This window comes from Candoia aspera, chromosome 2 (assembly GCF_035149785.1).
Source record: "Candoia aspera isolate rCanAsp1 chromosome 2, rCanAsp1.hap2, whole genome shotgun sequence".
In the NCBI taxonomy this organism is placed as follows: Eukaryota; Metazoa; Chordata; class Lepidosauria; order Squamata; family Boidae; genus Candoia; species Candoia aspera.
In genome coordinates, this window is record NC_086154.1 from 95,744,824 (window position 1) to 95,889,002 (window position 144,179).

Here is a 144,179-nt window from a genome sequence, read left to right on the forward strand (position 1 = left end):
TTGAATGAGAAGATCTCCAACCCTATAATTCTATGATCCTAATATACTAAAATTACAGGTCACGAATATATACAGTAGTATGGAAAGCAACAGAAGTTTGCTACCATGAAGTTCTGAGTGTTTTCAATTTTGTTTATATTTGTTTATATTTTTAGCAGCTATCCTTCACTTCTTATTTATTTTATGAAGTGGGGAGGTATGTTTCTTCAGTCAGAGAACTGGCAGAACCTGAAGAACCAGGACAAGACACTCAGATATTGGCCACCTTGAAGGAAGAGCAAGCAAGCATTGTTTGGCAAGTTTAGATTCATAGATTTGATCATGCAAATAATCAGAATATTCCAGATCAATATTGGGTGCATTTTAAAATGGATTAAGAAGGATTTGGGAGACAGAAAATCTGGCTGTCTGGAATCTCAAGGTGAGCATGACTCTAAATGCAAAGTAAGCTAAGTAGGAATTCCAAAATTGCCAATTGTTTGTTTGCCTTAAAGAAATTAAATAAATTGTTTGCCTTTTCAGCCTTTCCTTCATTTAAAACCACTTGTATGAAGGAACATGAACAAAAATACCCATAAGAATATGCCCTATTAATTTCATATGCTTAATATAAAATGTAAAAAATAAAGTGTTAAGCAAAGACAACAAGATTAAAGAGGAGAGAGAGAGAGAGAGAGATTTTATTACTGCAATTTATGCCACCTCCTTCTGTTCTAAGGCACTCAAAATGGAATTGCATTGATGTGATAGAATAGTAAGACAGTATTTGGGCAAAAGCTATCAATACTCTTCCCTGCCATGGAATTCTACATTACATAGGACAGGCTTCCCAAACTTAGGCCTCTTTCAGATTTGTATATTTTACTTCCCAGAATCCTTGTCAATGACCACGCTTGCTGTGGAATTCTGGAAGTTGAAGTCCAAATATCTAGAAGACTCTTAGGCTAATCTAATCTAACGCTCCACTTCTGACTTCTCCCTTCTTCAGTGCACTGAAATTGTCACAATAGTTCAGTATGAGTGTGACCCAAGAACAAGCTTGGGAGATGAACTCCCTTCTTCCCTTAGGATTCTTGATTGAAATACAGCACACATGGGGCGACACTTTCCTTCTCCTATTTTTAGGGTTGGATAAGTGTGCTCAGTTCTGTTCTTCTCCATTTTCATTCTTAATTTCAGTATGACCTGTTCTTTATGACTTTGGATTGTTTTTTGTTTTTTTTTTCAAAACACATATAGTCTGTAAGAAAATTATATTCATTCTCATGGTTTCCTTGGAATATATGCATTTTTATGAGCACTTTTGGAATCGTGGACTATATTAGAATATCTGCATTAAAAATGCAGATTTTTTACCATATGAATATGCTACAGTTCACATCTACTTTTGGGAAGTTCAGCTTGGGTCAATTTGCATCACAACGTGAACTGAAGAAATTTCTCATCATCTGCAGAAACTTGCATATTGTTTCACTTTGACCCATTTAGACTTTGCCAGATTTTTTTTTAATATCATATGGCATAGCAGTTCAGTGTTCATGCTGCTTTTTTTTCTTGCTGGGAAATCCTTGTGAGGTCCAGCAGCCAGATGTGTAGACTATTTATCTGTGACAAGTCACGTTGCCCGGGGTGCACCACAAGGAGGCTAGTCTACATTGCACTGAGTTGGGCTGAGAGAAGATGACTGGCCCAAGGTCACCCAGCTGGCTTTCATGCCTAAGGTGGGTCTAGAACTCACAGACTTCTGGTTTCTAGCTGTGAGGATCATAGGTTCAGATATCCCAATAGTAAGAAATCTCTCTGGAACCCGTGAGGTCTCAGTAAAGTATTTCATTTATTGAAAGATACAGTAACATCGCCATCTACATCTAAAGACTCAAGTAACTGAAATCCTCCAGTTCCCTTCTTTTACCAGCCCCAAGTTCCTGCCTTCTTTTGAAATTGAATATTTACAACTGCTGCTAGTTTTACAACATGATTCCCAGCAACATTCTTCGCTGTCCATTTGCAGATAACACTGTAGCCACAACATTCCGGTGTCAGTTTGCTGGCTCTGTGATGTCTCTGGTTCTCACTCACAGTAATCAAGTTTTCCGCCTCCCTCCTTTACAACCCATGACAGAGGAGAGGGATCAGAAGGGGTTTTTATGGCTTCTGAGACCAAACCTCTGAAACTAGCCCAGAACCTTAGCCACTAGACCAAACTGCCTCTCCACCTTGCCAGATAATACATGTTGAGACAAGGTGACACCATGGGAATTATAATGGGAGTTAGTGATCTCTGAGAACATAAGGCTCAGCTATAAAAGTCCAAGTTCAGCTTTTGATCTTCCTGATGTCTTGTGCTATACAGATTCTGAACATGTTCCTGATCACAGATCCAAATAAGAATTAGTGGTGAATATATCTCTGTGAACAGATATTTGGTTCCTTTAAAAAGAGGCACTATCTGAATGGCATTTAGGAGTGAAATGAAAGAGCTTGAAGATCATAATTTCCTTGAAGAATTTGGAACCACCAAAGAGTTTACAAAATAATGACTGAGTGCTATCCATCTTTTACATCAGCTAGGAGGCAGACCCAGATTAAAATTAAAACTAAATGTGCAAAAATCTAGAACTAATAAAAGGAAGCACTTCGTTACTTAATTCATTTTAAACTGGAATTTGCCATAATCAGATGGGATGAGAGACACCAATTTAGATGAGTTTAAAAATCATCTGGGCCTGGATAAAGTCATAGAAAGTTGGGATGTCAATGATTACTAGTCTTGATGACTCATTACAGCCCCACAATTACAGACTACACATGTTAAATACTAGTTCAGAAACTGTCTTGTCTACATTTGTGAATTTTCTGTATGGCACTGAATGCTGAATGAGTTCTTGGTCTGATCCAGTAGGGATTATAGCATATATTCCAGGGTACCTACCCCCAAAGTATATATATAAAATTATATATATATAATTTTATTGATTGTATATTTGTTACTTATGTAAGGAGCTCATACGACATACTTGTCGTTTCAGTCTTGTCCTCACAAAAACCCTGGAATGAGGTTATGCTGAGAAGTAAGAAGGCTCAGGTCAACTGTCTAAGGACCCTGGTTTTCCAGGTCCAAAAGCAGCATTATGGGCCATAATAAAATATAGATGATAATGTCAAAATAATTATTTTCCAGATAATCTTTCTGCTGGCATATTACTATATATACTCGCATATAAGCCATCCGTGGATAAGCTGTCCTTCGAATTTTTAATGAAAATGCCATGAAAAATGCACCACCCGTGAATAAGCCAACCCACATTTTTCATGGTAATTTGGTTAAACGTTTGAGGGCTGGCTTTTCCACGGGTATATATGGTTACTTTTTAAAAAGAATTACTGTATATACTCAGAGATATTTTATTTATTTAATCTTTATCCCGCCTTCATTATTTTTATAAATAACTCAAGGTAGCAAACATACCTAATACTCCTTCCTCCTCCTATTTTTCCCACAACAACAACCTTGTGAGGTGAGTTGGGCTGAGAGAGAGTGACTGGCCCAAGGTGACCCAGCCGGCTTTCATGCCTAAGGTGGGACTAGAACTCACAGACTCCTGGTTTCTAGCCCAGCACCTTAACCACAGATTGTTATGCTCCCTGATCAAATGTTCCCAGAACATCTGATTGGACTCACATGCATGAATGAAGTCAACACATGTTGAAACTTGCGAGTCAATAGAGGGGGAGGGTGAACATTCAGGAGTGAGAATACATCATGTTTGGACTATCTCTCATACCCAAGGTCAACTGGCTGAGCCACTGAAGACACCTGCAGGGAGTCAAGAGACTGGCATGAACTAAGGAAAAGGGGGACTCCATACCAGAGCAAGGGAGGGGGAATCATGTACTCATTGGGCTGCTTAAGTTAGGGAAAGCATGGGAACTTTCATTCACAACTTTTTTGCCATTCTGTACGCTTCTTCCATTAAAGAGATTTCTACTGCATTTACGTATGAATTGGATTTAATGGTAATAGAGTGTTGAAGTCATTACACAGATAAGCCCACCCATGCATAAGCCAAATCCAATGTTTTGTATTTTGGCATCTAACATTCTTGGTTTATCTGTGTATATATACAGTACTTATAACTGACCACAGTCTAGATCAGACTGCTTCTTAAGCACTATGACTGGCTTAAGAAGCAATTCTAAATTGCGTATCTCACTTGCTAGGGTCATATTTCTTCTGTCAATTATAGGGAAATTCACTTCTTCCAGAAGAGCTGCACTCCCCACTAAACTCATTTTTGTTTTATCTTGATTCAGCTTTAGCCTAATGATCTCATACATTTTAAATGAGGAAATTATCTTTCTTTTGGCTGGCCATAAATGTGTTTAGCAGAGTCTACTTTCCTGCATTTTTTCAATGGAGCTTACTTTTATTGCCCATATTTAGAGGATAATTTTATCCAGAGGGAATCAACTTCTGTAATGTATTGGTCTTGAATACTGAATGTAATTGATACAATTGAAACCCAGCTTCAGGACTAAGTGTGATCTTATGTTTATTAACTCAGAGGTAAGCCTTGTTCAGTCTGGCTTAATCCTGTTCATAGGAGTGCTATCTCAAAGCTTCAATTCATTCTCATTTCTCAAGAAGGAAGAAGTCTAAGGTTTCTTCCTTATGGCTTATTTAAAATGGCATCCACCTATCCCTGAGCCCAAAAGTGTGATGCCACTAAATGATGATATATTTATTTATTGTATGCACAGCATGTTAAGGAAAGGATCTAGCTTTGTTAACCTTTAGTCTCACCATATATCACTAGCTCTTGTTCCTTTTTTGCCTGCCGCTAGTGATAAAATCTCATGTCCAAATGTTTTTGCCTAACAGCAGATAATTCACACAGGGAGGTTTTGCAAACTCTTATTAATCAACAGCTCAGTTACAGGAATATTAATGAATAAAGAAAGTTACATGAATATGCCACAGATATATCATATAAAATGTATTCAAAGATATCATTGTTGTGACTATGGAATTCACTGATGGGCAAAACCACTTTGGCAGGCAAAAAGGGAGTAAGAGCTATGTCACAACCAGCAGAAACATGTCCACCAATTGCTTTCCTTAATATGGGCTGGGGCAGGGGAGTGGATGAGTTTTGATTGATGGTTTAGCCACCTGTCAGCACTCATTCCAGGTTTTGTCTAACAGGTGACAGGCTGTTTATCTATAGGACACATGATTTCTGGGAAGCTGGATTAAGAATGATGGTAATAAATGTCCAAAATACCCCAGTACATTGCAGAGACATTAAGACTTTGAAACACAAACTTATCTCAACAACCTCTTTTTTCTGCCATGATGTTACCTTCATCTGAGTCCCAGTCCATACCTGAGGCAGACTTAAGTTGTTCTTATTTATTCCAGTGTTAAAGTAATGTTTTCCATCTGCCCCAACATTTTTTGCTGTTGACATACTTCATTAGCCACTTTAAGTGGTGTGGGTATGGTCTCTTCCTTTTGGTGTCTAGGCACTGTCCTCCAGGGCCATTCTTATTGGGCAGTGGGAGAGTCTAGATCAGTGTTTTTCAAACTTGGCAACTTTAAGATGTGTGGACTTCAACTCCCAAAATTCTGGCTGGGGAATTCTGGGAGTTGAAGTCCACACATCTTAAAGTTACCAAGTTTGAAATACACTGGTCTAGATCTTTCAAACCAGCCTCTCCTCTATTTCTGATTCCCAGCTTAGGGATCAGAGCCACCCAGAGTCCCCCTGTGGGGGAGAGATGGGCGGTGAATAAATTTATTAAATAAATAAATAAATAAATAAATCAGCTTAGCAGCCTACAGGCATCTGGGGGGAGACTGTTACACAGTGTGTAAGGAGTCTCCCTCTCTCCACACTCCATAATTCCCTGTGTCAGTCAGGCTATTTTTAACACAGGTTTAGTGCTCTTCCCTCTCCAGATATAACCCCTCCATTCAGTGTGGAACTGAGGAATGCAAATCAGAATCTATACCCAATGATTCTATTGGGGTAGAATCAACCCAATATCCCTTCAGTACATAATCTGTTCAACTCACCACTCTGTTGATCAATTAACCTGCTTTTAATTCAGTATGTGAAATGCTGCCTCATTTGTATAATCTGCTTATAATAGGCATAGAGTAAGTCCAGAATTTCGTGCCAGCAGGCTGGAACCTGGTAAGTGGGCTGGCATGCAGAGTCCACTTTCATTTCACAGCTTGCTGCTCAGAAAAATAGACCTTTCACAAACATTAATAAAAAAAATGAGATTGGTCAGTGGCTCTTCATCCATAGTCCAGTTTAGGCTGTACATCACCGACAAAGAGAAAAATGCTTTTTGATGCTGAAAATAGCATAGCCTCACCTGCATCTGGATGAAGTGCCCCCCCCACACACACACACACAGTGGATACACTGCAGAGAAAATAACATTTGGTCCTCGTATGCACCAGGTTGAGAAGGGCATGTTTAAAGGTCAGCGGGAATTTAAAAAAGAAAAGACGCTTCTAAAACAGAATGCTCCTATAGTGTGTTTTTGATACACAGTTTGCAGAAATGCAGTGTGCAGTTGTGCCCTTTTTCAGTCACATTCACCACTGGGGCAACTGGTGGCACCACTGATCCTGTAGGTGGTGTGGACATAATACAGAAGTCTCTATGCAGCTGTCATCTCTCCTCTTTAAGCTTCCTCTGGCTCTCACTCACCTTCTGTCTGTAAGCCACTCTGACTGCTTCTCCACCTTTCTTGTCATGGCTGATGAGAGGACAAGTCTTATAATGGGAAGGTGAAGAAGAAGGGTGAATTGAGCCGTTTAGCACTAAACTGGGAAGTAGTGGGGCAAGGGGGAAGCCATAATTGCACGTCTTGGTTTAAAAGAAAAAAAAAAAGCTTTTGTCTTTGTGTGGGTAGCTAGTAAAAAGCCCAGCAGTGCTATCATATACAACATCTAATTAAAAGAATTAATTCTTCCTAATTTGGGAAAATCATTTGGAGGGAAAAGAGAAATGTTCCTTTAATCTTTAGAGGAGAATGAATTGAAAAGCCGGGGGAGAAAAGAGAGGGTAGAGTCTCTCTCTCCCCTCCCCCCCACTACCCATTCCTACACTGCTTTAAGACTAAAACAGTAGCACAGTAAAAAGAAACCCAACTAAAATAGGATGGAGGGGGAGGGTGGAGGGATTGCATCAGAGTCAAGCCGCCAGATTTATTTATTAGCAAAGCTCTGGCAGCAGTAGGAATCCAGTCACAATTGGGCTGTAACAACAGTCAGATCCTAAATGCATCTCTTATTTAAATACTTTTTTTCCCAGCACTCCATCCTGCAGATTGCCCTTGCAAGTCAGCCAATAGCAGCAGGGATATGACCATTCCCAGCTGTTACTCTGGCTAAGCTGGATTTTCTAAAAACTGGCAAGACAAGACTCCAGTAGTAATGTTTGGAACAGTCAGAACACGTGAAACAATGCTACCAAAATAGACAGGTTTTGTCCAGATGTTGGAATAAAAGTCTTGGAACATGTTCCTTTGTTTCAAGGCTGAGACACTCAGAACTGCCACTCTCAGCCAAAACCCATTCTGATCTTGAATCATTTTGAATCATCTAACTCTCCCCCACCTCATGGAACCTAGCAGTGCCCACTTGTGAACTAGTTTGAAACATATTTTTCTAATGACCACTTTGAGGGAGGAGCTATAGTGATTCATATCTGGTAACCAACACTGTAACTAACAGATTTGGAGAATGTTACCAAACAGTAAATGGGAAGAGGAAAAAAGGAGTCTGAATCCGTTTATTTCACTGTTTTGCCAGTGGCCTTTGGGGTGATTTCTGTAGTACAATCCTGCATGAGGAAGTCATTCAGATTGTAGTGCAGAGCCATGCACGTCTGTTAGAGATCGTTCTGGTTCAACATGGAGAATGATAATATTGTCCTGCCTCCTTTTTTTGCTAATTCATCACAAAGGTCTGAGAACTAAAAAGTGTATGGTGCATTTTTTTTTAAAGGCAAAAGTATTTTTGACCACATGAATACTTTGCTGTGCTCCAGGTTTGGGTTTCATCAGCGTAAAGACAACAAGATTATCTTTCTATGGGATTTCCTCTTCTTCTTTTGCGTCCATGTATAAAACCTACAAAGGTAATTTAGATCGCTCTGCTGTTGTTGAATCTTGGGCAGATCCCTCAGCATGCTGCTGAGATTTCCTTTGCTTAACCAAGTAAGCAGGTAGCCATCTGCTAACAAAGTAGGCAAGTACTTTGTATGATTCTCAAAGATTCAGTGCCATGAGAGGCATTATATCTCATAGGGCTGTGCAGTGCTTTGGATTCAAAGGGAAACATGTGTTAGAGGGTGTGGAGATGTTCAAATAGCACCTTTCAGCAGCTCCTTGAAACAGCTACATCTTTTTACAGATCCGACAGCTGTCCTCAGCCCCCACTGCCTCTAGTGCAGTGAACCATAGCTCATGAAAGCTTGCACCATTTAATACAATTTGTTAGTCTGAAAAACTGCAACCAGACTCCTTCTGATGTATGGTTTAGTAATTTAGTCATGCAGTGTTTAGTAATACAAGTAAATTGACCTGAAGAGGTGAATCAGCCTTTTTCAAAACATTAGCCAGGGGGAAAAAATCACCACATTTGTACAGTGGTCACTAGATACAGCTGAATGCCTGCCTGCCTGCCTGCCTGCCTACCTGCCTGCCTGCCTCATTTCTTTTCATTTCATTTCTAATAGAATCATCTTCTTTTCTCAGAATAGCAAACTTCATTCAGGGCATTTGACATGCTATTTTAAGACATCCTGACAACATGAAAAGGGCATTTTTCCTCAACTCTAACAGCATTTAATTTATGAAAAATAAGAGATACCATGGGACTGTTCTTTCTCTCAGAAGAATAATCTCAGTATGGGTACAGAAAGAAAGGGCTGGGAGCAGGTATAAAAGAGTGAGTTTCTACGTTAGTAGAAAGTGGTGGCCTTCACTGACTTGGAATCCTTTCCACATTCAGTGAACCAGTCCTCTGCTGAAGCAGAGGTGGATAACTAATGGGAACCAATAACTTGGGAGGAATGTCTTCTAGTGGTTTTGCAATAGTCAGCATTTTGAAATATGCTTATGCATTAGCAGAGTCCTTGCATTTTGCTTCAAGTGATGCATTAGGTAGATCTTGTTGGAACCCCTAAAGTGCATTGCTTTACTTTTCCTAATGGTTTTGGAAAGCTATATAGGGACCCCAGCCTACATTTCAGCAATACTGCCCAGTGACAAAAGCCATTTTTTGCTCCGTAACCAGCAAAGACGACAAGAGTTAGACCATTAAGAGCCAGCTCAGCCAGCCCTAGTTCTACTTATATGATTTGCAAATATTACTGCAGCCTTTATCAACTTTTGACCCTGGAGGAACCCTTGAAATATTTTTCAGGCCTTGGGGAACCCCTGCACATTCAGGCTAAAATATAGGCCAGAAGTTACAAAATTATTATATTCGTCTCATAGGTAGGCCTGTATATATGCATTAACAATGTTCTTAAACTAAAAATAAAGAATGAAGCTGGACTTGAGTAATATCCAGCAAAAGCAGCTAAGCAAAGGGAAATGGAAAGCTCCAGCAACAACTTTCTATTCACACCTAGGTGAAATTAACTCAAAGTCAAACATGAGAAGAAAAAGAGGCTGATGAAAAATTACTTAAACAGTTGTTATTATATTTGAATATGCCAAGAGAGGTTGTGGGTTTGGCTATGAACTCAGCCACAATCAGCCCACTTCTTTGAAAATATGTTTTTTTTCTTCTTCTTTCCTGCTTCATCAGTACTGTTCTTGGGTGACCTTCCCCACATTCGCTCCTTCCCCTCCTTCTAATAACAACTGCAGCTTTACAGAAATTAGTTTGTCAATATTGCAGAATTCTCAGTTTCCACGTCTGTTAACTTACTTCGGATATCTCTGTCAGCTATACCTGATAGCTATACGTTTCTTGGAGGGCAGACAGCATTTCAGAATTAAGACATCAGCATCATTAAAGTCCTCATTATATATTTATAGTGCATATGTTCTAAAAAAAAAAGGAATATGGAGAAAGACCTCTTCTGAACAAGTTGATTTTCCAAACACTTTTTTCTATCAATAGCTTTATCAATAGTCATATGCAGAAAGAAGCATTTTAATAAAAATGTAAAAGCACTTTTTGAAAAGCCTTGATATTCTGCCTGGCAAAGTAACTTCATTACTTTAATGAAACTTCATGACTTTAATGAAGTAATGCAGGCAAGCTACTGCTTTTGACTTTCCCCATCACCCCTGCCTTGAATAAGAGTTTTGCAGAGGACTGAAAAAGCTACAGTGATGGAAATAACTCTACATTCTATTCAAAGTTTGTGAACGTCCTAGGTACTTGGAGATTTGGGTATATGTCTGTGCAAGTGTCTGTTTATGAATTTAAAGGAGAGAAGCCTAACATTTTTCACCTCCACTGTCAGAGAAGATTCTTTTCTCTTTATTTAACAAAAGGTGGCAGCAGTAGAGATCAGAGAAACATCTAACCAAGGAAAACAACTCAAGATAATTTGGATAGCTTCCTTCATTTGACTTCTGAGCCCTTTACCTAAAGATAAACTTGTATAACATTTGCACAGTCCAAGTATTTACTTCTAGAGTTCCCTGAAGATAGATTCCCTGCCTTTTCTCTAGGATGCACACCACAAGCAAAAATAAAACAACAGCCACAATTATTGAAACTTAGCTTTCAACAGAATGAATGGTTTACAGAAGAACTCAGTTGTGATAGCTCTCTGCTCTCCCTTGATGTACCTTGTACTGTTTCTACCAGCATTGACCTAACACCTGGCTTAAAAATGCATTTTGTTCCCCAAATTATAGCAAAGTAGAGGCTTGGTAATGACCATAAAATTAAAGGAATTTCTTCTTAAAGAATTATTACTAGATGAAAATTACTATCTGACTACCAGATCACCACTCAGCCAGCCTTCCCAGGAGGCTCCCTGAAAATTTAGGAAATAGGAAACCAAAGTCATGATTGGTAATACTACTTTTATTGTAAAGCCATAGTAACAGGATCTTTCAAGTCTCAATGTGCTAAGTTAAGCATTATTATCTGTTGGTGTTTGTAGATTAAGGTGTTAAAATCACAAGTCAATAAAAAAATTGCATCTATGTACTACTAAAATTCTCATTGCATTATCTGTTTGTTGTTTGTTCCCTCAAATTAGCCCAAGTGGTGCATTATGCCACAACAATTTTTGAATCAAGATGCCTAAAATCCACTAACTTAAAAAATGCATAAAAAATCTAGGATCCATTACTCCCATGGAACTGAAATTTCCACAATGTTCACTCGAGTTTTATTTGCAAAGTTGTGGCCATTGCAGTGTCCCCACAGTCACATGATCATGACTGCCAATGCTCCCTGCCAGCTTCCCACAAGCAAAGTCAATGGGAAAGCTGGGACGAAGTTGGGAGTCACTCCTGCTCCCACAGCTTTTTTGCCTACCTGTGGACATTCTGTTTATCTGTTTAGGTAAATAAATATTGACTTATTATTGAAGTTCATTTGCCACTACAATTATTTTTCTATTTATGATATAAATTCCTAGATGATCATGGGAACATCCACCATTGGGATAAAAAAAAATATGGTCAGCCTAAAATTTAATGTTCATTCTGGTCACATCAGATTGCACTAACCTTTCTCTCAAAGGATGATCCAACAGGTCATAGGGTTGTCTAGTCCTTTAATAAAACTCTTTGTAACACAGTCTATAAGATAGACATGTGTAAGTTTTATAAATGTTATAAATACTGCAAGATTTACTTCCAAGTAAATGCACACTGAACTACTTAGGAGGCTGACAAACATTTGAAAGTTCTTGAGTTTATCATTTTACACTTAGGTCAACTGTTAATTTTGTTTTGAACTTTTCTGTGGTTGTTCCATTGATCAGACCTATTCTGAATTATATACCAGGTACATGAAGCTAGAAAGTATCACTTAAATATTGTGCCAATTTCCTGAGTGTGCATCTGGTAACTATTGGACTATATACTCCTACATAAGGAGTTTGAGGACTGTTTTATTTTATATCCTACAAGCCTTGCCATGAATTATTTAAGTTCATTATCTTATGCTGTGTCCTACTGCTACATTAGTAACAGAAAGTTTTGGCTTATACAGCTTTCTATCACCTGTCAGGAGATTGAATGGCTTGCATTTTAATGGTGTTATGTAGTTTTTCTGCCAGCAGCTATGTTAACAACAGGAAGTCCCTTGAGAGCCTGGAAGGCTGTTCTTATTAACAAAGAGAGCCAAAGAATCACTAAAGCCTACTTGGTGATTGAAGGCAGAAGAAATCCATGAAAAGTTGTGATCACAACAAATAACCAACTTTCAAGACAATGAAAATCATAGGAAGTTGCTTGAACTTGAATCAGATCAGTCCTGTTAGAAATCCCAGGGACTGAATCCATTATTTTCAGTGTATCAGAATGTATATTGCTGTTGAAAAGTATGAATATGTTCTCCCAAGAGCAAGCTAGAGAGGAAGGCTGGTAACATATCTGAAGTAATGCTGTCTCAGTTTTATGCTCAAAAAGATATCAATTTAAATCTTTAAAAAATAAAATTAAAGTGTTTGTTTCAAATCACTCAATAAATCTGGGGCAAGTGAATAGAATATACAAAGCTGAGGAACATCATGGAATAAGTAAATCAGAATTCAAGGGAAGAATAGAAAAGGGTCTTTGGACTAAGATTTGCTCAATATTTAGTAACTATCTGAGATGATGCAATAAAGCATCTAAAAATAGTGTTAGAAACAAGGACAACTGATTCTAAAAGCAAGACTTAATCCTTATAGAATTAGTCCCAGATCAATGAAAAGGCTTCTTTCTTGGGCCTAGGCTTGGAGAAGTTGAGATGATCTTCTGCAAAGTACATGAAAAATGACTTTCATGGATACTAAACATTTCAGGTTTTATCAGGATACAGTAAAGCTAGCCTACAGGTGACTTCCCCTTGAGCACACTTATGGTATGCTGTATCAGTGTTTCAAGGTGAATAGTGGACATGTTCCAGTGAGAGGTAATGCAGATCAGCTATGCAATCGGTGCATGCATATTTTGTTGAATAGATATGGGATGTGAAGTACCACTGGTATTCTCTTTGAGACGTGTGTAAAACAATGATGGCAATAAACATTTTTTTAAAAAAAAATCCAATTACTGGGTTTTCAGGAAGGAATATGTTCCTAAATCCTATTCCTTTGTTTATCCTTCATTCCATCTTAGTTAGGAAAAGAGAAAGAATTTATGAGATATTTGGAAATCCACAAACCTAATAAGGAAGGATTGTTTCATAATGGGGATAGCTGCTATAGACCACTCCTCCCACACTTGGATTGTTTGAGATTCTCTTGCCATTTGGATTTTTTTACTTTTTTATTCTTATTTATATTTATTCATTAGAGTAATTTGATATTTGTATATTTTATTTATTGTATGATCGTTGTTTTAATTAATTATTGTAAACTGCCCAGAGTCCCCTGATCGAAGGAGATGGGTGGGGACAAATTGAATAAATAAATAAATAATGCTCTGATCCATGTTTGAAACCTTGCCAACTTGACTTTATGGAGGGCCATCAATGTGTACTTGTTCCTAAAATAAATTAAGATTTATTGTGGAACTGTGCAGCTCTGAAAACCTGCCTGTAGTTTCCTCAAAGTATTTTTCTATTGTTTAAGAACTGGAAGAGAACATGATATGGATTCTGGCAAGGATCGTGAGTTTCAAAAATGCATATTCTAGCTAGGTTACAATAGAAACTTACAAATATAGTCCTACAGCCTGAGAGATGGGCATGTCCAAAATATGAACAAACAAAACTAAACAAAACAAAACAAATATGGAAGCTCCCCATAAGAAATCTGTTGCCGTAGGAAAGAATGCTATAGTAGCAGAGTGGGTTAGATCTGGAGGGTCACAAGAGGGGCAATAGAAACATTGTAAGATGCAAGAGGAACTGTATTTATTTATTATTTATTTATTTATCAAATTTTATCACGGCCCATCTCTCCCCAAAAGGGGGACTCTGGGCGGTTTACAACAAGAACAAAGTTTAAAATTTAGTACTGTTAAATACAATAAATATAAATGTAATAAACAGTAAAAAACAAAATCCAGATGGCTAAGATTGCATCTCAACTTGTGAGTACAAAGGGCCCTTCTAGGGCGCTAGCCATCCCCAAGGAAGATTGTTCCCCTTCCTGCCCCAGGCATGTTGACACAACCAGGTTTTTAGTTTTTTGTGGAAGTCCAGGAGTGAGGGGGCTGTCTCACCTCTGGGAGAAGAGTGTTCCAGAGGGTGGGAGCTATTGCAGAGAAGGTTCACTTCCTGGATCCCGCTAGATGGAATTCTTTTACAGATAGGGTCCATAACATGCCCTTTCTGCATGACCTGGTGGGACGTGTTGATGTGATGGGTATGAGTGATGGGTCCCTCATTTATCTTATTTTAGCAAACATGTTCAGGGTTATTTTACACTCATGTTCAGGATGATGATCATAATGATTCCTATACATCTGTTTCATTGTGTTTTCTACATAATGGGACACATGGATATTGTTGAGACTGTCTCCCTTGATTTCATTTTTATGTTCCAGTGAATGAAATTTTGGCTATGTGTATAGTTTGGCAGCTGCACAAGACCATGAAACAACAAATCTCAGTTGCTTCTTCAATAGATGAGGAACTTCAAATCTCTAATTTCCGATGCAGGCTTTCCTTTCTCTGTATGGTCCAAGTGTCCAACATGCTACTGCATATGGAAAGTTAAAGGATGGTGTTCCTACTGTATCAAGGAAATAATATAACCTCCTGTTTGTTCCTCCAATAATGCATTTGCCACTTATATAGTATGATCTCCAACATTTGGTTTGCATAGTGCCCTTAGCCAGGTCAGTTAAAAAAAACCAACTGCATTCACATTAAACACAGAGCTTAATTAGTTTTAACCATTACTAGGTGTTTGTTTTGGGGAGAGGGGTATGTGAATCCTTCCTATTTGGTTAGTTTATGATTCAGACTAGTTGTGAATCCAGGGAATGTGTAAATTCAGTAATCAAGTTAAGCATATTGTATGAATCCACACAAATCTCTAGAAGAGAAGCCCTATGCAGACAACAATCTAGGAAAACGGAGCTTATGGATGGGGTGAGTGAGATTTCAATTCAAATCTCTTCATATTCCAACATTTGCATGCATCCTGCACAAGGACCAGAGGTACTCAAATAAGATTTCTCCATGCAGGGCTCTCCCATAATGGAAGGACCAGAGCACTTTTCAGTTTGAAGTCTAAGTTCTGCACAAAAGGCCAATAATATGGTGAAATCTCAGAGGTCACCAAATTATATTCCCACCACCTCTAGTCCTATTTCTACCTCTACCATTCTTTTTTTCTATATTATTTTTGCTACAGTGTTAGGAACAGCCTACATGCAGCAGGATCAGGGGAACACTGGGCTTGGAAATCTGAAAGAATTGGAACTCATAGGGACAATGTGATTTATATGTTTATGCTTGGTCTTTGGACATTAAAGGAGCCAAGATCTTACTGTCATGTTCACCGTTCCAATGTTGCTGGTACATCGTAACGTTTCACATGTCATTTCACTGATATGTGCTTCATCTGGGAAGGGCGGAGGATTCCATCTCGGGGATTTCAATCAAAATGGAATTGTATCAGAGTTAAACATGGTAAATCTTTTGGAGCAGGCAGGGAATATACTAGCCCAGCAGAAAGTCCCATATTCATTCACTGTTGGCACTTACCAATATTGGTAAATCACATACCAAATTGGCTATTTACTTTTAATTAAATTGATCATAGCCATTATTCTATGGGCTTTGTGGATTTCTAAAAATCAGTGGAAGAAGAACATTTTTCTTCATAACTATGCAAGATTTTATCCAAAGGCCACTGATACATAAGACACATAGTTTGCATTCTGTTTGTGGAGATATAATAGAATTCAATCACGTTACACATGTATAACTCTCCCTGTATGAAGCTAATAGACAGAAGTATATTTGTGTAACTCAGTGCTAGTACTGTGGCCCTGGACTAGAGACTCTTAAGATAAACCAGACAGTTGTCCTTCTAGGGAGGAGGAACAGGACGGTGCAACAGGAGACCACAGAGTAAGCAATGTTGTTTATTGTGCATGTTAATAATGTCAGGAAGGCTACTGCAAGTGTGAAATACAACAGAGAGGTCATTTCAATAGCTTATCAAAGCATACCAGAGGAAGGGTGGCAGTGTAATTGTATTACACCTTTTATCTTCCTGTTTCAAATGTAATTAACCAAACATATATAATTGGAGGAGGTGTTTTGCTCAGGGCTCTCTCTCCTGCCGTCTGCTGGCAAGGAGCCCAGTGATCACTGTAAGCTGTCCAATAAAGTATACTTTCTTGCATCTGTCTCCAAATTCTTTGGTTTTGAAATTAACGTGAGCAGTTTTCTCACAACATGTTATATACAGTTTTATTAAAAAAAGAGAACCAAATAATAAATTAATAAATTTACAAAGTGCACAGCATAAAATCTAAAAGTGCTAAGTCATGCATCCCTAATATGGCTGGAAATTACACATATAATTAAGCATTTTCTACAGTGGAGAGAGCTGGTCCATAGAATCACCAAGAATCAGACACAACTGAACATCATCAAACTTCCAACCCCAAGGGACCTTTTTCATCTCGATTTCCCATTGGTCCAACTGCTTGCCATTGAACCCTTTTATATCAAATAGGGAGCACTTTGGAGGAGGACTTCTGGAATGGCCAAAATGGTTTGGTGCTGCTGTTGCTGCCTTGCATAACTCAGCATATTCTGAATGCACTGCAAGGCAGGATTTACTAGCTTCTTTCAGGAAGGCTGACTATGACTTACTCATCTTCTTACTGAAGAATCACTGACAAGTTTCCAAGTAGTACAGAAGTCATCTCCAAATAGTAGGGAATTGTGGAAGTAGCAGGGAGGTAGGGAATGGCTGACATGGAGGACACACAGTGATAAACAGTGCTGTGTCAAGTATATGACATGTCTATGAAATTAAGTGGACTCTCTTTTCAGTGTTTTGTCTTTAGTGATTATGGGATCTTGAATATAAAGCCGTCAGACAATTTAAAAAAGGGGTATGGGAAACATAAAAGTCTACATACCAGCTCCTTCACATTCATACTCATTATTGTCCATTAAACCCTAGCTGACCATTCATTTCTTTTACAAACATTATCAGCTACTTTAAGCACTGTGTTTTCATCATAAACGTCACAGGTGATGATAGCTGTAGAACATAACCTTACATATAAAGAGGTCTGCAAATCATAGAAAAAAATAATAATCCATTACTTTGTAGAAACCTACATCTTGAAAAGGTCAAGTCAAATGATGTGTTCTTTAATCGCTGACATTTTGAAGCAGGGAACTAAAAATAAAGCTTTAAAAAAAACTAAAAAGAAGTTCAGAAATGAGATGAACCAGTGTATGCACAACCATACATTGTTGTTATTAGTGAAGTCAGACTCAATGACAACAATAATATTGAATGCAGCAATTTTATTGGAAAAAAAAACATGGGTATGTGCATTTCCTTCTTTCAAGTACATTAAATGAGGAGCAATTGATGATCAGGAGTCAGTTATTCCTTTCTATACATGTTTATTTTTAAAACTATACAGACATTGGAAAACTGTCCTTAGGACTCTGTATTGGCTGTCAATGATTTTGCAGTGATAATATACACATAGGTTATTCCTCATTCCCAGCTGCAAACCTATTTGATATTTACCATTTGTGACTATAAACATGTCAGAGATATTTACATGTGCTAAAGATTGTATAACTGAGCACTGCATGAATATTTCAAACTCAGTTGCTAGCTTAATGAGTTTCAAGAATCATCTGGGTGGTTTTGGTTGCTGCTGGAGCACCCACATACAATGGTGGATTAGCAAAGACCCTCTTTTCTCCTTTTGGTCTGTTCATTTGTTTTGGTTGTCTTTAGCTTGTGTGCCAACTGTGGAGAGAATTATCGTAACCAAAGGACCCAGAGCAGGAGAAAGAGAAGGGAAGCATGAACATTATCACACTAATGTATGGTGAACTGCAGCTCTACGTATTTCAAATGAAAATGCACCAACATCTGCCTGAAAAACAAATATTTGCTGTACCTTGGAAAAGCAAATATAGCCAGAGCTATATTCAGCCTGGTTCATTCAGATAGATCATGCATCTCAGCAAAAGCATTCTAGCAAGGATCAGCATTCAAAGTAGAGTAGGAGATGCTTCCTGTGAACAAGTCTTCAAAAACCACAGCCACTCTTGCTATGCATAGTAACTGCCATCTCAGTTGCTGTGGAAAGTGAGGAATAAAACAACAGCTAACACCTGGAGCAAAGTTACAGAATTTAAAGTTGGTCGTTCTGCTTTGGTCTGTCCATGGGGCAGTGTGTCTTTTGTTCAACGGTTTAAGACTTGCCTAACATCAGAAAAGTGCTGCCTGTTCAAATCTTCTGTGTGTGAGGGAGAAGGGATTTCGGCCAGACAAATAGAAAGAAGGCAATGGTCACTCCACAGTTTTCAGCAAAAGCCAGGGGATCTAAAATAAACAACAGTTATATATATGGAAATCTTTGCTTCCTTCATTTTGCCCACCCCAAAAAGAAATCTTCATGCACTAGACCCAAGTGCTACAAGCTAGTGAAATATTTACAACTTTTGTACATGTGCTCTAAGGAAGGGCACCCAGCAGTTCTTTCTTTAAATTATTATTATTATTATTATCATTATTATTATTATTTGGGTGAGAAGAAAAGCTGCCTTCTCCCCACTGACTAGTTACATGGATCTGAAGTGAAAGATGACTCTTCCAAAAAGAAAAGCCTACAGAGGACAAAAGATATCACACATTTAGAGTCAATGTTAACGCACTGGACAGCATTCGCCCCTTTTCGATTGCACCTGCTGTCGTCTGTAACTGAAATGATGACACCCAAACCTTGAGAGTTGGTGTGGCTCCTCTCCTCATGGCTCCCCTCAGATTCTTGGGTGGCCTTCAATATGATCCTGGATCTTCGTTCGATCATAGCACTCAAAATGCAGCATGATATCATCCAGATCACAACAGTGTTACAGTAGCCTTTAACAAATGATCTGATGGTTGGTATTTACTGAGTTATGGCACTAAAGGATTCAGATCACTGCAAAGCATGTTATAAAATTTAAAAGTTCATGAAACTCTGATGCTCAACAGACCAGGGCTGAACCATTCCCTCCTTATGTCAAGGAATGCAATGCACGAATAATGGTAAATGTGCAGCGCATTTCCTGGGGCAGAAGAGAATGGGATGGCTCCTGCCTGCAGGAAAGTCCATATGTTTATTTTAAGTCCCCTCATATGCACTGAAGCCACTAGATCATGGCACTGAAGTAAATTCATACAGGAAACCAATCTTCGAATAAAATTCCAAGAATAAGGCTCATGTCATCAGTTTCCTTTCTGCTTGTTTAAAGGTAAAGGTAAGATACCCAGTAGACCAGATTAAACAAACAGAAGGCTGTGGGGAAAAATATGCGGGCATAGGAGTCCATTTTGGCAATGCGAATGTGTATCCTTCCATGCCGCCAAGCTCCTGTTCGGCAATCTTCAAAGCAGCAGAAAAAGCTTGCACAGTCCTTGCCATCAAGACATTCGTATCCATACTCTTCATCCCGTTCTTGGAGGTGTGTTGCATTGTTCATTTGAATCGTTGCTGACCTTGGACGGATATCAATTGTAGGTGCCTATAATAAATGAGGGTCAAGAAGGAAAAGGGACAATAAGGAATTGTTGCTGCTTTGCTCTAAAAAGTTCTTTTCAGCTAACTAGGGTGAACTGACTAGTTGCTCTACAGAACAGCCATGTGAGAAACTTGCTAAAGATCTGGTCTGCTACTACAATGATGAAGCCATCATTCTGAACTGATTCAAAGGCACAATCCAACACTTACACTTTAAATCCAAATGTTACTGAACAGCAGCCACTCAGCAGGACTTAATTCCAAACAGGAATGAAGCCAAAGGAATACCATGATTTGCTTTCCTTGTTAGTTGTAAAATGATCATATTGGTTTCCCATACATTTGAAAGTTGATGCTTTATGTTTCTACATAGTGAAATAACCTAAAATTGGCCGCACACTATCAGATGAATTACGTGTACGTAGGTTAGGTGATGCTTTTAATGATCTTTGGAACTAAGCATTCCTGATAACATGCAGTTTTAGATTAACAACTGTTCACTAGCTAAAAGCTTCATAATGTCAGCATAGTATATGGCAGCTGTACATGTTCAATCACTTCAATTGTATTTTACCGACAAAGATTTTTGAGCCTTTGAGGAACAAACTGCTTGAAATCAGCAGCTGGCATATGAAAGATAAAAAAAGAATTATTATTAAAATTAAGGCTGGAGACAGAAAGTTGTTTCAAATGTATTAGGATTATCATTTTATTTAACCTTTTACTTGGATATTTAAAAAATATCTATTTCAGAATGGTGCATATTTAACAGTGTTATACAGCTACCCTGTATTTTCCACTTTGGATATCAAGAGCTAGTGACAGCAGTAAATATAAGCATGTTATACCCTTCAAAACTCTGTTGGCATATGTAAAAACAATTATAAGATCATCCAGTGGTATCCAATAGATTACATCTTTGAAAGATTTCTGGCTAGCAAATCTTCAGAAGATATCACTAAGGCTTAGAAATGAGTTCTAAAAGGATTATTGTGTATTCCTAGTGTGGTTATTACATTGGATTGGATCCCATGGATAACTTAAGAAGAGTGAAAGAGTAATACAGATGTTTTGGATATTCTACAAGGATCTCTTCATGCATGCGATCCAAATATTCAAATCCTTTGAACTTAGCATAAGTTCAAAACAGTAGTGAATTAGTGTCTGGGCTGCTGAATCAACTTGATGTTCATTTCTAAACATTATCCATTCTACTTCACCATAAGGCTGTTTCAAGTAGAATGCACAATTATTTTATAAACCTCTAGTGAAGCTCTAATTGTTCAATTCAGCAGTCACATGCAGTGGATTTCTATTCCAAAAATATTATACCTTGAATGAAAACATCCGAAGAAGCTTTGGTTTTGTAGACAGAAAAAAAAAATCAGAATTTTTAAATTAAAGAAAAGAAGAAAAGGGGAAAAGGAGACAAAAAGTAGTTTAAATTAAAGATTCTGTTTGAAACTATAGCAAGTGAAAAAAACAAACAAACAGAAAAAGGATTTAAAATAGACTTCTAAGCAAGAACTTATGTAAAAAAGAATCAAAATTACACATTTTGGAATTCTAATTTAAACTATTTCAAAAACTAAGAAACCCATGATTTGTCTGCAGGCACTTAACATGAGTAGACAAAATACACTGGGTGATCAGATCAGACCTCTAAGCACTGTTCTTACTACCCTGAATCCCCACCCCCTACCCCATCCCACCCACCTTTTTTTTTTCCCCAATCCACTGTCTTTCTACCATGCCAGTTCACAACATGGGTTGAAGAAAGCAGAAGAAATTCTATTTATATAAAACATTATATTATACTTCTTATCAATGACTTTGAAGCAATTACTCTAAAAAGAAGTCCAGCCACTTTAAAGAGAAATAAACACATATAAGACAAGCCACAATTTAACATAAAGAGACAAAGGTGCAATCTTGTGGTCCCAAGGAAGACCACTCTGCAGGGACCAAAAGACCAAGCAAAGAACCCCAGAAAACTCCATGGGCAGAGGAGCAGCTGCATCCTTGCACATCTTCCCCTCAAAAGCATGAAGACCTCTACTCCTCTTCTTGTTCTTTTTAATGGTTGCTTCACATGTGCTGGGGACACTCATATCCCTACCACATCCTTAGAACTCTTGAGCCTCATATATGCTAGACCTGAAGTATTTATTTTCCTTCCCGCTGGGATAAAAGAATGACAAATTCTGGGAAAGGAAATGACAGGAAAACCACAGCGGCAAGGAATGCCATACAGAGGTACACAAACACATTTACAATTTTTGTCTGCTTTGCTGTCACAAGCCTGACAGTGCTTAGGATGTGATAGTTTTTCTGCTTTGAATTCTCATTCTCTCTCCCAACTCCATCAGATTCGCCAGGGCAATCTTGGCTCTGATGTTAGGTAGCTTTAATCCTGGAGGCTGGGTTAATCCTGGGGTGACAGAACTATGAAAGAGCAGTCTTTGCTACCCATTAAAATAATAATTATAGCAAATAAACAAACAAACAAACAAACAACAATTTTCCTTCCCTTGTCTGCAATGGAGAGGAATACTTTAGACTAGGTCTAGCCTAGTGTGTTTGTCTCCTTCTTTGCTTGTCTGTCTGTTTTCTGGCCCAAGGATATTCTTGAGGATTGGAGAGTTTGGGATCTCACTGATCCAAAGTCTTCCACTGTTCAGCCCATGGCATATTTACATCTCCTGTGTCAGAACTCTGATGTCAGAAAAGTGATAGCGTAGAAACTTTCAAAGGGGTAAGAAGAGGAAATCTGATGTCAATTATTTTCCTCTCAAGTCAGAGCTCTTTCTGACCTCATACAGACTGGTTTCTTCTGTGATGAATTATATGCCATTGGCTGTAGCATTGCTGTCTTGACTACGAAAGTTTCTAAAAGGCAATGGAAATTAAACTGGTTCTGCCTGGCATCTGAAGAATAGGAACACTAAAGTCCATGAATACGTTCAACCCAATGGTTACACAGTGGACTCAATGTTTGTTGGTGGCCTTGCTTAATTGTGTTAATACAGAACGAACTCTTGAAGCAGATAAGCACGTATAAGCTCACTAACAAAGGCGTAATTTTTAACAAGAGGACAGTTACATTGTATTAATAAAATACCACAAATGATAAACAGCTGAAAAGGAAAAAAAAGGAGGGAGATAATATAGACCGTTAAAATAAAAGGAAGAGTGATAAACAGGAAAAAATAGACAAGAAAAGACATACCATTTTTTAAAACTAAAATTTATAACACATGCACTCTACAATATTTTTTCCAACCGTAGTAAGTTAATTATCACACTTCCAGGATCTATATTAGGGGAAGAAAATTTGGAACCTCCAGATGACTAGATCTACAAATCATATCTGTTCCAAATAGAATGCTCTGTGTTTAGGAATACAGGACCTGAAGGCCAATGACCAGAAGGAACCAGGTTCCCACTGACAAATAAAAGCAAGGATATGCTCTTTTATAATGGGTAGCCCATGCAAGGTACCTCCCTTCTTTTATCTTTTAATATAAATGGAAGATTCTGAGAAAGCCATAAAGAGAATAAGCAAGATCTACCAAAGTGATCCTCAGAAAAGTTGCAGAGTGCATTGCTGGCAAAGCCACCAACAGCAGGATCTAGTTGCTTGTTCCATACAATTTGAGCAGCATTGAAGTTGGGGTCAGTAGAAAAATGAGTGCACTCATATGCTTTTGACCTGCCCCATCATCTCCAATATCTATATATACCGCTTCAATGTACTATATAAAGATTCCCCCGTTTCCATTTCTTCTAGTGGAGTTAACATTCTTAACACATGTTCTACATTGGATACTGAGAGGATCAATAGGATCTGTTGTTCACATTCCTTCTCTTGCCTGGTCATGAAGCGAACTTTCTATACATACTTTCTATGGCTAAAAACAAAAACAAGAAAGGGTTCCTTTCTGAAAAGCATTATTAAAACATGGGTTTGTAACATTGTTTATATTACAATAAAATACATACAGGATTTTTCTTCTTTTTCTCTTTATCCTTGCTTGGCTTTCTGTTACTAACAAAATAATGAAGAGTCCCATACTCCACCAGTGCGGAAAAAACAAAAATGAAGCAAACTGATACAAAGAGATCCATTGCTGTCACATAAGAGACTTTGGGGAGAGATTTGCGAGCAATTGTGCTGAGCGTGGTCATTGTCAGGACAGTTGTAATACCTAGTGAGGAAACAGAAAGAGACAGAAAATGTATTGTTTCACAAGGAGAGAATTCTCATGCTCCCCAAACCCTTGTCAAAGCAGGAAGTGCAGCAAACAGAGATGGGAGGAGAAATCTGTTCAGTTCCCATTTTGATGCAAACATACCTGTACTACCTATCTATCTATGTATATATGTCTTCTTATTGAGGTCTCAAGGTGGCATACACAGTGCTCCTTCCTCCTATTTCTCTCCACATCAGCTCTGTGAAATAGGCTAGGTTGAAAGAGAATGACTGGCCCAAAGTCACCTAGTAAGCTTCTGTGACTGAGGGTGGTTTGACTGAGGGTGGACTAGAAGTTGGTCTCCCCACTCCTAGTCCAACACCTTATCCAGTATGCTACACTGACTCTCAATGTACATGTACATTTTATGAGGATCATAAATGCAGATATGCCAAAATCTACACAGACACCATAATGTAGTGGAAAGTGCATATAAAAGGGTTCTATTAGCATAAATGTGTAGAAAAATCTATATGAATATTCACATGATTTTTAAAAAATCAGCTGCCCAAAGAGGAATGGAATGCATAAGGTCCAGAAAAATAAGAAATCTGATTGATTGAACTTAACACATTTGCCTACCTATGGAAGACTCTGGATCCAACCAACAGCATGTTTTTAATTAAATAAATAAACCAATCTGCAACTAAATAATTGGTTTACTGATAGGATTCTTCCCCAACTTTTCCAGTATGGATTGCCCAGAGGATAACAAAAAACAACAACAACAACAGTACAATTGCTTGCTTGCTTTGTTCAGGTAAATACAGCTTGGTTCAGACCTGCAACTCACAGAGCTCAGACCCCTTGTAATCAGTTTCCCTTGTGAGTGTTATCCATGGTGTTAATGCTTCAAGCTGTTCAATATAATATGCCTATACTATAAACTGTGAAAAGGTGAGTGGAGTAAATCTCGACAAGCCATTATTTGCTTGTGAGTACTCTCAGATGCCTTTAGTTTCTCCTCCTCTATGACTCCTGTTGAATGTAATTAGTTTGTGGCCAAATTCTACAACAGAGCACTAGCTCTAGTCAGCCAAATGCAATAGCACTGAGCCAGCAGAACAAGGTCTTTTATCTTGCTAGGGGAAAAAAAACAAATTCTATTCAGGTCCATCTTGTGAGCAGCTAATCCTGCACTGTCTGGAAGGTGGCTTCTAACTGAAAGAGTTAATGGCTACTTTAAGAAGGGATGTTTATGCTGTTTATTGTCTAGCTGGCAAGGAGCAAATAGCCCTCAGTCCAGTAGTCTCCTTTTGCAGAATAAATGGTCCTGAAGAATCTAGATAACATAAACTAACTATGGGCATTTTAATATGATGGAATTTATCTTCTCAGTCCATAAAGCCCTTGTCTGGGAAAAGTGGGAGCTGTAGAACTCCCTCAGTGTGAACATTTCTCTAAAATGAGAGTTTATGGGTTGTAATAATTGCTACCCTAAAGCACCCCCACATCACCTTTGTCTTCACTCCCCAAACCTTCAGAAACAGAAACCTTCAACCATCAACCTTCTTGAATCACTGAGAACACAGAAAACAATATGTACTTCCCCCCAACTGACCAACAGGAAAATGTACTATCATCATCATCATCATCATCATCATCATGGCTTTCAACTACATTTTTAGTTCATGCTGTGTTCATTTGTTTGAGAACTTCTAAAAAATTGTAACAAAAATCTGAGCAGTTGCTATGATGGAGTTGAAAAAGCTGCCAAAGTATATTACTCTAGCTCAGTTTAAAAGACCAGTGAAATGCTGCATGAAGCTGTAGTGGCTGAACCTCTATAGAGCCCAGGAATTGGGATAATGCAAAGTTCCCACCACGGAAAAAAAGTCCATCCTCAAGCTTAATAAAGTTCCAGCATCCCTGATAGAAAACCAGATTCCCCATGATTCCCTGTAACTGAGTAGAAAATAGGTTGACATGAAATTGGATAGTTAATTTGGGAGCAAGGCAGAGAGGAAACCTAGTCATAAGGTTAGTTGTTTAAGAGGAAAAGTTTTTTTAAAAAATTCCACTATGTATATGAAAATGGAACACATGTGACATGTGGAAGGCTTTGATTTGCCAAAAGAAAGAGAGAAATACAAGTTGTTTGTTAGTCTAATCCAACCTTCTTCTCTAGACATGTATGAGCAAAAATATCACAGCATATACTTGAAACATATTTCCTTCTAACTGTTTTGATCTCACATTCCCACTGGATACACTGTCCAATTAGGCTGATGCTAAAAAATCTTGCCCACAAATGGCATATTGCCTGTGGCAATCAAAGTTCCTTTTTGTTTAGCATAAACATCCACAAAGTTTCTAAAAAAGCATAACTTGTTCAGACTTGTGAACAAGTATGGATAATATATGCATTTTAAATTACATCACTACTTTGGTGGAAACCAAAACTCATTCTATCTTAAGCAACTATTAATATTTGACATCCACTTCACAAATGGAATAGCTCTGAGGCATGGAATTCTGCATGGTGGAATTTCTGAACATTTGACAGTACCGTTTTGGTAAAGTCAACTGGCTTCAAATTTCAAGCCACATTTTTCTCCTGATGTTTTTTAAGCACCGTTTTCTGTTCTTTGTATCTCAGAAGTAAATTATATTTCTGAAGTATAGGTTCAGATATGGTATGGCTTAGATAAATTCTGGTTTAAGGAAATGATTCAAAGATAGAACATTATTCTCTTACAGCAAGTCAAGAGCTATTAATCCCCTTCAGAGATCTTCCTTCATTAGTTCATATACATGAGGAGGGTGATAAGATATACCTTCTAGTACTATCTGCAATATTGTAGTTTCCATGAGTTTCATCCAAGTTCTTCACATATTAATAAGAAAAATCCTGGCAGGGGGATGTTCTTTCTACATTCAAGTGAATATAGTTAGAATCCTTGTTGTCACTGGATACAACGCCAGGTCCACTTTGCTGAATGCATGAAGAATCTCCCTCTGACTTTCTGTTCTAACACATGAGCTTTACAAGGGGAATATTGCCTTCATAACTCTGTATTTTACTCAAATAGAGGCATTCACATGAGCGTTCTTAGAACATGGGTAAAGAATACATCAATTCATACCTTGCCTAGTTCTCTCTCCTTAATGACACATGGACTAACTACAATACATAGCAACTATGGGTTTGGTAGCAGTGGGAAGGGGTAGTGATTGACCCAGGTTTCTGCTTAGTATAGAAAACCCCATATACCTACATCAATACATTCATACTAATACCAAACATATAGCCAGTGGACATAAACATGATTAGCCAGACAGGATCCATGATCCTGTCACACAGACATTTTCCCATGAGTGGTGCTCATGTGAACCATTTAATTCCATACCCTGATGCAATGGTATGTGGGAATGACCCTGGGAGACTGGGCCTAGAGACACTGCCTAGGGAACAGTCAGATAAGAGACAACATAGTGCATAGCTGGACACTTGGTAGAGCAAGAGGCTCATAAGGGACCCTCCCTAAGAGGATTAAACTACTGAGCTACTGAGCTTGCCAATCGGAAGGTCAGCGGTTCGAATCCGCGTGATGGGGTGAGCTCCCGTTGCTAGTCCCAGCTCCTGCCAACCTAGCAGTTCAAAAACATGCAAATGTGAGTAGATTAATAGGTACCGCTTCAGCGGGCAGGTAACAGTGTTCCATTTAGTCATACCGGCCACATGACCACGGAAGTGTCTACAGACAAACTCCGGCTCTTCAGCTTTGAAATGGAGATGAGCACCGCCCCCTAGAGTCGGACACGACTGGACTTAATGTCAAGAGAAACCTTTACCTTTACCTAAAGGAGACAGGGGGAGAACTGTACTTTCAGACTTGCAAGATTCTGTTAATGCAGCCTTACAATAAAGTAGAATTAGCTCATCTGGTCGTGTTTCCTGTCTGGTCCACCTGGAAAGGCTGACACCTTCTCTCTAGTGGGAAGCCCCTACTTCCTGTGATTTGTGGGAGTCATATTCAGTAATGATTCAGTAATCCAGCTGTCTAAAGTTGTGAGAATGTCATACATAAATCATGACATATCCATAAATTATTGTGAGAAATATGAGTAGGGGGTTTCAGCATTTCAGGACAAAGTAAGCAATCATCATAATAGTGACCTTGAGTCTTAGAGAATGTTTTCTCTTAGCCTCTTAGCAGATATTGATTGAGTTTTCAAACAGCCATGTTTCACTTAAGATCTATGTATGGCCACTGGTCCATGTAAACATCTCATTCAAATCTCCAAAATATAAGAACTGCCACAAAGTTGTAAATATATAGGGCAACATTTGCATACAATAGCTTCTGAAATAAAGGGCTGAATTTTCCATTTCAGCTGAAGATCAGGCTCTAATACCATGTCTTCTGCTGTTTCACTGTATTGCTCAAGTATCAAATGTTGGCAACATGGGACATAGATAAAGTGAATGACACAGTTTACTGAATGAGCAAATCAAGGCATTGTAGAGACAGTGAACTTTAAATCTGATTGCAACAGCATTGTTATATACAATTCTCTTGAAAGTAATTTTGGAGTAAAGTTTGGTGTAGTGGTTAAAGGCACCAGGTTAGAAACCAGGAGACTGTGAGTTCTAGTCCCACCTTAGGGACTATCTGGGTGGCCTTGGGCCAGTCACTCTCTCTCAGTCTTAAGAAGCAGACAGTGGCAAACCACTTCTGAAAAACCTTGCCAAGAAAACTGCAGGGACTACTGCATGCAGTCATCAGGAGTCAACAGTGACTTGAAGGCACGCACGCACAAAGTATATCAAATGGAAAAAAAAAGTATTTTAGTTATAACTAAGATATTGCTGTTCTGTACATGTAGCCCAATTAGTTTAGCATTCAGTACAAGTTCAGAGAGGGGAATATGATATTGGATCCAGCTTCCTTCCAGCCCACGAAGCTGACTCTTTCTGGAGTTGGGAAACCTAATCTTGGAAATCTTGTAAAATGCATGAAAAAATTAGCAAAGGAAATAAAATGGGAGGAGTTAACTCCCACGCCATGCCTTTGACCCAGGGCAAAATGTAGAAATTTGACTGGACTAGTCTAAATAATTTCCTCCCATTGCTTGTGAGAGTGTGTATTTAAAAAAAAAAAAGGCCAGGAAGAGGATAGAGAGAAACAAAGCTACAAACTTTCTCATTTCTCTTCTGCTGATCTGAAATTATTGAGCTTCTTGGGGCACATTTGGAGAACTTCAATGAAAGCATTAGATTGTGCCTCCCAAGATTTTAATAGGGCAAAAGCTTTAAAACAGCATTCTAAATGTATGTCATGTTGGATCCACACATCTAGGCAATTCCTATAAGCTAACACATTGTTATAGATGTTTTATGACAACTAAAAATCCTAAAATAAAGAAGCGACGACCTACCCAAAGATGTTCTGGCTGGTACAGCATCCTTATTAATCCAGAAAGAAACCCAGGAGAGCACCACAATGAGCGTGCAGGGGATGTAAGTCTGAATGGTGAAATAGCCCATCCTTCGGCTTAGATCAAAATAGACTGCCATGACCACATAATCTCCTGTAAAATATATAGCGAGATATACAGATACATAAAACACATTATACAGTTAAATTACTATCTACTGCTGCATTCTATAGTGGACTCAAGAGAAGTTAATTTTTCAGTGCTGAATCATTATTTTTAATCCTATTTCTCTTCACTAGACCTTTGCTCCTTCCAGCTGGACTAGAAAGTGAATTGAAAACTGTGCAACAGCACCCCCATGACTGATGCACGTACAGTTAAGAGAATTGCTTCATTAATTGCAATGAGTCTAGATAATCAGAGTGCAAATAACCTTCTATCTACCACAAGCTAGCAAATGATGGCAGGGTGGAGTGTACTGTATCTACCCAGCTTAACTTACTTTTCTCCATGGACGGAATATCCTTCAATGTCAGGTTTGTGACTAACCAACCAATTTCAATATGCTAGCTCTTGTTTTCATTTATTTATTTCCATCTGCTTCCACCAGACTCTCCAAAAGGGCAGTTTGTCACATTCAGCTCACATTAGTTCTTAACTCTTTTCTTTCTTTGATTTTCTTTTTTCTTTGATTCATTTTTGCCATGAACTCTCCTGTTTGTCTCCTCCTCTTTCCATATTTATATTATTCGTCTGTGCCATCACAATCAAAGAGGAGTAAAAAGGATTATGTATCCATGAGGAGGATGGACTCTAATGCATCCTGGGGTTGAGAATAGAACTATTCTGTCATGAGTAAGGATGGCGAGCAGGGGGCTCTCACCCAGACTGTCAAGCGCATGCGTAGCACTGAGGAACTGTTCAGCCATTCAAAGAGACACAGATCGGGACCGCCTTAACCTTTGGGGTTTATATGGCTGGGTTTTCCCACGCTTTCTCAGTTTGTTAGGATTCTTGTTAAGTACTACTAATAAATATTAGAGACCAAGTCCTCGCCTCAGTGTGTTTCCTGGTAATCAGGACATATTCCTCTCTTTCCAGCCTCTTTCCATAGATGCAACCCCATGCTAGAAGACAGTGGGCACATACTGTTTATATTTTCTTTTGGAGAATGAGGCAGTTGGTTGAATGTAAAAAGTAAAACTAGTAACCAAGTAAAAACCTGGAGTTTTAGTAATATATTTATCTGACTGGGCTGGTTTCCCAGAACTACGTGCATCCTACGGTTGGAGGCAGAGCATTCAACTAAAAGATATGCATCAGATTCAAACGACTCTAAAACTACCACGTCAAATCTGCAAAAGTACATATGATCACTAGATGGCAGCAAAACGTTAGAGTTTTCTGCATTATTTTCTTGCCACCTTCTGGTAGCCTGAGATGACCCTAAATGCTGAGCAGATGTAGGTGCCTGGGACAAAATCTGTGGCTTAACAATACAAAGCAGATCCCCTCTACAATAACAAAGTGAACTGTGAGGCTTTGGGAATGGTTCAAAAGTTTGGGGCACTGCAGAAAGCAGATGCTAGAGGGAGAGGGGGAGAGAGGGGTGGAAAAGAAGGAGACAAGCCAAGCATGACAAAAAGAATGCAGGGAATTCTTTATCAGATGTACTGCCAAAAGTTAGGCACTGTGTTTCAGTTCTCGGGAAAACACCCTTTAATTTCTCTTTAAATTGTACCATGGGGCATAAAAGGAGAAAAAGATCAGAGTCAACAACCAATTAACACATCAATCTTCCACAAATAGGGCTACAAGGTCTAAGCTGCAAAAATCCAGGTAGCCATGAGATAGCAGCAAAGAGTTAGTTTAGTGGGATTCTGAGGAGTCATCACAGATCAAAATACTTGCTTCGACAGAGATCTTCAAAGAAAATATCACAAGATGTGGTACATATGCAACAAAACTCCTCCACCTTTTTTTCCCAAGAAGCTTGTTTTCCCCTCCTAGTTCAGCAATTCTGCCTGAGGATTGCTAGGTTCTTGGTGCAAGAATCCTATGCATTTTGGCATTGTTGTTTGAAAGAAGTTGGAAGCCTGTCCCTCTCCCTCCCTGTAATTCACTGACATTGACTACTGGTAAGCAGAAGATTAATTAATAATATTTTACCCCAACCTGCCAATGCCCTTCATGCACAAAACCAAACATACATATAATTAAAACTCGCAATGCTTCTATATGAAATTTGGTAGGATTTATCCTCACAGCTGAGATCACTGTGATTAAAAATGACATTTAATTCTGTCCCAAGTCAACAAATTTCAGACATTGTTCAAGTTTCAAAAAGCCTAGAATTGAAAAGAGCCTATCTCCAAAAGCTCTGTGCCTATTCTAGCAAATGTTCTTGCAAATTTAATCCCTTTACCCTTGCCATGCACACAAAGACACAAATCTTCCATATTTCAATACTTGCCCTGAAATGAAGCAAATAGACTCTGACCTGGTATAAGTAAAAGCACCAAATCATACCGGAAACCAAATTTTGTCATCAGTGCAGGCTTCTAGTATATACGGATTGTCCTAACAGCCAGGAAACACGCTGAGACAAGGAACTGGTCTCTAATGTTTATTGCTAGTACTTAACAGGAATCCTAACAAACTGAGGAAGCATGGGAAAACCCAGACATATAAACCCCAAGGGTTAAGGCGGTCCCGATCTGTGTCTCTTTGAATGGCTGACCAATTCCTCAGTGCTGCGCATGCGCTTGACAGTCTGGGTGGGAGCCCCCTGCTCGCCATCCTTACTCATGACACTGATGTTTTATTTGTTTAAAAAACATGTGTTTCATTTTAAGAATACTTTCAATTTCTCACCCTCTGTTTTATCATTTATTTATTTATCTGAGAACTGTCTTTGTGGGATGATTGAGAAATTTGTCTCATCTTGAACTTTTATATGAGTTTACTATGTTTATTTCTTCCAAATTTATAAGAGATTCCATATTTAACCAATTGTCATACTAAAAAAAAAAAAAAACCCTCACAAAAATGAGCAAATAAGCAAAACTGACTTTGACAGATTCACCTATACCTACTATGCCCTAGCCACCACAGTATGTGACAGCCACAGAAAGCTCTTTTACATCTTACATGGTACTCCTGGTGACCAGCTTTTTGACTTATGTCCAGCAGCATTCAGCTTCTCGCCTGCCCATGTAATAATTGACATCAGTGTTTCTCAACCTTGGCAACTTCAAGCTGTGTGGACTTCAACTCCCAGAATTCCCCAGCCAGCATGAGTTGAAGCAGGGCCGCAACTAGGGGGGGCAGCCGGGGCATGTGCCCTGGGCGCCGCACTGGGGGGGGCACCAAAATGATTGTGGGGGGGGGTGCCAAAATGGGTGCAGAATCCATGTTTGCCCTGGGTGACACAGACCCTACTTGCGGCCCTGAGTTGAAGTCCATACAACTTGAAGTTGCCAAGGTTGAGAAACACTGATTTACCTTCACCAGACCATGCTCAGAGGGGTATCTGAAGAGTGGATCCACATACCCACAGCCAGTTCATTAGGGGCCGAGGCAACTGAAGACTGACAAGAGGAAAAACTTTATTCCCAGAACTGTTTGAAAGTGTGGTTCTTTTAGTGCTGACTAAAAGAACCACACTTTCAAACAGTTCTGGGAATAAATGGCGACTTGTCAGAAAACACATGCACTCCAATAACAGGATCTTAGCAGAGGCAAAAGATATGAGTGCATCAAATCGGATTGTGGGAGGCCTACCAGGTCTCTTTATTAATGTTAGTAAAGCCTGTTCATGCAGATTCACTATGAAGAATAATGCCTCTGGCACTGAACAATCCACCCTCAAAGTTATGAAGAGGAAAACAATCTCCACGAACCTGAATTATATCCATAATACTTCACAGAAAAAAGAAACTGAAATATTACTTCCACACTACCAATAGCTATGTAAGTTCCATATACGTGCGCTTAATTTCCCCACTGTGCTCTGGCTTGCTGGCTTGCTAAATATATCAAAATATAGTACCATTTTTTCACTTTGCAATATTTAGCTGCTGTCCTATACAGATTGTCACAGCCCTATTAAACTGGAGGGGCACTTCATTCTGAAGAGATACGCTTAGTAGGAGTGTGTGAATTAGCCACAACCTTACTCGACCTTGCAGTTCAATTCAGAGGCAATTTGATTGGAATTTGCAATTCAAAGAATCAATTGGACAGGAATCTACAGTCAATTTAAGTTGATTCAACTGTGTAATTCAAACCATCGTATCAATCTGATTCAAATATTTGACAAAATTAAGTGTCTCCCTGCACTTTTTGCAAAATTCTATCAAATCTTCAAATCAGTTTGGAGGCAATTGATTCGTTTTGGCAGGTCAAATTGATCTGGAAATTCGATGCAAAGATTCATTTCAAAGGAATTATTCTACTGAATTGCCTTCAAACTGAAGCTTCCAAATCAAAGTTTCTCACAGTCTAATGCTTAGAAGTATACAGTTATTATGACTGTTTTAAAATGTTAATCCTGTTTTTACTGCAGCTCAAATCCTTCCCTCCCTTCTAGCAGAATTCTATTTACTTTTTAGCTTGCTTGCCTTTCAGTCCAAGAAATTCAGGAGAAAGTTTCCAGGCAGGAATAAAACAACAAAAACATTGACCCAAGCATAAAAAAGAGCAAGAATATTGCAATTGCAACAATAAAACAACCAGACTGTTCATTCAGTGCCGTGGTGATCTTAGCAGTTTTACAGCAGAATCCAATGTTTGGCATTGCAATGTAACTCAGTAAAGCAGACACCAAGCTGTTTCATTGTGTAGAGGCCTTCACAATGGAAACAAACACACACACACCTGCCTCCAGTCACCACAGAAAGCTTCCAGTGAATACAAACTTAACATTCACCACTCACATCCTTTTCAAAGGCAACAACTGGGCCAGTGGGCTCCTGCAATTAAAAATTATGCTTTTGACTGGGACGGATGCTGTGGCATTTGGTTAAAACTATCACAGGGTGCTTGAGTTAATACAGCACAATAAACCTATAGGGATACCTTGTATTAGAATGTGTAGCATATTAAAACATTTAAATAATTTGAAGCATACCCCCCCTAATTTTGGCAATGCAGCTATGCTTGCCTTTTGTTCGACCACAGAAGCAACATGGAGGATAAGTATATACTTACCTTGGCAGATGCAGGCCAAACGAATGACAAAATATTTGCATTTAGCTCATTTTGGTATATGCCGCTGATGCAATTTTTTATTTTTATTTATTTTTTAAAATAATATTGTGCATTGGCGTTCTGCTAGTAGGTCTGACACAAAAAGAACTTTATTAACTACCACTGGAATGGGTAATTGAAAAGCAAAGGCAGAAGCTTCCCAGTTCTTTCCTCAGGAGAGGAAGAAAAGGATGTGAGAGCAAGCAGCTTCAAAGAGTCTCTAGACTGAGCCATGCAGCTCTGTGGTCCTTCACTATATAATACTATATCATACTTAAATACTCATCTTATAACTACCCTTTGCTTTTATTTTACAGCGTAAGTACATGGTGGTCTGATCCATACTGGGGCCATTAGGGAGGGGGATGCTTAATTTTTTTCCTCCAGCCTTATTATTGACATTTTTGAATTCTGGTGTTGGAGAAGACTTCTGAGAATACTGTGGACAGCCAGGAAAAAAAAATTGAACAAATCAACCCAGAGTTCTCACTTTAGGAACAAATGACCCTACTTTGGACACATTATGCAAAGAGCCAGCTCTCTGGAGAAGGCTCTAATGCTGGGAAAGGTAAAAGGAAAGAGAAGAAAATGACAACCAGCAGCAAGGTGGAGGGACTCAGTTACAGTAGCAATGAATGCACCATTGGAAGAGCTGAAGAACCAGGTTAGGACCATTATCATAGAGAAAATCTATCTATGTCATTGCTAAGAGTGGACAATGAATTGATGGCACATCATCATCATCTCCCATTCCATGTTGTGCTTTTAAAAAAAAAGAAAAAAAAGGAGTTCTTTTATTCTTGCCAATTGAAATTTTACTTTTAATCCCTGCATGATTGTGGGGTTAGGTGAATTAAAAAGAAGGAACAAGCTTTTCCCTTCCTATGCACAGCAGTTCCAGTCTATTAGGCCACCACTCAATATTAATTTCACTGCACTGGCAGGATAATTATGAAAAATGGGTGAGACCATGTCACAAATATAGATAGGATTGGGATCTTCCATTATTTTCAGGGGAGGGGGAGAGAGATGGTTATCTTAATGCTTGTAGTGCAGTTTTGTTTGTCATTAGTTTTCAGAAATTATGGTTAATATGGGCTCCTAGGGTTACAAAATAGGAATTGAGGGTCTCTGCAGAGCAAAGGTTGCCTATATTTGTTTTATATCTAGGCCTTTCTGTGAACATTCATAGTTTGGGCTGAATCCCATGGAAGTGTGTTACTGGAAGTCAATACAGTACATCTTGACATTGATTTCTTGGCCCTCCAACAATTCACTGGTCCCATCTACCCTTAAGTCAAATTATATTAAGCCATACAGTAATTTGTGTTCATTTCCAGAACCACTTTATAATACCATACATGAGATAGGCAATAAGGGAGATCTAAAACATTTTCCAGTTCCAATGATTTCATAAAGCAGAGAGATTCCATTATGTAAAGGAGGCAGGAAAAAGGAATAGCAAAATATGGCCTTAATAGGTCAATACAAGGTAGGGCCTGCATGCTTCCCACACTGAATTCTAAAGACAACAGTTCAGCTGACTAAAGTACTGAATGAGTCAATTAGTGAACTAGCTCTGGTAGCTATAGAGATACGTCAAGATTAGCAGAATTTTAACAGCACAGTTAAGATGTCAGCATGTCTGCATATTTGTTCTTAAAGATTGATCAGATGTCTAACAGCTGAAGTAATCTTGGGTCACTACAGAGATGTGAACCAGCTGACACTATTGGTACATGCCCACATGGTATGTAGGCATGCAAATACAGCTGTCCTAAAAACAATCATATTGCTTTCTTGTGGAAAGATAAAAGATGGGACAAACAAGGGATGGACACAGATTTTGTTTACATTTATTTTCAGTTCAGTCAACTGAATAAATATACTTTCGTATGATCCTGGGAGGTGGGGGGAATCAACATCCTTTTCCCTTGCTTATTTTATCAGCCTCTGTTAACAAACTGAACAAATATATTTTCAAATAAAATGGTTCATTCAGTGATGAGATCTGTCTGCAGCTGTATGCTACTAGGAAGGTTACAATGGAGTAGAAGTTTAATGAAAACTGGTAAGAGAAGTAAGGAGTTCCTTCTGGTAGATGGACAGACAGGATAGACAGGACAGCTAGATAGATAAAATCTGGATGCCAAGGATCAGAGTCTATAAGAAGTTAGAACAAGGCAGGGAAAAAGAACCTCCAAAGAGAACAAATCGGTGGAGATTAAGGAAGAGATAAATTGTTTGCTATTAGACATATTGGAATCCATAAGGAATTTAGAATTAGGGACTTCCAGACAAGGAAGCCACTGTCCCAAGGAGCAGAAAGGCATTAACAAAACTCAGAAGAATTAGCAAAGGTGTAAAAAGCTCTGATGCTGCATGCAGGAGTGATGGGAGACAACGAAAGAGATGAGCAGAGGAAGTCCAGCCTGGAGCCATGGCTAAGAAAAAGAAGAAAAGGAAAAGGCTAGCTTAGAGTGGGACTAAGAGATAATGTACAAAAGAAAGACTATTTGTAAGTAACCAAAGGTAAATGGAAGCCGGCCTGAGGCTTTTTTGTTTTTGTTTGCAGAACTCTGCTCAGCTGGGGTTCCACTCCCTAACAGAGAAGAGAGATGTGGAGAGAGGGGAGGTTGATAAAAATCTTGGTCAGCAACATTCAGCCAATGGAAAAGAAAAAAGCTAGCAGCTTCACTTGTAAGGAATTCACCAACTAAATTGGCTGGGGGGTGGAGGATCAAGGCTTGAAGACCCCAATGGAGAAGCAGACTGGATCATGTAGATGAGAGAGATCCAACCAGAAGCAAGTGGGAGAGTGTGCAAAAATGGCTAGATGCTCTAGTTGTTGCCCTGTATAGTTTGAGAGGGGCGGAAAGAATTGGTTTCTTTAAATTTCTACTGTATCTTTAAAAAGTATTGCACCTTTAAGAAGGTAGATAGTAGGTTCTCAGCAGACTCTCCCTGAAGGGAATTCATCCCAACAAGTTAAATAACTTAGTAAAGCTAAATAGCTTACTAACTTTGTTAAGTAGCTTAGTGTTAACATTTATTCATGTGGTATTGCCTGTCTTAACTGTGTGGTTGCTATTTCTTTATAGCGGGTAGTAAAGCTGTTCTTGCTTGTTCATGATCAGGTTTGATTAACAAAAAAGGAGAGAATTTGCAGAGGGTAGGAGGTAGGAAATTACCCCTTAGCGCCCTCAGTGTTGGGGGCAGAGGGGGAAATCAGTGCCAGGTTTTGTTTAAAGTTACCTAAACTTAAAGGAGTTGGAGAGAATTCACTTGACAGATCTCGGGCGATGAGCTTCTCATACCCAGAAGACCTTCTGGGGTTCAAACAGTGGCTACATGTTTAAAGCCTTGCTTCTAGCATAATGTTATATACCTCTGAAACTGCGGCTGACAAGCGGAAGACGGCAAATCTGTGAGTTGCGTACGGAAAAAAGCTGCCCACGATTAGCATAATGTGGGATCCTGAGCTACCTCTGCCTGCCCTGTCTTTTGCCAAGCACTCACTTCTAAGCCACAGCTAGGGTTTCATTTCATAGTGAAATGAAACAGTGATGCATCTTTGCTAATGGTTTCAACAGAGTTCATTTCAGAGTCTTTATGGATTTCATCCTTTGTATGCTTGGTCTTCCAATTGTGCTCTAAAGGTACATCCTAACTGTATTCTGTGACTTATGTAGCTAAATTAAAGTCAGTAATTTGGAAATGCATTCCATTCACAGCCAACCCCCCTCACCTTCTATTTAATTATATGATTATAGAGGGACCAAATTATGTCAAAACCCACAATCAGGGGGAACAACTTTGCACAAGAGATTGAATGTGTTGTACCAGGATTTTGATGGAATCTCTTTTTGCTTGAAAAGACATTTCCAGTTTTAACTATGTGAACAATTGACTATTTAAGTGTTGCTGGGCAATTAGCAGTATCATTGTAGCGTCACCATATCTGTATACAGGAACAATGTATTCCTTGTGCCATTTATGCCAAGGATAAATGCAATTTCTTTCGATAATTTTCCTATAGCTTCGATGTAGCCACTCTCATATTCAGGAACTCAAAATTTACCACATTTAAGAACTGCTCCGTCGCAGTGCAATAAACGTGTGGCATTTTAGTTGTGAAGAGAATTCATAGAAGCTTTCTGGAAAGCCAGCTTACTTAAGACTGAAGAATCATCATGCAGATATCCAGAATAAGCTCCCTGGCAGTGCATATGCCCAAAAAACTAAGAAGACAGGGAGACTGTGTGTACATATAATATGTCAGTGAGCTATATTTTTCCCACTGAGTTCTCAAGAGGCTTAAAAACAACATCAGTATGGTGTATACAGAAGTGCCATATCTGATCCAAACAATTTCCAACCCAGGATTTAGATAAGTGGGGGAAATTAAATATAAACTGGCCATAAAAATATTTAGATACAACAGTGCAAAGCTTCCCTGGAGATTACTAAAGATTTGCCAGAACTTTTTTTTTTTTTTTTTTGGTACTGGGGAGATTAGTATGCATGTTCAAGAAAAGACCATCAATATTCAGTATTGAGCTTGAATATTGATTGAGCTGGCTCTGAAGATACCATTATTCACCAATGTGTAAATAATCTGCAAATGAAGATACATGTACTTCCTGTTATTTTCTCTCCAATAAGCTGCCACAAGAGAAGAGAACAATTCTTTTTTTCTTGTTTGAGCTGTTCAGACTGGTTAAAAGATTTGCTTTCCAATTAACCTGCACAGTGCATTTCTATTCCAATAACATTTAAGAAAATTGCTTTGAGGTTGTGAGACATATTATATTTTAGAGGTGTAATATTTCCGTTCACATATCTCTAATAAAAAGAGCATCCAGATCTGAGCCAACTTGCAGGCACTTATTTCAGACATCAGCTTCTTGAAAACTTCCTGAAACAATTTATTAATCTTTCTCATCTTCACTCCCTCTCTCTCAAATACTTTCAAGAAATTTAGAAAGTCTGTGTCAAAGTCTAAATCCATTTGCCGCACAAGCAGAAGCTGGAAGTGAATATAAAACTATATCATTAGGTTAAATCAAGAGGGAAAATATTAATTTCAACTAGTTACAATAGTAGGCATATAGCGTAAGCCTTATAATTATATTATACAGTAATAAATTGTAACTGCTACAATGTTTCTTGTGTAGAAATAAATTGTTGATTTATTTATTTATTTGCTGTATAATCATAGACCAAGAGTTGACATAAAAATCAGAATAAGGTACTTGAAAGCAATGTAGCAACAGCAAAAAGTCATTGATATGAAAGTGGCTTTTGATTCTATTCTCCGTAAGAAGCTATGAGGATAAATTTGCAACTTCAGCCACCCATTGCCACCCCCTTCAACTGATAATGCTCCTTCCATTGAATCTGAGTGATTAACTTCCTATATTAACTTTTTTTTTTGCTGCCTTTGAGTCACTCTTGACTCCTGGCAGCTGCCTGGACAAGTCCCTGCAGTTTTCTTGGCAAGATTCAGAAGTGGTTTGCCATTGCTCCTTCCTAGGGCTGAGAGAGAATGACTGACTTAAGATCCCCCAGCTGGCTTTGTGGCTAAGGCAGGATTAGAACTCCTGGTCTCCCAGTTTCTGGCTTGGTGCCTTAACCACTACACCAAACTGGCTCTCATGCCTAGCTGAACCAAAAATGCCTACTTAATTTTAACAAAAAAGGTTTAACTGAGGTTGGGAGAGGAAACATGCTAGGAGGTATTTGGGAAGCAGTTAAGATGTAAGAATATTTAAGGGGATGATAATGTTGTCTTACATTGAATTGAGGTAACTGAATTGCTTTCCTTTCACTAAAATTCAAAAGAAACAAATTTTGCTGTCCATCAAATAGTAGATTGGCTGTTCTACTGTCTCTGGGGTACAGACATAATAACAAAGCATAATTCCCAGAGAGCTTCTTAGAAGGGAAGATGGCTGCCCCCATTATACCCAGGGTGGCCTTACTTTTCTTTTATTCCATCCCCAAACCACAGAGAAACAGCCCAGTCAGTGTTTGAAGAGATAATTATGTGCTTTTCATTTGTATTTATAGCTACAGATCTATACCTGTATTAAAAAGAAAAAAAGATTGTGTCAAGCCATATTCTAAGGTACCCCTCCTACACTTCATATAACCTTTGGGATGATTTGCTGAAGCTCACCTCCTCGTGAAATTAACCAAATTTGGAAAATCTGCCAAACTGTGCTAAAAGCCATTCTTTCCATGCCAAAGATCCCTGGTTGGCATGAAGGATTAACTGGAAAAGGCTCCTGCCTGAATTAAACAAGCTAAGTCAATTGAATTGGGTCAACTCATTTGACAGAGAGAGAGAATGAGAACATCCTCATCACTAGTGCTTCCCAAACAGTGACAGCTTTTCTTTAGCAGGCAGAATATGGCTTCACTTTTGCTTTTCAGGTCTGTATACTAATTGCTGGACATCTATGAAAGGCAAGCCTGGGAAATACTGATCTAAGGAACCCTTTTGGACAGATTGCTTTCTTGAATCCCCAAGCCAAAGGCAGTGTCCAATCTGCTAAAGCTAATGCTCTTGACCACATACTGTATGTGAGGAAGAAACGTGAATTCCAGATGCGGCCCACCTCAGAACCTCCTGCCAAATTGTGAGTGCAAGGATCCTGCGAATGAATGTCATCTCAGAGCTGGTCTAGAAAAAGCCAGCCGTGTGTACACAAGAGGTTCAAGCAGGTCGACATGCAGAATTTGCTCTGTCAATTCTCTAGATTGCTTGTGGTAGGATAAAGTCACATGAGTGTTCCTCTAAAAGACTTTCATTTGGGGGTGGGGGAGGAGAGAGTAAGATACTGGGAGTTTATTCTTTGATAAAACACTTCCAGCTACTTTCAAAGTCAAGGAGCACCATTGGGCAGTCTACCTCAGGAACCTACTCAGAAGGGAGCCCATAGATTTTAACATGTCCATTTTGTTAAGCAAAGGGCTAGAAGAATTCTAAGATACATGCAAGAAGAAAAGCTGTTCTGCTGTTCATATCACCAAATCCTTCCCTATCTCAGTTGTATGTATCATTTTTATTTTTACTTATATTATGTAAATATCTCAGTAAATTGCATCCCTAGTTCTGCTAGAACATTTTGTTTCAGATTCCCCTAGGGAAAGGAGTCTAAGCACAGTAAGTAACAAGCAAAGTTTCTCTTCATTCAAAAGACTGGAGGGCAAAGCAAAAAACAGCACAGATCCAGTACAGCTTTCTTGGAAGCTGGATGTGATCCGTCAGGCTACTGACAAGCATTTCAAGTGTAGAGTGCCAAATAGGCTAGCTCGGGGGATTCTCAACAAAAGTTGGGGAGTGACATCCCTCTCCCAGTATCTTTTATATGATAGTAGTGTCCACCCTAAGTAGCTAAAATTTAATGCACTCTAACATTAGCTATTAGGGGAGGTGAGAAGTATTTTGGATTCACCATGATGTCGTACTTTGTGTACGTGATGAGACACTTCTTCTTGCTTAATGGATGTGCCTTAGGAAGCAGTCTTAAGGATTAGATTTGGCAAGATCAGAAGCAAAAGGTTAAGGCCAGAACGGTCCATTACAAGACAGATAGTCTTCAGGTTACAACGGCAACTGGGGCCAGGATTGCCACCGCTAAGCGATGTGGTCAAACAGCACAATGTCACATGACCGCATCACTTCGTGATGGCAATCCCAGCGGTCCCAGTTGCCCTCATAACCCCAGGACCATGCAGGTCATTAAGTTGGAAGAGGTGGAAGTCCCAGGCAAGGAGTATGGAGGGGGGGTACCATGGGCAGGTGCTACAGAGTGTGGGAGGGTTGGCAGAGGCCACAGGAGGGCCGGCAAGGGACTTGGGCACCTGATGAGGAGTATGGGCAGGCTGGCAAGGAGTGTGGGCGGGGCAGAGATGGGCATGGGCAGGCCGACTGGGGGCGCAGGTGGGGTGCTGCAGGTGACCACAGGCACTACAGAGTGCAGGCAGGTGGGGAGGCTACTTTGTAGCAGGCTCCTCAGGAGAAAAAGCAGGGAGTGACTTACTGGAGCAACTTGAGACATTCCCTGCTAGCTTCCCTGTTGACTTTGCTTGTGGGAAGCCAGCAAGGAAGGTCACAAAGGGCAATCACATGACATAGCTAAGGGCTACCTGTAATGAGGCACAGGAGTCAACTACTTTACCTGCTAAAAATTAAGAGGTTCTTAGCTTGTTATACTGCACAAGATGGATAAATAGGAAGCTTATTTGAACCTTCCTCCTGCATCTTACCCTTTGTAATTTTTTAATTAATTGCTATTGAAATAAAACCAGCTTATTAAGAGATGTGTCTTTGAATCTCTCCTGCTGAGACTTCTAGAACCACTATTGGTCTGGGAAGAGACTGACACAAGCAAAGCAAAACAACATGGCTATCTCAATTTGCTTTAAAAGGGGTATGTTGCTTCAGGCAGCAGCTTGAAAAGAGCACTTCGCTTACCGAATCATTGAAGAAAGCCTCATTTGGAATGGTGGCATCTGCAGCAAACCATAATGATGCCAAAAGATCACTTGTGTGCAGTGACATCATCATGCAAAAGCTGACCTTATGCACTTCCCTCCCAATTTATTTATTTTATTTATTTATTCAATTTATATAGCTGCCCATCTCAAACCAGTGACTCTGGGCAGCTAACAATAATAAAATGTTTGACTCAAGTGCATAAGCTGAGCCAGCTGTGTGATGGTGTTGCCATCCTTGTTTCATTATTCGCTCTCCTCCCTGTAGATGCCTATGCTTTTGAAGTTTTGCATAGAAAAAATGTGTGAATATAAATGGGGTATGCAAAATCAAAAACTACTATGTGGAAAATTAACTCTCCCTCCCAATTTTGCATTTAAAAGACAAAGATTTCATATTCAGTTTTTTCAAAAAACTCATTTTAGACAGATGTTGGGGAGATTCTATATACACACTAACATGATCAGAGCCCTTTTTTTTTTATTGTTCCTTCAGGCATCCTTGTGTAACTAATTGTTCTGCCAAGTACCTTTGTGGCTCGCCTTAAGCAGAAATAAGATGCTTTGTATTCTAAGATGGTGAGGACAATCCCATTATAATTCTTAAGGAGTAAGCTAGGAAATGACCCAGAACAATTTGCAAGGGAACAAGAAGTTAAAACTTTGTAGCAGCTTAACAGGTCGTCTGTAATTATGGAACAAATGTGATCAGTGATCTTCAGAATCCTAAACAGACAATTGTTCCAATTAAAAACTAGTTATCGACCAAGTTTTATACAGCCAGTCAACACGATAACAGAGGTCAGAATCCAGTCCTGTGGTAGAGAATGACAGTCCTTTCTGTCCATCTTTGCTAACGCTTTTCAACCCACTGTCTCTGGTTGTACACAATCCTTGGGATCAAACATCCTGGCTCCATAGTAAAGTGTTCCTTAAAACATGGGTTTTTAAACTTCTTCAGGCTGCAGAATCTGTTAGTTATTTTTTTTTCCAGAATTCTTGATCAAGAGGCAAAATTCTAGTGGCTGCATTTGGTGATTTTTTTTCCCCCTTAATCTTTCACAGAACCCCACCAAGTTCTCGTGAATCCCTAGGGTTCTATGGAACACTCTTTGAACAACTTTGCCTTAAAGCTGAATTCTCTGAAGGGGTTCCAGGTTGTGAACATTCCAAACTGCTCAGTTTAGACTTAGCAATATAAGATCTATCAAATCAAGGGCCACTATTACTCTTGACTGCAATGACCTTCTCCCCAAGCACAGGGTCCAACTCATTGCTGAAGGTCTTGGTCATTTATTTCCTTAACATTGGAAGAGGGCATTTTCATGGGGTCACATATCCTTAGTTGGGCTATTTCTGAGGGCTTCAAAGAATGCCTTCAATATGTAGTTATTTTAAAATGGGGTGCTCACAAACAAATGTAAAGCAAAGATGCTTCTCAATATAACATCATGTTTTTCTTTGAAATTTGTGCAGTTCTGAGGTGGGGAACTCATGAAAATTATAGCATATTTAAAACACATTTTTTAAAAAGGCAGGCTTACAGAGCAAAAGGTCTGGAATTCTTTCCCTTTACAAGCAGAGGCTGTAGGAGGCATCTGTATTTTCTTCTGGGTAATGAAGGAACAGTTTGTATCTTTGTAAGTATGGGTATTTCTGCTCTCCCTCCATGCTGTGACTGTGTATGTTTGTATGCAGGTGGCAAACTTGGTTTTGGCTCAAATGACTGAGAGGAAGGATGGAAGTGAGCTTAAAATGGAGCAGTCACCAACTTTCTGAGCCACTGTGAAGCTGCCTCTCTTGTAGGGATCAATTGTAGGATTTCTTTTCAGGATTCTTTTACCTGCAGTCCCCACCCCACCCTTGGATCTGGCCTATTCTCAAACTCTTTTTTTCCCCTCTTTTTTGGCTAGCTTCTCTCTTTACATCAAATATATTCAGTTTTTGGAGAGTTATTGTGCTGATGGACAGACAAATGGAGTCCAACCATTTTACATAATTTCTTTCAACATTTTGTTGGGGTGGAAAGTAAAAGCCACTTTTACTCATATGTGTGAGGTGGCCCCGTCAATTTTGCAGCCCTCTGCATAGCCTTTAGCCACCAAAAGAAGGTTCATCCCTGCATTAATCCAGCTGTCCCCAACAACAGCATGCTGCATACTCAAAAGTTTTTCTCCTAGATAAGGCTTTTCTACTTTTACTTTTTTCTTACTTGCTGAGCGAAGCCATGCTAGCTGCATACCTCCTAGCTATGTATATGAACAGTCATCAAAGTAGTTATTAATAGTGGATTCATTTAGGTATCTTTGGCTTGCCTTCTTGTAACGTTCAGGAAATAAGCAATGTTCCATTGACCACCTCTGTTTTATCACCTCCAGGCTACTCAGCTATGATCTGAGAATAGGTGGAATGTACAATGTTTCTGATAGACTTACAGAAACAATATTGAATACCCTTACTAGCAATGCTTGGACTACTAAACGTACTTCCACACAACATCGTTTCCACTTACAAATCATTCTGAAGCCATTTTCTCTCCTATAGTCTCAGAACAGAAAACTAGCAAAGAACACCATGAGCCAATCAGGGTTCTCCCTCCTGTGGATCAATAGATGGGGGCAGAAAAGCCATAAATCAGTGCTCCATCCTGAGCTACTGCAGGTCCTAGTACAACAAAAATCCTCTTATCACCACTTCATTAAAAAAAAAGAAAAGAAAGAAATGGCTAGCACTTCCCCTTCCTGTTTCCACAACATATTGCATGTGGTTGTTTAGTTGTGCTGAAAAATTTAAGAAACAGCAAAAGGACCTGCAAGATCAGAGAGTTGTGATACCTCTCTTATATGTAAAAGTGTTTTGCTGTCTGTGATGGTGAAGGAATAGCATATTAACACATTTTACTACAGATAACTTTCCCAGGAACTTTAAGCTTGTACTTTGCTTCAGTGGAGGATAAGGGGAAGATACATTGTAAACATTGAACCCAAGAAGAAAAGGAATTGCTAACATCTCCCCGCACAAGGCAGTTGCTAGGATCTGCAAGCAGTCAATTTAGCCCAGATTGAGCCTGGATGCTTTTTAAAGTAGAATTAAAAGGATTATGTGAGCATGCCTGGTCATATGCAAAGAACCCTCTAAGCAGTTTCTTTGAAGGAAGCCCTGTGAAGTCATCCAGCCATTTTTTTTTTACTTTAAGGACCCATGACTTCAGCTGAAGCCAGAGAACTGGGAAGCAGGATGAGGCAAGAGTCACTATCAATGGGTAAGCAGACTGTCAATAAACTCTGCAAACCTGCAGTGGAAAAGATCACTTGTTTTTCTATTTCAAATGCAACCAATTGAGCCAGAAACAAACAAACTGAGCTGTCAAACACACACAATGGGTTGAGAACACAGAAGGCCAGAACTGATTTGGTGCAAACAGCCCATATGGAAATATCATCTGTTATACCACATGCTCATCTAAGAAAACACAGGTTGATTTTATTCTGCAGCGGCAGAATATCTACTACAGTATATCCTCAAACAATAAGCAATCAGTAATCCTGGTTGTTCTTCCAGAATGGAAAAGGCAAAGGGGTAGCAGTTGCAGCTACTTGACGTCTCTAGCAATAATGTGAGATACACAAATTCCACCACATTAAGTGATAGAGATAATCATACAGCTAAAAAAAAAAGAAAAGGAAAATGGTCATCATTCTATCACTCTATTCTATGAATCGCTAAACTTCTTCATATAGTTGCCTCACTCATTGGTCTGGTTCAAACATCATAGGCTACAGTGAATCATAATTTGGTTTGTTTGCTTTTGAGTTAGCATTTTGTGTGAACTCAGCTAACTGTGGCTTATTCAACATATCACAATCAAGAAACCAGTTAATCACCAACAAGTGCAAATCTCCCTGACGTGTTCACTTGCAGCACTAGTGCAATCCCAAACTGCTTTAGTCAGTCAGAACCTCTTTCTGCCTACAGCTGAAAACATATAGACTGTAGGTCTTCTCACAGCTTCCTAATCATAAAACCCTGGACGTCAATTACCCCCTAAAAGAACCGAACTTTGGAGAAAGGATCTGTCTCCTCTCTGATAAAAAGCTGGATGTTGTTGGGACATGTTCTTGGAGACCCTGAGGGATAGTTTCATTATAGCAAGGAGGAGATGGGTGGGGGCAAATGGAAGAAAGAAAGAAAGAAAGAAAGAAAGAAAGAAAGAAAGAAAGAAAGAAAGAAAGAAAGAAAGAAAGAAAGAAAGAAAGAAAGATAACATTCTAAACTGCATTCTTAGCTAAATGGTTCATTTGAGTTTGATGAACCCAATCAATTCTAATCATAACCTTCCCAATGAGAAAACCTATAATACTGTTTACTTTTTGCTAAGATTGGGATCATTAATTGATTAAATCTCACCAAGCTCACCAAAATCAGGAGAGAAAATTATAGGCAACAAATGATGGTTTGTATTCTTCAGCTGAAAATCACAGTAGTGTTTGCATTTTTTCTTTATTTGCCAAGATAAGATTGGCACTGAAAGGGTCAACCATCTGAATATTTTATTTTGGGGGGTTTGTTCCTGCTGTTTGGTTTTGTTGTTACTGAATATAAAGCTACAGAAACATGCAGTTTATTGTGCACAGGTCCAGTCAACCAGAACATCTAGCTATTCAGAGAGCACTGGGACACTATGGATAGACATGACTGATTGGAAGCAATTAATATTAAGGGAGTTCTACCTAGACATGTACAGATATTCAGTTCAGTTCTTCCTCCAAAGTTCTGGATCAACTTGGGTAACATCTAAAACTAATTCCAGATTTGGAGTATGCACCATTCTCATATACATGAATAAAATTGTACAGTCCATTAATAACCCAGATGAGCAAAGCCCTGAAAGAGCATGCTATCATATGAGAATCACTTAAAATGGGCAAAATTCTCAGGATCAGGATGGAAGACTCTAGCTCAATGATATAACACATGCAGGAACTCCACATCCAATCCTTGGCATTTTCACTTAACAGAATTAGATGGTTAATATAAGAAAGTTTCTCCTGGAGATCCTACAGTCATAAACAGATGTGCTGGAGGGGGACTGGTGGATCCATGGAGCCCACTATTAAATTGGGTGGGGGGGGGATTATCAGAGCTCTTTATTTTTCTGGACCGCCATATGAAGACTTTTCTCACCATCCCTCTCCCTTATCTTGGTCTATGAGTGTACATGTACATATACATATACATATTGTTGTTTATTCGTTTAGTCGCTTCCGACTCTTCGTAACTTCATGGACAAGCCCATGCCAGAGCTTCCTGTTGGTCGTCAACACCCCCAGCTCCCCCAGGGACGGGTCCGTCACCTTTAGAATATCATCCATCCATCTTGCCCTTGGTCGGCCCCTCTTCCTTTTGCCCTCCACTCTCCCTAGCATCAGCACCTTCTCCAGGGTGTCCTGTCTTCTCATAATGTGGCCAAAGTATTTCAGTTTTGCCTTTAATATCATTCCCTCAAGTGAGCAGTCTGGCTTTATTTCCTGGAGGATGGACTGGTTTGATCTTCTTGCAGTCCAAGGCACTCTCAGAATTTTCCTCCAACACCACAGTTCAAAAGCATCGATCTTCCTTCTCTCACCCTTCCTTATGGTCCAGCTCTCACAGCCATATGTTACTACCGGGAACCCCATTGCTTTAACTATGCGGGCCTTTGTTGTCAGTGTGATGTCTCTGCTCTTAACTATTTTATCGAGATTTGTCATTGCTCTTCTCCCAAGGATTAAGCGTCCTCTGATTTCCTGACTGCAGTCAGCATCTGCAGTAATCTTTGCACCTAGGAATACAAAGTCTTTCACTGCTTCTACATTTTCTCCCTCTATTTGCCAGTTATCAATCAAGCTGGTTGCCATAATCTTGGTTTTTTTGAGGTTTAGCTGCAAACCAGCTTTTGCACTTTCTTCTTTCACCTTCATCATAAGGCTCCTCAGTTCCTCTTCGCTTTCAGCCATCAAAGTGGTATCATCTGCATATCTGAGATTGTTAATGTTTCTTCCAGCAATTTTAACCCCAGCCTTGGATTCCTCAAGTCCAGCATGTCACATGATGTGTTCTGCATCCAAGTTGAATAGGTAGGGGGAGAGTATACAGCCCTGCCGTACTCCTTTCCCAATCTTAAACCAGTTCGCTGTTCCGTGGTCTGTTCTTACTGTTGCTACTTGGTCGTTATACAGATTCTTCAGGAAGCAGACAAGATGACTTGGTATCCCCATACCACTAAGAACTTGCCACAATTTGTTATGGTCCACACAGTCAAAGGCTTTAGAATAGTCAAGCAAACATAAATAGATGTTTTTTCTGAAACTCCCTGGCTTTTTCCATGATCCAGCGGATATTGGCAATTTGGTCCCTAGTTCCTCTGCCTTTTCTAAACCCAGCTTGTACATCTGGCAATTCTCGCTCCATGAATTGCTGAAGTCTACCTTGCAGGATCTTGAGCATTACCTTACTGGCATGTGAAACGAGTGCCACTGTTCGATAGTGTGAACATTCTTTAGTGTTTCCCTTTTCTGGTATGGGGATATAAGTTGATTTTTTTCCAGTCTGATGGCCATTCTTGTGTTTTCCAAATTTGCTGGCATATAGCATGCATTACCTTGACAGCATCATCTTGCAGGATTTTGAACAGTTCAGCTGGGATGCCGTCATCTCCTGCTGCCTTGTTATTAGCAATGCTTCTTAAGGCCCATTCAACCTCAGTCTTCAGGATATCTGGCTCTAGCTCACTGACCACACCGTCAAAGCTATCCCCGATATTGTTATCCTTCCTATACAGGTCTTCTGTATATTCTTGCCACCTTTTCTTGATCTCTTCTTTTTCTGTTAGGTCCTTGCCATCTTTGTTTTTGATCATACCCATTTTGTTCTGGAATTTACCTCCAATGTTTCTAATTTTCTGGAAGAGGTCTCTTGTCCTTCCTATTCTATTGTCTTCTTCCACTTCCACACATTGCTTGTTTAAAAAAAAATTCCTTATCTCTTCTGGCTAACCTCTGGAATTTTGCATTTAATTGGGCATATCTCCCCCTATCACTGTTGCCTTTTGCTTTCCTTCTTTCTTGGGCTACTTCTAGTGTCACAGCAGAGGGCCATTTTGCCTTCTTGCCTTCTTGGCTTTCTCTTTCTTTGGGATGTATTTTGTTGCCGCCTCCTGAACAATGTTGTGAATTTCTGTCCATAGTTCTTCCGGGACCCTATCTACTAAGTCCAGTCCATTAAATCTATTCTTCACCTAATTCCTATTCCTTAGGAATATTAGTGAGCTCATATCTAGCTGATCTGTGGGTCTTCCCTAATCTCTTTAGTCTGATCCTAAATTGTGCAAGAAGATGTTCGTGATCGGAACTACAGTCAGCTCCAGGTCTTGTTTTTACCAACTATATGGATGTCCGCCACCTTTGGCTACAAAGGATGTAGTCAATCTGATTTCGGTGTTGTCCCTCTAGTGAAGTCCATGTTTAAAGCCGTCTCTTAGGTTGTTGGAAGAGAGTGTTTGTTATGCAGAGTGAGTTGTCTTGGCAAAATTCTATCAGCCTGTGTCCTGCTTCGTTTTGTTCTCCCAGGCCATACTTACCTGTAATTCCAGCTGTCATTTGACTGCCCACCTTAGCATTCCAGTCTCCCATGATGAAAATAACATCTCTTTTAGGCGTGTTGTCCAGTAGGTGTTGCAGATCCTCATAGAACCGCTCTACTTCAGCTTCTTCAGCATCTGTGGTTGGGGCGTGTATTTGGATCACTGTGATGTTAGATGGCTTGCCCTGAATTCGAATTGAGATAATTCTATCGTTTTTTGGATTGTGTCCAAGCACTGCTTTAGCCACTTTACTATTAATTATGAAGGCTACTCCATTTTGTCTGTGGTCCTCTTGTCCACAGTAGTAGATCTGGTGGTCATCTGATGTGAAGTGGCCCATTCCAGTCCATTTCAGTTCACTGATACCCAAAATGTGTATCTTTAATCTTGACATCTCACCAATAACCACATCCAATTTACCCTGGCTCATAGATCTTACATTCCAGGTTCCAATGGTGTGTTGATCCTTAGAACATCGGATTCGCCGTTCACCACCAGCACCGTCGGCCGCTAGCTGTCCTTTCGGCTTTGAGCTAGCTGCGTCATCACGTCTGGGGCTAGTTGAGCTCATCCTCTGTTCCTCCCCAGTAGCATTTTGACCATCTTCTGACCTGGGGGTCTCATCTTCCGATGGTATACTGACATATCTCTGGTTGTACTGATCCATTTGGTTTTCACGGCAAGAATGCTGGGGTGGGTTGCCATTACCTTCCCCAGGGATCGCATTTAATCTGACCTCTCTGTCATGACCTTCCCATCTTGGGCTGCCCTTCACAGTTTAGCTCATGGCATCATTGAGGTGCTCAAGCTCCAGCACCACAACAAGGTAACGATATCACATATACATATACATACACATATACATATACGGAACTTTTTAAAAAAGATCATCCCCTCTCCTGAACACCCTCTCCTTAACGAAGTGGTACTACACCCTTAATCACAACCTGTCAAAGTGGTTAGCTTCAAATACAAATATTCTGAACTGGGAAAAGGGAACTATATTTCCCTATGATACAAGCTGAACCATCCTTTTTTAAAAAAAATCAATAGCTTTTGAATGATTACAGTCCTTGTCTCTGCAGCTGTCATTTGATTTTAACTATTTGCTTTGCTTGAAATATTAAAAAAAATCCTTTTATCACATTTTACACAGTAGCATTAAACTTATGAAATTATAAAAAATATATTTGACCATGTCTATGAAGAAGCAGTATACTTCCCAAAATAATTCATTTAATTAAAGCAAGAAAAATGCTATTTTAAATGCAAGGGAAACCCACTAAATACTTATTGCATGATTATATATTATACAGCAACAAAAGCTTGGAAATTAAACTCTTAAAGAAACAAAGCAATCTGTTCTACAGCATGTCATAATGCATCATTCTATAATGAAAGTTAACATGAGTAGTGCAATGTATACCTAGATATTCCTGAAAATATGGGCAAAGCACACACAGTGTGCTTCAGTAGCATTGACTGCTTTATGATCTGTCTGGGCTCAAAAGCTAAGCAGGATTGGGTCTGGTTACTACTTGATGGGAGGCTATCAGAGAATCCGGGGTGGACTGAGAAATTGAAAAAAAAAGTCTTAAAGAAGGCAATGAGACTACTTCCATATTGCAAGTGGCTACTACTACCATATGGAAATGGTAAAAGCAACACTGGTAATGCAAAGGCAGAAAGGTATGGAGAGCTATAGTGAATGGTGCTGGGTACATTATTTTAGTTTTGCTTCCTCCTTTTTCCTCCCTTATTTCATACCTTAGGTTTCTTTGTCCTGCTAATTCACACTCCTTTTTTGTCCTTTGCACAATACATCCATTCCCAAAGAGAATACAGTATTGGGTGTGATATATTGATATACTACATCAATATATATTATACATTAATCAATACTATTACAACTTCTGCACCATCACCACAAAAACTGCATGGCTGTGCTGAAGTAGTCTTCAAGACTGACGTTCAACTCAAGGTTATCTTTATCTTTCACACACAGGGCCTTTGTTTGTTTCTTTGAAAGAAAGGACAGGACAGGACAGGAAAGAGCAAAGAACATTTATACTTTAGTAATTTAGAGTCAGATTTTGGCAACCTGAATCTTTCAGGAGCTTAAATTGATTTGACAATAGGTTTTTACAGCATGCTGTTTCATGCATTCATATATATTATCACAGCTGGTAACAACATTTAAAAATATTAAAGTTATTTTAGCTATATTTTCTTCAAATGCTACCCCCACAAGACAGACAAGACAAGACAAAACAAAAAAACTCTTGATTTAACTAGAGTGTGATCTGGACTGCTGTGTGACTGAGAATCTAATTATACTGCTTCCTCTTCACCCAGCTCTCAATTAAAATTTCTTGAAACAGCTGGGACAGGAAAAAAGGCCCTAGCATATTAGCTAAGTAGGTTACCAAAATGCAACATAATAACATGAAGTTGAGAAGCCAGCACCTTCAGTTACTGTACACTGCATAGGGAGTTCACTGAGCAATAACCACCTTGGAGGCATCACTGCTTATTATGGAAGATGTAGATATGCCAGAAGCCAATGTTCTTTTATTTTATGGATTTTTCCTTTTTTTTTTTTTAATATTTGAACAGTACCTCTTCATCAGAATGGTCTAGAAACATTCCTGATGCTTTATTATTGTGAATAAAAATGTGACTTTTAACAAAAACCTAAGTCCTCTATAGCAGAGGAGGTAGGAAGGGCAAAGCTCCACTCAGAACTGAGTGTTCATTTGACCTCCTTCTCTGTACATCTGGCTGTACAAATGGAAGTTCTGTCCAGGCTATCACTGAATCCACATGTATTAGAGAAGAATCTGTCAAAAGAATGCTTTCCCCTTCCTGGATATTAATTTAACATCCTTCAAATGTTTCACTACTGGTTTCTAGTGTTCAAGACCAGTAACTAAGATAAGGAAATACTTCTGAAAGAAAGGAGCTGAAAGATGGAGATTGTAGATATTACCAAATGAAACTATTATACAATCACTTTTCTACAATAATATTTGGATATATTAGGCACAATCATTGTTGTTGTTTATTTGTTCAGTTGCTTCTGACTCTTTATGACTTCCTGGATCAGTACATGCCAGAGCTTCCTATTGATCATTGCCACCCCCAGCTGCCCCAAGGTCAAATCCGTCACCTCTAGAATGTCATCCATCCATCTTGCCCTTGGTCGGCCCCTTTTCCTTTTGCCTTCCACTTTTCCTGGCATCAGCATCTTCTCCAGGGTGTCCTGTCTTCTCATTATGTGACCAAAGTACTTCAGCTTTGCCTTTAATATCATTCTCTCAAGTGAGCAGTCTGACTTTATTTCCTGGAGGATGGACTGGTTTGATCTTCTTGCAGTCCAAGGCACTCTCAGAATTTTCCTCCAACACCACAGTTCAAAAGCTTCTATCTTCCTTCTCTCAGCCTTCCTTATGGTCCAGCTCTCGCAGCCTTATGTTACTACGGGGAACACCATTGCTTTAACTATGTGGACTTTTGTTGTCAGTGTGATGTCTCTGCTCTTAACTATTTTATCAAGATTTGTCATTGCTCTTCTCCCAAGGATTAAGCGTCTTCTGATTTCCTGACTGCAGTCAGCATCTGCAGTAATCTTCGCATCTAGAAATACAAAATCTTTCATTGCTTCTACATTTTCTCCCTCTGTTTGCCAGTTATCAATCAAGTTGGTTGCCATAATCTTGGTTTTTTTGAGGTTTAGCTGCAAGCCAGCTTTTGCACTTTCTTCTTTCACCTTCATCATAAGGCTCCTCAGTTCCTCTTCGCTTTCAGCCATCAAAGTGGTATCATCTGCATATCTGAGATTGTTAATGTTTCTTCCAGCGATTTTAACTCCAGCCTTGGATTCCTCAAGCCCAGCATGTCGCATGATGTGTTCTGCGTACAAGTTGAATAGGTAGGGTGAGAGTATACAGCCCTGCCGTACTCCTTTCCCAATCTTAAACCAGTCCGTTGTTCCATGGTCTGTTCTTACTGTTGCTACTTGGTCGTTATACAGATTCCTCAGGAGGCATACAAGATGAATTGGTATCCCCATACCACTAAGAACTTGCCACAATTTGTTATGGTCCACACAGTCAAAGGCTTTAGAATAGTCAATAAAACAGAAATAGATGTTTTTCTGAAACTCCCTGGCTTTTTCCATTATCCATCGGATATTGGCAATTTGGTCCCTAGTTCCTCTGCCTTTTCTAAACCCAGCTTGTACATCTGGCAATTCTTACTCCATGAATTGCTGGGCTCTGCCTTGCGAGATATTGAGCATTACCTTACTGGCATGTGAAATAAGTGCCACTGTTTGATAGTTTGAGCATTCTTTAGTGTTTCCCTTTTTTGGTATGGGGATATAAGTTGATTTTTTCCAGTCTGATGGCCATTCTTGTGTTTTCCAAATTTGCTGGCATATAGCATGCATTACCTTGACAGCATCATCTTGCAGGATTTTGAACAATTCAGCTGGGATACCATCGTCTCCTGCTGCCTTGTTATTAGCAATGCTTCTTAAGGCTCACTCAACCTCACTCTTCAGGATGTCTAGCTCTAGCTCACTGACCACACCGTCAAAGCTATCCCTGATATTGTTATCCTTCCTATATAGATCTTCCATATATTCTTGCCACCTTTTCTTGATCTCTTCTTCTTCTGTTAGGTCCTTGCCATCTTTGTTTTTGGTCATGCCCATTTTTGCCTGGAGTCTACCTCCAATGTTTCTAAATTTCTGGAAGAGGTCTCTTGTCTTTCCTATTCTATTGTCTTCTTCCACTTCTGTGCATTCCTTGTTTAAAAATAATTCCTTATCTCTTCTGGCTAACCTCTGGAATTTTGCATTTAATTGGGCATATCTCCCCCTATCACTGTTGCCCTTTGCTTTCCTTCTTTCTTGGGCTACTTCTAGTGTCTCAGCAGACAGCCATTTTGCCTTCTTGGCTTTCTCTTTCTTTGGGATGTATTTTGTTGCTGCCTCCTGAACAATGTTGTGAACTTCTCTCCATAGTTCTTCTGGGACCCTATCTACTAAGTCCAGTCCCTTAAATCGATTCTTCACCTCCATTGCATATTCCTTAGGAATATTAGTGAGCTCATATCTAGCTGATTTGTGGGTCTTCCCTAATCTCTTTAGTCTGATCCTAAATTGTGCAATAAGAAGTTCGTGATCTGAACTACAGTCAGCTCCAGGTCTTGTTCTTACTGACTGTATAGATGTCCACCACCTTTGGCTGCAAAGGATGTAGTCAATCTGATTTCGGTGTTGTCCATCTGGTGAAGTCCACGTATAAAGCTGTCTCTTGGGTTGCTGGAAGAAAGTGCTTGTTATGCAGAGTGAGTTGTCTTGGCAAAACTCTATCAGCCTATGTCCCACTTCATTTTGTTCTTCCAGGCCATGCTTACCTGTAATTCCAGGTGTCATTTGACTGCCCACCTTAGCATTCCAGTCTCCGGTGATAAAAATAACGTCTCTTTTAGGCGTGTTGTCCAGTAGGTGCTGCAGATCCTCATAGAACCGATCTACTTCAGCTTCTTCAGCATCGGTGATTGGGGCATATATTTGGATCACTGTGACATTAAATGGCTTACCCTGAATTCAAATTGAGATCATTCTATCATTTTTTGGGATTGTATCCAAGCACTGCTTTAGCCACTTTACTATTAATTATGAAGGCTACTCCATTTCTTCTGTGGTCCTCTTGTCCATAGTAGTAGATCTAGTGGTCATCTGATGTGAAGTGGCCCATTTTAGTCCATTTCAGTTCACTGACACCCAAAATGTCTGTCTATAATCTTGACATCTCACCAATAACCACATCCAATTTGCCCTTGCCCATACATCTTACATTCCAGGTTGCAATGGTGTGTTGATTCTTAGAACATCAGATTCACCATTCACCACCAGCACCATTGGCCGCTAGCTGTCCTTCCAGCTTTGAGCTAGCTATGTCATTACATCTGGGGCTAGTTGAACTTTTCCTCTGTTCCTCCCAAGTAGTCTTTTGACCATCTTCCAACCCAGGAGTCTCATCTTCCGATGGTATACCGACATATCTCTGGTTGTACTGATCCATTTAGTTTTCACGGCAAGAATACTGGGTTGCCATTACCTTCCCCAGGGATTGTGTTTAGTCTGATCTTTCTGTCATGACCTTTCTGTCTTGGGTGGCTCTTCACAGTTTAGCTCATGGTGTCATTGAAGGGCTCAAACTCCAGCACCACGACAAGGTAACGATCCTTTGCTGAAGAGGCACAATCATACAATCCGTCTATTGCTAGGTGCCTGGATCAAGTACTGTTATTCAGGAAACCACATTCAGTAAACAATGCTTTGAAATAATTAGGTAAATTGTAGTTTGTTAAGTATGCTTTGACATGGATTCTGAGTCTAAGCTATATATAGCATATGGAAATGCATGCATTAAAATTATTTTAGGAAATTGTATTTCAGCGTAGCAGGCCTGTGTTTTTTTGCTGGAGAGTTTGTGTACATTACATTTGTTTCAATAGCTATACTAGGTTCTATAATTTGAGGTCAAGCTTATCCATCACAATTTGTTGCTATTATGACTTTCTCCAATAGCAAGCTGCGGTAATGAAATCACAGCATATTTTTAGTGAAACTACAACAGTTTAATGAAAATCAATAATTATATTCAGTTGTGATTTCAGTGTAAACAAGAGCATAAACTCTGAGAGAATGTAATTTTCACAAAGTGTCATTAATTCTTAATAGTACCTGATTCTCAGTTCAACCAGAGTTGAGGTGTTTTAAATTGTCAACTTCATATAAATTATTTTTAATATAATTTTTTGTTGTGAGTTTTTCTTTAAAAACAATTCAGGATCCAACAGTTTAGGCAGAAATACTTCTATTCATCTCTCCCCCTTCCCCTGTATGCACAAAAAACTTGCACCATAAATTCACTTTATCTTATCCATTACCTTAAAAGCCTTCAAGCAAAACAACAGGGAAAAGCAAGAATCTATTCAGCACAGAATGCCACCTACAGTATCTAAATGAAAAGCATTCAGCATGCAATCCTAGGCTAATTATTGTTTAAGGATTGACTGACACATGATCCACTTATAGCTTTTTATATAGCTTGAGTAATAAGTTCCTTTGTGACCCAGCTTCTAATAAGACAAGCAGACCCTAATTCACACTTTGCTTCTGTGAAGTTAACTAAATTAACTTTACTGTGTCAGCAAAACATAAAAAGACAGTAACTCATCTGGTGTAATAAGTGCACTGATGACTTGAAATAGTTCCTCATTTCTATAATTTCAGAGAAACAACTCTACAGAATGAGGTGAGACCATAACCCTTTGCCTTAACTTGGATGTGCCTCCTTCCAAAGCTCACTTGTCCTGTGAGTTGAGGCTTGAACATAGTTTATCCTTTTATTTCTGCCTGCCAGCATACATGCAGCTTTTATGTACAAGCAAAAATGATTTGTTCCATTAAAGCATCATTTCTTTCCATTCTCTCCCCACAGTTCTGGAGCCTTGTAGTTAATTAGCTCCTACCTTCTACCCCTTTTCCTCCTTTCCATGTTTAAGGCTGAGAAGGATACTTTCAACAAATCTCACACATGCTGGTTTCATAAAAAGGCTCTCTCCATTCTGTATCTTTTGGCTATCTTTTCTCAAACATCTAATCTAGCCCTCTTCAACCTAAGAAAGGTTGGATTTCAACTCCCCAAATGCTCAACTGTAGCATGAGAGCATAGGGCCATGAATTATTCCATCTCCATCTCACTTCTTTGGTTATCAGTGGAAGAGGCAGGAAAATACAGTGATGTCACATCACCCATTATGTTTAACTAGAGTTGGGAATGAACATCAAGTAGCAGCTGCTGCTGCATTTCTCATCTAGTTAAACCTTACAGGGATATTGGCTCTCTAGCCTCTTTCTTCAACATCATGCCCAGGACAAAAAAACACTGGAGAAGATAATTTTCTAGAAATTCTGTTTCCTTAGCTGAAGAGAAGTAGTAACTGGAACAGTTTTTGTGCTTTTATTTCATCCAAGAACTATCTGCCCAAAACAGTCAGTGGAGAGCTACCAACTTCAAGATTTATGAGAAAAGTGGGAATTCCCCAAGTCAAAAACAGAAGATAGGAGATGGAACATCTGAAAATAAGTATACCAACTGAAGTTTTTTAGCTGGAAATGGGGAAAAAATAAGTAAATTGCTCCAATCTCCCTTTTATTTTTTTTATCACCGTAGTAGTAGATGACTAGCAGGTGTAATTATTCAAAGTCTACAGCACATAGCAGCATCCAGTTGACCTTTCCCTACTGAAAGTGCTAAGCAGGGTTGGGTCAGATTATTACTTGGATGGAAGGCCACCAGCAAATACCAGGGCTGTAGACTGGAGTGAGAACACCATGGAAGAAAACAACAGTACACTACTTCTGTATTGTTGCTAAGAAAGCAACATGGATATGTCCATATAGTCACCAGAAATTGAGCTTGGCTTAAGAGAATCTTTATCTTTCCCTTTACTTACTCACTATGAATTCATGTTTAGGGGTTGGTGATGTCTTCTCCCATTCTATGAATACTGATGCTTCAGATGACACCAAGAACATTTTCTGGTATAGCTGAAGATTGGTAAAGTAGATGGATATCCCTCACATTCAGGTGGCATCATCATCATCATCATCATCATCATCATCATCATCATCATCCTTCCATGCAATTTAGGATTAAATTTGTATTTTTTTTTTTGCATCTTTTTTGTTTTAAACAAAACAAATGAATTTCTCATCTATTTGCACCAGCTATATTCATACCTGAAGTTAAGCATATTACAGTTGATTAGTTTTTGGCTTGGCAAGCTGGGTGAATTGAAGTATTATGACTTGTTCAACCAACCATTGTTTTAAAAAATCCTGGCTTAGCATTCTGCTATGCTCTATGCACTCTGCTCAGCATGGAGAGGGTCATGTTGTATCTGCTTGCTATACAGCTGTTACAGATGAGAAACGTCTCAGAAAAGAAGACTTGGCAGCTGTAATTCAGCACCATATCTAATTCTTTGCAGTGTACACACTTACATGCAGATGAACACAGCTGTTTGCATTTCTAGATTCTCCTTGGGGACATAGCTACAGAGTTCATAAGAATAGACCTCATGAGTTCAAAGTCAAATGTTTAAGTGCTATTGTGCAATGAAATAATTTTGAAAATTAAATAAATACTGGACCAGGTAAGCTGATGAATAATGTTTCAAATTTGACCTCACTGAAGAAGCAATGTGAATAGATATTAAAAAAAAATCAAATGCAGCCTGGGGGTTAATGCTATTGTTAGAAATAACATCTTCAGACACTAAAGGGGAAAAAGAACCAATTTCTTCACATTGTCTGACTTTTTCCAGTCATGCCAGATTAAAAATGGTTTGAAATGTTCACTGTTGACAGAAAGAGGCTTCCAACTGAAGATGACTCATTTTACATAAGAAAAAAAAGACTGAATTGTTCTATTTGAATTATGACTGATTTATAATTCATTTCATCTTATGTATAATTCTATTTTGTGTTCCCAACTGTGCCCAGAGTTGAATTTAGTGAGGGCCAGCTATGTCCCATTTCCCATTGAGCAAACTTAAAAATCAACTAAATTAAACTTGGTAAGATCTGCATATGACAGTGGAAGCAAAGGGGACACCAAAGCAATATAAGGCCAGAGTAATTGGACTTAGGTGCCAAAAACCTAATAATAGTAATAACAACAACAACAACAACATTCTCTAGTTTCCACTGCACATTTTTTCTAACGGCACAAAATATGGCCAGTTACATGTTAGAATAAAATCTTCTGATTCACTACAATCTTACAGTGAAATAAATTGTTTTATCAGTTCCAGCAAGATGCACGTTTCTCCCTTGCCCAAAATGTAGGTCTCTAACTTCCATGTTATATTCCTGTCTTTGCAGAAAATACCAGCTTTTTACTACATGAAGTTCTATGCAATTTCCTCTTTTTAGAAGCACAGTACCTTGCAGATTTATTCTATTTTGTGACTACTCTGAATATTCAAATATCCAGTGGATGTTTATTATATAAATGTCATTCCTCAATTTAAAAGTGATCTTATATGTAGCTGTTGAAGTGCTGCTATTAGTATTAGCAAGGGACTGTATCTGAGTTGTATTGTAGATTTTGACTGCTAGTACTAGCAGTTTAGAATATGTGTGATTTACCGTAGATGTTTGTAACATTTCATTTTATTTTAAATTGTATTCTGTTTGTTTATATTTAATGTTATATTTCAGATGATTCATTGCATGCTACCACAAGTCTGCTCAGATTTGGCAGCATACAAGTGCAAAGAAGAAGTAATTTTATTTAATGTTATATTTAAAATTGTCTAAAATGGTCCAGTCTAGGTTTGAAGAGGGGTCAGACCACTGCTTCCTTAATGGATGGCAGAACTGCCCCCCTGTCAAGAATGCATTCGCCGCCACTCAATGTTAGTTCAGCCACCACATGTCATCTCCCAGGCAGCCATGGCCATTCAGGACATGGATCCCACATCAAGGTGGCTGAACTAACAGATTCAGGAGGTAGGCACATAAATTTGAAATGGTCTGGAAATAACCTCTGGCACATGGAGAAATTGTATATAGAGTAAAACTTTTCCAGTTAGCCATTCTGAGACAGTGGCAAATGGCCTCTGATAAAGACATATATAAGAATTTAATCCATGAATGAGCAAGTGTTCACATTTAGGGAGGATTAGAGCTGTTACTGCAAATTCCAGCATTTCAGAGGAGAGTACCCATGAAAGTCAATTCCACTAAACTGGAATAATTTTGAATTTTCTGACAAAATGAAGTCTGGTGGGAGTTCTAAATACACTAATAAAATACTTGTACCCTTTGAGCTCTGCTTGATGATAGGGAGGAAGTTAAGGAGTGATTCTCCATTTCCTGCTTGCTACTTTACCTACTTTACATGGAGTGTCATGAATTTAGTCTAAACTAAAATGGAAGGAGAGGTCTTCACAGAGAGATTAAAGGCCACACTGCTCCTGAAATATGTAATATATCCCCAACTGACAAAAATGAATATGACTAAATTATCTTGAAAAACATACTTAATTATTCCCAAAACATTCTTAACTAATGTGAGCTGCTACTTGTGTAAATGCACAATACATATATTGATCACTGTATAAGTAGAAAGGAACTGTGTGCATTAGTGCATTCATAACAAATACGATCTTTCAATTACATCAGCAAAGTGAGACCATTACTGTGGGTTGCAAAATTAGATTAATGGTCCCTCCGGAAGGCCACACTAGCTTAATGTGAACTGATAGTTTTCTTTAATGAATACCCTCTTTTAAAGTCATGTCGAATTTAATAAAATTGATTGTCCTTTGTGTGTATCTGGCTGCATTGCATGAGAGGAAAACAAAGGATTAAAACTTGACATATTTTTTCCAGAAGTTCTGATTTTTTTAATAGAAAAAATAAATCAGATAGCAAAAGGAAGGGACTCTGTGTGAGATAGTACACAACTCTCAGTGAAGTTATTGAGAAGTCTTTTTTTTTCCAGTAAACTCTTACTAAATAAAGACACTCAATTTATGCAAAGCATTCTTTTTCAACTTCCACTGCTAGCTCAACTGCAGCTCTTGGCTTCCAGTTTGTGATGCCAGAGCATCCCCAGATTGTCCAACTGAACAATTTTTGATAGCACATTTTCTGTTCTTCTCCCCCCCCCCGCCAAAAAAGGTGTAAAAAATGTTTTAAACATCTGTGAAGTGGCACAATAAAACAAACATCACTGAACAAAAAAGGAGGGGAAAAGTTTCTGCAGGCCTTGAAAGCTATAATAATAATTTTTAAAATGGAGGCCAGGATCAAATATTGCTCACCCATTTTATATAATTACTTACTTTTCCATGATGAGAAACTAAGCTAAAGGCTTTCATTTGTCCCTTTTTCGTATTCCAAACTGTGGGATATAATTAGGCAAGGTCTGAAATTACTAATCTTTCCTCTGTAAAGGAGGTTAGGAAGGCAACATGCCTTCAACGAGTGCAGAAGGTCTTCAAATTTGGTTTAGCTATTTTTATCAAACATATGCTGTCTATAATTGCTTCCCTAAACTATAATCATTTCACCCTCTTCCATCTTAGGCTAATTAAACCTCTGTTTATTCTGGAATTAAATGTTCCAGAAGTACCAATGCTGATGAAAGTCTAACCACTTAGTTGCAACCATCCCCTCTTTATCCACAAGATGATCATGGGTAATTTGAATAAATTATTGGTTGGCAATACAGCCTTTAAAAGATTACTCTGATGATGGCTTGCCACAATTTCCACACACTCTCCCCACCCCCAAGATACTGCAAGTGTCATGATTCTGGGACACAGAACACATATTCACGCTTGTTGCCCTCAGTAGGTAAGTTTCCACTGAACTGGCCAAACAGCAAATATTATATTCAGCTGTCTAATCATGGCTGCACTGACTCATCTTCTTCGTCACCGATTTCTCCTCTTCTTCCTCTTCTTCTGCTGCCACCACTGCCACTGGCAATAGAATTTTTAAAAAATGTTTTCCAAGCAGAAACCTTGTTCTGAATACCTTAACAGATTCCAAGATCAAATGTATAAAGGCATGCATCCTACTCTTCCCAATTCTATTTTTAAAATGTGGACTCCAAGTTAAGGATCTGTGGCATATAAAAGGCGATAACGTGATGGCTACATTGAGTCACCAACCGGAATTTTTTTCTGCAGTTTTGACTGATGTTTGTTCCCAAGTTAAGTACTGAGCTAATGCCATTGTTCTTCTGAATCGCTAACCTTCTATCATTTAAGAGTCTACTACACGTACATACTAAAGATCGTACAAAGCAAAGTAAAATGGAAAGAGGTAACTGTAACTCCTCTTGCCCAGCCAGCAGAGAAAATCAGCCATCAGTTTAGTGCTTGATCACTCCTTTTATTCTTGAAATCCAAGCCTGAGCAAAATGGAGTGCTGCCGCTCCAGAAGCATATTAGAAAAAGAGTTGTGGCATTGAATCACAAGAAGGGTCCTTGAAAACCTTTTTATCTTGCAACTGGATAAAAATACCAGTTTCTGATGGCAGATTCTGGTAAATCATGCTCATATGTTCTCTAGCTCGCATTTCTCAAAAAGACCCATTTCAGAATGTAGGTGATTTGGCCTAGATTAAAACTTCTGGATTCACCCTCAGAGCCTGAACTTCTATCTGTTCTTCTGCATACTTTCTCCAATGACGGAGTCATTAAAGCACGGGAGGCAATCCGTGGCCTCACACCTTTATTGTGTCTCCCAAAGCTTCTCAGGCCATCACTGCCAAACACTGGTGGTGCTTTTGAAAGGGGAAACCCATGAAAGCTGTAGTGTAAACATTTAAATAGCTTATCACCATAAAAGAAAAAAAAATCCTTTCTTAGAAACAAAAGGAAAACAAAAATGGAAATCATAATCCCAAGTGCTGAGGCCTTATCTACTTTGTATGATTGCCCTTCCTCCCTGTAAACCTCTTCAATAATTAAATTAGGTCCTCACCCTTTGGGTTGCTTTCATCATCAGCCATAGTTTAAAAGGCAAGGAAAATATCCTATATACGTAATGTAGCATTTCTGTTGGAATGTTACCTCTACACCTAAGGGCTAAAAGTGGGGACAGTGAGGAAGTCACAAGAATACCTTCCCCACTCTAACATCTTCATACATGATGCCAGGATTCCCCATTAAACAGAGTTTTCTGAATATGTTCACCCAAATCCATAGAAGGTCTCTTCAAACCTTCAGGCTAAACACACAAAGACTGATGGATATTGCCAGGGGCTGGGCTGGGAGATGACCCTGTAGATTAAAGAATCACAGAATTGGAAGAGGTCACTAAAGCCATGAGTCCAAATATTTGCTCAGTCCAGGAATTCAAATTATCCCTGGATGATGGCTGTCTATCCTTGGCTTTAATGCTTCTAATGACAAAAAAGCCACCATTTACCTCCTGTAACTTAAAACCATTATTCTGTTTCTTGAACAACAGGTATTTCTTTGTGTGACAGCCATTCTACTATTTGGAAAGTCCTATTTTATTCCCCAGCAGTCATTTCTCATGGACCTGCCCAGTTTCTTTAATCTCTCCTTCTAAGACTTTTCTTAGTTCATTCTCGCTGCCCATCTCTGCACTGGTCAGTTTCTCTATGTCTTTCTTAAAATGTGGTGCCCAGAACTGGACACAGCACATGAGATGGAGTCTGGCCAAAGCAAAACAAAGTGGAACTACAATAACCCTTGATTCAGAAATCGTACTAAAACTGTGTTTGCCTTTTTTGCAGTGATATTAGACTGCTTGCAACCAACCACTATTCCAATATTTGTTTCACAAGTATATTTCATTATCTAGTCATGGTGGCCCTCCCTTTGATCCTATACCTGTGCCTTTAAATTTTGTTTCCGAAGTAGAACACTTTGCATATGTCTCTATTAAATTCCGTGCTTTTATTTTCAGCTAAGTTCTCTAACCTACAAAGCTTATACTATATTTTCTTTCTGTGTTCTGTTCAAGCTACCCCACCCAGTTTCATGCCAACTACAAATACGATAAGCATTCCCTCCACCGTTCATCTGGATTATTAATGAAAATGGTGAAGAGATGATGAAAATATAGTCACTTAACTTACCTGATGTTGTTGGAACCACTTCAGTTGTATTTCTAAGACCAACAAATGAGAACTGATAAAGCCTCCAGGATCTAGTATCTCCCACTTCCACTGAGCTGCGTTTCCACATGTAGATTATTTCTTCCTTGGGGTAGCCATCTTCAAAGCAAGGAAAATCAGGATCCCATCAATATTTTCTTTTATGTACTAGTACTTTCCTATGTATTTATTTATTAAATTTTGCCACCACCCATCTCCCCCCAAATGAGGTTTATATGTGGGTCTCAATGAGACTATAGATGCACTTGTACGACTTGCAGCCCTCTTGCAGCACAGTGATTACTGAACTCATCTAAAACCCAAAGCAACAAGAACTTCAGAAAGAGATTTTACAGTTACAAGCCATCATGGAAAAACATGACTACGTCACATCTCTGTCAGGTTCCACTATATCAACTTGTAAATATTCTTTTTCTAAAGATGAAACTTGGCAGATTCACCGGCTACTCAGCCCCAGCCCCCTTGCCTTTCAGTAATGGCTTTCTAAATGTAAAATCACACCGAACAGTGATGGATTTTATTGGGAACATGTATGCTGATGTGCATGCCAATCTGTAAAGATCAACTGCTCTGCTACATATCTGAGAGATCCTCTACTAAGTGAAATAATAACTAAAACATAAAATGTGCACCTATGCATGCTTTACTTTGGAGAAGGAGATATCGTGGTGCTCTGGACACAGCACTGAATTTCGCAGTGAGGAGTTTTAGATGCTATTCCCCAGTTAACTGTGAAGTTTAGTGAGTTGGTCTCACTATTGTCCAGTTCACTTCACTAACTGTTACACAATGATAAAATAGAAGAAACCCAAGGCTTGCCTGAGACATTTCACTCTCTGTCCAAACGCCATCTAAAACCTTCAGCATTAATGACAGAGCAGCTTCATCCATAATGGCTGAAGAAAGCAAACGAGCTTAGAGACTGGAGGCAAGGGCTACATGGACCATGGCCATCTCAGACAGTCCCTTCATTCCATTCGCTTCATTAACAAGAAGGTCAGCTCTATTTAACTCTATGCAGCATAATCTCACATATTCCTGATCATAGAGGAAGGTTGGGACACAAATGTGATGAATATATAAACTTATGAGATCTGACTTGCTAGCTTACTTTTTAACAGCAATGTTTCTACTTAGTTTGGACTCCCAACAGTATTTGGTAACCTCACATTCACCTAGCCACACATAGCAATTGTTTAGAAATAGCCACAGTAACTTATAGACAAATGCACCAGATTTCTCATGAAAATCAAGAGCAATAGATACTGTGTGTCCATCTATACAATAATTTGTGTTAATTTTAGCATTGATTGTTGCTGCACATTGAAACAAAAACATACTATCTATTACAGCTTTATCTGATTACTGTGTGATCAAGCTTTTTATTTTTATTTTTTAATTCCTCTTTCTTTCATCAGGATAATCCCATTGTTCTGTGTTGATGACTTACAGCTTGAAAATGCCAGGGGACAAGAATGCTCATCCATTGGGAAATTGTGTAACTGTAACTGACACTCAGCATCTATTGTCAGTCTGAAAAGAAACAAAGACAGATATTATTTCTATTTGCAATGTTCTCAGCCTACCAATTCTTACCGTAGCTATGACAATAGTCAGTATGTGTTCACGCACAACATAATTCCTGTATTTACTTGTTGCAAAAATTTTGCGGCTGAGTCTGTACTGCTCTGCAGAGGTACAGGAATTGGAAATATTATTATGGCTATTTTGGAACAGTTACAACAGCTCCCATTCAAAACCCCAGATACTTTGTTTTTCAGTTGTTACTACTGAGATTGCTTCTCTGTTCACAGTGCTGCAAGCAGTCCTCAGATAGATGCAGGTCATGTACTCTCACAACCTCTGTTATATGTAGACTTCACAGGACTTAGTTTCCTGTGATGCAATGAGAGAAAGCAGATGTGGGCACGCCAACACATCAGAGAAGCCCCCTTTAAAAATGCATCTTTTATTCTGATAAGTTGTTTTCATGTCAAGATAACACAGTTCGGGGTAGGGGGAAGGCTTGAGAGGAAGAGATGCTTTCAGATCTTATTCACTCATTTCTTTTGGTAGTGCATTGGTTGACATTTTATTCTCCTTAAAATGCCGTGGGGCTAGTTGGAGACATAGCAAGTGCCTTGTTGCATATTCTGATTCTGAAGTTCTAATTATTCTACCATATTAGTTCTGCTCTAGCAATGAAAACACTGACTTAATTTTGACTGAAATATTCAAGACTCCATATAATTAGTATGTATGATATCTTCTTTATTCACATTGGACACATTCAATAAGTATTGCACACTGGACAAAACAGAACTATGAAAATACCTGAGAGTATAGAGCACCCTGCCATCATTCCAGATCCTGAGCATTCGATTGGGAGTTGTTATCCAGTGAGCATCTGCTTTCTTTGAGTTTCGAAAGAATGTATCAGGAATCCAGATCTTCCCAACCATGTTACTATTCAACCGCAAAACTTTTATGGTGCTGTTGAATCTTAGCCGTCTGTCATACCAGGTTTGGGCAAAAAATATATCAATTGTATATTCCTGCAGTAATAATAGAATATGTTAAGGGAAGCTCTGCAAGATCTCAGCCAGGTCTTTACAAAATATTTACAAAGTTACTTCTCAAAACTTTGATGGCCCTTTTGCTGAGAAGGAGAAACCAGCCACTTTAGTAGATTGACCTACCACAGAACCAGACTCCTGAGTTTAAGCTCATTTTTCTGCATTTGTTTTGGCCATACCTGAAATGTTACATAATGCCATATTTAATAACATTTTTCCATCTTTTGGGTTAGAAATCTTGAACTGCATCATTTGTACGTAGCCCAACCACTAGGAACTGCTACGTGGTAAATGCATCACCAGTTATGTAATTATGCCCATACATATGTATATGTACTGTATATGCCTATATGAGATACCATATAAACTGGCTTTCCCCTTGCCTCACTCTGCATTTCCCATGAAAGTGTACAATTTGTTCTATGGGTCAAACAATCCTGCAAGATTCAGGTTGTTCGAGAAGAGTTTGCAGGTAGAGCAGGAAGTCTGTTCATAAATTGTGTCTATTCAGCTGGTGAACAAACTCTCATCTAAATTTACAGAAGCAGCCAAACTTCATCTTGCTTGAATCAAGTTGATCTCAGAATAGAATTAAAGAACACTTCACTTCCACCAACAGAAGTACCCACACATCCTACTCAGTCCCCAAAATCATAGTCTGATCCATTCAGCAAAATTTTCCATGTTGAGAAAGAGGCAAGAAAGGTAACTTCTACCCATTCTTTTCTGTAAATATGTCTAAGGCAGTGGGTATATGTTAATATATAATTATTAGTATAATACATATGGCAACATATATTATTAATATGTAATAATGACTACCAGAATTCACCAATGACAAACATTCTTCAATAAACTCTGACAAAAAACTATGAAGAGCTATTACATACCATATTGATAGCATTCACTGGACCAATGCTATTGACATACATATCAGTGTGAATTACTGTTGGTTGCACTGTAACAGAAACAGTAAGAATAAGATGTAATCTAAATTAAACACAAAAATTCCAACAATAATGGATGATGTTAGCCATTCAAAATATCAGAGTAATGAATGAGCAGCTCACAGTGCAACGAATGTCTTACAAAAGCTGTATTATTCCAAGAAAGGAAAAAAATATATAATAATGCCAATAAGAAAGGACTTTGTTTTTCAAATAGGACCAACCTTTCTCATCACTCTGAAATCACAATTTTGGGAATTTGTTCTAAATAATTAACTTTAACTAAAATTAGATTAAAGCCGTTGAGAAATGCAGTGGTTTTGGAATGTAAGATTGACAGAAAAAAAATCTTCCATATAAACAATGGCATTTCTCGATAATAAAAGGTTGGCAATTTGATAATAAGAATTGATAATTTATAAAATTATTTGTAATTTCATCTATAATTATGTTCAATATATAATACATTTATAATAATAAATGTTTACTTTAGACATTTATTTATCATTTAGTTCCAATTGCTTTACTCACAAAACTGACAATATATGAGGAAACAGCCTGATATCCCTCTTGAATATACATGGTAAAAATAAAAGTACTTGGAGACATTTTTCTTTTATTTAACTTTTTAATATTGTCAGTATGGTAAACAATTAGATACTTTGAAGGCTTTACTAGTTAAGAGGCATTCACTGCAACCCTAAACTTACTGGCCAGACTTCTGCTTAGAACTTGATGCAACACAGCTTTGTGCCCAGGGTCATACTAAGTAAAATAGGCAAATGTATATATAAAATGTTGAAACAATTTAATCCATAAACCATAAGCCTGATTCCTATAACATACAGCTGGCCTTTCCTTCCCCTCTGCCTGGAAAAGTCAGCTTGGCCAGGCAGAGGAGAAAATAATCAGAATGCTGGCTTAGTTGTACAATAAGGTGTGTGATATTAACAACCAGGTCTCATGAACCATACTGCTATATGACAGCTGTGAATAAGGGCCACTAACACCACTATAGCAAACAACATTAAAATGAATAAACCCTTTAAAATACTGTGTATATAGCAGTAATGAGCGAAATAGAGCATGCACCATTATGCAATGCTTGCTAGACAAATATACTACAGTAGTTAAAAATCATTCTTCCCCACTACAAATATTAGTATCCAAGTTGCTCAAAACATTCCTAAATGGAAACTAATGAAACTGATAACTGTGCCTAAAAAAATTACTTTCAACATTTTCAGAAAGAAAGGAGAGAAAATACAGAGCTGGAGCATGTGAAATATTACATTTTTCTACCAGCAATTACAGTATGAACACTGTAAAACAGTGTAAATTAGTTTCTGCACTAAAGAAGTGGAATGGATTTTCATCCCATCTGCATTACTGCATAATTAATTATTATAATTAGGATTAATCATTGGTAATAATAATCCTAGTACACTATTAATTAGACTAAAACCTAATTTGTCTGGATTTATATTAGAAGATAATACTGTGTTTCTAAAATCTCTTGTAATCAATCACCTCGTCCATTAACTTTCATAAACAGATTTCAGTTTTGATTCACATCTACTTGCTTCTCTCAAAAAACTTGTGAAACTGGGGCATTCTATCTCTGTCGATCTCATTAACACAGCATGACTCTCCCACTGATACCAAGGAAAAGAGATACCATCAGGAGAAACAGCCACCTCGTATTCATCATCTCTTCTTTTCTGTAACACTGTATGGCACATTTTCTGCTAAACGTGAACGAACATGGCTCATCTTTTCAGTTCTGGACAAACCTTCAGTCTATTTAACTCCCTCGAGTGGCTTTTTCTTATTCTAGGATGGATTTTCTATAAAAATGTGAAGAGAGGCATTTTCTCCTCTAGTTACGGCAATCACCACTTCTTGCCACTGAATTAAGGTAACTCAGCCATAAATAAAAAGTCTTCTCTGACCAAGCCCTCACATTCTTCTATGCATTGTCCCATATTGCCGTTCTGGTTCCTCAGGCTTCATTCTTCTTGCCCAGTTCCTGAATCCATGTTCCTCATAATCCCATCATTAAAATGAATTATTTATTTAATCAACTTTAATGAGATAATTATGTAAACCCTGCTTTAACTGAGAAGAAATCCTGAGTTTGAGAGCTGATTCTCCTAGGGATTACCCAAGCAGGTTCATTTTCAGCTCTTATTGTAAAAAAAAAAACTCCTCCCAAATCTTCCATGAGCAAGGGCTCTAAAAGACAACTTCCTTCCCTCTGGTGATATCCAATAAGGGAGAAAAAAGCCGCTAAGCGTGGCTTTTTTTACAGTTTTTATACAGGAAACTGCATAGAGACCCAGGAACAGTATAACACAGATTCCATCATAATATTAAACAATACTAAGCTATTGATAGTTAAGAGCAGAGACATCACACTGACAACAAAGGCCTGCATAGTTAAAGCAATGGTGTTCCCCATAGTAACATACGGCTGCGAGAGCTGGAGCATAAGGAAGGCTGAGCGAAGGAAGATCGATGCTTTTGAACTGTGGTGTTGGAGGAAAATTCTGAGTGTGCCTTGGACTGCAAGAAGATCAAACCAGTCCATCCTCCAGGAAATAAAGCCAGACTGCTCACTTGAGGGAATGATATTCAAGGCAAAACTGAAATAGTTTGGCCACATAATGAGAAGACAGGACACCCTGGAGAAGATGCTGATGCTAGGGAGAGTGGAGGGCAAAAGGAAGAGGGGCCGACCAAGGGCAAGGTGGATGGATGATATTCTAGAGGTGACGGACTTGTCCCTGGGGGAGCTGGGGGTGTCAACGACCGACAGGAAGCTCTGGCGTGGGCTGGTCCATGAAGTCACGAAGAGTCGGAAGCGACTAAACGAATAAACAACAACAACAAAGCTATTGATCTCAATCAGAATGAATCCCCAGGGTCCAAGAGGGACACGTGCTCTGAATTAAGTCTTTTCTTATACACAACAGCCTGAACAGTCTCCTTAAGGGCACCATCCATTCCAAGAGCAAGGTACACATTTAAACAGCCCGGCCCTCTCCCCTCCCTTGGCAAAAACACTCACTGTAAGTGTCTGCACAGAGTCCCAGATAGGAATTTTCCCATTCTTTTCCTGGCTCCCTGCTTTTGGGCTAGAACTTCAAAGCTGCTTCTCTCAACTTCTTCTCCTTTTGGCCCTCCAAACCAGTCTTTCCCCATCCAAATCATTAGACTGATTACAGTATGTGCCATCAAACTGGTGTTGATTCCCAGAGACCAAGATAATCTTTCCCTAACCTGATCCTTCAGGTCTTCCACTGGTGCACCATTGGTGCTGTAATTGTCCACCTTGCTGCTGGTTGTCCACTTTTTCTATATCTTCCTAACTGCTAGATCTTCACATAATGTCTCTGAAGTAGGATAATTTGAGCCTGGTCATTTGTGCCGGGAGGGTGAACTCTGGGTTGCTTTGTTCAATAATCTATTTGTTTCCTTGGCTGTCCATGGTACTCTCAGGAGTCTTCTCCAGCACCAAAGTTCAAAAGTGTCAATACTCTTCCTAAACTGCTTCTTCCAAATCCAACTTTCACTTCCATAGACCGTCACAGGGAAAACCACTGCCTGCATAATTCTGATCTTTGTAAGTATAAACACATCCTGTCATCTAAATATCTTTTCCAGGGCCTTCACAACTACTCTACCAAGTACCAATCTGTGGCATATTTCTTGACTGATGGTTGCTTTATTGTTGATAGTTGATCCTAAAAGGCAGAAGCTATCCACCCCTTCAGTATCTTCATTGTCAAATCTAAGACTGGTTGCTGTACCTGTTGTCATTAGTTTGATCTCCTTTATATTTAACTTCAGACCCATTTTTTCACTGTGGTCTTTGACTTTTATTATTAGCAGATTATTGGGGGTGCCATTTATTTATTATACATACATACAATTTCTATAGCCTCCCAGCTCGCAGCAGTGATTCTGGGTGGCACACAGAGGATTAAAACCAACAAAACACAACAGATAGACACATAAATAGTTTTATGATGAAACTTCTGACTTTTGTCTCTCTACTGCCAACCCACCTGAAAATCTTTCAACACCCCCACCCTCACTGCTGCTGCTCATTACTCTTGCACCTTGAGCAGCTGACCCCCAGCAGGGCATTGTGCTGCAGAAAGAAGACCTCATGGTTTCTTCTTCTTACCACATACTCATAGGTAGATTTTCTGCAAACAAAGGGTCCCCCATCCTATTAGGATGAAGAAATGCCAGCTTTAATGCAGCCATTGCGTTGTGGTTAGTTCAGGTGACATTTGCCAAGCAGCAGCAATGCAAGACCCAAAGAGCAGAATTGGATGTATCAGACTCTCTACCTCACTGCAGCTTATACAGTGGGAGACCCTGAGGCACTGACAGTGTTGAAGTAAATTCATCTGCCAGTCATACTAGCTTGGAACATGGAATCGGAGAAAGTGAAACCTTGTTCATTGCTTCAGGCAGCCAAAGATCTTAGCTCACCCCATTCTCATGTGTTTTGTATTGACTATTGATCGTTTCACTAGGATGGTTAATAATCACTTCCTGGTTTCTTCTGTTAATTACATACTTTTTGAATCAGACTAATATAAAAGTTCCTGTTTACCATCTGATAGGCACCCTGGTCTGGTCTTGCTGACTTCTCTGAAAAATATGGTTGAGCAATTTGTCTTGTTACGTTCATGCTATCTAGCTAACACAGGCTTCCTTCCACAGGCTGCCAGGGCACTTACACAATACTAGTGCATTGTTTTCCCGACAACATTGGAATGGGATTTTGTTTATTTGTTTTTAATAAAGTGCAGCTAACTTTCCACACTGCTGCACAAGCAACACAATCTTCTTTTTTGCCATGATTTCTTATTCTCTTCCATCTTGGACATTATAGTATTACTATATTATAGTATTACTATATACCCTTGTGTGGCACAGAGTGGTAGGTGGCAGTATTGAAACCGAAACTCTCCCCACGACTCGAGTTCAATCCCAGCAGAAGCTGGATTCTTGGGTAGCTGGCTCAGGTTGACTCAGCCTTCCATCCTTCCAAGGTACCCAGCTTGCTGGGGAAGGTGACGACTGGGGAAGGCAATGGCAAACTATCCCGCTATAGTCTGCCAAGGAAACTTCGCAAAAGTGGCATCCCCCCAAAGGGTCAGACATGACTCAGTGCTTGCACAGGGGACCTTTCACCTTTTCACTCAGCTATTCTAATACCTCTGAAAGCATGTTGTTAAATTCAGTGAAACATTTCCCTGCACAGGTTATCTTTTGCAAAGATATAGCCTAATGAATTAAGTCCATGTTCTATGGTTTGAGCCATGAACAATTATCAACCTTAATTTATACTGTTCAATTGACCTATATTCCATCAGAGTGATACAATATCCTCCTCAAACTTATACCTTCCACTGAAGCCAATTCCCACTTCATTCTTCAGCCTCAAGACACTTAGCTAATGAAGTGAACAGCAACATTTGTACAGTAAGATGCTATTAATATTTCAAAAGCACTGTGAGTTGTAACATTTACAATATTATAATAAATACACACTTATTAAAGAAAGCATTGGTTTTTAACTAAAATACTTATTGTCAAACATCACATAGATAACATATTTTCTTTCCCTTCCACCTAACTGCCTATTAAATAAATAAACACAACACTCTCACCTCCTATATCTGGCCTCAATTTGTTGTCATACCCCTCCAGCAGGCCATTTAAAATGAGGGTAACATCACTCTCATGGACTTTGGGAGTCAACACCCAGGTTTTGTTGGTTGTATAATCTTCATAATCATCATCACTTTTTTGGCTAGTACTGTTTAGAAAAAATAAAGGAAAAGAGCACTGGAGTCATGTACCTGGAGAATATCTCAATTACATTCCTTGACAGCTCCATAAGAATCCATCATGATTAAGAAAAACCCTCCCCTTTTTAAATGATAGCAGTTCTGAACACAATATTGACATTAATTTATAGAAAAAAGTGACAGAGGGAATATAATTTTATAATTGATGTTTAAACTCCATCTCAGCAAATGTTCTAGATTAATGTAAAAGTAGACATATTTTCCATCATTTGTCTTGTGAATCTTTTAAATGTATCTGTTTGGCAGACTCAGATAAAATTCTTGGAACAAACTGTATGTATGTATGTATGTATGTATGGAGAAAAATATGTATAGCACAATCCATGCCTTACCAAGAATGATCAGACTATAAAGTTAAAAGATAACATCCAATCATGTGTCCTACTTTGTTAACAAAACAAAATGATGTTTAACCTAGGCTTGTTAGGCTGCTCTGTATTAAATCTGTTTGGAAATCCTTTATTAAATTAAATGCACAAGATACTTTAGAGCCCTCATTTATCTTTAAATGACTCACATTAGTTCAGAATCATTTATAGATCAATATATGATTTGTGCAAAAGTAGAAGAATGACTAACACATGCAGATATAGTTTACAATAATCCACCATCTGTGAAACTGTGATCACTTTACTGCTGAATATATTAAATATAAAACATACAGTGAATAAAATAATTGGAACAGTAGGAATTAGTAGATGTTTGACACACGTAAGATACCGCTGTTATCACTGAAACATCATAGTGTGCAAGCAAACTCAGTCAGAGCTGATGTTTAACCAGGTAACCAATGTCAAAAGTTTTTACAACTGGAAAAAAACTAATTGCATTTTAATCCTTCATTATTTATACTACACAACCCACCTCTGAGTTAAGATAACACACAAGGTACAAAGCTTATAGTACATTTGCATAGTTAGCAAAGTGAATAGTTGGGTAAATAAGAAGTTACTCATAAGGAACTGCAACTGATTTTTGTGTGTGTTTTTTCTGGTCTTATTTGCATTTATCTTTGAAAAATGTTTATGCATATTATTTTGAAATATAGAATTGTAACATAATGGTTTCATAATATTTAATGGAGGTGCTGTTTCTCATTTTAAAACAAAACAGTTATTGAATGTACCTTTATCACATGACAAAATAACACTTATTCATATCTCAGCAACTAAACTGGAAAAAATACAACAGAGGAAAAAGAATATATATATTTAAAGGATTTTGTATTGATATAACTGGAAACAAAGAGAAAATAGGGCAATGGGCTTTCATACATGTGCTTTCATTAGGATACAAACAGTGTATTTCTGTAGACATGCTTTGAAAAGTGCCACAGCTCGGGCCAATGAGAATAAATAAAATAAACTTTATTTATTTATTTGTCATATTTTTGTTACCACCCATCTTGTAATGACGACTCTGGGCAGTGTCAGGATAAAGCATCCTGCCAGTATATATGATGGGTTTTGTAGTATTGCTTGAGCATGCTTGTAGTGGCAGTTAGAAATGCTGATTACATTGTTTAGCTGGGTGGCTTGGCTCCAAGGTCAGCTCAAGTGATAGTGCTTGTTAGTGAGCTGGGAACTGGGAGACTTATGAGACAGAGGCTTGCATTTTAGGGAGGGGCTGGTACAAAGGGGGATTTTTAAAAAAGCGATTGCATGGGCTTTGGCTCAGTCTGATCTTTGCTTTGAAACTGATCACCGTATTAATAAAGAACTCTTCCACATTCCTTGATGGCTTGTGACTGAGAGTCTCTGAATTAATAGCTGAAGACCAGGTTCATCACAGGTGGTTTACAACAGTTAAAAATAGAGAATAGCGTACTGTTAAAATAAAACATTATAAATATATGTATAAATACATATAAATATAGAAGTTCAAAATTATAAAATATAAAATTCAAGATGGCAAGTAAGAATGTTATTTTTGGCCCCCTCATGGTGCCTACCACACCCAAGATTGGCTATCCCTCCTCCCACCCCAAGCAAGGTAGCACAACCAGGTCTTAACCCCCTTCCGGAAGGCCGGGAGAGTGGGTGCCTGCCTTACCTCTGGGGGTAGCTGGTTCCAAAGGGTGGGTGTCACAGCAACTTGCTATGGAAACAAACTTTTTGGATAAATTATGACTCTTTTAACATAATTATAAAATCCTTCTTATAGAACTGCTCTGTATTAGTCTGATTCAAGGGGGTCTGAGGGGGTTCAGAAGTAGAAAAAGACCAAGGCCTGTTTCATGTTACTCTTACAATTTAGCAAGGAAAATCATCATTTTCAGACATTCAGAATGATTACGTAAGGCTGGCACTTGGTCCTATATGCAGGCATTGCCTTCAAAAGTATAATAGAGAGCTTCAGCTCATTGTACAACAAGGGTAATACTTGCTTAGCTAAAACCATTTGAAAATCTACATGGGGAACTCTGCATATAAATGTCTCTAAGTACATTCTATTGAAAACCTGTAGATGTCCATTCCAGGCCTGGCTAAGATCAGAATGGAGCAATTGGGGCTGTTGCCTTCCCACATGTGCTACCTAAGAGACTTGCTTTGCTCTGTCCAATGACAGATTCTATTCTGACCTCTTCAGATCTACAGGTCCAATGTATGAAGTTATGATACTTCCTCTTCAGGGACACAGATTTGGAAGTGAGGTTGGGTCTTCTCCAACCAGAATTGATTGTCTGATATATACACTCAGGAGGAAGGACTGATGATTTCTAAGTTCCATGAAGGGAGCGGGTGAGGTCAGGAGGAGATGCTCTGTTACGGAACAGCACTTGCTGATGAGACTTGCCCCAACATTGATAGCTTTACAAAAGCTGGTTAAGGAAGAGCTCTTCCAGACGGATGCTTATTTAATAATGAAATTTACACATCACCCCTCAGTCCATTATCTTTTAATGGAGTGACATGATGCAATTGTTTTTGTATGTTCTGTTTTTTTTAGCATTAATGTGGATTATTTGTATTCATTATTATTGGACCTTGGACATTCTATGGCGAATACCTTTAATTGGATTGTACTGTATGCTCTTGAGAGTCTTTTGACTGTACTGGAATAAATGTGGAATAAATACATAAATACGTAAATAATGTCAATGATTTTGTTCCCCTATTTATCTAATTATTTTGAACTTGGGATAGATGTAGCAAAGCAGCTTAATTCCATTTCATTAAAAAGCTTTCCCGCTCAGAACCATTCTTCTTTGAGCAAATCTTCACATATGAAAAGTAATATTGGGGCCTTGTATCTTTTCCTACACCTCTTTTTAAGTATATTTGAGGAGTCTCTCTCACTCTCTCTCTTTTCTCTTTTTTTGCTGGAGAATGACATCAGAGAAAACGTCCAATAGCCTCTTTGGAACTGTCCTCCTTCCATTTAGAAATAAGCTAATTCAGACTTTTTAATGATTTTTAAAATATATAGGGGGGGGGGGGAAAGGATTCCATTCTCCATGCCATGTTGTCCAAGCTTAAAATAAGGCCAGCCAGTTACTGGATTGGGTAGATTCACCAAGGACGGATTTATAACTAGAGATGGAAGAGAAATTTGTTGTACCCAGATTTTTTGTCCCAATGTATCAAATTTACCCTTCCTAAATTTGCACAACTGGAACACTTATTCATGTTGAAAGGTACACTTTTTAAAATATTATGATGCAATTTATAATTAAGAATGCATAAATACTGTAGATAAGTGTACATATATTTGAGGAAAAAGCATAATGTTTTTTTTTTAATCCATTCAATCATGTCCAGTTCTCAGAGACTGCCAAGGAACGTTATTTGTAAACAAAAATGCTTGCATTAGGAATAAACATATGTACATTTTTGAATAAAGTTGCCATTTAAAACCTGAGATACTAGCAAAATTGAATACTCCAGATTCTTCCTTTCTGGATGTTATGTTTTTTTTTTTAAAATATGTACACCACTTACTCCCAAATAGATCTGGAATACACACACACACAAACACACAAACACATATCCATTTGTATGTAAACACTAAAAACCCAACTGCACAAAATCCCCAGAGTTGCAACCTTGCTTTCCATTTAGCAGCAGGTCCTAGGAATCAGCCATTGTGAGTTATGAACTCTGTACCTTTTAAAACTGCTTAGCAACTATCTTACGCTAAGCTCTCTTAAGATATCCATGGGTTGCCCTTTTGTCATTCAGCTATCATGTTTCTTAAGCTACTATTGCTCTGCCCCTTTGCTGCCACAGTACAGCATATAACAAGCCTAGTTTCCTGATGTTCAAAAATAAAGGGTATTATTATTAGTAGTAGTAGTATTGGCACTGTGTATATGGCATGCTTCTATGTGCAGGCAAACAGGGCCTAGATAATTAAACTGGCAAAGAAGGCAGGTTTATGAAATTATTTGTGATTCCCACAAACTAATTGAATGTTAAATCTCACATGTTCTCTGAAACTCCAGTCCTCATATCAGGTTAAGTAAACGTCTTTGATGTATCTTGGCAGAATGTTATATATCCACTCTGTAGGAAAGTACAGACAGTCATTTGAATTTGCTGGTTGCTTAAGTTTTCTCAATAATTATTTATTGATATTCTTCCTAAAGAGACTACCAAGGCAGGGTATAATCTCAAACCAAGGTTGTCCTCAAATTAAACAATAACAAAAAATACAACAAAGCTCAAAAAGTATGCATTAATATAGCTCTTGCCATAAGTCTCCCATCCAACCACACATTCTCACGGGTCTGGAGACTTTCTAGGTAATCAGGGAAGAGAAAAACCATAGAGTATATGTATGTATGTATATGTGTATGTGTATGTACTGATATGTATATGTATATGTATATGTACTGAATATGTATATATTTCACATATTTTTGAATGGAATTCCAAGTGAGAGCCCATGGCAAAACAACTCTGGCTAAACTGTGGCCAGCAAATCTATATAGCCTGAAATCAAGTTATCTCATCTGTATTTTACTGATCAGTGGATTCTCCTATGAAGGTTTCTCCACCTTTCTATCACCTTAATGTATCACACATCTTACATTTGAAGGAAAATGTCATTCTCCAAAATAGGTAGTCTGAGAGTACATTTTGCTGCCTTACTTATATATAGACTATAGATACAGAGTTATATACTCTTCCTCAAAATGGGCTACTTTCACCTTTGTTAACGTGATACTTCACAGTAATTTCTTATTTGAAAGGTGTCCTTCCTTCCTAGATTGCCAAGACTATACAGTAGTCCCTCCCTGCTACTGACTCATGGCATTTTCTCAATTACCCAATCATTGTTGTGCTAAAAGAACAGGTTTGTCTATCACTTCAGTGATGGCAGAGTGATGCTGTGAAGATGCTGTAAGTCACTAGTAAGAAAATGGCCTAAAGCTAGTTAATATGCACCCTGTGAATAAATACAAATCACTCCTTCATGTTTCTATTTTTTTATAAGAATTTTATTAAGTTTCAGGCAAAGATAAAAGCTATAGACAAACAAAAAACTACAAAGAAAAAAGGAAAAAAACTAAAAAAGTGTAGAAACACAAGATAAATTTTTAAAAATTACAAAAAAGGTGACTTCCAACTTTTAACAGCAAGGATATACAACAATTTTCCATAATCAATCCCTTACTCTATATTAAACCAAAATCACATTATTTCTATAAATCATTCCATTGGCACATTATAAGAATCACTAAATATAGTTGTTCCCTCCCCTTATATTAAAAGAAAAGAATACACACACACACACACACACACACACATATATACATATACACACACAGACACATATACATACATACAACCCTCTTAAGCAACTTCCCCCTCAAAGATAACATTTATTTAATTATTTCCTTCCTAATACTATTCTATATATTCCTGTCTACTACAATAAAGATCAAACTAAAAAACATATAAATTGTCTGCCATTATACTTGATAATACAACAATTTTAATTTTAATATTATCTTAATCATATTAAACCCAAAACCAAACATTTATTTTTTTATTATACCTCAATTATCTTAATCCAAATCATTAAACATAAATGAAATCAGCCAAACCCTAAAGCAATCCAGGTAAATATTCTTAAACCCTTATCCCACTTCAAAATAAACCAGAGCATTTACATATCCCCACAATACGCACACAGCTGTTTTCTTTAAAAAAATTGAACCCAACTGCACCCATCAAAACTCCAACTTCTCTTCAGGAGACCTCCCATACATAATAGCCCCTACTTTTCCATGGCATTCCATCAGAAAATCAATTTCATGTATGGCTTGCAACTCAATCTCTCCCTTTAATTTCTTCAACTTGTCTATCTGATCTTCATCCAGCATTTCAACAGAAGTCTTGATCTCACCCTTAAAAGAAACATTTCTGTCGCTGTTAAATTCCTCAGTTTCCTCCACAACATCCCCAACCAGATGACACATTTTAGACTTCATATTTTCCACAATGTCCTGAATGCCTTGCATAAAAACTTGACAGGAATCAAAAATAATCTGTTTAAAATCTTGGTTGAAGTCAGAGAAAGTCTGCTTAAAATCCTCCATGTCTCAAGCAGTAGATTATGGCGCCCCCTAGGAGCTTAACCAGTGAAAGTCGAAGATATGTAAGAATTCTGGAATGTGTTTACACAAGTGAAAGTATGATAATTCCCCAGGAAAAGTAAAAGCAGAAAACTGAAAGTTCAAAACGGCCAATTCAACTTGTAGGAAAATGCTAATATCTTCAAATTTAGTACAAAAATAATAACAGGGAGACCATTATTTACTCTCAATCCTCCTTAATATTTGGATGGAAAACAAAGTTGAAAACTTAAAAAGAATTTGTAAAAATTGATCCCAAGAATAAGAATAAGCACCAAGAGAACCTGCTTCTCCTTGCTGTAGGGTACATGTACTTAAAAGAAATATAAATTGAGTGGTTTAGAAATGGGGTGGCTGGTCTTAGTGTCCTTTTAAGGCTACAGCATGGCTTGGAAATGGTGATGCCCCAGCCTCCCAGCTGCTCTTACCAGTTGAGCACGAATGCTGTTTGCAATCTTCTGGCTGCAAGCAGCTGTCCAGAGGACAGATGGGGTGATTCCAGGTGTTTTCCTTTTCCCGAAAAACACTCCTGGGCTTCAGGAAAAACCTGCCTGAGCCCGAAAAAACTGCCGCATTGTTTTATGTACAATCCTGCTTTATGTGTGGAAGAATAATAAGTATTGTTTACCTGTCCAAACAACAGACATGCAAAGTGGAGGTGCATACTAACATGCATGGGCATCTAGTAATTTGGAATAAACAAGGGATGCTGAATTAGGGTTATATGCAAATTCAATCAGTCTCCCTAAACTGAGAGAACATACACAGAATGAATGAATGGGTTTGTATAACCTATAAGAATCAAATATAGAAAGTCAGTGTGATGATGTGTTTAGAGTTCTGGAATAAGAGTAGGAAGGCCATGACTCTCAATCATGGAAGCCAATTAAGTGAATTTGGTCGTTCTGTGTCAGCCCAACGTACTTCACACTGTTGTTGTTGGGATACAAGTGGAAGATGAATATTAGGGTGTACCTTGAGCACTTAGAGGAAATGCGTATTATTAATCTAATGAATAAATAAAAGAAGCATTTCCATAAGAAGTTAACAGCTAGTAGAAACCTTGTAAAGCCTCAAATGAGGTGGCACAGGATATATTTGTTACTGCAGCAAATACTGAATTCTGCTTCTGAAGATATGGCATTTATACAGGACAGGGAAGGCTTTCTCTTGATGTCTAGGAGCTGCACGTAATTCTTTTAAAGCTGAGGATCACAATGATCAGCGCAGTAACACAAAATTGTCAGGGTGTTTTGCAGTTCCTTGAGTTATGAATGTTTTGATGACCATCACCAAGGCAAGTGGAGTACAAAAAACCAAGCAAAGTTTCAAACCAACAGAAAAGCTTCACTAAAAGGCTGTCTTCTTTTTTAGAAGGTATGTCATTTTGCACAAATGTTAACATATGGCTTATAGTAAATCATACAAATGTGTTTAAAATTGCATAATCAACATTGAAGACAACTTGTATTCTCAGTTCAAATAGCAGAATGTGCCTGGGTGGCTACAGAAGTGGTTTTCTCCTTTTTTTTTTAATCATATGGTTCAAATGACACTACGAACAGAATCCACGCAGTGCATGAACAGCCATCTGCAGGAAAATTCATATTACAAATATAGCCAAACCATGACATGTCCTTAGCAGTTTCCCATGATCAAAAAGGCCCATGTAACTAAAATGGTACCAAACACAAACCTTGCCCTCAACATCTCCACACACTCTAATTAAGAACCATTTCAAATGAAAATGGGGAGTGGTTTGGTTTTGTTCAGTTTGCGAGATATGGAGTAACTTTTTCTTGCAATTTGTATGAATGTGGTTCACAAATTAGAAGTGTCCCTGTGCAAGAAATCTGCAAAATTTCAGAGAGATCCATGCAGGGGATGCAAGGTTAGAATAAGCATCACATCATAGAAAGTGTAAAGGACCAAAATGGGTGTTAGATGTGAAGCAAACTATGTAGGGGACTATTTAGCAACCAGGTTTTCTTCCAAGCAAAGGCCCAATGCTATATCCTTCCAAGTCTCACAAAATCCACTGAAATCCTTTACATCCTGGATTACTGGGAAAAAGCATTGTCCATGATCCAAAGCACTGACTGGAGAGCAATGAGAGTTACACTCCCCCTTAAGTCCCTGAAACTACTATATAGAAAGGTTGGAGGAAAATGTAGCAACGTTTACAGACTCACTGTTCTCATCTTTTTTTGTTCTTCCAAATGCCAATTCATGAACATGACTACGTGATAATGAGTCAGATCATTGGCTCTTCTAGTTGGATAGTGTTGACACTGATTGACAGCAATTCTCATGATCTTAAGCAGGAGCTTTCCAAGCCCCACATCAGGGACTGAAGACAGTATCTTCTGTATTCACAGCAGCTGTTTTGCTACCAAGCTGTTAGCCACCATTGAAATGTGAGCTATTCCTATTGTTCATCACCCCACAAAGATCGCCCTGCCATTTTAGTTTGTGAAACTTATACCCTATTTATTTGTACATCACAACTGGAAAGCAGATTCCAGTTGAATATTACAAAAATGTCCTATGACCCAGAGAGTCTCCCCTTTGCCAGATACATTCAAGCAAAGATTAGACAGTCCAGGGCTGGTTTAATTTAGATTCCTATGTTGAGTAGAGGGTTGAATTAAATGGCCTAAATGTTCTCTTTCCACCTTCTGATTTTCAGATTCCATTATTGCAACAATATTTAGTCCATCATTCTTTTTCTGTATAGACAAAATAGAATTTTATACTTTAATTGTCAACATTCTTGTTAAAGTGTAATGCACAAGTTACAAAAAGAATTGAGAATGTAGTGTCCATGGATGCCACCTTGTCTGTAACTCTCTCAAGTGACATCTGCAGAATCTATTTTTTCTTTAATGGCCAAAATCTTGAGAGATCACCAAATCTTACAAGATTTTTGTACTTTTGCATGAGATCTTGTGGATTTCCAGTAAGAAAATGCAAGATTTTGGCTTTCTCCTATGCGGTCATATGAAATCTCAGGGTGAGATTATCAAAAACTTGGGTCATACTTTTTATTTTTATTTTTATTATTATTATTGATTATCTAGTTCTGATGGTATTGCAGAACATCATGCCATGCATCTGGTCCCTGAAAAGCTGTTGACTTCTAATCTACCATATGCATATCACCTTGTATCTATGAGCATGTATGATCAAGACATTCAACAATATGTGAATATATGAATGTAGGTATACAAGCAGTGTTTTAGGAGGAGGAGTCCATTTCAATACAACTTCAAAAATAATTATATTCACTACTGACCAGTCAGAGACATGATATGACCATTTTCATTCATTCAGAACTCATCAGGCATAGGTAGCCCCCATACAGAGCTTTTATTTATTTATTTGTCTGTCTGTCTGTCTGTCTGTCTGTCATATTTCTCTACTGCCCATCTCGCATACAATGACTCTGGGTGGCTTATATATTATGTGTTCAACCCTTTACTGGGTTTTGAACTGACAGGTCTTGCACTTTGATTTCTATAATGCAGTGCATTTAGCTTTTAGAACTATCATTGGCCTGGGTGTCAGCCACTTGTAGGAAGGGAAATCTAGTCTGAGCTTAGTCTGAGAATGCAAACAAATAAGAAAGGAAGGTGTGCCCTTCAGAGCATCTACAGCTTCAGAAAGCTAAATTGCCAGATTCTGGACTGGGCCAAAAAATTTGAAACCCAGTGTCAAATCTAGAATATATGCAAAGCTGAAAGTTCCCTTTTAGCTATTTCTAATTTCTGTAGATACTTACAAAGTGGGACTGAATTATTCAATTTTTTGATTGCCTACCAAGAAACTGTTAAGAATTTTGTGAAACTTTTATGAAAAATAGCAATATCAGAAACAAACTGGAACCATCCTCATCAGGAAGCATTTTGCAGAACATGCTAAACAGATTTTCAATCCAGTTCGTGAACGAACAATACAAGATCCAATCCCGTCTTTATCGATTGCATCTTTAACTACCCAAGTCACTTTATCAGCTGCATCATCCCTTCACCTCTGCTGGCTCTGCAGTTCTGCATCCCTTGTCCCTTCGGCATCTTGTGATCTTGCATTAGTAAGAGGTCTGCTTCACAAACACAGGAATCACAGCACAATTCAGTCAATATTCTTTCCCTTCATTTTGTGTGTTCATTTTGTATTCTTTCCCTTTCATTTCCCTTTTTATTTAAACTAAGCAAATATGAATATCACGAGTTATTACTTATGAGGTGGAGGATAGAAAACTGCAATTCTGGTCCCTTTTTAAAAGCTTGTTGCATGCATGAAATCCACAGTCTTGAGTAAAGCTGAAAAAACTGATAGAATCGTAAAATGCATACAAATGACCGTGATATCGGCTATAATGCTTGGAGACATTCCAGTATTCTGACTTAGACATGCTTAGAATCAGAAGTAGTACTGTGCCTGAAAATCACAACCTGGCACAGAGGAGGATGAGGGGCAGATTGAAAGGAATTTCATGCTTTTCTCATTTGTTCCTCCCCACAAAAATAATGTGGATTATCCATGTGCAAAGTGGATTTGATGAGCTTTGCTAAGGTGCTTCACACTGCAAAGATGATGCAATGATCCTTATCGAGGTGAAAAGGTAATGCAGTGCACCGCAGTGAAGGCTTCTGCATTGTCTCAGTGCTCCTCAGAGCCTCCTCCAGCATCTATTCTGGACAAGGCTTCTGCAACGCTGCTCTTCAAAACAAAAAGCCTAGATAGTTTCATCTGATTTGTCACTCAAACCTTCATGAAGGAAAAGGAACTCTCATAGATCTGCACAGCTTGATCAAACAGAGCCACTGGGATGATAGAAGTTCACTCAGAATCAAGGCTGACATGGCCATGAAAGAGGGAGAATGAGAGAGAGTTGGTTCTTTATGTAATCTAGCAAAAATCCTATCTGTCATTTGCTGTCAACTGCTTAAACTAGGGGCTCTCAATTGTGAATCAGGATCTCCTGGGCTGATCATGAGCAAGTTAAAGGAAGGAACTTGAATTACACTACATTAAAAAAAAAAAGTTTTATGCAGGCAAAGTGGAAGTGTTTGGGACTGTGGTTCCCCCGTCAGCCTTGTGAGGTAGTCCAGATAAGAAGCACACCCAGAAGTACTAGCTCTAACTTTATTGTAAGGTTACATTAACAGAATCTTGCAAGTCTGAAAGAACATCTCTCCCTCCCCCTCCCCACCTTTGCAGTCCAAGAAACTAGGGAGGGTCCCTTCTGAGACCTTTGCTATATCCACATTCCTTCTGTGGACTCAACTGCTGTTTGTCTGACTGTTGTCTAGTCTGTGGCCCTTCCTCCTGTCTCCCAAGGTCATTCCCATCACACACAGCCACACACAAACACACATACACACACACACACACACCTTGCCTGTTCATAGTGGGCAGCCCCAATACATTTGTCAATTCCTGGTGATATACAGATTAAAGTTGAATAATTAAAATGAATTAAGATATACAGTATATTTATTCCTTGCCCAATTCTAATCCCATCAAAATAATTAGTTTTATTCTTGTGGGGGGGTATCACATAAGTTCATTAATCTTTTGGCAGATCATTATTTTGAGAATGCCTGTCCTCAACCTAGGAGTATCTTGTGACAGAATATTTCTAGGAAAGGATGTTATGGCATCTGCAGAAATGTTACATCTTTAAGGGAGATAAAGATGAAGTTTGAGAAACAGACCATGCCTAAGATACATATCTTGTTTGCCCCCCCCCCGCCTCCCCTGTGGAAGCTAAATGGCTAATGGAAGGGATCAGGGAATGGTGAAGGCGGAAAAGCAGCTTAAAGCTTTTCTTTGTTTTCTCTTAAATTGCAACAAGCGTCATAGAAAGTCAATGTGGCAAAATGAGTGTGGAACACACTATAATAAGCAAACGAGTTTGAACAGCCAACATTTTCCAAGCAAGTCTTCAAATACTGTATTATTTTGGGTCCCATAGACATCACTAAATACTTGTACTGTTCACACTCCTGAGAGAAATCGTGAAGAATACTGGACACTGATTACTTCAACATTCCTCCCCTAGAACACTGTTAATTATGATTACTTATGATTAGAAGCTAAAGCTGTCAACATTATACCCCCTCCTTTCTCTTTTCTTTCTCCCCATCCTTACGTTCTCCTTAAAGAGAGAGTCTGATGGAAATCATATTGACTTTTCTAGTCCTACTACTGAAGCTCTTCCAAATCAGTGCAGGTGGACCTTGTACCTAAAATCCCCAAATGATCCCTAGAGAGTACTGGGAAATAGTAAACAGGTGCAGCATAATCATCTGGCCCAGAGTCTACCTAAGATATGCTTTCATTGCAGCAACCTTCCCTTAATTTTTAAAATTATACTTGGGGGAGGGGGAAAATCATCTGGGCATGTCCACGGTTACAGATGTTCATTTTATTATTGTACTTTTAAATACATAATCCTGCTCTCAGATAATCTAGTGCTTAGTAAATGTATTTAGTATAAGAGTGACAGAAGCGAACTCAATTCTAGCTATGTTGTTGTTATGATCTAACCAAGTTTAAAATGTAAAACTACATACATTGTAAGTATTCCTATTTAAAAAAAGTCAGGACTTGTCATATGTTTTGCTCTAATATATTGGGAAGACAGAAACAATTATGAAGCATGGAATAATAGGAGAAAGAGACCTGAGCTTAAAATGGGGGTAACAGGCAGAGCCATTTAAAAGGGATTCCTACTAAGTAAAAATTGTCTAGGAGCTTTAATTACTTAGCTATAAAACTGGCTCTAGATGGACTTTTGATTCTTTCTAAATCAATCTCTGTCAGAGCGTTTGCCTCAGGAATACATATCTTCTTATTAACTTTACATCTGCAGAACTTAAAACAGGTTAGCAATTAGTCTTTTTGCCTGTCTGTCATAGTCCATCTCTGGACATATATTTCTACGTGCTGCTTACGTGACAGGTTCCTCAATGCTCTATCCCTCATGTGACAGACCTGAGAACAACTGTGAATGCAATATTAATATTATTATCCCTCTTCTTCCTAATTGTCATGACATCTGGGATTTGAATCCCCAAAGAGGCCTTAAATGTGTTTGTTGCTTTAATTAAAGTTGCACTAGTAAACTTGGCCAAATGAGCAAGAAGTAGTGAACTGCATTCTTACACTGTGATTAACATCCTTTGTTCTGCACATGATCAGCAGTTCAGCCAAATGATAGCCACCATTCGACCCAACTGAATGAAAGTAAATATGTAGACCAGTGGTGGACAATGTTTGATGTCCTGGAGTTTCCAGGGGAGAGGGTGGCAAGAACACAGAGGTGGGGTAAGGATGTAAAATGCTGAGTATCACATACATAAAAGAGGCTATGATTTCCCTTTTTTCCCTTGCATTTAGGGGCAAAGTGCAGATTGAGATTTTTAAGAAAACATGTCTTAAACTTCTTTTAGGGCTAAATTTGCTATCTGAAATTGGTCAGAAAGCACACCACCAGTTTTTGACAACTGCAGCACTGAAATCTGGCAGAGACCAGGTAGGGGCCAGAGGCTGCCCATATCAGATACAGAAACTAAGCTTTCCTCTCTACATTTAGTATTAAATTATCTTTGCCTGCAGCATGCAGTGGTTTCATTTTTTAATGTAAATTAAAAACCCTAAAGTAAATTGCAACTACTGAAGAGAAATTGCCAATAATTATTGGAATTGCAGGAAAACAGGAAAAGTGTGTGTGTCTGTGTGTGTGTAACACTACATTCCTCACTGCAGTCCAGAAACAAATCTCATTTCTGATGCTTGCGTTTCCGGGGGGAGGGGATGGATCCTGTTTAGTTCCAGAGTGAACTCCCTTCAAACAAATATCAACTTCCAAAAAAGAGATTTTTTTAAAAAAGATTACACCAGAGGAAAGAGTTACAGTCTCTTCTAAATACGAGTCTTCCATGAACCCAAGAACTAAATGTTGCAGATGGGGTCCTAAGTGACATTACTCAAGAAGTCCCTTTCCTTTCCTAAAAAACTCTTATGCTTGGTATTTCCAGTTATATCCACTTCTACATTTTTCATCACAGAAGGTTTTAAAAATAAAACTTCATCAATTTAGGCTATTAATGCTTTAAAATTGGTTAATATTTTACAGCATTAACAATATGATATTACATTGATTTACTCAGAAATAAGTCCTGCCGTGTTCACAATTACTACTCAGTGGATGTGATATGGAAGCTTAAAATATACAGTCAGGCAGACAACTGCTGTTGAAGGAATGGTCTGTATTTCTCATCAAACTGCATGGCACCCAACTCTGCTTCTGTGAAAAAGTATATCCACAATTTCTTCAAAATGCAAAATCATGATTGACTTTCTTTATTGTAGTGGTTTTGTAGATGATTAATAATCTTCTTGGCTTTGTTTTCCTGTTCAGTTGTTGTAATAAGAAATCCATGGAACTCTCCCTGTCCAAACTTAGAGTTAAATTTCCAAGGAAAAAAAGGTATCTTTACCTAAATTTTATTGGTTGTGCATTCATTCTGATTTTTCTTTTAAGGGGGCAATCATGCTTGGATGAGTATAATTGAGCCCCCAGATAAAACACACTTTTTGTTAATTGTAAACGTATAGTACAATAAAGGTCTTTAAATGCTGTTAATATAACCTGAAGAAAGGGAAATAAAAAAAAGAAAATAAGTAGTAACACTATTGCCTGGGGTATGTGGCTGTGAAAGTGATTTTTAAACGAATGTTCACTTAAACATTTTTATATTTTTGAATGCTCTTTGTAAAAAAAAATAATTATCCAGGGAATATTTTTTTTTGTTTCTTTAGATATTTTTAAATTAAATATTGGAAAATACATGTGAAATTTCTTTGATATTGTTTGTAATGTGTGTCCTTTTTGCACATATTCACTCTAAATGTATTCTAACCTATTTCCTCAACTAAGATACAAAAAGTGATTTTGAACAGGATGTTTTGATTTTAATATGGGGATATTAAGATAGGTTTTAATTCAGAAAATATTTATCAAAATTTAAAATATGTAATATACTTTGCAAGGATAACATTTCTCTGGATAATCTATCCTTATTGAGAAAGCATAAATCAGAGACATAAAATGCTGATTCCTTACTTTTGTGTATAGACATTACTTGGAATCTAATATTGTGCTAGCAACTTTCCACAAGCACAATGCAGATCTTTCAAAATCTAGTCTAGAGAATCATTTTTTTCACTATTTCCTCCTAAGTTGGTCCCTTATCTTGGAAGAACCAGGTTGTCATCCCTGCTGTCAAAACATTCTTTCCAGAATCAATACCATTCAAATAAAAGGGAAAAATAGAATTAAATGGAGAATATTTTATCTTCTTAACTGGCTCTTGCATTCAAGTCTGTAGTCCAGGTATGTATTTGAAGACTTCTGGCTTCTGGTTGATTCTTTTATTTGTTTGATCGTTTGTTTACACTTAGATTGAAAAGATCTTCAACAGAGGACTGTTTTCTAAGAGTCCTTCACACAGATCATAAAACAGAATCTGTTGCTATAACCCTACACAGGAAATAGATTGATGTCAACATCTTCTTGTAGATCAGTGAGTGTGAGACTGAAATTTTGTCACTACCTTAAGATACATAATTATTCTGCAATTTTAAAAATTACTGTATTATAAGAACATAAAGCCTTGCTTGTCAGTTATGTTCAACTATTGCTGGGACATGCTGGGAAACATAGTATGTTCTAACATTTCCCACCGGCCTTCTACATTACAACATAAGACTTACCATGGACTGTCAGCATTCACAGCCTTTCTGACCTTGGCTGTAATATATATAACCAATATATGCCTTGATTCATAGATATTGTCATCAAATATGTAAAAAGTAGCCCCAGATCTTCATTAATAAATAAGTAGATTTAATTATAATTCTGAATAGCCAGTTTGACAATATCAGTCAAAAAGATGCTTCAAAGAAGTGCAAGGCAAGGCAATTTGACTGCTTTTGAACTTCTCTTTTCTGTGAGACTTACATTTTTCTCAACATCTAGCCTTTTTACTTTTATTTAATCTCTATGCAAATCTGTGTCTAATATTATCAATAATTCTAGGTCTATTGATATGACCATGAACTAAGACAACTGGCTCTGCCCATCGTGGCAAAATTTGGTGATATCTTTGAAAATTGTCCTGTTTTTCCAAGTAAATGAAGCTAAGAACAACGATGGAGACTTTTCAGTGTAAGATAAACTATTTAGTAATAGATGCTCATGTATCACAGCTCTTCTAAAGGTAAAGGTAAAGGTTTCCCTTGACATTAAGTCCAGTCGTGTCCGACTCTAGGGGGCGGTGCTCATCTCCGTTTCAAAGCCGAAGAGCCAGCGTTTGTTTGTAGACACTTCCATGGTCATGTGGCCAGCATGACTACACGGAACGCTGTTACCTGCCTGCCGAAGCGGTACCTATTAATCTACTCACATTGGCATGTTTTCGAACTTCTAGGTTGGCAGGAGCTGGGACTAGCAACGGGAGCTCACCCCGTCATGCGGATTCGAACCGCCGACCTTCCGATAGGCAAGCTCAGCAGCTCAGCGGTTTAACCCGCAGCGCCACCGCATCCCTACAGCTCTTCTAGCATTACGTAAATGAAATAGGAAAGGAACAGAAATAAACAGATATGCTGTTTCCCATCCATAACCCTCCATTTTACTTTAACAGTAACAAGGTCATTTGGAACAGGTTACATTTCTCAGGATGAATATGTCATTCCCGTTAATTCACTTACTGTACCTGTCACTTTTATATTTAGCAAGACTTGACAAGTTGGTATTATGGTAAAAGACTGAGCAACTGGGAATGCTTCTTAGTTCTTATTCTCAGTCTGCTAAAGAATAAAGACTTTTGCTTGTAGCTGGAGGTACCTGATTCAGCTTAGCCAGAACACAATATGACTATTTATGCTGTCAGTCTGTGTATGCATGCACAGACATAAACAGAGAGGGGGAGAGAGAGCCTGCCTCTTAATTTTTTCTCCTTGAAATCAGTAGTTTTCTCATCCATTAGAAAAGGAAAATGGAACAGAGGGAAGATCCACACAGATAAAATAAAAGGCTCTAATTCTTGAAGGGCCACGGATTCTCTTTTATGATCTGTGGGATCTAACAGTCCTCTGTTGAAGGTCTGCTCAATCAAAGTGTAAACTAACAAACAAATAAAAGAATCAGCCAGAAGCCAGAAGTTTTCAAATACCCACCTGGACTACAGGCTTGAATGCAAATCTACTTCCTCTGTTTTGTGCAGGGTGAAACATCTCCTCCTTTTGGCTGGTGTTTAAGTGACTACACAGTACATGCCAGCTTCACTTCTAACAGAGGACTCAATGCTAAGGTGAACATGCTTAGAATTTTTTCCTGTGATCGGGAACGCTGATAAGCAGAGCATCTGATTATAGGGAGGTGTATGTTCATTTATCTAAACATGCTCATAAACCCCTGCTCTGGGGGTCTGCTATGTATGCTAAATGAGTATCTACATGGGCCTCATTACCCCTCTTCACTTCAATTCTGCATATATTCATTCTAATGAGGAACAGAGCCACAATCTATCGGGGTATCCCATGTATCCCATTCTTTCTCCAAGGACCTAGAGAAGATAATTATGTGAAATATATCTCATGTATCTGTACAAGTTTGTGTGGGAAATAAAGGTAAACTCTGTGACTATCAACATTGTAATGAATGTTGCAAAACAGTTTGCAATCCATATGAAAGTAGTCCAGTGGGAGTCCATCTGCTTCACTCACAAAATAGCCCAGTGTTATCCCTGCCTTACCCAAGTTAGATAGTCTCCATAAGGCAATAGACCCTTTGCATGTAGAAGATTCCAAGCTTGGGAAAAGTACGTATGCAGAAGAATGGAAGTGCACTTTATATTATATTTGTATTTATACTTTTTTATGGTATTTTAATGTTTTATCCTTGTTGTAAACCGCCCTGGGGGGAGATGGGCGGTGGCAAAATCTGATAAATAAATAAATTTGTGTATGAGCTGTATGTGTACATGTGTGTGGGTGGATGGACAGACGGATGGATAGATGACAGTCCCAACATCAGCCAATGAATATTTTTTTCAAAACAAGGGGAAAGCGTATGCAGGTGCTTGATTCTGCTGTATCTCTGATTATACAGAAACATTAATGGGCATACAACTGTACAAATACAGAGTATATTTCAGACCTTCAGTTAAATGAATGGGAAAAAATACTCATTGGCTGATGCACAGCCCACAGCTATGCTGATGTTGTGGATGTGACCAGCAGATGCGACTCCTTCATGTTTCCCTGGATCACTGGACGTATGGAATAAAAACAGATGAACAGGGCTTAATTCTAAATAAAATAGTCTATTTGTTGGGTGTTCTAGAACATGGAATGTCAGAACAGTTTAGTGTAAAACAAGTTAAGGCACAAAGCTAGAAATCAGGAGATTGTCTCTCAGCTCTAGGAAGCAGGCAATGGCAAAACACTTTTGAAATCTTGCAAAGAAAATTGCAGGGATTAGTTCAGGCAGTCACCAGGAGTCAACACTGACTCAAAGGCACCAAAAAATAAAGCAACTTTCTGAGACTTACTGTGTTTCTGAACCCTTTTGACTGTTCTTCTATCCTAGATGGCTCCTCAGTCTGGCATTTGGGTTTCTCTTGTGATCCTGGCTTGTACGTCAGTCCTGACTATAAGCTTATCCTATGGTTCACACCTCCTGGTTCATCTAAACCAGCATCCTTACATATTCATAGACTTAAATGTGTAAGAATATACAGCCAAATATTGAATGAAAATCTATGTTGTGTTCAAAGCAGAGCTGTGTATTTGTATTTCACTAAATTTGGGATCCTTCCTATGGAACCGATGTACAGTATGATGGTATGAGGATCTGGGAAAAGGCCTTCTTGGTATTAGCAATCGAATAGGGGATTCTTTCCTCCTGAGGCAAGTGCAGTTGGCTCCCACACTGGTGAGTTTTAGATGTCTTGCTTTTATCACATTTCTATTTTTTTTATATAAGAATTTTATTAAGTTTAAAGCAAAGATTAAAAACTACAAAAAAATTAAAAAACTAAAAAAGTGAGAAACACATGAAAAAGAATTTTAAAGATTACATAAAGAACTGACTTCCGACTTTCAACAAGACCACATTTCTATTTTCTTTGCTATTTATCTTACTTTAAAAAAAAGAGAGTGGACTTGATTTGTTAATTTTATTGTTTACCATCCTAGTAATAAAATCTTAGCAATCTCAAAAGACCTTTTGCTGGTATAGGGCCATTGGTTGCACAATCCCGTGGAAATCCTGAACACATTTGCAGGAAGCCCAAATAAAAATCAAATAAATAATCATTTAACTGTAATTCTAATGTGTCCCATTGTGGCATGCAAGCCACACCAATGCCACATAACCATATTTATATCCAGAAATCCAATAATGCAGCTAGACAGTGGGGTCTGAATGGCTGGCACCAGAAGCTAACACATCATTTGCCAGTCTGGTTCTTATTTATCGTAAGCTACAAAGACCTGTGCTGGTGCTGAACGCAAATCTCTTTCTAACAATTCCCTGCCCATGTTAGCCCAACACAATTCTTCTTTGAGATCAGGGTGCTTCTCAGATAATTCACAGATAGAAACATTTCCTGTGAATTTCATGATGGCCACAAAGCTACCCTTCTGCAAAGTCCTTCTTAGGTAGAGAAGTTAGAAAAACTGAAGGGTCAGATGCCCTGCTTTGGAGCCATTTATGAGCCAGGAAAAAAAGGGGTCATTCTTTTGCGATGGTCACCCAGTGAAAAAGTAAGATACTGAATCTTTCCCTACTCTCAAGTCCTCCGACACGTGAGAAGACTCTGAGAAGAGCTATAGCACTGGAAGTCCGTTATGCTAGAAGAGGAAATAGCTCAGGTAATGCTTGCTACATTTTAGGGCCTTTTCTCACCCCTGAATTGAATTGCTCATCACCCAACTTCAAGTCAGCAGAAAACTATTCCAGCATTCAATTTGCTGGGTAACCCACATACAGCTAAGGACAACTTAAGCCTGTCTCACTCGTGAGCTGGGGATGAAAGCATGAAAGCAATGCCCTAGGGACACAGCAGAAAAAAAGGAATTGCCAGGGCCTGTTTGTGCCATGATTAGGTACAATCTGGAAGAATTCCTTAGTTTATTTTAGAAATTAGATGAATATTACTTCATAGCAACAGGATGGCACAGTAGTGCATGTTCAGCCTTTTAAACAGTCAAGTAAAAAAATAATCCAATTCCTTTTACAAAAACATTTTAAATTGGTGCCTGCATACATGGACTGGACCTCTTTTAGATACAGTGCAAGTCCCCCCATCCTGTTGGAGAGGTGTATCACCAGAAATTTCACTTGGGTAAGCTCAGTTTAATCATGCCCAAAAGCTAGTTTCCCAGGATTATTCATTCCCCATGAAAATGGGAGGGAATCTTTAAGGAATTCTAGCAGAGGGAGCAAATTTCTGACAAACGGATAGGTTGGCTTATCTCAAAATCAAGGCGGCTCACAGTTTGCTCTTTTTCCCTTGGGTATTTATTTACATATGAAGTTTACAGAGCTACCCATTCAACTGACTCTGGGCAGCTTACAATAAAAGCAGCCATACAACTTTACCCCAGTAAGATAGCAAGACCAGATAAAAATGATCAAACTCAAAAAGGAGCTAGACACCCAAAGAACAACTCCTTACTGCAGGGCTTGGAGAAATATGTTTATGAACGTATGTATGTATTTATTTTCCAAAATTGCCAGCATCATTCCCGGAGGAGAATGTTACCATGACCGTCTCTACATGCTCCCATGTAGATTTCGCCACCGTGACTTAATCTTTGAGGACCATCCTGAACAAATTAACACTGATAAACTTTTAAGTTACTGAGATGATTGGTGGTTTGGCACTTCTACGAAAGGGCCATGATCAAAGGCTTTAATCAGTATACATTTTTATCCCCTAGAGCCCAGAAGACATTGGTGGCAGAGAGGAGCATTTGTCATGCTGTCGCTACAGCATTCCTTCTCCACAGAAAACCTTAGGTGGTCTTCATATTAAAAATACTGAAATGCATTGAGCCTTTTTTTAAGCAGTGGCTGTTTAAAATGGTAGTGATCCTTTTTCAGGGATCCTACCATTGCTGCTTGAATTGAGCAGGAAACTGGACAAGAGGATGTCCAATCTCTCTTCCAACATTACAATCTGCAGATTTCTCAGAAATAGTCTGTTGAGACTCTAGAAGTTTTCAAGATGGTTCACTGAATGTTGCCTCCTCTTTATTCAAAACATGATGTCAATAAGGTGATATGATCTACAACAGAAACTTCCCATGGGAAGTGTGTAAAAATGTTTTTTACTATATTTTTTAATAATACTTTTTTTAAAAAAAATGTCTACAATATCAAAAACATGAACGGCTTCCATAAGGGTTTCCCTGATCTAAATTGATGGTGATTGCAGTTTGAGGCCTACAGCTTTGTCAGGCAGCTGATTTCTGAAAATTTATCAGACAATGGAATAGGTTTGAAATGGCTACAACAGCAGTTATTGCATATAATTTTCATGTGTTAATCTGTATTTTAAGTTGGAACAATTAAATGCAAAATTCAAAAAAATATTTCTCCAATGTAGAAAGAAGGAAATTGTAGTATCACTAACATTTTCAAAATAAACACAGCCTCCAAACCAAAAGGCTAGCCTATATCTTTCAGGCCCTATAACCAAAATGACATTAGGAAACCAATCAATGCCTAAAACAATCCTTTGAGTTCAACTTCCCCCTTTTCCCATGTTGGATTTATTGCTAAAATAAACACTTCCATTCAATGTTTGCCATTATTCGAAACAATGGGAAAACGGGAGAACTAAAGCAAGTACTGGAAAAAAACTAAGTGGAGTCCAAAATGGGAAGCAATAGCTAAGATGCAAATTATGTGTGTTTCTAACTCTTGCATAGCATGTCACGACTGGCCATTTCCCAAAGAATCACATTAGCTCTTCTTCAGTATGGCAGGTGAAAGGGAAATGAAGCTAGCAAGCATTAAAGCATCTGCTTACTGTTGCCAAATATTTATAACAAAAGGGAGGAGGTGCCTCCTGGCCTCAGAAATAGAGCCTGCAGCACTATGGACAAGGCTCTTGGGATAGGACTAGCTCAGTATTTGGAGGGGCATTGCTACTTCCGACACCCGAGCCTGCTAATCAGAGACTCCACGACGTTTTAAGTGCAAGACACCTAGTTCTACAGCACAGCCTTTAGCGGAGTAGCAAAAATCGCTTCCTATTCCGTCGCCTCACATCTTCTCCTGTCTACAACCTTTGTGTTCATTTACTCTGACATTAAATGCACACACCCATCCACCCCCCCACCACACACACACATGCACACACACACGCGGCATGTATACGGGCTGATTGGCGATGCCTACGGGAAAGCAAAACACCCTTCCACTCTCAGCGCCAACAGTCGCCCGGGGGAAGAGAGAGCGGCTGAGAGGCTAGCGCAGCGCATGCCATCACTACGGCTGCAGCGCCTAGCGAGGAGCGGCGTCCCTCTTTCTTCTCCGCGAGATGGTTGGCAATGTTAGGTGCCCTTGGCCCAGAGGAAGAAGCCACGCTGCTGCAGCTCGGCATAAAAATAAAAACCCAACCACGCAGTCCGCTATGGCTGCCTAAAGCAGCCCAAGGCCGTCTTCCCTCCCTATCCAGCTCTAGTGGATGTTCTCGCACTGAAGCAACGGGTAAAATGCTGCGGCGGGGGGGGACCTTCATTGGAATGGCCCCGCTCCCCCTTCTCCTGCCGCTCCCCTTTCTCTCCCCCGATCCCCTCTTCTCCGCAGCATTAAACAGCGAGGGGAATGTAGCCATTCGGCTGGGGGTGAGGGACGGCATGTACAGCTCACCCCAAAGAAGGTAAATACAGAACGGAGGCAGCCGCTCTCCAGCATTTTCCTTCCAGCCTTGTGCACATATAATCGGCACCGTCTCCCCCCACCCACCCACTTCATTCTCTCCCCCCCCCTCCAGCTTTCCCCAGCCCTCCGTAGCAAAACAGAAAACGCGGCTTACCCCTGGATGAGGGAAAAGAGTAGTAGTGTCCGCAGCATCATTTTGAGCGGAGATACTGCTGTATCCAGCAACGAGAGGCTGCCTGGGCTCGGCGGGTTTGGAGGACTCCTCTCTCTCTCTCTCTCTCTTTTCATCCCCCCCCCCACACACACACACACTCTCCCGCCCCCTTTCCTTCTCGGTCGCAGACAAATCCGTCCCCTTCTTTATTTAGTGATTTGTAGTGTGGAAGGTGGTGGAGAGAGAGCCCCCCTCCCTCCCTCCCTTTACCAGGTCCCGCCGGTGGGATGAGCCATTGCTCTCTCGCTCTCTTCCCCTCCGCCGAATTAATTTTCGTGGCGGGGGGGAGGTTGTTCAAAAACCAAATCGCTTCCCTATCCTTTATGTGTACGTTAAAAAATAAATAAAAGCCCTTTCCGAGTTGGCATGAATTGTATGGCTGGAAGCAAGCGAGTGTGTGTATGTGGGGGAGGGATGCTCACGTACATACACACACTCTTGAAGCGGGGGTGGGGCGAGACGACGGATCCCCGGCGATCTGTCACCCAGAAGGGATCGGCCTGGGGAAAGAAATCGGGAAGAGGGGGAGGAGAGGCCTCCGCCCGGATTAAGCCACGAGGTCAAAGTGGGACCGCGGCACTTAGCTGCCACTGCCGCAGCACAGCTTAACACATGCGTGGTATCAGCTACGCAATGGGTAGTTGCCCCCCTCCCTCTTCAGCACACGTGTGCGGGGCTATTTGCCACTGTCCGCGGGGTGAAAATTTTCCTCCTCTTTAGCTCCTTTTTTAAAGTGAGGTTAAAGTACAGTCTCCTTCCAGTCCAGTTCTGCTGCTGGTGACTTCGTGGACACCTCCATGCAGTTTTCTTGGCAACAACACCAAAGTCTTCCTCCCCAGTTCCCAATCCAAGCTGCAGCTCTGAGATTTCTTAGTGGTCTCCCATCCAGGGACTAAACAGGCCCCAACACTTCTGAGCTTCTGCACTAAGACAAGGTCATTCACCTGCTGCCACTACCTGAGCCAAAGATAAGGACCTGTCCCCTGAATCATGCACAACCCTCAAATAATTGCATTGTAAGTTACAATGGAGGGGAGAGGGTTAAATTTGATGCATACAACCCACTTTAAAACTAAGTTGAAAGGAGAACTAACTCTGTAACAGACAAGAGAGGAAGGAGGAATCCAGTGGCAAAAGTGGGGTCAGAGTGGGTTGAGGAGAGGGAGGGGAAGAAAGAAATGGGGGAGAGGGAGGAGGAGACCTTCTGCATTGGTGAAAATTAGGGTGGGAAGATCAGAGTGGAGGTGTTCCTGATGGGATTCTGGAGCTCAGATTATCATTTGCCAGCCTCAGAGAAGGCGGGGGGGGGGGCAAGGTGTGGCTGGAGAGATGCATGGTGACAGACACCTGTTTAATTTATTTTGTTGTTTTCTACGGAAATGGATCCTTGGTTTCAAGGAATATTTGCAGCTGTTTAAAGAGGTGGGGGCATTATAAAATTGAGGGTCAAGAAGATATGAGGGGCATCCAAATGGGGGGGGGAGAAGGGTTGCATATCATTTCTGTTTCCATTCCATTTCAAAATAAGAAGGAAGGAAGGAAGGAAGGAAGGAAGGAAGGAAGGAAGGAAGGAAGGAAGGAAGGAAGGAAGGAAGGAAGGAAGGAAGGAAGGTTAGCACTTTGAGTAACAGCCCATCAGACACATATGCAGCCAGAGTTTTGCAGTGCAGAAGGTTCCTCTAATAGGTAAGACATCAATGGGCAGAAGAGCAGGTGGGTTATTTGGGTAACCCATGAGTAGACAGGGAGGGAAACAAGTAAGTGCACAGTATGTGAGTGGAAGGTGGATGGGGTCAGAGTTGGAGTGCATGAAAGTGAGGTGAAAGGTCCCCTGTGCAAGCACCGAGTCATGTCTGACCCTTTGGGGGGATGCCACTTTTGCAATGTTCTCATAGCAGACTATATCGGGGTGGTTTGCCATCGCCTTCCCCAGCAAGCTGGCTACTCATTTCACCTTGGCTGTGGGAGAATCCAGCTTCTGCTGGAACTGAACCCGGGTCGTGGGTGGTGGTGACAGTTGCTAAGCATTTGAAATGGTTCAACCTGTAGGAAAAGGAACTGGTCATGAAGCCTGTTTGGGGTGGGGGGCAGGAGCATGGCAGAATGTTACAGGGATCTAATCTTCATTCTCTAACTATTAATATTAAAACCAAAGTAATCACAGAAAGCAGCAATGTAAATAGGGTATATAATGACTGGGTCACCTGCCTTGGGAGCATCTAGGCAGAGAAGCAAAATAGGTGTGCTGGCATCATTTTAATGCCTGTCAAATGACAGGATTTAGTTTTTCTTTCACTTCATGGCTTTCAATTCAGCAGGGAAAAGCCTGACACAAAGTTCATGAAAAGTCACGAAGAGCACTTATCCATAACAGAACAGATTTAAGTGAAGCCTCCTTTGAGTCAGGCTCAGCCTCTGATGACTTCATGGTCATGTCCATGCAGCTTTCTTGGCCATAATATGAAAGTGATTTGCCGTTGCCTTCTTTCAGGATATTTTTTTTTGACTTCCCAGTCTACCTACAGGTCACAGATTCTGTTTACATATTAAAAACTGCTGCTGAGATAGGACAAAACCAGAAAGGTGATTCTAGCCAGCTTTTCTTGATCCAAAGCAACTAACCAGCAACTTTAGTTTTACTTGAGTTAATTTTTTGTAATATAAAATCAGATTTCAAACTCTGAAATTAAATGGCAATATCCTTAACTACTATATTAATTCAAAAGGCTGCAACACAAATCTGTAATCAGCAAGCCTTTTATTTGAAGTAGCTGCTATTATAATTAGCTTGCAAGCACCAGTGTAGTCCCTGATACACCCTTTGGTGCCCACTAAACTCCCAGTCCCACCCAACATTAAAGACTCTTTAATATAAAAAGCAAATTAAATAGGAAATTGGCATACAACAAAGCAAAGCATCAGCCACCAGGATATTTATTGCCTTTGTAACCTGGAAACTAGGATGACAGAGGGAATTCTGGGAGATCTGTTTGCTTTTGGCATACTAGGCCTTCTAGACCTGAAGTGCAAACATCTGGACAACCATTAGATGACAGCAAAAGGTTGGCTGTGCTGTCCAGGCACCTGGATTTTAGCCACCCAGATCTGGGAACCCTAATTTTGTGACTGGCCATACTCACTGCAGCAGCTATTTGTGTATGGACAACCCTCCCAAATCCACCAGTGCTTTCCAAATTCCAAATGGATTTCCCCCAAGTTTCTACCTCAAGTCAAACAATTATATGCTAGAGGAAAATTCTGGGAGTTGAAGTCCACACATCTTAAAGTTGCTGAGGTTGACAAACATTGTGCTAGAGGTTCTGTCACACACCTACATCATAGTGCTCATAAGTTAGCACATACACTATCTGAACTATATTTGCCTCAATATTTAATGGATTTCTATGGAATTTACCTCTGTCTATTTCAGTAGAGTACTATAGACCCGGTGTTTTTAAAAAATGGGGGAATCCATACAAGAAGGTGGTGCTACTCCTGTATCAGACAGTGCCATGAATGCTGCATTTGTCACATAACATCATGTTGGGTGGCTTTTAGCCACACATTTCACCATCTTAGCTGAACAGAGACCTAAGCAGGCATCAGTACCGAACAGTTTTCCATGCTGGAAAACTGAATTGGCTACCAACTTGCCCAAAACATAATCACTCTGTGGCAAGGCTATGTTGTGACTCTACGAGGGAAATCTTTCAGTACGTCTCTTGAAAGAAAGCACAGTCACAGGATCTCTGTGACATTCACATGGGATTATTAATCGGGAATAAATGTGTTACAGAGCTGAGCCCTAACACTCTCACACCTTCCCTTTGTGTGTAGATGCTAGCACTGCCAACAGTTATTCCAACCCGCCAGAAAGTTTCACAATGTGCTCCATTACTGTGAAGCCATGCTTTCAACACTGCTGTCATTTGGCAGGCAAAAACTGCTATCTTCAGTCATTTGAAGGGAGGAAAAGGTTGGCATCTGGAAGGTTTATATTGGAGGACTACTTCCATGCTACAGCCTTTTACTGTTGGTTGGAAGCCCTGATTTCTTATAATTAACCTGTATTGGAATGAAACAGAGGTTCCACACAGCACTTAATATGACTCAGCATTAACAAATGATGCCTTCCCTTAGGGTCAGGATCCTTTTATAATGGTTTCTTAAAAGTAAGTTGTATTCACTTTCAACATTTTCTAATTCAGAGCTTCTGGGTTGTGCTGTTTTATTACAAAGTGGAGAAATCAGGGAGGCGATATTAGACAAATCAAAAAAATTAAAACTTGCTCCACTGTGGAATTAAAGACTAAACCCAGGGCAGTTTTCCTTAAATGCTGTTAGTCGCTAACATTGTACAAACTTTTGCTCCAGTCTAATTTTATGACAGCTAGTGCATACCTGCACACACCTGCACACTAAAAAATCAGATCTGAAAACCTACCAAGGAAACAGAAAATACTGAAATGAGATTACTTAGCAGTAAGACTACATAAGCCCCCTGTAAAATACTTGTGAACATAAAGGTTGGCCATTACCCAGAATATGGCTAGAGGAAATGCCACTTTGGGCTTATCAAGCAAAACAAAGGGGCTAGTGGGGAAGATGCAGCTTTGCTTTGTAAAGGCAGCCTCCGATAAACTATTCCCTACTTTCACATGACACCAAAGACACCAGAGAAGGGAGATTCCCTTGGACTACTTTGAATGATATTTCTGTCAGAGAAAAGGCCCTCAATAACTTTTCATCATGCCAGCTCTTCATGGACAAGATGTGCTGGCTGGGGAATTCTAGGAGGTGAAGTCCACACATCTTAAAGTTGCTGAGGTTGAGAAACACTGTCTTAGAGATTTGATAAAAAGTCAGCTGTGCAGAAATCTGTATCTGAATGGAAAAAGGTACTTTTGCAAACGTATCACCTGCCTATGACTTCTTTGATCCTTAAAGCAATCACACCTTCTCTCAGGATTATGTGCTGCCCTCTATAGCTTTTGAGTGACCCTGGGAAGAGTTAAAAAAAAAAGAGGTGGTAAAAGGAGAAGAAGCAAACTCTTGCACCAGAGCTCACAGGTCCTTTCATTATAAGGCTGAATTGATATTGTTCAGGGAGAAGAGGAACCACACGGAGCTGTCGTTTCAGAAGAGTTGCCCAAATGGCTCCTCATACATCCATTCTCCGCTGTAGCAGGATGAAATGATTGCTGCTGGATAACAGATAAAGAAAGGCGGAGCCAAATGAAAATGGTCTTGGGATGGAATACCTGGACTTCCCATCTCTCTCTCTGTTGCAATCAGATCAAAAGCCTTCTGCTAGAAGAAGACTGAAGCTATTATTTCAGCCATGCCAACCAAGTGCATCATATTTGAAGGACAGAAGGAATAGCATGTTGTGTTCTAACCCAGGGATATCAGGTTCTAACCAGGGATACCTGGGCACCCTTTTACATCTCTGTTTACCAGGATAAGGCCTGATGTTCTTCTTCACCCACTAGGAAGCTCAAGGTATATGCGAGATGAACTTAATGTAATTACTTAGCTATCTATTTATGGGACAGATTGTCATGCCCCCCAATTAAATGTTCCCAGAACATATCGGACTCGAGTCCATCTTCCAGTCAACCTGTGAGTTGCCAGCAGGGAGGGGGAGTCAGGCTGGAGTGTGAATCATCTTGTTTGGGCTAGCTGCGCCTTGCCCCACGGTCATCGGGAGAGAAACAGTTCCAGCCATCTGCCAGCACCAGAAGGATGGGCACATACCTAAAGGGGTAGTGGCGGGGAATTGGAGCTTCTGTGATTTTAAATGTAGAAATGCATGGGAATTGACAGTCACAACTTCTTCCTTGTACTGGACACTTCACTTCATTAAATAGATTTCTAGGCAATTGCTTATGAGTCTTGTCTGAGTGAAAGCTTGAGCAATCTGGTCACCACACAGATTTTTATTGTGGCCATTTTTTCTTCAGGTTTTTTTTTTCCTATAAATACAGGGCAAACAAAGATGTTTGCTTCCCTGTTTAGGGGCAGGGGAAGGGTGAAAACTATGTAAATATTGTTAAGTGCTAGCACACAAACAACCCAAAAAACTCCTGCACTTCAAAGTTTTGGATAAATAATCTACACAACAGAGGGAAAATGCTAGCATTCTAAGGTGTATCTCAATTATTTCATACCATTTAAGGTACCCTGAAGAAAATTCTGTTCCAAGACCTTGCTTTATGGGGGAGTCTGGCCAAGCTAGTGTCTTACTGCCTTGGGAAATGAAGACTCTTCTAAAAAGATACACTTTTCTGCTTCTGTGCAGGTCACCAAAGGATGAATATGTGTCTTCAATCTGGTTTCCTTACAGAGCAAATTTACACTAAAAACACTTCATCAGGAAAACATGATTTTTAAAAAAACATTTCAGTTGTTTTTTTTTTAATTTTTTTGCTCAAAATTTAATAGTTCACAGTTTTCATCAATGGATCCTAAAATAGATTTTTTTTTTCCCCTACAGACAACTGCAATAATCAGACAGCCAGGTTACTAACCTCACTTGACTTCTTTCTTTTCAAAAACTTTTGGCTACTATTAAGCTGATGAAATTGGGAAGGTCCTGGGCCATATGGTTTTTCAGCTGACTGCTATAAAAACATATCTTGCCTTATATTTGATTAGAGACATATGTCAAAGCTTTTCCAAACAGAATCCAGTCCCTTAATTTTTAAGGAAGCAAGTATTACAGTCATTCTAAAGGCCTGGGAAGGATCCTGCTATTTATTCCAATTATAGAACTACTTCCTTGATAAATCTGGAATAGCTATTTAATAGCTATTTTGGTCAGTGGCTACAGCTAGTCCTTGCAACTCTTGGGAACGCAGGCGGGGGTGGATTTATGTAGGGTTATCAAAGGATCAGATAATTTGACATTTTTAATCAATGTAATATATATAACTCAAAATAGAAAGAATTGAACAGTGTTATTTCTTTAGATCCTGAAAATGCTTTCATATAGTTTATTGGAAGTTTTTGAAGTGAACTCTGACATTATGGATTTTATTTTATTTTTATTCTGCATTAATATGTTTCATTTAATTTTTCATTACTGTGTGATTACTACTAACAGGTATTTTTATTCATCAGCGTTGATTTGTGGTACATGTAATGAATGCTCTGCTTCTCTTTTTCATCTGGTCTAGGATTTCTTGCTTGCATGTTAGAAAAATTAGAAATATTAAGAGGAACATAATAAGGAAGGTGGGATGTAAGAGTCTGTTACATGTGGATGACGTGCTCTATCATATAGATTAAGATTAACCGCCCAGAGTCTGTCTTCTTGGGGGAGGTGGGCAGTGGTAAAAATTTGAAAAATAAATAAATAAGATTTAAATTCATACTCCTAATCACATTTCATTAATTTGTGGGTTTCCTTGCTATCGTGTGTACTTACTCAATAAATTGGAGCTGATCAGATCTGGTGCTCTGGAGTCTTTGTAAAGATTTTGACCTATTTAGTGATCGGAGTTTCAGCATAAGCTCTAATTCTTTTGTTTGCTTTGGAATGAAGATTCCTGGGAAATTTTCTCATCAGAGGGATTCAAACATCATCTGTATTTTCATAATAAAACAAGGGCCTAGTATAACTTTGACTATTGGGAATAAGACAAATGTGATTCAGAAAAAAATAACTTTGACTTATGTTTTAAAAGAACTTTGAGTGAGATGGGTGGTGACTAAATTTGAAAAATAAATAAATAAATAAATATTCAAATTGACGATTAGTTTTGGAATACCAGAAAGAAAGATGCTGCACATCATGCAAAAATCAGACACCGCCAGAGCTCTTTTGATAGCATCCTAGTTATTAATAGAATTAAAAGCATCGCCATTTGTGAAATTCTTGTCCTTCTGGAGGAATTTGCCTGGTGTGGATTGGGCAGACAGCTGAGGACATAGGAGAAAAGAAAAAAAAAGAGAAATAGGTAATGAAAGTCCTCTTAGATGGCAGATTTCCTCACATCTCCTGATTTTCATAGACTGCTTTATATGCTAATCATGATTTAGTTAACAATGGCCTTATTGAAGAAACTGCATTTGTCTGGTTTTGGGCAGTAGCTAATCCACAAACCATAATTTACAATTGTGTTGGGTTCATACAAAAATCCAACAATATGCATTGTACTTTGGGATGTTGATCAAACTGGGCCATATAGTCAGCCAGCATTTCAGATCCCTGGAGCCATATTACTTCTTGACTCAATGAGATATCTCACCACTAACTCCTTTTCATTTCAGCATGTCTTAAAATACCTCTCTCTGAGCACCAAAATTATTCATTTATATGATTTATAAAGCTGCCTATCTCACACAAGTGACTGGGCAACTTAGAAAAATTAAAACACAGAAAACCCAGTACACATAACCCCCCAGTGTCCAAGGATAAACAATAACCCCACTTACCAAGAACAAAAACAAAACAAAACAAAACCCTACCATCAATAATAATAGAGCTCATACTGTATATCCACCTGACCCAAATGCCTGGGGAAACAGCCAAGTCATCAATGCCTTACAAAAGGCCAACAGGGTTGGGGCATCCGAATTGCTGGGGGGGCATGCTATTCCACAGGGCAGGTGCTGCCACTGAGAAGGCATGAGTGTCCAGGCTCCAACAAGATGGCATTGTTTAATAGAAGGGACCTGGAGCATGCCCGCTCTACTAGATTTAGTGGGGCGGGCAGAAACATTGTCTATGGGTTGTAAGAGGTCAGCTGATCCTACTTACTAGAGTTGAATGGTGCCATTTTTGCAAGCTGTCCAAAATGCTGAATAGCTTTGAAGTCATACATAGTTTTTTTTTCCCTTAAAAGCAGTAAGATTATTAAGATCAGTGAACCATGTACAGTATATGTTCAAATGTTGCTCTGAGAAGTACAGTTTTACTGACAATCAAACCCCAAGACTGAAATTATTATCCAAATTCCTTACAGAATCTTCTTGATTTACATACAGTAGAAAGAAAAGCACTATACTATGGCAAAAAAATTGAATACCATAATGTATAACAGATTATTCTTTTTCTGTTATATAAATAAATAATAACAGAATATAATAATAATATAAATAATAACAGACAATTCTTTTTCTGTTATATTCTTTATAATTTATGACCCAGTTTAAGCTACTTTCTTTTTACTTTAAGTCCTCTGGATGTTCCAGACACCACTTAAAAAGTGTCAACTGCTTCTATATTTATTATCTAAAAGCTGTTGAAACAAAACTTATGACCAAATCTGTGGATGAACATTTTTAAAATTCCTTGTTCTATGATTAAAAAACAAAGCAGTTCAATTTCTAAGTTTCCTGATAGCTCCATCCTACAATAAATATATGAATTATATATATATATATATATATATATATATATATATATATATATAAGCATTTAATCATGGCTTTTTAAAGTTACTACAGAATAAATGGGTATTCTAATCAGATATTATTTAATCATAACTAAGAAATTAAATAAGAAAATATAAATTATAAAGCTCCCAAATGTCATATGCCAAATGGACATATTTCAAGACGGACGCAAACCTGGGTTGCAACAATCTGGATGACCACAAGATAGAAGCAAAAAGATACAGAATATCCTATTGTAAATCTTTGCTGCCACTTAGTAGACATCTGGGGTTTTGCAGCCCAGATCTGATAGTTCTAATTTGAGAACAGTAATAGTTAAAAATGGAATATACCAATAAGGTTGAGTTGACATATGTGTATACTGTTTATACTTCATTATAATCAGAGTAATGAATATTCTTTAAGAATTAGCTTATATTCTTTGAAACACAGAAGCAAAGCATCCTTGACTGAATGAGACATGAAAGACAGGCATTAGATCCAGGTTCCTCAACATACTACCTTTACATTCAGAGAAACATTGCAGTTTGAGGAACCATACATGATTGTTTTTAGACCTAAGTTCTTCCTTGAATTTAAGTGCTCAATAAAGTTACTCACCTCCTGTGAAAATTTTGTTTAAGCCAAAAAAAAAAAAAAAAGGTTATTCAGAAGAGTAGTTTTGTATTTTGCTTCCTTACACCCTCTGCTTCTGCTTCTAAACAGATTCTTAGGAAGTTATACTGTATTTCTTTTTCTCTTGCTTATTTTCATAGGCATCCATACAAACTGTGATGACAAAACATGTATTGCAATGTCCCAATGCAAGGCCTGGTCTTTTGCACTTTGTCCTGATATCAGACACAAGTATGTAAGCCATGTGCCTTGTGTTGCCACACTCTCATACATGTTTTGTCATCTGCTCCTATGCCAATTTTCTTTTATTATTGGCAGGTTCCCAAGGAGACTAACAAAGGTAAGAGAAAATAAAAGTTGAAAGTAAGGCTAAAATTAATGATAAAATCATTTTTACAGTTAAAGCCTGTGGAGGGGGAGGAGATATGTCTACAGATTTTATAAACACTGAGAAGATGAGGCCCATAGGCAGCCCCTGGTGGAGAGTGTTCTATGGCTCTGGAGAAATACATGAGTAAGACTTTCCCCACATGCCAGAAAGAAAGTTTCTGACATTACAATCCTCTTCAAAAAAGCCTGTCTCGTATATTTTATAAACCAAACACCTTTGTAATAAAATAGGCCCGTGTTTCTGACCTTGGCTACTTTAAGATATGCATGCTGGCTGGGGAATTCTGGGAGTTGAAGTCCACACATCTGAAAGTTGCCAAGGCTCAGAAACACTGGAATAGGCAGTCCCTTAAATAGTAAGGAATTCCTAGATGATTCAAAGGTTTAAATAGCATTTTGCATTCCAAAGTGGCAGGTATTAGTTATTGGGCATAGTCATAGCTGTATCAAAATTTTAGATTGTCCCATTAAACCCCAAAGGTTTGGGTCATCATAATCACCACACCAGACATTATCTGACCTCTAGTTCCTTTCTTAGGTACATTATTTCACCCATTAATCTGAATCTTTATCCCATGCTTTCCAGTGATACTATAGTTTAATATTTAATGAAGAGATGTCCAACTTCTAATACAAATGCTGCTAATTCTTGAAATTTATACATTATTGTGATCCTACTACACTACATGGAAGGGCCTTAAAAATGGAGTCATGCTTTCTTTAGTCTACCTTCATAGCACCAAAGCTTTGGCTTGTATGATCAAGAAATCTGGACCATTTTAGTTCCACAGAAAATGTATGGAATACTTCATGCTATCAGTACATAGCATTTTGAAGTCAATGAAGTACTTTGTCATATATCACCTAATAAAGAAAATTATAAGATTGATTTCATTAATTAATGAAATCATTGATTCATTAGTTTTGGTAGGCTGGATATCAATGAACTCTCCTCTAATAGAAAGGGCTTTTTTCCATTAGGTTTTTGTTGCTTTTGTTGATGTTGTTGTTGTAAGAAGAAACGTACCTTTGGGTCCAACCAACAATCTCTAGAAATCTTTTCCAGACATACTTTATCAAATGTTCTTCTTCAATTTTCAGACAATATTCTACTGTCTTCTGTGAAGCCAGGAAATGCTTTGTGCATTTTTTAATAGCCAAAGTTGATTATAAGATTGCGATTTCAGCTGCTGCAAATATCCTAATTTTAGTAAGGCTGTCAATGTCAAAGTAAAATTAAATTGGAAACATGACGTATTATCTGTAAACAATGCCTCTGTCATCTTTGGAGGGCATTTCCTCCCACAGGCTCCTATTCAAGCCTCATGCATTTTTTAAAAAGGACGCAGAAATTATTCTAAGGTTCCAGCTCTTCTCTAGCATGTGTCAGAGTAAATCATTTGGAAATACAAAGTTATTTTGCATGGTTGTGTGTGTTTGCCGGTTCTTTGATACTGGCAAGGTCAAGAAAAAGAAGCAGCCGAGATTTCACAAACAGTCTTCAGTGCTGTAGGGTAGAAAAATTGTGCTCACCTGATCTGGCATTGAGTCAGGGTTTGTGACTTTTCTAAAAGCTCCAAATTCTTGTGATCTGTGCATACCTGTACAGGGTGGGTTGCTCCCTCCAAGAAATGTGTCCACTGTTGAAATTCTGCTCAGATCAAAGAACATGGAGCATCTACAAAAGGCACAAACCCTGACCCATTGCCAGATCAGATAGGCACTAATTTACCACAATAAATAGCGTTTCTGATATCCCGGCTGCTTCTGTTTCTTGACCTTGCCAACCTCGAGGAATTGACATCAATCTTGAAAGTCTGTCATAGTTTCTCTCTATCACATTTTATACCAAACAAAATCAAGACGGGGTTGGGTTTCTTTGTCGTGCTTTCCTCTTTCTCAGGACTGAGTAACCTTTTCAACTTCCTTAAGGTTCATTGCTCCCTTCCCTCTTCCCAAGGCCAGCTCTACATTCCTTAATAGTATATAATCATATATACTGTATGTTTGTGTGTGTGTGTGTGTGTACAAACACACGGCTTTGAGTCAGTGTTGATTCCTGGCAACTGCCTGGACTAGTCCCTGAAGTCTTCTTGGTTTTGGAAGTGGCTTGCCATTGCCTCCTTCCTAGGGCTGAGAGAGAGGGACTGGCCCAAGGTCACCCAGCTGGCTTTGTGCCTAAAGCGGGACTAAAACTCAGGATCTCCCAGTTTCTAGCCTGGTGCCTTAACCACTATACCAAACTAGCTCGTACTGTATGTATGTATTTGTATATGTGAGCATATATGTGTGCATGTTTATATGCATGTGTATGTACACACACACACACACACACACACACTTGAACAACTTGAATTAAGATTCCTATCTCCTATCTGCTTAGATTGGATACAAGCAAGGTGATAGGAGACATAAATCTTTATTCAGGTTGTTCAAGGTATTCATTCAACCTTGATGAGTGATTTGGGCGAAGAAGAATCAGTGTGAATTTCCAAACTACCTGGTTTGTGCAAGCAAGTTATTATATAGCAAAAAACAGATATTCAAGGAAGCCTCCAGGGACTTAGCAAATGTAAACCGATTGACTGATTATGTGCCATCAAGTCAGTGTCAACTCCCATAGATAGATTTTGCCCAGGACAATCTGTTCTCAGCTTGGTCCTTCAGGTCTTCCAACAGTGCGTCCATTGCCACAGTAATCCATCCACTTCACTGCCAGTCATCCTTTTCTCTTTCCTTCCATAGATATTGTAAATAGTAATATTTAATTTTTATATTATCATGCTTTAACCATTAAAAACATATATGGTATGCTTTTTCCATGCAATTATTTTTTTAAAGAAACGCATGTCTCCTTCTGTAATCTTGTCCAATTGACACACCATAGAGGTGCTTCCTTATAAGAACTCTGTGTTCTGTAATGTTTCCCACTATGTACAGGCCATATAATGTTATTGCATTTGGAGAAGGACTCACACTATGGTGAATCATCAATAGAAATGATAATGAAAACCAAATAATCTTAAGACATTTCCATGTACCAGTTTGAAGGATGCTCTGAAATTATTTGAAGAGGGTTAGTATATTTACTCTATGCTACCAGTTCAAAGGGGTAACTCAGTTTAAGGGAATGAAAAGCACATGGCTTGCCTCTATTTGTTAAGCAGCTGGTAATGCAATAATAGGAAAGAGATTGTGAAAAATGAACCCACAATAGATTTAGAACCATGTAATTAAGCAATAACATTGTTTCAACAACAAAATGTAGAGAATCACCCTTAGATAGACTGCAAAAGAACTGAACAATATGAAGTTAAGTAATCCTGAACAGAGTATCACTGGTGATCAAAAGAGATTCTTATATACACACAGCATTTCAGATCTGGCCTGTTTATTGTTGATGCAGCTTCCATGATTGGATACATAAATCCTAACTTCAGTCATTCTCAGTTTCTGGGGAATCACATAAGTATTATAACTAAAGGATTTTTGGAAGTGTCAACACTCATGTAGCTATTTATTTATTCATGTCAGAAGCATCACAATTAAAATAAGGCATACTGTAAAACATAGAATTTAAAATATAAAACTTAAAAGTTAAAATATATAAAAGTTAAACAGATCTTGCCCAGAAACTGGCAACATTAATTGTGTTCTGTCACGCTGTCATGAGGTCCTCAAATGTGCATTGATCAGGGCACAAAGGACAAGTGTCCATCTGTATTGTTGTCTGCATGTCTTCACAGTCACAAAGGGCAGAGGCCACCGGATAGCCCCAGTTGTTCAGAGTATCTCTGGATCTTGTTATGCCCATGCGCAGTCTGTTCAATGATTTCCATACTTCCCAACTTTCGCTAATGTAGCTATTAGGGGTATTATGATTAGTGTAACCTATCTGACTTTTCAGAACATTTTTTAACTAAGTGTTTTTCCTTAAACTATGCTAGTTTGGAATGTGTGTGTGTGTTTCTGTGTCACATAATTAAAGAGAAAGGGTATGGATATTTCTTTTTTTAAAAAGCAGGAAAGAGAAAGAGGGAAAATGTGAATAAATGACTGAATAAGATGTAGAAGTAAATATATGCAGTATCAATAGGAGAATACATTGTTCATGAGTGGGTTTAATTAAACCATCGGTCTAGAGCTTCCTTCCTAACCTGAGTGATGTCCAAATATGCTGGGATTACAATTTGCAGCATTCTCAACCAGAAGGGACAATGTATCTTGATGGCGTTGTGTTCAGGAAAAGTTGACTTAGATTAATATACTTGTAGCAGGGCTAATCCAACTGATGCAATATAGGCAGAGCTGTTATAGATGTGGGGTGGAGCTAAGTTATCAAAGGGCAAAACTGTGTGCACATAAACTCTCTAAATTAGTCTGCAAACCTCAGATGATTTGGAGGACAGTATATTATGATACAGGAAAATTACAGGCCAGTTTACTTGTCTGTCCTGTATGGAACGGATTTGTCTTGAGCAGTAAAATGTCTTGGATTGGCTTCTAGAGTAAAGAATCTTTATCCTTCTTTATTACAGTCCAAGACCAGTACAAAATAACTTAAGGCTACCCAAGTACAATCCAAAACTAACATACATACATATATACATATAATTTTGATTAAGAATGTTGATTATAATAGTAAAATCTAATACAGACTAAACTAAGAAAGAATAGACAGAAGGAATAAAAAGGTGCAAGGAAAAAGAAAAGAAGAAAGAGAGAGGAAAGAGTAAGAGTAAGAAAATAATAAAGAAAAAGAAAAGAAATACATAAAGAAGTGACTTCCAGCCGTCCTCACAACAAATATAAACACATTTGGTTTCTCTCCACCCCCTCTAAGGTCACAAACAATTATCTCTTGTTTTGACCTTGATCAAATAAACCAAATTTAAATTCCTTCCTTTTATTTTTAACAATCTTGAACTTGAACAATCTCTTCAAATAATGTCCTAGAACTTGATTTACTTTCATTTTTTCCTTTGTACCTTCTCACAAAATTCTTCAAAGCCTTAACAAGCCTCTTTTGTAAATCCAATATAGGAAAATTGTCCAGGTCACTCTCTTGGTTTGTTATTTATTTATCCCTTTTAATTATTAAGACATCAGCCGGTTTCTTTTGTATGTCCAGCGTAGCATCTTCTTCCCTGTCATTCTTGCAGCCTGTCATTTTTAAATCCACTTTCAAATCAGTCTCAGTCATGTCAGGTACTTGTTCCTCTTCCACAGCATCTTTTAAACACAGCCTATCTATAGAGGCAGACACCCTTAAAATTAACTGCTGGGTCCATTGTTCAAAATTATCCTTCAATATGTCCAATGTTAAAATATTTTGCTTCATTCTTCATTCACTGTTTTTCTCCTTTAATTGTAATCTTTAGTTCCTTCTAGTTCCCTCTAGTGTCCAATATTTATCTTTTTTTTTTAAGAATTCAAAACAAAGGCATTTTCCCATGGGAAGGATTCTTTATAATTAATTCCAAAATCTTATTTCAAATTTATCTGGACCCTTAGTCCACTTGTAACTTTCTAAAATCAAAGTTTTAATCACCTTTTTGCTGTTTATTCAAAAAAAAAATTAAGTTCTTAAACTTGTAGTAAAACTTCTTTTCACTAAGGATTGAAGGAAACTCATCTGGTGATGTCAAACTGGTCAATCCAAAGGTTCTGAATAACTGAAAAGCATTTAACAAGCAATTTCCAAAAGTGGTTAGAAAAGGAAGTATGGGAACCCAGTGTCTGTTTGAAAGGCGCCAACCACAGTCTGAACAAAAAGATGGCAATTCCCTCATCTCCCAGAGCTCTAAACTCACCAGTGGTCTCTGGTTGTGAGGAGCAACAGTCTGGAGCACTTGTGGGCAATCTCAAGTCCTCTCCTTGTCCAGAGAAGAATTACAAAGAACCAGTCTACTTGCTGGCTCTTCATTCCACCACAGTCATCGGCTCCACTTTTCACAGAGCGGTCTTCAGTTTGCCATTTCTTCCCGGGAAGTCAGGAGAGCTTCATTTTTTTAAAGGATGTTGTAGTTAGAGAAATCGCTCAGGTTTCAAGTTTGGTCTATTTCAGCTGATCAATTAAATATTTCAAAAAACTTTTTTTTCGTATATATTATACTCTCTGCTTATCAGGCAGCCTGTTAGACATCCATAAAATCAAGAAAAATGGAACTGTCTATTAAAAATTCCATGCAATAAAAATTAGGAGCAGCATTAGAATATCAAAATAGAATACCACATTACAAATCCAGGTCAGTGAAGAACAGTCTTTATTAACCCTGTGAGGCATAGTAACTCTTCCTTCATTCTTGGTCCCCTTCTCTGAGAGGCAGTACATTGCTGTGGATGTCGCTGAACTACGGACATTTCGTATAATAGTTTTCTATGTTTTCTGATTGAGGGGTGCTGGTTTCAGAGCAGTCAAACTGTGCCTTAGTGTTTAAAAAATCATGTTCAATGTGCTTCACTTATATTTTCTTTGGTGCTCTTTGCTGGACCCTGCACTGGGAGGATTGCTTTCTCCACTGTAAATTGTAAGGAAAGCTATGTTCTGCCATCCTTCATACATGTCCAGACCATCTTAATCTGTGTTTTTGTATTTCATCCTCAATTGTACATTGTTCATTGCATCTCAGTGTGATGGTTTCATTCTTCAGATGGCCATGTAGGAAAAATCACAGTATATAATGTAGGCAGTGCATTAGGAAATCATTAAATTTATTTGGATCTGATTTTAACAGTGTCCATGTCACAGATCTGTATAGCAACATTGGTGGGACTAGTGCCCAGAAGATTCACATTATTTTTTTCACTAAACCATTTCAATTTTTCCACAAGTACCAACTTATTGATCCAAAGATAGCAGTAGCCTGGCCAATCCTGCTATGTACTTCTTCTTTTGATGCTGTTTTCTATTTTTTTCACCAATAGCCCAAAGCAATTGAAAGCATTAACATGCTCTATCTAGACTCATATCAGTTGTCAAAAACTTTCAGGATAGATATAGATATAGATAGATGTAGATGTAGATACAGATACAGATACAGATACAGATACAAATAGATATAGATGATATATTGGTTGGCATTTGTTTTTTTTTCTGCTTTTGGCTGTAAAGGCATTAAGTTACTATGGTAACAAATCACTGGCAGAATCAGAAGGTCAAACTTAAGTATCCTTAGTTTTGGGTGTGAAAAGGCATGACCATATAAGGTAAAAGCTCCTGATTTGCCTGGAGGGCAGCTTGCCTGGGCTTACTAGTTTCATTTTTCCTTTCTACACAGCCTTCCTCCCTGTCCTCTCTGAGCATGTGTGAATGCACAAGCTTGTAAAATATGTTTTTGTGCTTTCTGTAAACACATTTATTTTTAAAGAAATGCCTGGTGTGTGTTTTTTTCTGATCTCTCGGGCCAAATGCTTTCCAGAACACACCAACAAGATATAGGCAGCATTCATGATGTTATAACATAATATCTGTGGCCTCTGCATCACCATCTGCAAATATGGCACTATCATCAATGAATATGAGGTGGGTTATATGGTGGCTTTCATCATAGCAAACCCCTTGCCTCCCATCAAAAATTTATGTTACTGTTCTTATGAGGGAGTTCCACAATAGAAACGGTTCTTACCCCTATCCTAAATAATATTTCATTTTATTCCTTTTTAGTTTTTAATCATTTTAAGTTTCAGTGCCATATGAACTGAACATTTCCTTAATTTTTTTGTTTCTTTGTATTTTTAACACAATTTTGTATATTGGCTTCTTTTCAAGATACATCTGTAATCATGTTGTAGGATGAGAGCCATGTTAGTCTACAGTTGCCAGAAATAAGAAGGAATCTAGTAGCACCTTTTCTGACTAACAAATTTTATCAACAGGCACATGTTTTCAGCTCTTCCTTCTGATTCATAATCATGATGGAGTAAACTGATTTTCAGATGTTATTCAGATACTATTTATGGAAGAGTTGAAATGATGCTAGCAACTAGAATCAGTAAATGGTGATGACTTATTGATGGTTTGGTAGTGTTTGAAGCTCTCTGGTTTAGAAGAATGCAGGAAAATACAACAGAAATTTAAGGGGGAAAACTGTAAATATTTGTGAGCATAGACACACAACATCATCATCACATGATAATTTCTAATAGACTTTGATAAGGATCACAGGTTTTACCATAGCCAAGCTATATGAGCCAGATACAGCCTGACGGATGATGAATGAAAGAGATGCTGGCTGGGAACAATGGAAGTTATATGCCCGCATCTGATTTATTTATGCACAGCACAATGTCCCCTCCCATTCTGTTGAGTTTGTTCCTTCTGTATAAGTTGCGTCTTCCAGGGCTATATTCTAGTCATGTGTGTCATTCCACCAAGTTTCAGAAAAGCTTGTTGTTGTTTATTCGTTTAGTCGCTTCCGACTCTTCGTGACTTCATGGACCAGCCCACGCCAGAGCTTCCTGTCGGTCGTCAACACCTCCAGCTCCCCCAGGGACGAGTCCGTCACCTCTAGAATATCATCCATCCATCTTGCCCTTGGTCAGCCCCTCTTCCTTTTGCCTTCCACTCTCCCTAGCATCAGCATCTTCTCCAGGGTGTCCTGTCTTCTCGTGATGTGGCCAAAGTATTTCAGTTTTTCCTTTAATATCATTCCCTCAAGTGAGCAGTCTGGCTTTATTTCCTGGAGGATGGACTGGTTTGATCTTCTTGCAGTCCAAGGCACTCTCAGAATTTTCCTCCAACACCACAGTTCAAAAGCATCTATCTTCCTTCTCTCAGCATTCCTTATGGTCCAGCTCTCACAGCCATATGTTACTACAGGGAACACCGTTGCTTTAACTATGTGGGCCTTTGTTGTCAGTGTGATGTCTCTGCTCTTAACTATTTTATCGAGATTTGTCATTGCTCTTCTCCCAAGGATTGAGAGTCTTCTGATTTCCTGACTGCAGTCAGCATCCGCAGTAATCTTCGCACCTAGAAATACAAAGTCTTTCACTGCTTCTACATTTTCTCCCTCTATTTGCCAGTTATCAATCAAGCTGGTTGCCATAATCTTGGTTTTTTTGAGGTTTAGCTGCAAGCCAGCTTTTGCACTTTCTTCTTTCACCTTCATCATAAGGCTCCTCAGTTCCTCTTCGCTTTCAGCCATCAAAGTGGTATCATCTGCATATCTGAGATTGTTAATGTTTCTTCCAGAGATTTTAACTCCAGCCTTGGATTCCTCAAGCCCAGCATGTCGCATGATGTGTTCTGCATCCAAGTTGAATAGGTAGGGTGAGAGTATACAGCCCTGCCATACTCCTTTCCCAATCTTAAACCAGTCCGTTGTTCCGTGGTCTGTTCTTACTGTTGCTACTTGGTCGTTATACAGATTCCTCAGGAGGCAGACAAGAGGACTTGGTATCCCCATACCACTAAGAACTTGCCACAATTTGTTATGGTCCACACAGTCAAAGGCTTTAGAATAGTCAATAAAACAGAAATAGATGTTTTTCTGAAACTCCCTGGCTTTTTCCATTATCCATCGGATATTGGCAATTTGGTCCCTAGTCCCTCTGCCTTTTCTAAACCCAGCTTGTACATCTGGCAATTCTCGCTCCATGAATTGCTGAAGTCTACCTTGCAGGATCTTGAGCATTACCTTACTGGCATGTGAAATGAGTGCCACTGTTCGATAGTTTGAACATTCTTTAGTGTTTCCCTTTTTTGGTATGGGGATATAAATTGATTTTTTCCAATCTGATGGCCATTCTTGTGTTTTCCAAATTTGCTGGCATATAGCATGCATTACCTTGACAGCATCATCTTGCAAGATTTTGAACAGTTCAGCTGGGATGCCGTCGTCTCCTGCTGCCTTGTTATTAGCAATGCTTCTTAAGGCCCACTCAACCTCACTCTTCAGGATGTCTGGCTCTAGCTCACTGACCACACCATCAAAGCTATCCCCGATTTTGTTATCCTTCCTATACAGGTCTTCTGTATATTCTTGCCACCTTTTCTTGATCTCTTCTTCTTCTGTTAGGTCCTTGCCATCTTTGTTTTTGATCATACCCATTTTGGCCTGGAATTTACCTCTGATGGTTCTAATTTTCTGGAAGAGGTCTCTTGTCCTTCCTATTCTATTGTCTTCTTCCACTTCCGCACATTGCTTGTTTAAAAATAATTCCTTATCTCTTCTGGCTAACCTCTGGAATTTTGCATTTAATAGGGCATATCTCCCCCTATCACTGTTGCCTTTTGCTTTCCTTCTTTCTTGGGCTACTTTTAGTGTCTCAGCAGACAGCCATTTTGCCTTCTTGGTTTTCTCTTTCTTTGGGATGTATTTTGTTGCCGCCTCCTGAAAAATGTTGCGAACTTCTGTCCAGAGTTCTTCTGGGACCCTATCTACTAAGTCCAGTCCCTTAAATCTATTCTTCACCTCCACTGCATATTCCTTAGGAATATTAGTGAGCTCATATCTAGCTGATCTGTGGGTTTTCCCTAATCTCTTTAGTCTGATCCTAAATTGTGCAAGACGTTCGTTATCTGAACTACAGTCAGCTCCAGGTATTGTTTTTACCGACTGGATAGATGTCCGCCACCTTTGGCTGCAAAGGATGTAGTCAATCTGATTTCGGTGTTGTCCATCTGGGGAAGTCCATGTATAAAGCCATCTCTTAGGTTGTTGGAAGAGAGTGTTTGTATGCAGAGTGAGTTGTCTTGGCAAAACTCTATCAGCCTATGTCCTGCTTCGTTTTGTTCTCCCAGGCCATACTTACCTGTAATTCCAGCTGTCATTTGACTGCCCACCTTAGCATTCCAGTCTCCTGTGATGAAAATAACATCTCTTTTAGGCGTGTTGTCCAGTAGGTGCTGCAGATCCTCATAGAACTGCTCTACTTCAGCTTCTTCAGCATCTGTGGTTGGAGAGTATATTTGGATCACTGTGATGTTAGATGGTTTGCCCTGAATTCGAATTGAGATCATTCTGTCATTTTTTGTTTTGTATCCAAGCACTGCTTTAGCCACTTTACTATTAATTATGAAGGCTACTCCATTTCTTCTGTGGTCCTCTTGTCCACAGTAGTAGATCTGGGGGTCATTTGATGTGAAGTGGCCCATTCCAGTCCATTTCAGTTCACTGACGCCCAAAATGTCTATCTTTAATCTTGACATCTCACCAATAACCACATCCAATTTTCCCTGGCTAATCGATCTTACATTCCAGGTTCCAATGGTGTGTTGATTCTTAGAACATCGGATTCGCCGTTCACCACCAGCACCGTCGGCCGCTAGCCATCCTTTCGGCTTTGAGCTAGCTGCGTCATCACGTCTGGGGCTAGTTGAACTCATCCCCTGTTCCTCCCCAGTAGCATTTTGACCATCTTCCGACCTGGGGGTCTCATCTTCCGATGGTATACCGACATATCTCTGGTTGTACTGATCCATTTAGTTTTCACGGCAAGAATACTGGGGTGGGTTGCCATTACCTTCCCCAGGGATCGCATTTAGTCTGACCTCTCTGTCATGACCTTCCCGTCTTGGGTGGCCCTTCACGGTTTAGCTCATGGCATCACTGAGGTGCTCAAGCTCCAGCACCACAACAAGGTAACGACCCTTTGCTGAAGTGTGATAGTATTACTGATGTTTAATTAAGCCTATTCTAAGTGAATGTTTACTCAGTACGTTAATGTTTTTATCTCCATTTGCAGCAATCCCCAAATAAGAGCCCATGCCTTTCAACACAGACAGAAAATCAAGTTCATGGAAATCACTTTGCCTTTTGATACTAACATTTTCAGAGAAATTTGCCTTTTATTTTTGTATGAGAAGTTTATTATTTTTGTGCAAATTCCATTATTATCTATCAAATAACTCTGTCAAAGCTGTTTGAACTTCAGATCCCTGCTCATCTGAGTCAGTGTCTAGTCTCCCTATAGCATTTTATGGGAAATTGGTGCTTAAGGTGATATTTGTGATCTTATGAAAACAAAATTTATTTGTTTGTTTGTTCAATTTATATAGCCACCCATCTCACATATGCCACTTATTCCTCCCAGTTGTAATTGTTTCAGCTATTGACTGCCCAAAGCTAAATTCTAATTTTTCCCTTCTTATTATTTTTAATAAAACTAATTTTTAACTCATAAGATTATTTTGTTTTCTTCTGCTTAGATGGAGATAGGACTGGCTACATGCCTCAAGGCTATGTCAGATTGTGACACTACAGAGTTGGTTTACCTTAATATTATCACCAACAGAACTATTATTATACTCAGTTTATGGGTGAGTTGTTTGGACTATGAGAGCTCCATCTCTCACACAAGTTGGGTTTCAGAGTAAGGAACTTGTTCAGCTATGTCCTTCTTCTAGGAAGATGGATGCGGGCAGTGGAAGTGCTACTAACCCATTACAAGAAGCTGCCTAGGCATCTAGGCATAAAAGAGGCAGGGTTGAAGGGCACAGCAGCTGGGAGGATTAAGGTCTCTCCAGCTGTGGTGCACTCCCAACTAGCCATTCTCTACACCAATGTTTGTATTAAAATGATTAGATTCTTTCGCCACCTGGATTCTTTATTTTTACCTTTATTTATATTATTTATTATTGTATTGTTATACTGTGTATTTTATGGTTGTTGTTTTTAATTGATTGTTGTAAACTGCCCAGAGTCCCCCGATGAGAGGAGATGGGTGGGGACAAATTAGATAAATAAAAAAATAAAAAATAAAATGAATGGTTGGTTGAGTAAACATACAAGATATGCTATAGGCTGCTAGAGGAAGGTGTGAGAATCTTTAAGTTAATGAATGAGCAACAGTATTCTCCCCATGAACATGTAAGCATAAAATTGCAGTAGGTTGTCAAAAGGAATTTTCCAAAGGATGGGATTTAAAAAAAACAAACCCTCACGCCTGAACAATGCATATTTATCATAACTTGTCATACTAGACAATGATGCTATTAGCTTGAATTATATGAATAATTCATGAAGACCTAAAACCAGTGGGGTATCAGTATGCAATTAACCAAGTCATTATTTATAGTTATCACACCCACAATTAGTACCATTAAAATACATTAATGGACTGAATTAAATGAAGAAATGCAAATTAAATATATTCAGTTGTTTAAAAACATAAAATGTAATCCACTCTTATCTTAAGAAAACTTTACTTAGGTCCTCTAGAATTTCAATTAAATAACTGCATAGTGACAAAAGACAATGCCAGTAAATGTTGAATGAACAGTCCTAGGAACATAGAGGCTACCATGGAATTATTCAAAATTTGGAGTAGCCACCTAGAGTCATGTATCTGAGATGGGTGGCTATATAAATTGAACAAATAAATAAGTAAAATATCTGAGATTCCTAATTCAAGGCCTGCATGAATAAGACCTTTGTTACTCGCATAGCTCTGTTATTCCATTAGTTCATCTTTCTCAGTGGAAATCATGTTATATGGAGTTATTTGCTGCCAGGTTCCTCCAGAGTAGTCATGAGCTTGGTTGAAGCTTCCCAGGGACTTGACCTGACATGGCTAGAACTAATTCTTTATTGTAACCAAGGAAAAGTAGCCATTCCAATATCTGATCTGTTAGGGCTGATTTATTAGGTTCAAAGCCACTACCTTCTCTTCCGGTGTTTCCCTCTGTGTACTGTAATAGTAATATGGCCTTTGTTTCCCACACTTGCTTATAAGCAGTAATTGCCTGTTTATATTCTCTGCAATCCTACTCTGGGAATCTCTAACTACTAATTAAAACCTGACATTTACACAGTTACTTACATTCTTATTTGCCATTATCTAAAATCATAGTGCTTCTACTTTCCTATAGCTCCCCCCAGATAGGTTTGTGGGTAAACCTACTTTGCACAACCCAAAATGAACTCTAATATGTATAATATGTATGTCTGTGTGTGTGTGTGTGAGAGAGAGAGAGAGAATGAGAGAGCATATGTGTGATAGAGTATGTGTGTGCAAAAGACAAAAGTTCACATGCATATATGAATACCTTGACAAGGGCCCCAACAATCATACTGCATGGTCACATTTATTACGTATAAGATGGCTTAAATGAGAAATGAGCCCAATATAAATCCATATGGTTTATTCTAGGGATGAGAAAACCATGACCTTTCAGATGTTCTAAACTATACCTCCCAGCATCCCTCACCACTGAGCATAATAGCTGAGGCTGCTGAGTATTATTATTCAGAAACATCTGGAGGGCACCATTTCCTATTCTCTGAGTTATTTTAATATTACTAGCAGCAAAGTGAAACGAGAATGAACACAGTTTTAAATTGTATGTTACAAAACAATGTTAACATTGTGACCATGGTGGGTAACAAGACAATGCAGATAGGAACACCGAGAAATTATCCAGTCACAGCGGCCTTGTCACTGTGAAGAAGTTAAAGCAAGAACCAGTAGTCTGCAATCCTGCATAAGGAACGCCAAGTAGGAAAGTGCTCCAGGAAAACCCAAGAGAGCATGGCCTCATGCATTGTTACCTGCAGGATTAATCACTTTTTTTGTCTCTTGGCTAACTTGGTTCCAGACAAACAGCAGGAAAGAGAAGCAGGATGGTTCTGTTTTCCCAGACCATCAAGAAATTACTTTCCTTCCCCCTCCTTCTTGCCATCTGTGATTGGAGAACCCCTTGTAAACAAATTGGCAGATACATCCTACCCTAATAGAAATCTCTCTGACAATCCTGTCTGAGAACTTCCAGTCACCACAATTCAATGAAACTCTGAGTGTCTTAAGCCTGGTTTCCTGAAATGCTGGCACACAAGTGGGTGCAAGGCAGTAGTATGCCTACATGTAGAGCCTACCAACTCTTAAGCTTATATAATGCTCTATTAATGAAACAAACAATGTGCTTGCCTAACTGATTGTCCCAAACATCAACCAAGGACATCTAGTTCTTGATGTAGTCTAAACTTATCAAGTCCATAATGAGAATATGTAAAAAAAGATAATATTGCTGGTTGTTACACAAGTAAGCACCCTCATCAAAATTTGGGAGTTTGCCAAAGCCTAAGGCAAAGTATAATTCCCAGATACTGGAGGCACTCCTGTTCAAATGACCATTCAGAATGAAGTTGACATTCATTACCCTTGGCTGGATTTTATTTTAATTTGTTAAACTTTTCTCCCCTCTTCTTTTCAGTTTGCTGAGGGACTCACAATCTCTGGGAGGGGGCAAGACTGAAATAATACCTGAAATATATAGAAGCATTGATAGGGTTAATACAGAGATACTGAAAACTCTTAATTCTTTGCTGCCAATCTAGTGGACATTCAGATTTTTGCAGCCCAGTAAAACAGCTGTAAGAATTGGGAGATTTAGTTGCATATTGTCAAGAATTTGAGATGGGCTGGTTGTATAACAAAGGGTAGAGACCTACAAACAGTCATTACAAACTGGACACACTGTATTCCCCAGAACTGGGGATCCTCCCCTTTTCTCCATATTGCATGAGCTTATATCCAAAAAGACATACAAGCCCATTGAAATTCTTCCCTGGTCAGCTCATTATTTTCCTTGATTTGCCAGAAGAAATAAGTAGGGAGAGGGATAAATCTGCAAAATAAATTATGAGTTGGAGCAAGTACATAAAATACATTGTTCTGTCTTTCTGCTTCCCAGCCTCCAAACACACCCCTCACCTTCTTGACAGCAGAAGCAGTAGCACACAAATGTGCATAGAGGGTTTTTTTGGAGCGGGGTGCCTTTGAGTCAGTTTTTGACTCCTGGCAACTGCCTGGACAAATCCCTGCAGTTTTCTTGGCAACATTTTTCAGAAGTGGTTTGCCATTGCCTCCTTCCTAGGGCTCAATGAGAGTGACTGGCCCAAGGTCATACAGCTGGCTTCATGCCTAGAACACATGGCCTTCATGTTTCTAGCATGGTGCCTTAACCACTACAGAGCCAAGCTGGCTGTTGTGTAGAAGTGGAGAAATGTTTTCCCCTTTCCCTTCCTCTCTTACACAGTTGCAGTTGCAGATTTCTTTCTCTTTATTTTTTTTTAAATTAAAAATGTGTTTGTTTAAAACATTTGAAGAACAGAATGAATAGCTACATAAAAAAGAAGATGCAGAAAGACATCATGGATAAAGAATAAAATATCAGCAAACAAACAAAGGCTCTACAATTATCATAAAATTTAAAATTCATTTATTTTGTTAATTAATTATATAGGACTAGGTTACAGATTTCTCATTTGCAGCAGTCCTTACAGGAAGTGCAGAGACCATTGCCTATGAGTCCTATACGATTTCATGAGCTTATCAAACCCAATGAGGGTGCACAGAATATGGAAGGGGGGGGGAATCCTAAGCAAACATGGTTCTAAACCTCTTTTGGAACTTTACTGACTTTTCATTTTATATCCAGCAACAGCTGCAGCCATTCATTCATCCTTCTTTCTCTCTGATTCAGGGTTTCTCAACCAGGATTCCACAAGAGGTCACTAAGGGTTCCCTGGGAGATCATGATTTATTTAAAGAATTATTTCAAATTCAGGCAACTTCACATTAAAGAGGTAAGTTTCATTCTTTATTTTTAGTTTAAGAACACTCTTAATGCATATACTGTACACAGGCCTACCCATAGAATGAATATAATAATTTTGTAACTTCTGGCCTATCTTTGAGCCTGCATGCGCAGGGGTTCCCTGAGACCTGAAAAATATTTCAAGGGTTCCTCCAGGGTCAAAAGGTTGAGAAAGGCTGCTCTGATTAATCAAGCACCCTCCTTGCTTCCACAAGCTACAATGAAGTCAGCTAAGGCCCCCACACTTAAAACCTACAAAGGTTGCCATTGTTCCCAAACTGAAATGAAACAGTTACTGTATCACTATCTTACACAGATGTTATTTTACTACTATCTTACACAGATGTTATTTTACTACAGAACTTATGTCTGTGATTTTTAAGATTTGCACAGAGTATTTTATCTATGGCATGAAAAAAAGAAAAAGAAAAAAAAATAGGAAACTACTTCCAATTTGCAAAGGGACAGGATTGATGCTTATGTAAACACATATCCCTACACATATAAGGGAGGATCAGGTTACTTGCAGGGCCACTTCTTCCCAAAGGTCCTTGTCCTAACACATTTGACAGAATGGACATATTTCAGGTCCTGACTATTAAACAATGTCACCTGCTGGGACCTAGAAGACATGCCTTCTCTGTTGTTGTTCCTGCCCTATGGAACAGCTTCCCCCACGAGAAGTCCCTGTTCCTCTTGGCCTTCCAAGTATTAGGCCAGAATGCAGGGTGAGCCCAACATAAGTATAATTGTGTTATGAGTCTTTTTTGATGTCAAAACTATTGTGTTATGGTTATTTTAACTTTGTTTTGTATTTTGTGATTTGAGGTTTTATTGTATGCATTTCTGTGGATTGTTGTTAGCCATCCAAGGTGAAGTATGTAAGATGAGAAGCCATACACATTTGCTAAATAGACAAATAAATAAATAAATAAATAAATAGCAGTATAAATACAGAGGAGGTGAATTCTAACCTCAAGATTGGGGAAAGAATAGCCAAGAGTCCATTGATTCAAAAGTGCAGGAGAAAGCGGCCAAAGATTTAAACCTGTGTCAGAGAGAAAGACAGAGAGAGCATGTGTGAGAGAGTACCAGTGTGGTGTGGTGATTATGGTGTTGGATTGGGAGTGGGAAGACCCAGACTCTAGCCCACTGTCAGCCACAAAGGTTCACTGGATGACATTGGGTCAGTTACACTCACTCAACCCAAGCTAATTCACAGGGGGCAAATTAGAGGAGGGAGCACAATGTAAGCTACCTTGAGCTTTTGTACAAAAGTCAGAATATGAAAGAGAGAAAGAGAGAGGGAGGGAGATTGATGTCTATGTTAAACAGTAGACAGATTTTTCTGTATGTATAACTTCTTTCTTGTCTGCAATAAAGCAGTTTATCTAGCAGTAGTAAATTCTTGAAGTTTTTACTGCTATCTAATCCCTGAATGAGGGGTTGCATTTCTGGAAGGCTAGAAATTTATAGCCATGCTGGCTTCAAGTCTAACATCAAGATCTGCTAATCCTACTGCTAAAACTGCAGAAGAAGAGCCTGTATTCTCACCATAACATTAAACAATGGCTACAGACAGTCTTGTCTCTGACTCTCTGGGAGCCAAACTTTCATGATCCAATCAAGAAAGTGACCGCAAACCACAAAATTCATTTCCTCCAATATGGTAAGAACTTGGAGAGAGAATATAGGGCTATTATAAAAGAAATTTAATTGACTAATCTAAAGAGGAACTATCAGATGAAATACTGGATTAATTAATTCATCAGAGCCTCCCAAAGACTGGATTAATTCAAATTTGCTTCATCAGTGGAAAACTAGAGGTACTGCAGAAGACCAGGGGCAGGACAGGGTGATACCATTATTCTTCTTTTCCTTTCTCTACCCTGCCCATTTATCAGAGACTTTGGAAGTCAAACCTATACAGTTGGAAGCCAGGAGAACACTGTATCTGAAAAGTTGTGATGGTGCATATAATGCTTATGTTTATATTTATATTTGAGAGAACATGGCCACTTACCAAGATTGTCTTTCCCCTTTCCAAAACATCAATGCCATACTAAGGAAAGTATTTTGCAAGCTAATGCCTTAAACACACTAGGTCTAGCCTAGAGGAGGTCAGAAGCTGGGTATCCAGAAATTAAGTGGAACCAGACTCGTTGAGCTATGCACAGACATGTTTAGTCATTCCTAGTATCCCATAGACCAATATGGCCTCAGAAACATAACTGCAAACTGTAATAATCTCTGGCACCTATAGCAAAAGACTGATATACAGGGGAGATACTTGTATCATTCTTGCAGGAGAAAGTTTCTCTGAAAAAGAAACAGTCTCTGTGCAGCCAACATTCACATTCCACTTATGTAATTCAGACTTATTTTGATCTTTAGCTTCTAATAAAGTCTTATACATTCCAATCTCATTTTTCCTCTTTGGCTGCACACACTTGCTTTTTTCACCCACTGGCTATAGTAAGGATGACAAAATGGAATCTTAATCTATGTTGACAAAATGTTCTTTACCAAAAGATGAACGTGCTTTTAATTCATGCCATCACCAAATCAAAGAATGGCTTGTCTGCATGGAACAGCCTGTAGAAGGTTGATAGGAAAAGATTTCCAAGCATTTATTACAGCTCTTTGTTTTCCTAATTTTCCATAATAAAGGAAGTCACCTTGAAAAAGTTACAAATAATCCATGTCTATAAACCAAAGGGTTATTGTCATCTAATGCAATATCATCAAGTGAATATCCACCTGGATGACTAGAGATTATAGCACACTGATTATAAAAGCAGAGTGGCCAGGCCACTATATTTTCTGTATCAAGTGTACGTTAAAGACCTGAAAATGTAGTTTACTGCACTTATTTGTTATTGGTGGTGACTGGGTTGAAAATGCTTTCATTGAATACCCAGTTGAGTTCTGTTTTGCTCTACCCATTTGACTTTCCACAAGTGCTAAAGACCTGTTTTTTTTCCCAGGCCTTGAGTTAGGATGGTGGGTGAACCTCTTTGGTTTGTTTTTTTGCTGTTTGGTCTTTTTTGTTCTGTCTTCTAGACAGTCCACTCCTCCCCTCTCCTTTCCTCCCCTCTCCTCTTCTTTTTCTTTCTTTTCTTTCTTTTTTTGATATATTCTGTTTTCTTTTTTCTTTTTTTAATTTGTAAGCTGTCCAGAGTTGTTGTGGAGTCAGGCAGCCTCAAAATTCAATAAATAAATAAACAAACCGATAAGTAAATAATAGGGCTGTGCAGCACTTCAGAAATAATTTGGAAAAGAGTTATGAATGTAGAAACTCTTTGTGGTCTATACATTAATGCTCAGAGTATGGGAAACAAACAAGACAAGCTTGAACATTTAGAACACGAAGGCAGCTGTGATTTAATACTATAACAGAAACATTAAGAAACAGAAATCAAATGCACAGGTGGGATAGACAATATACGTCTTGTTAATAATATTTATGAAAACAATATTGCAATATGTAGTTGATTATAGACCAATCAGTATGAGCAGTATGATGTAGCTGCAAAAAAAGTCAAATATGAGTTTAGGTTATATAAATAGAAGTATAGTTTCCAAATCATAACAAGAGATAGTTCCCCTTTAGACCCCAAGTCAAGACCCCAAGTCAAGTATTGTGTGTCACTAGAACAGAATATATGTAGCTCAGGGTTGAACTTCTGTGGTACCTCTTCACTGTATAGCCCATGCTCCACTTCCCAATTTAGCCCATCTGCTGGGAGGTCATTCTAGGATATCAACATTTTAGGAGAGTTTCTGCACATTATATTGGAACATGCTCGGTATACTTGAGATATTTACACTTACAAAAAATTCATAACTTATATGGAACTTTTGATTGATTGGTTGGTTGATTGGTTGATTGAGTGATTATGTGCCATTAAGTCAGCATCAACTCTTAGTGGTCACATAGACAGATCTTCTCCAGGATAATCTGTCCACAACCTGGTCCTTCAGGTCTCTCAATGGTGTACCCATCACTGCTGTAATCATATCCATCCACCTTGCTGCTGGTGATCTTTCCTTCCACTTTTCCCAGCATTATGGACTCCTGAAGAGAGCTAGTTTTTTGTATAATGTGCCCAAAATATGATCACTTAGGAGCCAGTTTACCTGGGAGTCTGCTTATTACCCATGGTTTCTGCCCATCAATAATCAAACAATGCCATCTCTCAGAAATCAGGAAGTGTGCCTTTTCTGACATAGTGCCTGCCTTTCAGAATAATATTCCCCAAGGATCTGTGCCACTCACATACTGATGATGTGCCAAAAGTCCAAACACTTGGCTGTTCTGCCAGGCCTTGGGGTAGGGCATTTGTTGAACCCTTTGGAATGTTTTTTGTCAGAGGGAATGTGTTTGTCCAGATGCATGAGATTTATTTTATTTTTTAGAATTGTTTCCCTTTTATTGTTCTGATTTTGATATAAACTGACTGCAGTCATTTTGGAATCAGGCAGCCTCTAAATATAATACATAAATACATAAATAAATAAATAAATTTGAGCCTTGAGTGAAAATTCTAAAGTGGTCTGTTCTATCTATAAACTACATTTTCCCCTTTAACTTTCTGAAAAGAAAACTGGGCCATGCAAGCAAAGAGAGAAAATTTAGTCAACTATTTGTAGATAATGTAACCCATTTTTTTTAGAACTGTAAGCAAGGTCTTAATTATAGAAAATAAATGCTTTATTTACTAATCTTCCCAGTCTCCTCTAATTTGTTATTTTATCACACTAAGAATAATTAAGTTCTGTCAAAACATTCTATCAGTTAATCCCCCAATAAACTGAATTCATTAAACATATATGTGTTAGAAATGTACGTCTTCTGTGTCTGGGAATCTGCTGCTGCTTAAAGTAGCTGAGCTGTATTTGTTTTACTGAAGAGAAACACACTCATTCTTATTACAAAGACATTTGCAACATTAATGCAACAATTAAGAAAACCATGAACCATCCTGAAGCATCAAACATTGCCCTTTAACATTATTCTTCTGGGCCACATTTCATTGCAGTGAAAAACCTGCATCTATTCTTTATCATCTCAAGTCATAGATTGGCTCTCTTATGGTTGAATGTTGCTTTCTGGACACAGGAAAAAAGCATGTCAAAAAGAAAGTTGATCTGGATACCCTTTCACCCAACATTTAGTTTTCAGGGTAAAGATTAATTTTGAATGAAATAGCATTATTAGTCTTTTATTATTATTAGTTACACATCAATGAGAACTAGGATTATGGCCATATCATGAACATACAGAGAGTGCACTGTAGTCCAATGGTGGTAAACTGAAAAGATATTAGTGATCACAGGCTTGTCCCATTCAACCTCAGCCATGTTTTACTTTGGGGGTGAAATATCCTCAGTACATCACCACCCCAAGTTGAGCTAGAGATTCTGTGGAAGTCTTGAGCCCATGCCTACAGGCTGTGAGGAACTGGATAAAGAGAAATAAAGTTAGACTAAACTCTGGCACAATGAAGTTGCTGACTGTCACTTTACATCCAGACTTTCCAATAACATTAGTTCCAGTGGTTGCTGTTTGTGGGGTTGTGTTCTCCTTAATTAATCCAGATCCATTATTTGAAGGTCTCTCTAAAGTCACATCTCTGGCTTAAACAACAAGTGAAGGCTGTGGCCAGGAAGGAGGTGGGGGTGGGGGTGCTTGTGCCAGTGATGGCTTGCCTGAAGGTGCCTCAGATGAATATTAAATGTCTTTGGGTTGTCACCCAATTTTTTATCCTTTAGAGTTTATCTGTCTACTTCTGCCCTTAAGATCATAGAGGGGGATAATATAGAAATGGAAAAAAAAAGGAGGAGGAGGAAAAGGAAAAGCAGGTAAAGCATACATCTGAAGGATTCCAGGACACCTGGTCTACTCTCAGAAGTTAGAAAGGGTTTTTGATAGTCAGACAGTATACCAATTTAATTTAATTTACAGTCTGAATTCTTTATCTTCCATTTTCAAAAAAATAATTATCATATTCTTCCAAACCAAACTATCTCCTAATTTGTTCTACTTCAGGCATGGGAATGATTCTTACTCCATCATATATTTAATCTTTTTCTTCTCAATGCCTCCAGAAACGTATCTAGCGCCCTCTAGATAGCATCCCATATTTCTTACAATATTTCCACTTTTCTTCTAGATGGAAAATGTGATTGACAACATCAAATGTTTAGCTAATTTCTGGAGTGCCCTACTTCCCAAAATGCAGTTCACCTCTATTTAAATATTATTTAGAACCGGTTACATTGCTCCCTACATTCCAATTGACCCACATATAACAATTTACTTGTGTGTGAAAAATACATAAGGAATAGTGCCACTAGATGGCAGCATGACAGATCAAGGGAAGTAGAGGAATACAGTAAACAGTTCAGCTGCTTTGGTCCTAATCTAGTTATGCAGTTAGATATGCAGTTCCATGAAAGATCATCACTGCAGTCATCCTTATAAAAGTCTGTCTGGTAATGACCCACTTCCATAGTCCGGTTAATTGGCTATGAAATGAAGCCATCATATAGAGTAGATGGTGATTTTCTCGCATTGCACCTTTAGTAAAAGATTTTCAAAAGCTGTATAATTTCTAATCAAGATTTATGGAATTTAGATAGCTTACCAAATTATAGATTCTTTACTGTACTCTAGTGAATCTTAGGGGGGAAAAAACCTAAGATGTTTCCAGAGGGGGGGGGGGGGAGGAGAGCTGCTAACTCTGGTCACTATGGAAACTAGAATCCACATTTTAAAAGTGTGTGTGTGTGTGTGAGAGAGAGAGAGAGGTTCTCAACTCCAAGCTCTGAAGAGAGTCTTTTACACTGAAATTCTCAAAGGTTGCTCAGAATGGACAATTTCAATACTTGATTATTTCTATTGTGCATCATGTATGGTTTTGTGTTACTTTAAATTACATGCAAACAAAAATAATAATATTTATATACATTTTACATGTTTTCTGTAGCCCACACACCCCACTCCTGTTCTGCGCTGGTGAAGAAAGGAAACGCCAGGTAAAAAGTAGAAATGTGAGGAGATAGCCCATGTCTCTGATGATGCTATTGAGGTGACTATTATTACTGGCTGGGTGGCCCATCCAAGTAGCTTTCTCTACGAACAGCAATCCCACATGGGCAGAGTTCCAGTCCCCATGTGTAAAGGTTCCTCTTCAGACCAAGCTGATTAACGAGGGAGCTTCATGCAGAGGGCAGGAAAGGCTTCACATATTTTTACTTGCCTTTTCATGTGTTTAGGCTGAAAGCCTGCAGAGAGCTTCTTGTTGCTCTTACTTTCACTGTCACTCTGTCCTTCCTTCTATTTTGGTTTTCACTGATATCATTGCAGAGCGTAATATATGACTAATTTAATTTCTGTTACAGAAAGGAGATCACTGAACAGAAGGATCATGGAATCAAACTTGAAGAGGCAATTTAGGCCACTAAATCCAACCCCATGCTCAGTGCAGGAACCCAAATTAAATCATCCCTGAGAGACTATTATCCAACTTCTGCTTGAACACATCCAGTGAAAAGGAGCCCCCCCCCTTCCTGGATAATTGGTTCTGCTGTCGAACTGCTCTTACTGTTAGGAATTCTTTTTTTTTTTCTATCATTCAGTTGGAATATGTCAATTAAATCCATTATTCTATGTCCTGCACTCTGGAATGTTGGAGGACAGGTCTTGACTTTCTTTGGTGGGACATTGCCCCTCAGTCTTCTCTTCTCAAAAATAGATATGCAAAGTTACTTCAAACTCTTTTCTTACGAGGTAGTTTCTCATCTCCTGATCCTCTTTTGCCCTTGAATTCTTCTTAAAGAGTGAGCAGCAGGGAAATACTTTTATAAAGTGAAAGAAGAGTGAGTATCAGATGTTTCCCTGCCCTCAACCTAAAGGAGCTGTTGTTGGCTTAACCTAAGGAAGAATCTGTCGGAAGCCTTCATGAAGAGATGAATAACATATTGAAAAGAGCCCTTACAGAATGCTGTCAAGTTCCAGCTAGCATGGCCTGTTTTAAGGTTTTGTGGAAATGGATCCTTAAATTATTCAGAGAACACTAGACTGAATATTAACCTAGGAGTTATGAAATGGCTGGAACTACAGAGAGAATTGGACTACCAAAATACATCATATACTAGCCTAGCCCTTTTTTTTTTTAACTGAAATCTGTGCTTAAAAATACTAGCTGAGGAAGTTTGATCAGATGAATGAAGGTATATCAGCCTTATTTCAGTGGTATGGAATTGGGGTAGTGAGAAGCTCTGTAATTTCAAAAGGCTTTAAAACAGTTGGATAGTATGAGAAATGTTGTTGTTGTTGTTTATTCGTTTAGTCGCTTCCGACTCTTCGTGACTTCATGGACCAGCCCACGCCAGAGCTTCCTGTCGGTCGTCAACACCCCCAGGGACGAGGCCGTCACCTCTAGAATATCATCCATCCACCTTGCCCTTGGTCAGCCCCTCTTCCTTTTGCCCTCCACTCTCCCTAGCATCAGCATCTTCTCCAGGGTGTCCTGTCTTCTCATTATGTGGCCAAAGTATTTCAGTTTTGCCTTTAATATCATTCCCTCAAGTGAGCAGCCTGGCTTTATTTCCTGGAGGATGGACTGGTTGGATCTTCTTGCAGTCCAAGGCACTCTCAGAATTTTCCTCCAACACCACAGTTCAAAAGCATCGATCTTCCTTCTCTCAGCCTTCCTGATGGTCCAGCTCTCACAGCCATATATTACTACAGGGAACACCATTGCTTTAACTATGCGGGCCTTTGTTGTCAGTGTGATGTCTCTGCTCTTAACTATTTTATCGAGATTTGTCATTGCTCTTCTCCCAAGGATTAAGCGTCTTCTGATTTCCTGACTGCAGTCAGCATCTGCAGTAATCTTTGCACCTAGGAATACAAAGTCTTTCACTGCTTCTACATTTTCTCCCTCTATTTGCCAGTTATCAATCAAGCTGGTTGCCATAATCTTGGTTTTTTTGAGGTTTAGCTACAAACCAGCTTTTGCACTTTCTTCTTTCACCTTCATCATAAGGCTCCTCAGTTCCTCTTCGCTTTCAGCCATCAAAGTGGTATCATCTGCATATCTGAGATTGTTAATGTTTCTTCCAGAGATTTTAACTCCAGCCTTGGATTCCTCAAGGCCAGCTTGTCGCATGATGTGTTCTGCATACAAGTTGAATTGGTAGGGTGAGAGTATACAGCCCTGCCATACTCCTTTCCCAATCTTAAACCAGTCCATTGTTCCGTGGTCTGTTCTTACTGTTGCTACTTGGTCGTTATACAGATTCTTCAGGAGGCAGACAAGATGACTTGGTATCCCCATACCACTAAGAACTTGCCACAATTTGTTATGGTCCACACAGTCAAAGGCTTTAGAATAGTCAATAAAACAGAAATAGATGTTTTTCTGAAACTCCCTGGCTTTTTCCATTATCCAGCGGATATTGGCAATTTGGATCTCTAGTTCCTCTGCCTTTTCTAAACCCAGCTTGTACATCTGGCAATTCTCGCTCCATGAACTGAGAAATGTAAAGTTCAGTATTTCCTTATTTGCATTATGCATAGCGTAAAATAATCAGCTGGGCCATTTAAATGTTCTATAGTAGTTGTTTGTTTTTTACTGGCCACACCATTCCTAAATATGGGTTTACTCAAATCCAAAGTAAACCTTGTTAGTTATTCTTTGAAAGTTTTGAGGGACAGCATAGAGTGGACTTGTATTCTGTTTTAATGGGAAGAAATGGGATTTATGCTACAGATTTATTGGTCTAACCCTGCTCATAGTCTTTTTGAGGCTTGTGTCTAACATACTTCCTTCCAGGTATATTCAACACAGAGGTGTGATTGGCAGCTATCATTCTAATAGTGCAATCCTATGTATTAAAAAGATTCAGAGATGCAGAGGGTGAGCTGCAATTAGGCCATTATGTTCATTAATGCTTCTCCATCCCTTTTTAATGTAAATTGTACCATATTTTCCTCAGCTAGGGAAGAAAGAAATGCTAAATAGTATGCATATAAACTTTTTAGTGACTACTCTCTAGAAATCTTTCTGTCCAGGTCACTTGATTTTTTACTTAGCAAGCAAGCAAAAATGCCAGGGGAGTGGGGGCGGATGCCATTTTTAAATGAGTTATGAAAATAGAAGATTCCACTTCTGACACATAGAATTTAATTAGTGATACTAGCCACCAGCTACAATTTGGGGCTGTGTTCATAGCATATCCTGAACCAAACTGGCTGAACACGTTTTAGCTTAAGCATATTGTCTGTTTAGTTCAGTGTGTTGTGCACACCCAAAAAACTGAGTTAATTCAGTTTTGAGCTGAGCTGTGGCTCAGTTAAGCATGGGTAAGCATCTCATGCAAACACAGCCTGAAGCTTTAAGATATATTTACCATGATTAATTTATGATGAGAGGGCATTACCACTTATAGTGGAGTGTGTGAAAGTTGGGTTTATGGGATTTTAAAGGGAAAAAAACCAAGGTGCCACTGCTATTTTGATGTTGATATTGAGGTTCCCTCGTCATGGGTGAAGTGTAGAAGAGGTATTTAATCCTACTGAGATCTCATGCAATGATACTAGATGCAACAGAAAGAGGAGGAATTTTTTTTCCTCCAAAATTCCCTATTTCAGAATTCTATGTTATGGGAATACAGCTATAAGTTCCTGGGCAAGGAAAGTGTCAGAAGTGAAGCTCTGATCCAAGGTCATCAGATCATGACAACAGCTCTGGGATGGATTGCGGTTGCTATTCAGGTATGATGAATACAGAGGGCATTATCAACCCTACAAGGTAGACCAGATTAAGAAACAGACACCGTGCAGACCTAAAACTTTCCCCTGTCCTTCAAGGCCATCCTCTTTACTCACTCCAGGTGTTAATGCTCCTAAACTACAGCCACCTTACATCCCAGCACTGACTTAGTGAAGGAGCTCCTCTGTTCAGTTGCAGAAATAATTCTGATTAAAAAAAAAAACTAAACTAAGCAAACTGCAAGCAAACAGCTTCCTAAAACAGCCTAAGAAACAAACTTTATGGTGTCTGATTGTAAGCTTATAATTGGGGAAGGGGGGAAGTGAATAAATTGCTGGATTATTTATCAGATTCTTTAGCAAATGGAGAATGTCAATATAAGGAAAGATAAATAGCTTCCCAAAATAGAAAGAATCCTTTCTGGATATAGCCTGAATTTATTCTCATTGAAGCATGATGATTATGGTTTAGTGTTCACTGGCTAACGCCAGAACAATAGTCCTTCAGCAGAGCTTTGCAGAACCTTTCAGATAAACTTTTCCTGACAGTGTGATTATCTGCTAAAGCAAAGCAACAGGTGAATGTGGCTCATCTCAAATCTATTTATAGCAAGTGCTCAGGCATTTTCATTAAAGGGGGATTCAGACTGCCAATAAAGCATATTTTAAAACCTGGGTAGAGAGGGAGATTGATTTTTACAAGGTAGAAAATAATTGTTTAAGGAAACAGTTGTTCAATCCTGGCAAATGTTTCAGAAAGAATAATTTTTTTGCACCGCAGAATATAACTCTACCAATAGATTAATATATAGCTGGGTCTGGAACACAAGATGATGTCTTTACTTCCATTATACATGGTAGGAGGTATATGGAGATTACCCAAAATATTTGCCACAGCAACTTTCTATGTAGGGATGAGTATCTGGGGTGAAAAGTTAAAGGCCCCACCCCAGCCATGTAGAAATCCACATCTTGCTCCCCTTAAATAAGCAGTCCCCACCCAAAGGGGACTACTTATTATTAATGATAACATAACAGTTAATTTGTTCCTCAGACATGGTTTCCAAATAACCTCAGTAGGAAAGATAGAGCAATTAATGACATCCATTTCATATCTACAATACTGAGAACGTTTCCTACTATAGATTTATGATTACCATGATTGGTAAAATTCTCCCAGTGCTTGCAGATTCAGAAGAAAAAAAAAGATGATCTACAAGTTTTCTTATCTAAGCAACTATAGCTATGATCTGAAGGAGCATCACACAACCATCCTGCTGAAGTGAAGCACCTCAGGTTTTAGGCAGCATCTGGATAAGAGAGTGCCAGGTAATCTTATTTATACTATATACAGCAGTGTTTCCCAACCTCAGCAACTTTAAGATGTGTGGACTTCAACTCCCAGAATTCTCCAGCCAGCATGCAGTGCTACAGAATGTACCCTATTGATATCCTTTTAGTTTGGCTAGGGCAAAGGACCACAACAAAAAAAGGAAAGAAATAACACAGAGAAATAAGAATGGTTTAAAAAAACCTCTTCTAGGTTTTCAACCAGAACCATTATGCGTGTATGTCAAGTAGTATAACCACTGTACCACTCAGAAAGACCTACTGTATAAGAGAAGTTGCAGCAGATTTTCTTGAAGAAAACTTAGGAAAATGGAACTCTGTGTGTGTGTGTGTATGGGGGTTGTATTAAAAGTAGTTGTTGTACCTGCATATATATGTATTTTGATGCTTTAACATTGTATATATGAATTTAATTTGTGTGTGTGTGTGTGTGTATAAATCTCCAGTATCAATCTTTTCTCCTGGGAGACAAAGTTAGGAGGGTACAGCAGTAGGGGAACTGCCCAAGTGAAGTCTGGCCTAAGGCCTTTCCAAACCACATCCAAAGTGTCTCAGGCCACAGTCCTCAGAGGGGTTTTTTTGGCCTAGGACAGTGATGGCGAACCTATGACATGCGTACCAAAGGTGACACACCATGACATTTTGGGTGACACACCGGCGTTCACCAATACCCGACAACTATTTTCCCTGTTTGAGTTACCAAAGAAACTGAATGAACTGCAACTCCCTCCACCTACCTATTTCCCCCCTATCTTTGCCCTTCTGACCACCCTGCACCCTGCTTGCCACACCCCGGGAAGCCCCAGCTGCCCCAGCCCAGTCGCAGTCGCCCTTTCTGTCTCCCAGCTCCCTGCTGCCCTGCCGTCCACCACCCCAGCTCACCTGACCATCTTCTTGCTCCCTCTTGTGTGAAGCCAGTTCCTGCAGAAGTTGCTTGCAAATTGTGCAAAGCCAGCAAAAGCACGCCCCTTCACTCAAAGGCACCCCTTCGCTCCCCTTCTTGCCAACGCATGCCTCTTTGCACCCCTTCACACAAATGGCAAGTGCTTTCTCCAGGAAATGGCTTTGCATGAGGGGTAATACTACTACTGCTACTTATTATTGTTGTTGTTATTGCCCCTTCCCGCAAAGCCGGTTCCTGGAGAAGCCACTTGCAGTTTGTGTGAAGGGCACCTTTGAGTGAACGGGTGTGCTTTTATTTATTTCTTTATTTATCTATCTAATTTGTCCCCACCCATCTCCTCCCATCGGGGGACTCTGGGTGGTTTTGTTGGCTTTGTGCAAAGCCAGTTCCTGGAGAAGCCCCTTCGCACAAATTGCAAGCTGCTTCTCCAGGAACCAGCTTTGCATGAAGGGTCCATAATAATAATAATAATAATAATAATAATAAAAAATAGTTATTATATATAATGTATTTTATTTTTATATATATATATATATATATATATATATATATATATATATATATATATAAAATAGTTATTATTATTATTACCCCTTTGCACAAAGCCGGGTCTTGGAGAAGCCACCTGCAATTTGCATGAAAGGGCAGGCCTTGGCACGAAGGGGTGTTTTGGGGGGGGGGAGTGACATGCCAGCAGAGTTCACTTAGACATTTTCTGAATGTTTGACATGCCAAGCCCAAAAGGTCCACCATCACTGGCCTAGGACAACAATGGCTTATGGATAAAGTGCTCTTAGTGAAAGCTACTTTCTTACAGGGAAGCCTTGGAAACATTAAGTTTTAGTCTTTTTATCTTGTTTTCTTTTGTTTAAATTCCCTGAGGCTCTTGGGAAATTTACCTATGAATTAACATCAATAAATATGTAATTTTATTTTTCTAAATTATTGTGTCCCAGTTTTTATTCCAGGAAATCTGGTCACCCTAGTTACTATCTTCTTTGCATCTGAGAAGGAGTTTGCAAAGAGTACAAATGTCAGACTGAGAGGCTGATTTAAAAATTTTGTTTTTGAAAATCTATTTGTCTTAGGATTGTTTTTTCTGCTGCATTCTGAGCAGGCACATGATTCCAGAGGCAAATTCCAGTTGTTTTAGCTGTTGTTGTTATTTTACAGAAATCAGTCTTCATAGATCTAAGCTTTTCTTCTTTTCTCCCATAGTAATGAGTTTCATGCCTCTTGCACTCTTACCCTCACAATGTTATGCTGCTTGTTCATTGCAGCTGTGACACCATCAACTTTGCAGTCCTCTTGCCTGACCTGGATTTCATATAGCCCTACAAAAGCTCTATCCCATACTTTCACTCTCTCCCTCTTTCGGTTAAGCGGTCTTTCTTGTCAGGGTCAGGAGAGTCTTGGCCAGCATTCCTTTGCAAAAATTGTCATTCTAAATTAGCCCCATCTTTTCCCTCTCAGCTGAGTTAGAAAAACAATTAATGAGCTGTCCCCTGGGCCCATCTACCAAGTCAAATGATTTATCCTCAGCTGCTGTTTCACTGCTCAGCAACTCAAGGGACTGTGTAGAGGCTTTCCTTTCCCAGAAGGATAGCTGCACTTACATACACACAGAACTTGGCAGAGGTCCTGCTGTATTCACTGGGACCAGCTTCTAAGTGAAGCAGGCAAAGCAAATTGGACTCTGGCCTCAGGCAACAAGGTGAACTTTGGGGCTTTGGGTGGGTCAGTGAAGACAGAGGTTTCAGTCTCAAAGGAGCAGCCTGAGCCTTTAATCTGCAACCTTTTGGAAGCTCCCCTTGAGGCAGAGGGAGAATGCAGCGGGCGGGGCCATGATACCAAATGGTTATAGTCATATTATGCAAGTGGACATAACATGGGCATTTAGGCCAACAGAGTTGTCTCCATGTTGCTCATACATTTTCATCAATGTGACAAAAGAGACTTTGAAATGATTTCAAAAGAAAAAATTGCAATGCAAGTCTCATGGGTGGCATATGCTGTTGCATTTCCTTGGAAATGAGGTAGATGGGGGTGGAGGGGTGAATGCCCTGCCTTTCACTGTATAATCAACCTTCCAGCCAGCTGCAACTTCTCCGGCTTTCAAAGCCTCCTATGCAAAGGAAGATGTAATGAAGGAATTCTTCCCATTAGTTCCATCATTGTGAAAGGGATTCCCACATTTAAGGAATTGTTGGGTATTTTCTCCTTCCCCAGAAAAACCAACCACCAATTTTCTGTTGCATATATTTGGTGGAATCCCATTTCATTCCCTATATAATTGGAAGTGTAAGGTTCAGTAATGCTTGTGCTTACACTACCCTTTTCATGTATTCCCTAGCTCAAGTTGATGAAAAATCCCACCACTAATTCTCAGCAATCCCACTGCTGAATCTTGGATAGGAGCATATATAGGGGTCAGTATGTGCTGTAGAGCCCACATGCTGCCTGCCCATCTATAAAAGTGTAGAGCATTGACATTTTACTTCAGGCAGAAAAACCTGTTGGATGAAGTGGACTATCCTTCTCTCATCACATGGCTACTCGGTGTTCAGATTTTTGAGTAAAAACTAGGACTGGAAATGGCTACTGTACACTGAGGCCCTCCTTTTCAATATGTACTGTGACACTTAATTGAAGAAAGGAGTATGTCCAGTCACCATTCCATGTATTTCTTTATCTCAAGAAGAAATTCATTTGGTCAGCCTTTTTAAAATTATTTAATTTGTACTACCTGCACTAACACTATTTTAATTGCCAGGTTTTTTTAAAATTTTGTTTTTGTATTTAGATTGTATAACATTATTATTGGGGCTAAGGCTACTTAGTGTGAATGGCTTTTTTGTTGTTGGAGGCAACTGGCAACCTCTCAGGCCAATTCAAATAACCCTCCTGGAATGAAAAGACCAGGAGATGTGAAGGACATTCTGCTAATGAGAAGAAAGCGAAGCCTGAAAGGAGTTGGAACTTAGAGAAAAGATGGAAAGCAAACCCTGAGCCAGCAACAGCATGAGAAAGACAAAGCATGACATGGCTGCAATCTCCCTCAAGAGAGCACCCCAGCATATGCAAAAAGCCTTGGCTCACTCGGCAGCCCTCTCACAACAGAAGGGAATTGTTAGCCCTCAATCACAGCTGTCTATTCCTCAAACAATGCAAGAGGAAGGGACAACTACCTATAATGCTGCAAGAAAAGCAAGGGCATAACTGGATGATATACTTCTCCCGTGGAATTTAGAGAACCAAGGAGCTTTGAGGTGCTTCTTCAATCCTCGCTCACATTAGGACAGCAGATCACGTATATGTGAGGCAATCTGAATTATGGAGGTATTCTTGACAGCCAGGATGTCCAGGAGTTTGAAACTTAAATCCTCAGAAGAGCGATTGAGAGAACTGGATGTCTTTAGCTTTGAATAAAACAGTGGGTTGAAAAAAAGAAGGAACAGGATGTGTTTAGCTTGAAAAGAGAAGACTGAAGGGGGATTTAATAGCATTTTTGAAATACCTGAATGGTTGTCCAACCAAAGAAAGCTATGACCCAGAATACAGGGCACAGAATAGTGATTGATAAGTTACAGGAAATCAGATTCTGGTTAAATATTAGGAAAACTGTCTAATAATAAGCACATTGAAAATGAAACCAATTACCCAGAGAGTTTCACTGGACAGCAGCAGCTAGAAAGACAGTTGTGGTAGATGCTTTGACTTGATCACTTAAACCAGTGTTTCTCAACCTTGGCAACTTGAAGATAAGTGAACTTCCGTGCTTGCTGGCTGGGGAATTCTGGGAACTGAAGTTCACACATCTTCAAGTTGCCAAGGTTGAGGAAACTGACTTAAACAGATCCTTCCATCTCTATGATTCTAATATGATATAGGAAGCAACTTTTATTGAATCAGTCAACAGAGCTAAATATTGCCCACACCAGATCTCCAAAGTTTCACCTATGAATCTTCCTCAGGAATACATAAGATGCCAGAGACTTAGTGTTGGGCCTTCAACATGGAATGCATGTGCTTTATTTATTTATTTATCAAATTTTGTCACCGCCCATCTCCCTCAAAAGAGGGACTCTGGGAAGTTTACAGTAGACACAGAAAGATAGCCCTTCCCACTGATTAATCTTCCTTGAGTTGGTTTAGTGCTGATGCCATGAAGCTCTGCCAGCCATTGGTATCCAAGTCATGTTGAAGAAGCAATAGCTTCTCTGCATCTTTTCATTTGCAACTTCATGACTGGGAAATAAAGTGAGTTGTGATCCGCCATAGTCACTTAAATAATAATTACATTTAAAAAGAAAGTTAAATCTTCGACAGATTTGTGAGGATGGAGGAACCAATTTTGTTGTCTTTTGGAGTGTTTTTGTTATTAATGTTCTAATAACAGTTGCTGAGGGCGAAGAAAAAGAAGAGATGTGTCTATTGATTATATGTTTTTCATCAGTTCATTTCTATAGACCAGCTGTGGCCAAATATTGGTTGATATTTAGCCCACTGAGTCCTGATAAGTTAAATTTTGGGGCATAGCTGTCTCAGAACTAGAGCTTTCCAATGCTGACATAGGATGCCCTGAGCAGGTTGCTCTTTGCCTGAACCCAGTTCAGCTTTCAGCCCTCAAGCCCCTTATGGCACAAACAATTATTATTTCAGTTTTATGTTTTGCCTGTCTCCTGACTCATAACAGTCTTTGGCAACAGTGTCAATAAGATGAGTGTGTACGCTGTTAGAAGACCAGGCTAGGGACAGATCATCATTGAGAAAATCTATGTGTAGTTGCTGAAAGTCAACACTGATTTGATCAGGATTTATGATAATTTTGCTGATTCTGCATTTGCTATTTGCTGCGCTGATACATTCCACATGATGCCTTTAATGTCTTACTCATGATCATTGCACAATAGAATCATTGCTGCTGCTGGCAAGACATTTTTCATTGTTTTGAATTCACAAGACCCTCAAAATCCTGCCAATTCTGTTTTTCCCCCCATAAAGTAAATTCCCATTAATTAATTCATTTTAATTAATTATAATATTTATAATGTACCAAGTATTCAAAAGAGCCAGTTTGGTGTAGTGATTAGGGCATCAGGTTAGAAACTAAGAGACTGTGACTTATAGTCCTGCCTGATTTTCCATGCAACTGCTAACCAGGCCTGTTAAGCTTCTGAGCCCAGACCAGCCTGTCAGACAGATGGTGCCCTGCAGACTATCCTGAACATTTTTCATGATGTAATGTTATCTCAGACATGTCATCTCATTAGTAGCAAGGATTATGAGATGGGTTCAAACATTCTTCAACGGTAAAGAAGGATAGCTAGCCTTCCCTATTGTTAAGAT

The 144,179-nt window shown here is 38.9% G+C and overlaps 1 protein-coding gene across 1 annotated transcript; it reads right to left on the reverse strand.

Annotated features, from left to right (window-relative positions):
- Nucleotides 1–18,900: 18,900 nt before the first annotated feature.
- On the reverse strand, nucleotides 18,901–98,896 carry GABRG2 (gamma-aminobutyric acid type A receptor subunit gamma2). The gene is made up of 9 exons (XM_063292461.1): nucleotides 98,784–98,896; nucleotides 74,871–75,019; nucleotides 69,121–69,188; nucleotides 67,989–68,209; nucleotides 67,105–67,187; nucleotides 65,616–65,753; nucleotides 29,523–29,675; nucleotides 23,890–24,095; nucleotides 18,901–19,891 (listed from the first exon to the last, which is right to left on the reverse strand). Exons 1-9 carry the CDS (start codon nucleotides 98,822–98,824, stop codon nucleotides 19,616–19,618), a joined length of 1,335 nt encoding a protein of 444 aa, XP_063148531.1. The 5' UTR covers nucleotides 98,825–98,896; the 3' UTR covers nucleotides 18,901–19,615.
- Between the last annotated feature and the right edge of the window lie 45,283 nt (nucleotides 98,897–144,179).

What these genes read in the sequence shown, in the direction of transcription:
- GABRG2 (XM_063292461.1), bottom strand. Translation starts at nt 98,824, where the DNA reads ATGATGCTGCGGACACTACTACTCTTTTCCCTCATCCAGGG. An exon ending in CTCTTTTCCCTCATCCAGGG is followed by an intron (nt 75,020 to 98,783) that starts GTAAGCCGCGTT and finishes TTTTCTAAACAG; the next exon opens with TACTAGCCAAAAAAGTGATG. An exon ending in TCCCCTGGCATTTTCAAGCT is followed by an intron (nt 65,754 to 67,104) that starts GTAAGTCATCAA and finishes CTTGCTTTGAAG; the next exon opens with ATGGCTACCCCAAGGAAGAA.